Genomic DNA, 126,046 nt, shown 5'->3' with positions numbered 1-126,046 from the left:
TAAAGCATAAACTCATTACTCCTGGATATCATACATTTGTTTGCTAAACCTTTCTAACATGATCATAATCATGGAGGAGTAAAAAAATACTGTTACAATCATCACTACAACAGAATACTTGCTGTAGTCAAACCTCACTTTGCTGTATTCAAACCAATTCCCTGTTGCTGATAACTTCTCTTAACTGTCTCCTGCTGGATGGACTTTCTGGTAAAATACTCCATATCTTTTAGGTATGTTGGCCATTTCAAAATTCAATACAAGCTCAATTATATTCACACTTGAAAGAGAGGAATCAAAGTTTTGGAGGGGGGACTGCATTTGTGTGCAGACGTGTTTTTTGCAAATACATGATGCAATGCTTATATACAGATTTTTGCGTTGTATTATGGTATGACCAACACTTTTGATCTCTGTAAGACTAGTGGGATGTAATGAAGAGTAAATTACTACATAGGAAGAGATAAGTATGGGTCAACAAAATGGATGAAAACCACTCCAAGTAATGCAACTAGTAGAAGAGGGGAGGTAAAATGAGAAAATCCAGTTACTGAATGCAGGTAACAGAACTGTAAAAAAAAAAAATAAGCTAACTGACAGAAGAAGAAGAAACAACTAGTACAAATTTCAATTAGCTCAGGTTTGACACTTGTGGTCATTGCAAACTACCAACCAATATATGTCAGCTTGAGGCTTGAGTTTACAGTTGCATCCATGGCCGTGTGTACCGACTACTCCTTGGCTCCCGCCCTGCCTCTGAAATGTGCAAACTGGTTCTTCAGGCACAGAAATTCAGGCCATGGTCAATGACAAAGCCATGAAGTTCTAGGTGGATTTACTTTACACTGTATACTCTACTATTTTAATCTTAAGCATTATTTAGATCTCTTAATTATATGACTCTTCTTCAAAAAGTCTAAGGCTAAATCCCAGTAAAATCATTCATTCACTATAGATCTAATTCAACCACCTGTGTATTTGCTGAATAGTAGCAATGCCAAACAACTGCATTAAATAAAAAGGTTATACTTCATAACTAAGGTTTCTGCTATACAGATAAATGTGGAATCTCATCCTACAACTAATCTGAGGAGTTATATGTGCTATAGACTTCACTGTTCTTTTCTGCTATAAAAAAATAATTATAATAAAAAAAATAACCACTATATACTGATCAAATTTTAAATATGGGTCATTTTCATTCTGTTTCACTTTCTTCTATTGTACCTTTATTCTGGTGTAATATTAGATGCACCTTCTCCTAAAATATACTCGCGTTCAGGGGAGTTGAAAAAATGCTATATTCTACTCCACAAATGGGTGAAATTCCTTCTATTAAGACAGGCATTTTGTAGTAAGATATGGCATTGTAAAAGTAAATTTTACAAGTAAAAGGCATTGATGCCTTTTAAAAGCTATATTATGCAAACATATAATTTCTCATTTCAGTTTTTTCTTGATTGGAGGGGAATGTATCACGTCTATTTAAATTAAAGGCTATGGCATAGCATCAAAAGATTTAAAAAATGGGGCATTAAGCTGAGGCTGTAGGTACTATACATATATGTCTTCTCCACTGTCTTTAAGTCAGCAAAATTACTGACTCTGGACTCTCAAGTCTTTTACTAGACCAACTGGTACGTTATTTAAAGTCTATGAACTACAACAAACACAAAGGAAGTCCATCTTTTGCCCATCACAAATTAAGTCAAGCGATAGGTATAAATACAGCTGTAAGAAAAAGGATAAAAAATATTAAAATGTTTGCAATTTAAATTTTAATATTCAATGGTATTTCATTCAAAATACAATTCCATCCAGCTGTACTAAAAGTCTGCAGGATATTATTAAATATGCAGATTTTCAAATACTCTTGTAGCAGATGGTTTTTCTCATTATATGTGTACACCAGCACTAATCCACTAGGTGGCAAGCACTACCAAAATGGCTGTTGGCAGATGCTAGTCTATCCCTGCTTTAGATGATACAATGAGTCATCTGCTTTAAAATAAAATTTCAAGTTTAGTAGACATAAAACACACAGTCATATCATAATGTATATATTTATTTTTATATTCACTTAAAGGGGACAATTGAAATATAATATTTCTTCATCCCTCTGATACTGGAAATTATATGGTGCTCTACAGACTTCTTAAACTGCTGTTTGTAACTCTTGTGCCAGTAGAAGCTTAGTTAAAAGAAGCAATAAAGAGAAGGAGAGCATGAAAGTTTAGGGAGAAGCTCATAAACAAGATACAAAAGTAGCAAGAATTAGGGGGAAAAAAAATGAAATTCTAACTCTTCTGCCATTTGATCTTGTAGTCTTACATAAAATTTGGCCCAGAAAAAATGAACATTAGTGCCAATTTGGATTTCAAATAATCAAAAAGTAATGTTCTCCCCTCTGATCTATGCTAACAGTTTCTGTTCTTAATTTACTCTATTTGTGGATACTGACTTTGTAAGCATGTTTTCTGATATATTCTACTGAATATCTCAAACCACTGAAAGCTATTTGGGACATGTTGCACTGGTGCTACTTCTTGATCTAATTGCTTACTTCTCCTCTAAGCCTGTCCGTGGTGGAAGATGTTTTGACTCTTACTGTTAGAACAGTGGGAGTGCTGACATACGCAGGGCACTGTGGTTATCCACAAAGCTAAGTATTCATGTTTAGGTCAGCTAAGTGGCAAAATTCAGTGTAATTCTGATTCTCCACAATGTGACTTGTCATTATTGGTATGACTAGCGAATTTTCAATTGTCACTTAGGTGACACAGAAAGAATACAGGAACCCCTATCAAGGGATCTGACTGCACTTGCACATGCTTTGAGCTCTTCTTCACAGCAATGCCCAGGCCTCCTTCCTACATTAAAAGGTGGTAAACAATCTTTATATGTGAGTATGCATTCTGTATTTGATAACCTTGGTAAATCATTCTCTGACTTTGAGGAGGACAAATCAAGTTTAGTATGAATAAGACAGTTCCTAATAGCTTAAAGAACTAATTCATGCTAAAGTAAGCTCTTGTGGAATGTAGTAACTGGATATAAAGTTGTTTTGTACATCAGTCCAGTATGTTCAAAATCAATTACAAACCACACTTCTGGATTCATTATATTGTCATTATGCTTATATGATAGTTCAGTTATTTGTATTATACTCAGTCTCACTTTCCATACCTCTAAACATTAAAAATAACCATAATAAAATTGCTAGTAATATTTTTGAATATGTAGAACTGTCACAATAAAGAATTCAAAATATTTTTTGTGGCTTTAAAGTTTGTCTTTAGGTAAAATATGTAAAATCCATCCCAACATCTATACCCAACAATTTTTTGTTACTTTAAATCAATAATTTAAGGCCTGACCCATTTTGAGAGAAGACAGCTTGTATAGCCTGTATGCAGAACACTAGGAAAAGCAGAAACATCAATTTGTTCTCTTTACAGATTTGTTTATTCCAAAAAAGGCTTTGAAATAAAATGCTTTGGAAGGCTGGCAAGTCTGCTGAACAATGCGTTGTTATTCTCTGAAGGCATATTATCTTAAAAATCACAAGAAAATTACAGTGTTTTAATGAGTAGAACTCTTATTTTTGAGAGAATATAAATGGAAGAGTTTGAGAGGATATTTTTGTTGTTGGTGGTGGGTTTTTTGTTGTTGGGTTGTTAGCTTTTTTCCTCCTGGGGCTGCCTGTTGCTCTTACGTGGAAGTTTCCTGCTGATTTGACTTTTTATTCTGCTGTGAGGCTGATGCTAAGATTTACCGATAGCTGTGGAGAAAAACTGGATTTAGCGTAAGGAAGATAACTGCTTTTCCCCTAGGGAGAGACAAAAAGGGAAAGACAGAGTGGGGCACATGGACAGTATTATCTGGAGCTAAGTTCTTGGTCAATTATTTTATTCAGCTTCTATTTTAGATTATGCTGCAACTAATAAAAGACAGGAAAGCTACCGGCCTCAAGCAAGGAAGACAGATGAGCAAATAAACAATTTGTGTTTTAATGTAACTGTCCAACTATAGTGGAAACAATATACTCTTTCTATATAGAGTTGATCATGCTGCATCTTGTAACAGATATGTAATTAAGAAAAACTGTCATTAGAATTTGCCAGGTGGAGACTTGCCTTATATGCAGGGTTCTCTGGCAGAGAGAAAAGAGTGATTGTAGAAATGTGCACCATTGCAGCTATTTTAGCAGTGCATTGCCTTTTGCACATTCTTTGGTTTTGGATGACAGCTCTGAATGTTAAAACAATGGGTAAGATTTTTGCTTATACGGCAGACTTGTGCAAAATCAAATCATTTATGTTTTCAGACTGTTTTCTTTTGTTAATCTTACAGTACCTATGGAAAATGCAATGTTTTAAGATACTGACATATGTCTGTATCACAACACAAGGAACTTCATGAACAAAGCAAGACTCCACAGTAAGAGGGCAGTAAATACTGAGGGCAGAAGGCAGTTTGAGGAAGTTTAGCACTGACAGGGTGTAGGTTTTGAAATGTAATTATTAACAGATGTTATTAGTCAAGTTATTAGTCATTTTTTGAATTAAATACAGTGAATAAATAAAATTAAATCACACAATTAGGCAGTAAGTAAAAAAAAAAAAAAAGAGAGAAAAATATTATCCATTTAGTCTCAAAATCCAAATATTTAAAAATCCAGCAATTAGGAGAAGTAGAAGACAGTACACCTAGGTAAATATTCTAGAGTTCCTGAATTAGGCATATATAATAGAAAAATTAAGAATAGGTAAGAATTCCTATCGTTCCTTTTTTCTTCATTTAATTGCATGGACAACAGTTTATCCTGATATCAAAGTCAAATTGTCTAACTAGAATGACTGATTTTATGTTTTTGCACCTTGTTGATTGCCAAGTTATGATTCTTTCATGAATTTTAATTATTAAAGATAACCGACCCTTTAATAATGTTGCGCCTGTTGTAGTACTGGTTTTGCTGCTAGATAATAGCAACATATTTGAGATGCTCAGTTATCACCTGCAGAATTTTCATCGGGTATTTTTTGGAGTAAAACATCATCTTAGGGCCATTGACAATAATTGCTTGATATTTTTGCATATGCTAAAGATTATCTTTGCTCTATGTTTCTTGAATAGAAATTTTAGTAAAGCCTTGCATTTGGACTATATAGACAACCTTCCAGGAGTTTAGATGTTTAGCTGAGCAGTTCATACTGCCCAAAAATTTCATGAACCCTCCATTCTATTGAGACTTCCCAGAACACAGAATTATTTTGAAGAAAACCCTAGTAACAGGATACAAGCCTACAAAATTACCACAAGGATTATGGCAGACTCATTAGTACTGATTTACCTTCTGGAACTATTTTTTTTTCAAATCAGTAAATTGATATTTGGTTTGGAGTTTTATCCCCTCCCCCTTTTAGAAAGGAGTTTTTCTGTTTCAAAATCACTTATTTATTTTACTACCTCCTGCTATGTTATGTTTTTGTTTTGTTTATGGTTTTTTTTTTTTTTTTAATTTCTCTTTGGTGGGCAGAGAACTATGGGGAACAACAGGTGCCCTTATTTCTCCCCTCTCTGTTTTCTGTGGTTGGCTAATAAGATTTCTAATGACAAAATTCAGGGCAAGAACTCTCACCAGGAATTCAGAGACTGAAGTCCAGCTCCTGTGAACTATTCTAACCTCCTAGAAATCAAAGGTTGGCCTTTGAATAGCAATTCCTGTATCAATTCAAAAAATGTGCCTCAGATATACAGCAAAACCCCTGCCAGTTGAATAATTTAGGTGATAGAATATTTCTCCTATATTCTAGGAGATACATTGATCCAAATTGTAATGAATAATTTTTGTACCAAATTTATAATTTCAATTTATCTACTTTTGACTTTTAATCATTGGATTTTATGCTTTTTTCCTGGTAACTAAAGGATTCTCTACTAGTCAGCTGTTTTTCTTCTATATAGTTTTTTATAATTCTGACCAAGTCAGCTCATCATCTTTTCTATGAAACTAAATGGGGAATTTCCATATCAAAAAGGCAGATCATAAGGGAAAAAATGTTCATTCTTCTGTCCAAAATGAAAAAAAACACCTTGCCAAACTGAATACACAGAAGAGTCACTTTACACCCCTACACAGGACTATAACCAAGCTTAACCTCTTGGGCTTGTCACTGCTAGCTCAAACTGTCTCCATATTCATTATGTTCCAAGAGTCCAGCATGCTCAGTGCAGAGGCAGAACAAGTTGTCATTTTCCTTGCAAAGTACAACATAAAAGTATCCTATTTACAATAAAGGTGGCTATAGGACTTGTTAGAGATATGTGACAGAACTTTTTACAATTTCACATGAAAAAATAAAACTTTTTTTTTAAGTTTTGTAAAGATTTGGAATAAAACTGACTTTGTAACAGGGTAACAGGTCACTTTCTTTCCAGTACTCCCTTTGGCCATTTTCATTCATTCGTGTGTTTCAGTGCAGAACTAGTATGAACCTGCCAGCAGCTGACAGCATTTCTTTTCTACACTTGCAGCAAAAGTCAGGGAGGTGATGAAGATGAAAGCCAATTCATCAGAACATTAGATCCTATTTCAGCCCAACCCAGAAACCTGTACAAATGAGATTTATTTTTTTTTAAAGTAACTAAGCAAGCCATGATTACATTTAGCAATACAGCCAGGGGAGGGGAGGAGAGGGGAGGACAGTATATGTAACTATATACATAGCACATTGGTGGAAACTAGCTAGAAATATAATGCTTTCCTATAAAATATATTTTAAAAAAAATCAAAACCCTTAAATGTATGTGCAAACTGGATTTCAAGTGGAAAACCGTAAGCCTCACTGGCATCTTACCAGCATTCCAGACTGCTACTAATTTATTAACTGAGTCCTACTGAGCTATTTTTTGCAAAATGAAGAGGACATTGCTCCTATACTTGATAATAAAGAATAAATAAATATATATATACTGAAAGGATATCTTCATGAAATTATTGTGTGCTGTTTCATTCAGGGTAAAAATACCTTGGAGGTAAACATGAGTTTATAACAGTATATTATGCCTTCTTCCACTATCATCATCATCATCTATATCAGCCATCTTTACAACTGGAAATTTAAAGAGATCAAATGGTACTGTATCAATTAATTATGTAAATATCACTGGTTAACCAGATCAATGTACATTAGTTTTAGAGCACTTGGTTTTGCTTTGTATGACCAAAGTATCTTATCTCTGGCAGGACATGCGTTCTTTTGACAGAGATTCATTCTTCCAACAGCTCATCAAATGCCCTGAACTGTTAGTCTCTGTCTCATTTTTCCCTTCTCCTGCCAACAGCGGAAACATTACACTTTATTTTCCTTTTACACATCTCAGTACCTATCTAGTTGTTTGTTGTACTGTTTTTTGTTCTTGCTGGTGGAGTTTTTTTTACACAACTAGCTTTCACAGCCTTATATAGCAAAATATTTCCCTTGGCTCATATAATTTTTTTGGCGGTCAAGTTTTTCCACCTTTTTGTTGATCTAAGGATGCTGCAATAATATAGTTATTTGAAATGGAAAATTGGACTGCTTTGAATTGAATACATTTTCATACCTGAAGGTTTTTTAACCAATTAATTTCCTGTGACATTTGAAGTCTGAAAAATCATTTAAAAATAAAGATTTTCTGCTTTTCCCCTTCTTTATTAAAGTTTGAAAAGCAAAATGTGACTCCATATTATGCTTGCCCTTTTTCTCTCTCATTTTGTACTGACATTTTGATTACTTCCTTAGAACAGCCATGTTTAAACACATACAATTACAATACTTTTCTGTATCTATGTATAAAAGGAGTAGCTAAGTGAAGAGTAGCTAAAGGAACTCTGCCTATTTACTTTGAGTTTAGACATCTCTTAGAACAAAAAAAATAACACGCAGCTCTGCAGGTGCATGCACGTGTGTACGGCTGGCACTAGCTGATTTGTGGGAGATAGACATGCATTCTGTAGACCATTTTTTTCTGATTTTGTGTAAATAAAAATATTGCAATAGTCTATGTATCATACACGTATATAAAATTGGAGGTTCTGTCCCTGCAATCATTTGAGCCATGAGTTTGTCATGATCCAAAATATATGGATGAACTTTAAAACCTTAAAAAGTGTTATCAACAAACATAGAACATGCTAAATCTATTATTTTTGCCAAGTGTCAAATCACCTTTTATTTTGGGCTATTACACACATAATAATGGCCTAATAAATCACCTCCTACTGTATAAGCAACTGTAGAAATGCACATTTAGCTGGCTTTCACAACAGAAGAGTTCTGTTCCTCCTTCTGGAAGCATGAAGATTTCTCTTTAATGTGTATCTTCCCGGTTGATAGATACTACATAAATAGTTTAGAAATGGCATAATTGTGCAATATAAAGGTTTTTATAAAAAGGATGTGCCTTGACTACTGAGTGTGTATGTGTGAGTGTATGCTGATATAGACATATGAACATGGGCTACAGTACATATACTATAGAATTCATACTTTGCTATAGTTTTTCTTCCACTGACTTCAGTGGACACAAGATTTCAAGCAATGTTTTGGCCAACTGTCTTTTTAGACTTTCAGGTGAAATTACTATAGAAGGATCTTAGTTCAGAATACCATGCTCCATGAACATGTTTACAACCATAAAAACTCCAGAAACTGACCTGGAGATGCTACTGTTCACCCTCTTCCTCAGGTCGCTGAGATCCATATCCACCCCAACATCCCATGTACATCTGCAGTTCCTGCTGACGTTGTAAGTAATTTTACACAACTGCAGCACTGTGTAAGCAATGGACTATCAGAAGCTTGAGCATTTACATTCAAAGTCAAACTGCAGTCACAGAACATAACTGTTAGAGCTTTTATGATGCGCTGGGTTACAAACCAATTAAGGACTTTTTGTCTGATGGTACTTTTTTTTTTTTGTCAAACACATTGAGAGAAGGGACATATTAAGATCATTGGTTCAAAACCAACATTATTATTGAAGATTTTTTTTGCTTAGTGCCAAAGTTGTAAGACAAATGACATCACTTGGATTTCAGCATGCATTTTACTCTGAAATGTTTTTTAATACATTAATGTGCAGCTGCATTCTTCCTCTGAAATAAAGACATAGAGGGGTTTTATAAATACTGTCCATATTTCAAAGACATATATCCAGTACATCTACTGTTTACATAAAAAGATTTTTTCTTAACCCTTCACCTCAAGTTTGACTTTGGAAGTGAAAGGTTTTTTTTCCTTTACATACCACCTATAATACAGGTTGGTAGAGGTAACTATCAAGGCAGCTTTAAGTGCCATCATTTTGTTTGTGCTGATGGAACTGACTGTTCTTCTAAATGGAAGACAGTAATTAACTTCTGTTGTTTTAAAACTATAAAATTCAGTTAATGCTCTTTTAAGGACATATCTGCTTAGTGAGATATGGTAGGAGTCAAATACACGAACTTTACTCTGCACAACTGCCCTTTATGTGTTTTTAGTGTGCATTTAAGCATGGCTTAGCTTCTGCCAGTTTGTGAGTACTCATTCTTGTATTCTACTTGTAAAAAAGTTTTTAAAAAACTATACAAAAGATATAGTTATTTGCCATCATTTTAGTGTTGCTTACTTATCATGACACAGTAAGTAGTTGCCTAAGCTGTTAGGATCCAATTTTGCCAGCTCTCTGGAGCACTTCCATTAAAACTGTCCAGTTCCATGATACTTCCCCAAAAGTTTGCAATGCTTTCAATCACTGATATCGTGAAATCACTATCTATCATACTAGCCAATACTCTTTCTTTTTCTGTACTAACCTGCCTACACCTTCGTCCAACCAATTTTATACCTGAATTTTACAAACCTTCAGCAAAGAAGCATCTTTTCACTTTTTATTTGTATAATCCATTGTATAGGAAAGTCCTTGTTCCTGACTAGGACCCCTATTTATGTGTGCAATATATACAAAATAATAAGAATAAAGCTTTTAACTGAGTATTGTAAATAAGTTACCAAATATTGACTTTAACTGCTGGTATTGACTTCAACTATGACTGAAGGTCTAAGGGGATCTGGCCTACATTTCTACAAGTGTCTGTATATCACTCCAAAGATGAAATCATGAATACGTCTGATTTGCTTGAAATAAACATACTTTCTGGATGAGATTTTTCATTAACATCACACAAACCAATGTTGTTCATTACAGTGTTAGCACACACATGCAGCCATTTGTTACAGAATAAACAAAATGAAAAATCTTTTATGTTCCATTGGGTCAAAAAGCACTGGAAAGATATGCTGCAATTCATTACTACATTACTGGAAATGTAGCTGTCATAAATATGAAGCTTCCTTTCTGGATATATAATCAAATCACATATCATTCGATGGCAGAGGACATACCAATTTAGTTTTCATCAACTTGAACATATTTTTACGTTTCCTAGCTGCTACTACAAGTTTTATAACAACGTCTTTTTCATTAAAGGTTGGCAAAAATACTTAACCATATCTTAACTGGACTCTTCTAAACAGTTCTGGTTGCTGGGATATTCTGCTAAGAAGTCTGATTCTTCAAAAATGTTAGGACAGGTTTGTATACGACAAGCCCTAATCCACTAGTATTACACATCTGGACACAGCATTGAAAATAATCAAGCTATGAAGGCTTGCAAAATAGTCCTAATGCTGTACATACATGTTCTCTATAGGTCCATTCAGTGAAAACTTGGTGAAAGCGGATGAAATTAACATATCCTACCTTGCAGTAAGAATAAGCTAAGAATAAGCACATGAACAGAAGAACTTCCGTGACCTCTCACCTTTGTTTCTGACTAAAAACTTCCTCATCCATCAAGCTAATGTGTGAGCAGGGTTACATGGTGAACTATACTGAAAGATTGATCCAGTGCTTCACGTGAGCATACAAACACACAGTCCAATTAAAGAAGGGAATACGGGTGAGAATGGGTGTGCTCAGTGAGAACTACTTTAGCTAGGAGAGACACTGAAAAATGTTTACGTAAACCATATCCCAAATTAAAATGACACATATACAGGTAACTTGGGGGATTCTGTAAAAGGGGATTTTGTTCAGTTAAAACTGAAGTGTTAATTATACGTTAGTTTAGTTAAAAATACTTTTTAGTACAAACAAGGCTTACCAATGAAAAGCAACAACAGGATGGCTTGGATAAGTACATGCTTTTAACATTAGCAAAATCAGACAGGGAAGAGTGGATTGCAACGCTGTGTTTCTAAGATAAAAAAAAGTATATATCATAGCTTTCCTAATCAGGACACTTTCCTGGTAATTATAACATACAATACCACTAATACAAAGTCAACAAGAAAATCCATAAGATTGTAGATTCCTTTGTAGTATCATTACTATATACCACATTACCTCTTAAGTCCAGAGACTTAATCTCATAATTACAGAATCACAGAATGGTTTGGGTTGGAAGGGATCTTAAAGATTATCTAATTCCAGCCCCCCTGCCATGGGCAGGAACACCTACCACTAGACCAGGTTACCCAAATGCAATCCTTTTCCAAACAAAAATGCTATTCAAGTAAAACACAGTTGTGTTGTTTGACTGCAGTTTTCAAAGGGACTGTTGACTTTGCATGTCTTCATTTATACCCATTTGAGATGTGCTAGGGCTCTTTTTTTTAAATTTTTATTTTTTCTTTGCATGGCTGAATATCTGTAATTTACTGTTGAACTTATTATAGTTCTTGGAGTTCATTTTAGCTACAAAATCAAACTCCAAAGTAATTTCCCTTGGTAACCCAAACTCAGTGTCAGTTTGAGAGAAATAATGATTTCATGATTTTATCTGCACTTACTTATCTCCTGTCTCTATGACAACAGTTCAAATACATATATTTTGAATTATTAGGCTCAGGACTTCAAGTACAAAAGCTTTTATTTTTACGGCGGATATTATACATACATTATTAACATTGTCTCTGACTCGCACAGTCTTGTTAAAAGTATCCAATTGTTCGATACCTTGTTCAGCAGTTCTTTCTGGGTTTTATACCATATTAACAAAGGTATATAAAAATCTTTTCTCTCTTCAACTCATTATCCATGAATAATTTCTTTGCTCTGTAGTGGACTAGAGTGGTGTTCTGGAAATTGTTTGAGACATATGCAATATACTTAGGATGTTATTGCATCAATATATTCTAGCACCATCATTTTGGCAGATCCTTCAGTACAAAATCAATTTTGATGTAAACCTAATGTCTTTATTCTGAGGTTCAAAATATCCCTCCTCCACACCTTCCCAGTCTCCTGACACTCAGTTTCATATGTCCGGTTATGTGCTTTGGATAGCCTCTTTCCACTTCAAACAAAACATGAAACAAAATACTTTTCCTTCAATGCTTATCCTTTCTCTTTTTCTGTTGATACTGTTACTATTGCAAGTTTGTACATTTTATAACATTTTAGAAACTTCTATTTTCCTTTCAAGTCATTTCAGAATATGACACTATTTTTGATCTTATAACATTCAGAAAATCAGATCTTCTTTCTTGTGTTCAAACACTAAACAACAGGATAGAGAACTTAACCTATACTTTTGAAAACCCAGAACACGGAGCTCTGATTAGCATTCTAAGATAAGACCTTTGACTAAACAGGAAATCCGAGGGACATATACTTTTGTGCACTACAGTACAGCACAGAGATCTTTGGCCTACCAATAACAGAACCTGCAGATTCCCTTTTAGCACTCTAGGGAGTCCTACTAATTTCAGATGCAATAGTCCATGGTTCAATTTCCTGCTGGAATGGATTCTTCACAAGTGAGAATAATCCTTCATTTGATGTTTACTCACTTGGATACATTTCTGTATTCCATACTGGCCATATCAGTCTTTGCAATTCTTATCTATTCTTGCCAGAATGCACTTCTGCATTAGCTGATTTTATTACTATTATATGGTTGAAATGGCACCTTTATTGTATGACCTTGTTTTCATTAGCTTAAAATAACTTTCCAAAACAATTATCTCAAGGCTAGTATTTCATGTTTGTTCTCAGAATAAAGGTCCAATTTTACCACTTTCAGTTTGAAGAGAATGTATTCAGTAGTTTTCACAAATTGTATATATTTGGCTAATATATACTGACATAGTTGTTTTTATTAAACAGTTACCAATTATGATAGTTCCTTATTTTCATTCACATTTATTATTCTTCTCCTAATAATAATTAAGTAATATATGACAACTCCTGAAATACCACTTCAGAAAATTGTTTTGAAATTCTTCAGGGAGCTTCTTTCCTCTCTGTTTGTATTACAGTCATAAGGTATTTAAAGCATCTTTGGACTTGACTCACTATCTGAGTTTCTTAAATAAAATGAGTAATAACCTCAGTATCTGTGTTATATTGATTATTAATAATTTATGTATGTATTATATGCATGTATTGATATACTCCATACATTATATAATTTTAATTTATATAATCATAAATGTATCTCATTTATGTAAATGTATCTTAATCACGTGAAATAGATGTTGATGTTGTAATTTTAAATCTATAAAGGCATAAAACCAGCTAAGATTTCAAAATACTATGCTGTTCTCTATGTAAATATGGCAGAGTAGCATAATATATAACACAGCATTATATGATCTCAAGGTCAATATAACACCTAACAGCAATGCAGTTTAAGGAAACAGATTATTGACCCTGGAATACAGTAGGCCAAGATGGGAGAAATGGAAAAATTAACTTTATGCAAACATTATGCTGCAACATTTGCCAGCTTCTGTCGTGAAGTTTTTGGCCATTGCTGAATCTCCTGGGAACAAAGGAAAATTCAAGATAAATTCAAATCAGAATGAGCCACAGTTTTTACTTTTTGTTTAGTCTTCCTTTTACTTTTTGTTTAGTCTTCCTTAATGATAATATTTTAGGTCATTCACTATTACCGAACAGACAAATTTAGTATTGGTTATAAAACTTCTAGAAGCACCCCCAACATTTTCTTAAAAGACACACAGGATTTTCAATTGTTACAGTATCATATAAAACCTCTATTTTAAATGTATTTCAGTCCCATGCCCAATATAGCAATTTCTCAGCTCTCAGCTTCCTAGTACTAGCCCTATTCTTCACACTGCAGAGAGAATTCACATACATACAGAGCCACATTAACATTTTGAGTCCTGCATGTTTCAGCAAATAAAACAAGGGGATTTGACAGCCCTGGATATGACTTAATATTTTAGATAAATAAAAAAGCTAGTAAATTAAAGATATTTCCTTTCATTTTACACAATATTGTGGAATTTATTTAAATAAAATGAACTCTACTATTTGATTGATTTCCAACAGTAATTTAGAGAGATTTTCAAAGGCATGAAAGACTATTAGGAACTTATCTAATTGATTTTCAGAAAGAGTTGAGGACTTGATCCTGCTTTCTCTTCAGTCGGCAACGAAACATCCATCAATTTAAATAGGAACAGGTTCATATCTGCAGAGACTAGCTGCTATTTATGCCTTTCACATTATCCTTTCCATAGCCAGAGATCTCTTCCCATATTTTTTAAGAAATAATACACACACTTGATATGAAATGAAAATGTTAAGCACATATTCTCACGTCAAAACAAAAGAGGAAAAAAATCTGTTTTTATACATGCATGCAATATAATTTACCTTACGTTAGAAAAAATAACAAGCCACATTCACAAAGGGAGGTAATGAAAGTTTTAACACCGAAGAACAGTTACCACACTGCAACTGCCATCCAGCTTCATGGTGCCTCTCAAATTATTCATAAGTAAAATAAGCAAAATGTTAGGTACACAGTTTACAGCTGGTTTCTAGATATATAGAAGTAAGTTTATTCAAACAAGTTTGAGTCATTATTCATAGAATTATTGCTTTACTGCTGCAAAAGCGAGGAAAACATTATCAAATGTTTCATTCTATCAAATGATCAAATATATTATCAATATAACACTGTGATCTTACTCTTCTATTTACTAAAGAAATGCAACTGAATATTTAAAATATATTACCATCTAGGGAATAACTGGTTTTTAAGTGAACTGTCACACTGATATATCAAAAAAGTGACAGTAGTGTCAGCATTACAAATTCATCTAGTTGAAACAATAAATAATTAGGTGTAAAAATTCAGAGTCTTATGTTCAACACAGTAAAGGATCAATTTCATCTAAAGGCAACTGGAGTGTATACTGTATCATCTGATCCAAAGTAGTGACCTTCTTGATTCAAATGCGAAATGCCTATTCCTATTGCAGATGGAATTTACTAGGACAAAATGTTCAACAAAAAGATTACATTTTCAGTGGGGCAGAAAGGTATTTGTCAGTGTCTCATTACATCTTGGATTTCAATTAGCTTTGAGATATAACAGCAATAATCCAGAATTGAGACTATCGCCAGATCTTTGTCTCTTGCACGATTATATCTGGATTTTTTTTTCATTTGCGATAAGATATTGTAAGATTTCCAAAAGAAAAGAAATAGAAGAAAATAACATTTCAGCCATTTTAGTGTCAGATACATGATGCACTTAGTGATGTCTGTCTGATAACTTTGCACTAGGAGGTAAGGGTGACATCATTTACATTTTTTCCAGCATAAATGAAAAGTGCTGAATTCCTTGAACCGTAAGTGTCTCATCAATTCTTCTACCCTCACTGTCCCACCTCCTATTATTAACATTGCATATCCACTCTCTGATGCTTTTGATCCTTTTCTATGAAAAGTAATTTGCCTTCTCAATGGAAATAGGAACAAAATTTGCTTTAGTACATTTCATGAGTTCAAACACTGGCCCATACATATTTCTACATTCTAAAAGGTAGAAGGTCACCTTTTAACCATAAAAATATAAGGATTTTCAGTCATTGAAAATGTTTACTTCTAATTTTTTAATATATTTAAGAAAACTAGTATGTTCTTCTGAGTTGATCTTGGAACCAGGAGTCAGAACTGCATTTTTCTACTTGAATATCTGTGCAACCCTGATTTGGTGTTAACTCCTGTAAAACTGTGGATAACACTTGTCATCCATACCTCATACCTGTGTCATGAGGGTACCTCAATCACCTTGTAAAAGGTGGCAGGAAAAAGAGCTCAGAAATCATACAGATATTATTCAGTTGTTGATTTCTTTGTTAGTAAAGAAGTTATGATCTGTATCATGAAGATACGATTTTTATAATACTCAAAATTACACATTGTATCTGCCATTCAAAAAGCTTCCTTTCAAATATCAATTCACATAGCTTTAGCTGTAAGAAACATTGTTATTGAAATAATTATAGTTAGTTTTACACTACTATTAAGAGACTGAAACTAAGAGAAACTGAAGACATGTCTGTAACAGGAATCAGTGGCAAAAGCCACTGGTTGCAACACACTTCTTCCTTGATTTCAAGGAGGAAAAAGACATAAGACACTTGACCCAAGATTCTGTAGGAAGGACAAGAGTTGGAAAAATATTATATTTTAAGATCAATTTTCCTACATAGTAGGAACAAGATTCTTTCTCTGAGGAAGAAACTGTACAAAATGATTGACTTATCAGTAAACATAAAATGATAAATAAAGGATAAAAATGATAAAATCTAATGGATTTGCATTTTTATTTCATCTTGAACTCTAAATGGCTGTAAATATATCATAATAGATGGACAGTAACTGTCTGCGGACATACACAATGGAGAGAGTCAGCATCTATAAGGGATTTTTCTCCTTACTCCTGAATTGCAGCCACTTATCAGGTACTAAATAATTATATTTTTTTTTCCTGTTATGACTATAGTTAAAAAATAATTCTCCTGATTACTTAGAGTATTGCTTAAATACCACATACCTCCACTGATTTTAAAAACATCAGTAAATAGGGTCTGATCCTACATGAGTATCTGTAAATATACATTGGAGCTTGCTAGCACTACTACACAATGCTAATAAAAATAATAATAATGTTTAATTTTTGTTACATGGCCACAAAAAAATAGATTTTAGAGGTTATACTCTACTTTGGATAAGTAATGCAGAATAAAAGCTGCACTATCATGTAGGAATTTTTAAATACGTGAGCATATTCTATTTCCTGTAAACTTAATGGACTTCCCACAGCTATAAACATATATATTTATTTTATTAAAATCAAGTGAATTACAGCAGGGTTTTTTTTTCCTCCTCTACTCATAGTAGCATAGGAACACAGACTTGGAAAGGGCATCAGAGATCATCTAGTACAACCTGGTTTAGCAAAATCAGTGTAATTCAACACATAACATCCATCCAATTTCCTGTTAAAAATCCTGACAGAGAAGATTGCATTAGCAAATTAACTGAAAACAAAACAAGAACAACAACAATCTGCTTCTCTGACACAAACAGACTCATATCTTGCAAAACTTTTTTTCTGGCAGGAAGGACAGACTTGACTCCGCAGGAAACTGAAAACAGAGACATTGAGACCTGCAGTGATGACACCCGTTGCTAAAAGCATTTATTGGATATAAATTTGCCAGCAACAGAGTATCCACTTGCACACATATATACTAGAAAAACACTTTTATTCTGACATTGTATGTGGTTTGATTTTAGAACTTTTTTCTAAGGTTTTTTCACAGGAATGCACACTGATTTTGCAAATTCTCAGTGGCCAATGTTAACATTCTTGAAATGTAACAAAAATCAGAATCAAATTCAAATACAGTTTAACTCCAACATTCTTCATTGACAGCCAATCAGACTTTCAAAATAAAGACTGCTGCAAGATCAGCAGGAAAACACTTTACAGACATTCCAAATTATATAAGGGTTAAACATCACTGAGCATGCTATCTCTGTGAACAAGGAGGCTGAAGTTCCATAATACTCTGGTGAATACGCAGCCAGAGAAGGGCTACTTTTGCTTTGGACCAAGCCCTTGCAAGTTGTCTGGGACATGGAACACATCCTTGTTATCTGGTCCCTTCTCATTGTACTTGATTTACTGTTCGTGATATGTTCTAGCAGGGTCCTTACCAAAAACCAGATGGCTGCACTAACTGTTATAGGAGATTTACTATGTCATCTCCTTTCTGCTCAGGCTTTTTTTAGAACTAAGGCATGGTAGTTTGGGTTCTGCTAGTAATACATACATTTCCAACTATCCACTGACTTGCAATTTTACTAAAAGTAAAGATTCATTTAAGTTAAAAAGTAGGTGATATTCTGAGAAATATATCAGAAATTGCTGCTTACGTGTTTGCTCTACAGTGCAATTCCATGTAATTTTTTTTCAGACCTTCTTCCAAAACATTAGCAAGTTTCTTTTGAAGACCCAAAAAAGGAAAAAAAACTCTCTCTATTTACGTAGCTCTTAGCAGTAAAATGACTCCAGGGTACCAGAACACAATTTTGTGATGCCACAAGTGAATGATTCAACTAATTCCCAAAAGAACGTGAAATGATGAAAAGTTAATTGTACATCTTCTTTTTTAAATACTAGCCACAGAAGAATAAGTATTACTTTGCAATAAAAATATAAAACTGGAAGCTAGGAATCCTAAATTCTATTTCCTGGGGTCTTGTTACATAGTATTTTTAACTCTATTACTTCATTTGTAAATAATGATGACATAGTTCATATAGGTAATTATTTAACATTTCTAGAATGAGATATTTTCATATTACTGGATGAAAAGTACATTAATTTTTAGTTAATATTTACTGTGCCTTTGTTTATCTTTATTTTAGCCTAAAATATATTTTAGAAGATTATATAGGATACCCTTTCTGCCTACATGAAGAAAAATTCCTGAAGAATTCCTGAAGTTTTTAAAAGTGAGCACTTTCTTTCTTGTTATTTATCCTGTTATCTTTTTGGTTAATAACACCAATAATAATATATACAAAAGTGACTCTGCTATCACCTTAACAAATATTAAAACATATTTTCCCTTTGATGAATACACAAAATTTCTGTAAAGGTTAACAGGAGCTAGGTATACAAACTGAGGGTAGAATATAGCCTGGCATAAAACACATCTGAAAATAGTTCCTTTTGGCTGATCTCTTGGCAGTTTTCATACTCTCTCTTAAAACCATTAGAACTAGTGTGGGTTTTGGTGCATTACAGGATCCCTTAAGAAGCTCTCATTATCTCCTCTCTTCTTAACCACATAATAGAAAAAAATGAGAGCACCGTACACAGACCACACTGAAGAAGGAGAACTTGCCTTGAAAATTTTAAACTGGTAAACCTATTTTCTATAATGCTTAGTAGTGAATCACTCTTAAGTGCTGGACCATTCACTAGTGTATGTGTTTTGTGCCAGAGGTTATCAGATTGCAAAAGCGTTCTCATCTCAGAAAGAGCCCATCATTCGCCATCACCTTATTTTGACACAACAGGAAAAAAATACGTCCCTCTAGAAGGAAGAGGAAAGGGAGGAGAAGGGCAGAGAGAAACCTATATTAGCAATGCAGCAAATTTTCTAAGGGAAAAGCACAGACTATTATAATGATACTAGAAAAGTTATATTTTTATATTATGGGATGAGATCTTCCTGATTATTTCAACTCTATTAAGTCCACAAGATGGACTTTTATTTTTCCTGAAATACAAGGAAAAAAAAAAAAAAACAAAGCAAAGCAAAACAAACAAACAACCAAACAAAAAGATATTAAAATTGAGCCTGGCTTACTCAATGGAAAAAGGTAGGCCAGCTGCCTTCTCCCAGTCGCTCTCGCTGCTAGAGGACACAGCAGCTGTAGCAGTTGCTTGACGAAGGAACTACCCTCTCCAGCATAGCTCTGAAGCTCATGCCCCACAGCAAGTTAGTGCTGTTCTCCAGCAGCCCAACAAGGTGACAAAGCAAGCCGAGGGCCCGCTTGCCTTTTCACTCTACCTTTCTGCTAATGCAGGCAGCACAGAAGTCTAACGTTCTCAAGAAGACAAAAGTAGAGGCTCTTCTGAACTGACTAATGTCTTCTTGCATTTAGCCTGGATTCCTGCCTGTCTGCAGCAGGGACGGAAATTATCTTTCTCATTTCTTTGCAGGTATCACAGTAGCTTCTCAGTAATACGCTAATTCAGTTTAGGTGGGTACACAGAAACTGTTAAAGCAAGCATTCAGGTCTTAATCATGCTACATTCATCCTAAACCTAATGAAAAAAAAAACAAAAAAAAACCTAAAAGCTACCATTTTCCCAGTCCTACAGACAGAAATGTGCCACCTTACACTGTAACTTCACATTCTTAGAGATTGTTGCGCAATTGGGGTTCACCATGCCAAATGATATGGTCACCAACAAGCTGAGGCTAAGAGGAAACACTCACCAGTAAGCATTCACAAATAGTATGCTTCCTCAACTCTGTCCTCCCGCCACGTACTTCATGAGACTCCCACCTGAAGAAAATTTTATCAGATTATTTAATTTTGAACTGCTGTCACTTGTGAGATCAATGACTGCTAAAAAATTATAAATAAATAAAAAATAAAAAAACATGCATTTGCAGAGTTAGCATTCTGCCAACGCTCGTGTCACTGCTGTATTGACCCAAATAGAGCTGTTTGAAAACTACAACTATCATTTACAAAGAAGAAAGGGGATGTCAGAGCTGCAAAAGGTAGCTACTGTACTTATCGTATTTTCTAAAATGAAAGACTAATACAAAGAAATAATAACATGACATTCAACAGGTATATGTAGGTTCAGGATAAAGAAATATGCTTCAATATTGAAAATCAATTATCAGAAATCAATTGGCTAAATTCATCACAAATGTGAAATATCTGATTCCCATGTTCATAATGTTAAACATAAATTTGAAAAATATTATTAGAAAACTTTAAATATAAAATTACTATTACATGGCCAAACAAAAATTGTATCTAAAACATTAAAGAAAAATCCTGTTCTAAGGTGCAAGCATTATCATAAGTGATATTAGAAAACCCAGTAAAAAGATTCAAAAGATGACAACTGTTTGTGGAAGTTTATTACTATCATATTTCCATCTCTGTAGAAAGATGGAACCCCTTTTCTTGTACATCATACAATTTTCTTTGACAGTTTCATTGATATGCACTTAGTTTCCCTGAATGGTAACACCCAAACTCTTGTGAAAAGCATGGCGGTTATTTAACGATCAAGGGTGTCCAGACAACAGCTTTTATAATTTCTCTTAAGGTGTAGTATGAACCTCAACTCGCGTGGAAGACTGCAGAGGAGTGGATAACCAGCAGTGACTCCTGCAGCAGCCTCAGTTCTGAGGGTTATCCCAGCAAAGCACCAACTAACCTGCTTAGTTTATGATACGTAACAGGATCGCAGCTGACAGAGCTGGAGCACAGTCTTTATCCAGTGCAAGTCAGCAGGAATTCAAAAGATATCCTCACCAGACATAAACGTAGACCTAGTGACTGTAAATAAACCACTGTGACCAGTGATAGGACCCAAGGGAATGGTGTCAAGCTGCGACAGGGGAGGTTAAGGCTCGATATCATGAAGAGGTTCTTCACTGCGACGGTTGTCATGCACTGGAACAGGCTCTGCAGGGACGTGGTCACGGCACCAAGCCTGTCGGAGTTTAGGTAGCGTTTTGACTGTGCTCTTAGTCACGTGGTCTGAATTGCTGGGTAGACCTGTGTGGTGCCAGGAGTTGGACTTGATGATCCTTGTGGGTCCCCTCCAACTGGGGATATTCTGTGACTCTACGATTCTACTGGAATTTGCAGTAGCAGAGAATTTAACCATCTCTGGAGCTGACTCGTTGCTTTTGAAAATTTCCGCTCACTGAATGCTGCGCACACACGCTCCACTTGAGTCACACGAGCTGTCCGTGTTAATTTGGCTTTGGTAAGGGGATGTGGAAGATCAGCAGCCCGAGGCACCAAGCACTTACTGAGATGTCAGCGGCCCACAGCACCGCCTCAGCAGTCAGGGAAAGGCAGAAAACCTCGATGTGCGTTTCCACAGCTCCGCTCCCGCCCGCCGCCGGGCTGGGCACGCGGCCACCGCACCGCTCCCCTCAGGGCCGCGAGGGCCCCAAAGACTACAACTCCCATCGTGCCACGCGCGCCGCCGCCGCACTCCCGCCGTAGGGCGCCGCGGGCGAGGCCCGCCCGTTGCATGCTGGGCGTCGTTGTTCTCACAGCCGCCTCCCCGGCAGAAGGGGCGCGGTGCTGAGGCCCGCGGAAGTGCCCTCTGCCTCCTCGCGTCGCTTCACGCCTGAGTCGCCCCCCCCCCCAGGGCCGCTCCCCGGGCGGCGCCAACGAGCGAGGTGCTGCTGCCGAAGCTCCGCCGTAAGTCTCCGCAACGCCTTCGCGGCTGGTTTGACCCGGCGCGCCCGCCGTAGGCGCCCGCCTGTCAGCTGCCGGCGCCTTTGTGCAGCGGGGCGGAAGCGAGCGGGGTGCGGAGTCGGGCTTCGCCGTCAGGTGCGCGGGGTCCCGCGGTAACGGCACTAACGGCTCTAACGGCCGCTGCCCTCACCGCAGGCTGCCAGCGGGGACCCTCCGGCGCGGCGGCGGGGTGGGGCCCTGCCTGGGCCGGCTGCGGGCCGTGGGGCCGGGGCTCGGCCCTGCCGCCCTCGGGCGGGGCTGGCCGGGCGCTGCTGCCGCCGTGGTGCCTGCCCCGGCCTGCAGGGCGCGGGGGGGCGGCTGGGGCGAGGGGCCGCGGTGCGGTGACAGCACGCCTTCCCCGGGCTGCTTTGAAGCCTAAAATGACTCTTTTTTTTAATTATTATTATCGTTTGTTGGCACTTAAGTGTTGCAGGCAATATGGAGGAAGAGCTACCGGTGTGTATAGTGGGGTAAATGTGTCAGCCTTGCAGCGTTTTACAGCTTTTCTTGCCCTTAGATGGGCTATGCAAACACTTGCACATATTTTTAATTTTAAATACGTAAATAGCCGTATTACTAATGTGTAATCTGATGTTAGTATTATCAAGCTCGGTGCAAAAGCCCTTATAGATCCCTTGGCTGTGGTAGAACCACTTCTGCACTTTCTTTACTCGCTTGGATTTGCTTAACACTAAAATTAAGTGTTTGTTCGCCCAGCCTGTTCACACAGGTTTTCATGTCCATGTCCCAAATCTTTAAGTTCTGAAGTGTTTTTTTCTGCTTTTGTTTATTGTTGGATTTCCTGTCTGTTTTTAATTGGATTAGTTATGTAACAAAGCTTTTGTATAATTGTTGTCTTTAAAAGATCCAACAATTTCTTAGCAGCATGCAAAAGGTCTATGGATAAAACATAAAAAGATTGGTATTGCATGTTTGACAGGTTTTTTTTTGGCTGTCACGCTGATACCTACTTTGCCTTGCAGTTTATGGTGGTCTTACTAAATCTTTTGTTAAATCTGTATTTTAAGTTCTGCAACTGGATGTAGCAGGATATATCACTTCCATACTGCTAAGTTGTCATATGTCAATAGTTAGGGGATGAAATAGAAAGTAAAAATATTCCAGGGGCACTGTCCATGCTGTTTTCTGTGCGTATGTGCTGTAGTTGGCTCTGTAGCTGTGCAGAATCCTATGGCAAGATCAGATAACCCCGTCTTCAGTGCCTAATGTATGATTCAAAGCAGCTCCTCCAAACAGCTTCAGTACTACCTTAGCAGTGGGTGCTGTCACCATATCATCGTCCTGTTTTAAATCAATTTTAGTAGTGAGAATGTACGGAGTGAAGGAAACATGGAAATAGTAATGTGGCTTTTTTTAAATTAGGATTGTAAGACTTCACTGTTCTATCTTTAGTATAGTTACTTTAATGATAACAGTTTTCCTATAAATAAGCAATCTCAAGCAAACAAAAAAAACCTGTGGTATGATTTCTGTGTTGATCAGTGTTTCAGCCATGTCTGACAAAAGTGAACTGAAGGCGGAGTTGGAGCGCAAGAAGCAACGATTAGCTCAGATCAGAGAGGAAAAGAAAAGAAAAGAGGAAGAGAGAAAGAAGAAAGAAGTAAGAAATAACATTACCTTTGAACCTTGCCTGTTTGCCCATGTAACTTGCCCCAAATACATGTAGCCTGTCCAAAAAGATGGCATGTATCGCTCCACGTTATTTAAGGAACATCTGTTTAATGGTCCACACAAATGTAATGCTTTCATTTTGTGAGAGCAAACACCTACTTTTTCTTTTATTTTAGAACTATCCATGTGGTAAGGTAAATTAAAAAAAAATCCCACATGTAGTTTTAGAAATACAAACTGTATGCTTGTGTGCATCAAGAATAATGAATTATGCAATTACTGTGAGAATTAACTGAAGTATTGCACAAAAGCTCGACTTACTGACTTGTGATGATATAACTTAAAGAATTCCTCTCTGAAATGCAGTTTCAAGAATGTCTGTATGAGTTGTCTGACTGTCAATATTGTTACTGAACAGTGTGCTCGATTCTGCTCTGATTCATCTTTAACCTGAGTTTTAAAGTCAGAGCAACACTCAGGACATGCATGCTACTTGTGTGTTAGACTTGATTTGTTAACAGTCTCCTGGATTTATCTCTTCTAATATAAGTGACAATCAGTGGTGTGTTGCTACATTTCTCCTGAAAGCAGGTCATAAACAAAACTTTTGTTGGAATGCTTTGGTGTGTTGTGGCCCTTTTCATGACGTCCTCTCTTTTGGTTATGATCTTATACAAGTTCTAAATTAGCTTATGGCTGAAGTCTGGGCAGCTGCCAGCAAAATGATTCAGACAAAAGGGAGAGGGAAATATCTCATTATGTTCTGGTGATGTTGCAATTACGTATTGCCTGTACTTGAGATTCCACATATGATTCCCAGTTTATCAGTTGGGATCTTCCTCTAAGGTTTGGAAATAGCTTTTTTAAAAGATGTCCAGTAGATCAGAAGTATGATGTGTATCATACACATTCTCTCACATGAGAAGTAGTTAGTCTTTAATCGTGGTGTAGGGTTAGTGTAACTTGGTCTGGATTTTGCTGCATCTGTTAAAGGCTGGTATTTGTATAATTAATTTGTATTTACAGAAATACTCACTTGACAGTGACTGAGTTTTGAACACCTTAAACTATGATTTAAAATTCTGTAATCGAGTAAGCAGTTAAATGAAATGTGGAAAAACATGGAGTGTTCGGAATCTTTCACAGTAAAGCTTCCAGTATTTCTAAATTATATAAGGATAAGGGTGTGATGTTAATGCTTCCTTGTGTGTGAAATCTAGCAGATAACAAAACAACTTTTAAAGAAAATTATTTAAAGATAGTACTAAAGCTGCAAAACTTGTGATTCCCTTTGTTTTTACTTTAGTAATTCCGAAGATCCTTTCTGTAGATAGAGTCAAGTAACTAACCCATGGGACGATAGGTTTCAGTAGCACAAAAGGTGCAGTGAGATCTCAGAAATGAAATGAAACCGTTCCTAATACCTATTAAATGCCGGAATTTAGATATTGAATTATTTTTAGACTGATCAGAAGAAAGATGTTCTTCCTGTACAAGAAGAATCTGATCTTGAAAAGAAGAGAAGAGAAGCTGAAGCATTACTTCAGAGCATGGGGCTGACACCTGAATCTCCTGTTGGTAGGAATATATTAATATTAGTTTATAAGAAGTGTTTTGTTGTTGTTAGTATTGTGGTATTTATATAACTAGCATGAAATTTCTGTGGCCACTATTTTGGGGGTATACATATCTTGTTTCTGGTACTACTTTGTCTCTGTTATAAATGTCAGTGATGTGCTTATGTGCTTCAGTACACATTGCTAGTAATATTTGTAAAATATACGCTTTCTACTTAGATTATTTGGAGTTTTTTAGTTATATAAATATCACAAATTTGTTGTTTTCTCTTTCAGTTCTCCTTGCACATTATTTTTGTGTTTTTTTTTCCCTTTTTCATGATGCTAAATCTTAATCCTAATATTTTCATGTGGGGTTGGCTTGTTTTCTTTCTGTGCCTTTTACTTCCTCATTTTCCTTATCTCAAATACCTGACTGACTTTGATGGAGTAATAGCAAGGCTAAGTATAAAATTTAACTGTCAAGGATGATGATTCGTATTTGTGCTGCTCTTCAATGGATTAGTATATTGATTGTTGCTTTTTGCCTTTACTTAGCCATTTCTCTCTGGTAAATGAAAGTGAAGAGGGTGGTACTTCAACTCCAATTTTCAACTCTCTCTCTGAAATCAAAGAGGGGTTAAAACTTAATTTTCAGTTTGGCTCAGTGATGGTGAGGGTCTGTTTCAACTGGGTTTGCAAATAAAAAGTAATAATAATTGGGTATAGTCTGTGTGTGATTACAACTTCATAATTGCTTTTGGACTGTCCTCAAACATTTGAAAATGAATGTGAAATAAACAACATTAACATGGCTCCAATTCCAACAGCCACAGCAGTAATTTTAATAGCTTGAGCTGTTCTGACGGTTCATTTGTAGGTAGACTGCATTTGGGCTGTGCTAGTACTAGCATATAAATAATCAATTCTTAGCTACTAGGGATTTTCTTCAGCAGGCAAATATTTGAACACCTTCTTGCACGTGGCTTTGCTAAGGCAGCTAACATGAGACTCTTAAAGAAATAGGTATTTTTGGTTTGTGTTTTGTTTGTGTTTTGTTTTTAATCTGTAAGAAAGAATCTAAAAACCACAGGATGGCCAGTCCTTGAAAAGTTTCTTGAGGTGCTGGCATCTGAGCCCAGGGTACAACCCTGCATGTGTTGTATTTAATCCTGTTGACCCCCTATTTAATCACAGCCTTGTAAGTACACAGTTACTCAGATAATTCATTTTGTTCCCTTTCAAGATAGGCAGTTCTAATATGAGTGCTAGGTCAAGCTAAAATGTTCTACTTGCTGCCTCACAGCAGCGTGCCTGAGGCACAAGCTGTCTGCTGACTGGGTACTGGGAAAGCATGACAGTACAGTGCTGATGCACCTGAACTGAAGCTAACACAGCTGACCAGCGTGATGTGCAGATAGCTTCAGCTCATGCTGTCAGTGTGGGTGGATCACTTGAGATTAGATTCCTTCCTAGGAAGTTGTATTAAAAATTTGTAAGGCAATTATTGTCCTGGTAACTGCCAAGGAGAGGTGGCTTCCTTACAGGAGAAGGGACCTTAGTGTAAGTATGCTTTTGATATCTATCATACTCTATATACACACACACACACACACATATATATATATATATATGTATTTATACATATATATATATATATTAGTGAATGAAAATAACTTTCTAGAAGGCATCCTTTGTTGGGGTAGGTGGACTTTTACTTGGCCTTTTCTTAACACTTACTCATTGGAGAGATAAGACCATACCAATGGAAAGACTTTCCTAAAAACAGCTTGCTCCACAAGAGGGCACTGTAGCATCAAACTAAGCTACTGAATTTTTTGGCCGTACAGCTAGAGCAGTATATGTAGTTTTTGGTTTTTTGTAAATGGTGACAAGATAAGTTTGTCATTTCACCAGTTTGTTTGCGAATGGGTGACATTAAAATGCTGTCATTTTCAGTAATGCACAGATATGTAACAATATGAAGGCCTATAGATGTTTCTTTTAGTGTAAACTATTCAGTAGGTGGTGATACTAGGTTGGAGAACATTTCAAAACTTGTCTGTGTGCATACACACCCATACATGTGTATAAAATATAGGTGTGTGTATGTATTTGTGAAGTATAACTATATGATTTTAAACCTATATGAAAGTCTCTCTTGTAGAGAGATTTATTAAATTTATTAAAAACGGTCAGAATATTGACTGTTGTTTTGCATGTTCAGGGTAGAATTTTTGTCAACCAGAACGACGTCTCTGTTTTGGGATAAGATGGAAACATTCTTCAGAATTTGCAGTATACTTGTGATTTCAGGAAATTCTACTGAAATGTTGCAGATCTAAATTCTGAATTCTCCCTTGGCTGACCTCTGGCAGGATATATGCCAACTTGTATAACTAATTGGTCTTCAGTTGGTTAAAATTTCTTCTTTGGTGTTGCTAAGGAGTGAATCCATGCTATGAATGCTTTACATGTTACTGAAAAGTGAAGCATAAAAGAACCTTCAACGCACATCCTGATTCTTAAACATAAATTTAAGCTTTGTTAAATAATGAGTTTCACTATTTCTAAAACAAACAAAAAATTAACTATTTCTAGAAAGAAAAGTTAAAAGAAGTTTTGAAATAGCTTTGTGTTCTTTAGATTGTATATCATTCGTTGTTATGTATCAGTTCCAAAAAAACATTGTGATTTTAATTGTAATCTTCATCTAAATGCTGGAAATGAACTGACTTTAAGAAAAAGTTTAAATGTATCAGTACTAGGCTGCTTGTCAGGTAAAACAAAAAACAAACAAACAGAAAAACACAAAAATCTCCCAAAATCTAACGCTAACAAACTTGAGCGTAATATGCAGAATTTGTGTTGATTTAGTTAGAACTAAAGCAAAAATACTAGTATGCTCTATGACAAAGCTACTTTTTTTTGTCTGCATTTCTGTGATTATATGCTTTGAAACAAAACTACCAGTTAAATACCTTCAGTGTGTAATTTTTGTGAAAACTCATATCAAAGCTATGTTAATAAGTATCTTCCTTTTATGTTTTATCAACATGATTTAGTGGAAATTGTCCTGCAAAAATAGGTGCTACCATTTTTTTTGAATTCCGTTTTAAAAAAATCTGTTTTCAAGTCATTTTTTCTTAATGTTCTTCCCTCCATGTCGTCTTGTATGCTCCAGATGCATAAATGCCAAACAATTGCATGAAAGACCAGCATGAAATGTTAACATTGTCTTTTCCCCTCTTTTTCTACTGTTCATTTTCATCCACGTATTTTTTGTTTGCCATCACTTTTTTTTAATGATTCATGTTAAATTAATTTTAAAACATCCTAAGCTGTGCAACCTCTGCGAGTAGTAACAGCGGATACCTGTCTGTTTCACTATTTAGTCCCTCCTCCTACCTCTCCGTCTTCCAAATCTGTGAGTACGCCAAGTGAGGCTGGAAGCCAGGACTCTGGTGATGGCGCTGTTGGATCTAGGTATGTCACCTTGTTATATTCCTTTGCATTCTGAATCATGAAACTGTAGAAGAAATCAAAGTTAATTACTTGAATATCAGTTTACACCAATATTGAATCTGTGAACAAGGACTACTTACAGAAGTGCTTTACTTTAAGATTTGAAATGCAACTACAATTAACTAATTTTAGATTACCACCATAAACTCTGAGTTGTTTAAGCTTGCAAGTTTAAAGTTTCATCTTTGAAGAGTCTGAAAGTCTTGTGGTAATGTTCTTGTAAGCATGAATGTCTCTGGACAATAGAACTAGAAAAATCAAACTTCCCAGCTCTTTAAAGGAGAGTGTGTATGGATATTGGCTATTTTCTTTTTCCCTCCATGTTGCTGGATCTAACAGAAGATACTGTCTACAAACCTTGCCTTGTTTCTTTTTTTTTTTTTTTTTACTTAAAACTATATTCCCAAGTTATTTTACCTTGCAGCTGTCCTCAGAACTTAACCGTACGATTCACAAGCTACAAGCATGTTAGAACAGCCACATTTTTTTTCAGCTTTGCTACTTGCTACATCCCTTTGAGCAATATTTTGTTCATAACAGTTTGGGAAATGCTACTGTAAAGAGAGTCAATTAAATACTTTAGTTAAACTAGGAGCTAAGAATGGAGCTTTATGGGTGATAAGATTGGAAACTACTTCCAAAGGGTATTTCTAATGTTTCCCATGCCCACTCTGTGAATAAGAGCAGCATTTGCCTATTAACACTGATAACATTTTCCCTCCCCTGCAAAATCACTACTCATGTACTGTAACTTCTGAATATACATTGTGGATGAAGTTTTGTTGAAGCACAGCATCCTCAGTTCCTTTTGTTCATCCTTTATGAATGAATCTTTGTTTTGGAGAAAGGCTGAATACTTATACCACTTTGAAACATCTTTTTGGAAGACTGTAGTACACTGTACACTTGTGGGTTATGTGTACACAGTCTTAGCCTGAAAATAGTTGAGTTTTTAATGACCTGAAGAAAGGTGATAAGGTCCTTATTTCAAAGTAGCAACCATTAAGTTGAAACAGGGAATACTAGAGGCAGCAGATATGAATCCATGCTTTTTTTTTTTAAAGGCTCAGGTGCAGTCTTTTGCATAGCTTATTCACTATGCAGTTCAAGTCCACTTGTCATGTAACTAAAGAACCAATAGCATTGTTCCTTAACTGAGTAGCAAGTAAATTTAAAATTATTTGAAATCTGTGATTACTGGTTATTTAATTGTCATTGTATATTTAAATTCAGTGCAGAGAAGGAAAAAAAAAACACAACAAGAGTTACTTGATGATGTGGGGGGAAAAAAGGCTTTTATTTTCATTCGTATATAATTTAAAGTTAGTATGAAACAGTATTTTCACCACATCTGTAATTGAACTCCATGTTGTGTGCTCAATTTATTGCTGCCTCGTAGGTGTAATGTGCTCTCTGGTTTTATGTTCCAGTTATATAGTAACATAGCGTTGTTGTATGCATGCATTTTTTTTATGAAGACTTGAGAAAACTTACATCCTAAGCCTCTATAGCTTCATCCATTCACAAACTTTAAATTTGGGTCTTCAAAATTTCCGAGACATGGAAGCATAGAAAGGCTGTGGTCTTCAAGGCATGGAGATATGAAATGCATAGCTAAATTTAAGGCTATATATGTCATTGTAAGAGATCTGAGTCTGCTTATTTAGTCTCTGATCACCAGGTAACATTCTTCCCCTCCTCCAGTAAACAATGTCTATATCCTAGTATATTAGTACAAACTTGTATGGCATTCCTATTGTATGCATGCACTTCCACCTAAAAGTTGGACTGTGTGATGTGCCCTAGCATTATAGCTGGCATTTCGTAGGTGGCTTTCATATCTATATGTGGTATGCTAGCAAGACAAGTTTTTCCACTGTTCTTGATAATCTTAAATCAAGAGTATTGTTTTCAATATATGTATTTCTGTTCATATCAGTGTGTTATTTCAGTTCTTTTTTGGTATGTGGCCATTCTACAGTTCTCTGTTCATGCCACAACCATACTTTATGATGATTATCTCTTTTATGAGTTCAGTCATTTATTGTCTCTGATACTGAACGTTGCCAGTAATTTCACTTATTTAGTAATTAGTAAAGCAGTGTTCAGACTGTGTTCCTGCTGTTACTTCCATCTGTCTTTATTTATTTAAGTAAAGAGTTTTGGTTCTGCATTTGTTACCGTTTGTTCCTTCTCACCTCAGTGTTTTTTCTCTTTCTAAGTTAAGAGTAAAAATTCAAGACGGGAAATTAGCATAGTTAGTTTACTTTTAAGTTTTGTGTTTTTTTATATAGAATTAGTTTGTAAGTGCAGACAGTACTTAGATATACGTGTATTAGGAATTTACCTGGATTTAAAGAAATTCAAACATGTGGAAGAATAGAAGCTTAAGTTCACTGAAGCTTATATATAAATTCATTTAACTTAAGGCATAACAAACTTCTGGAAAACAAAAGGAACAGAATTTTATATGATTGTGATACATATGTTATAGGTGAGTTTTATCTTAGAATGTCACTTTTTTTTAAAGAATCTCTATGAGAAGAATTTAACAGTAAGTACTGTAGTGCATGTTGATTTTTTAACTAGTTTAAAAGGCAGAGTATTGCTATTTTAATATTTTAAAAAGAAAAAAAAAGAACTTTGAAAGCAGGAGGGCAACCTCAGTAAGGACTAGGTCTTAAGTAAGCACAGAAGTTGGAGCCTTTTAAATTTATATTGCCTAAGTTCCTCTTAAGTGGGACAGAAAAAGTTGGCAAAGTGTTTGTGGTGATGGAGCATTTAAATCTATAGATAAGTCCTCCTTTGCTGAAGCAACATGAAGGTTTAGGAGGTGGTGGTTTGGTTTTGCTTTGTTTTCTTTTTCATGTGCATGGCAAGATTGAATTTCTGTATGAACAATATCCAGCATGAAATCTCAGGCACCAAAATAAACTTCAGGCTTAAATCTACTTAGCCAAGAAAAATAGCAGAGACATAAAGAATAGGCACACTCAAAATAATGAATGGTAAAATAGGGTATTTTTTGGTGCACAGAAGATATGTCAAGGTTTTAGAGATTCAGGTATTAAGCTATGGCTATGGATGCATTATCAGCTACGCAGGATGATTTACTAAATAATAACAGTGGGACAGTAGATTTTATTTTTTAAGTAAAATTCATTATTCTTATAATGTATAGTTTCTACAAGAACAAAGTAATGAATGGCACACTCATAGCTGTGAGTTTTCATCACATTGCCTGTAAGTTTTGGTGATCATCTTTGTTTTGGAATTCTGTACTTGCTGTATAAGAACATTGCTGTGTTTAGGATGAAAATTGAAAAAATGAAGAATTTATTATTTAAATATGATAAGTCAATAAACGATTTTCCATTTGCTACAAAACATGATTTAAAAAAAAATATATCTGAAAACTTCAGATGCATGTTCATCTGTTAATCTCTCTTGTATGCTTGTTTTAAAACTTTGCCTAAGCCTGATAGCAGGCGGTAGACTAAATGGAAATCTGTGGAGAAGGTATGAGGGTTTAAGATGATAGGAGAGGGAAGATCTAGTTCCCACTTCATATTTCTTCTGATATGAAAGTGACTTGATCAATTCTGTTCATTATTCCACATGACTTTGAAATGTGTTATTAATATAAAGTCCTCTAGTTCTACGAGATTTAAGTATCTTAAATGGAGTTGGCTCTAAATCAGATGACACTTAGAAGCCCAAGGCAGTGCTTAACCCGTAATTACTGCAATGTCACATATTGGAAACTCTAGCAGTTCTCTTTCCCAGTGGAAATGCATTTTTGCCCCTCTACCAAAAGGTTTATGTGTTGACTCATTTCCTTTACCAATATGACAATTTCCTCCACATATTTACTGCTCTGGGCAATATTGCATTACATTAACAAATCTGTCTTCATATGACATGAACAAATCTGAACAGATTTAAAAAGGAAAGTTTTTAGTGGTTCTTGTCACTATTTAAAATATTTTAATTAGCCTCTCATAAAGGCTGCATTTGTTTGCAGGTCTTTAACTTTCAATCTTCAAAAGATTTTAATTCTTTTCTAATAGCTCTGAATTCTGTGTTTGCTTTTTTAACTTTTGTATTTACTGCATATAGTATTGCACTGAATATTTGCTGAATTTCCCTTAACTGATATTACGTTGCCTCGTTTCTTGTGAACAATGAAATAACTTTTAAGCTTACTGTAACTCTAGCATTTCATAGTGTGTATTTGCTTCACTAATCTCTGGCCTTTTTTGCTAATGCTGCATGATTGTTCAACCTGTGGTATCAGGACGCTGCATTGGGATACTGATCCATCAGTTCTTCAGCTCCACTCTGATTCCGATCTGGGGTATTGCATAGATTTCTTATATTCCCTCTTTCATATACTTCTGGATAATAAGTATAAGAACTAATTTTTTCTTTAAGACATGAAGTTACTGTTAAGAGACTGTTCTGTGAGTTAAAGAAGTTCAGTGTCCCAAGATACAGTGCAGTTGGCTTGTAATGGGAAGTTTTGATCTTATTTAGTATAAATAATGTGCTTATTTCTAATAAGAGTTTACTTTATTAAGGTTTTCTTTGAGTCTTTCTTTGGCAAGACAAACTTTAAAGTAATTTCTTTAAAATAAAAAGCTTAGAGACAGACATTTTAAAAACAGACAGAATGAGTCCCATCTTTTCTCATAATATACATGAATGACAAATGTTTATATTGAGCTGTAGCTCATTATAATCACTTAATAAAACCCGTATCGTTCTATATGAGTTATGATTCTGTCCACCGAAAACTTCAAAAGGAGATTGCTTTTTTTTTTTATCTTAGGAGAGGGGTCATTAATAAGAAATTACACTTCGTATAACTAAATTGTTGTTGGATCTTCACATAATTACTACAGTACATATGATGATTGATTACCTTTTGCCGGATGTTACAGAGACTGAATTAATATTGCGTGGTTTTTGGAAATATATTTTTGCATTATAATTTGATACTGGCTGTATCTGTGTTTATAGCATCTTTCATAAGCTCAAGTCAGAACGCTCAGAGGTTTCCAGTATTATATACTGGAGTAATGTAGTATGGATAAATCACTTGTCAATGTGTGAGTTTCAGACCAGACTTGCAGTTCTGAGTTCTAAATAGCATCCTAGAGGTAGATAAAAAAGAGCAGCACAGTTAAGTGGACTAGGAAATGCTTTTACATTCAGGGTAACTAAGCTGTTTAAGTTTTGAAGTCCTAAAGCAAATACAAATAGTCACATGAGCAGATCAGTTCAATGAAAATATGGGTATTTCATATATGTAGCAGTACCCTAGGCAACTGCAAAAACAAAGCTTTAAAATGACATCATATAATCAGATATCAGTATATATTTGCATGTCTTTATTTTTGTCTTACATGTAGAAATAGCTATTGATTTTAAATAATAGTGAAAATAATAATCATAATTTTGTGACTTCTTCAGGATTAAATTTCCATCTGGCTTAAGTTTGACAAAGCTGTGACATGATGACATGAGTATTATTCTAGTCAAAATATGAAGTAATTTATAAAGCTAACTATTTTTTCTAATGTTTCTATTCATTTCATATAGACGTGGACCTGTTAAACTTGGAATGGCCAAAATTACACAAGTTGACTTTCCTCCTCGAGAAATTGTTACATATACAAAGGAGACACAAACACCGGTTATGACTCAGCCAAAGGAAGGTGAATGGTTAACTTATTACAACCTAAGTTATTTTTCTTTTTATTTTATTGTAGTAATGATGACTGACTGTATTAGAGCTAACACTTGTGATCTTGAAACTTAATGTGATAGAATGAAGGTTGATTTGTGAGATAATTGATATAAGTTCTATTAAACACATACATGTCTTGCTTAGAGGGTTGTTGTCATTCTGCATCTTGTTTAACGGTAACGTTGCTCTGTTAATAATACATGGCAGTTTCATACTCCTAGTAAACACGACACTTAGACAACAAGTTGCTTAAGTAGCTGACAACTGGTAAATTAAAGTGGGATATATTTTGCATTTATGACACTTAAGAACCCACACACAACTTACTCGAAGGCTTTGTATGCTAATTTTCTTTTCTCCCCTATTCTCACCTTTTCCATTCTCTAATCCCTCAGGTTTTTTTCCTTCCCTCTGTCAGGTTCACCGTGGTATCTGAAGACTTAGTTCATAGTTTGTGTGCTCAAAGAGTTTTACTTCTGCTGCTCGCTGTCAGCAGAAATTGCCTGGCATTGTATGATCTTAGTTTCACCCTAAGTGGATAGGCTGTAGTTGACGTTTACTATGGGGGAGTTGGAAAGATGGCTCACCTGTACTTCTGTGTTTATCGGATAGTAGAGATACTGTCTCATGATCCATTCCACCTTAAAAACAATACTGTTTTCTGTACACTCTTTAGTTTTATATACATGTGCTTCACAGAAGTCACTTGAAGATGCTTGCTCATCATTTCATTGTAAAGGATCTTTTTAAGGTCTGTCTTAAGACTGTCTATATACATTGATAATTAAGCCCTATGTTCACAATTTAAGTTGACATCTCAGCTAGGTTAGATCCACTGTCCACACCTTTCTATAAAATGAACTGGAGAGAACCTATGTTAATGATTGTATCTTGGTTTTGTGTTATATTTTGACCTGAACCGAGAAATGTTCAAGCTAAAACTAATTGTCTGTTGGGACAGATAGGAAGTTGGGGAAAACTAGCTTTAAACTGAAAGAGTTGCTAATTGCCATGGAAATATTTGTGGCAACACAAGTAAAGTGACTGTTACACAGGGGGGACTTCATGCCTTCAACTTAAAGTTGGCCTTTGAAGATGTCCATTTTGGGTTCAGTGTAACAAAGTTAAATTCAAGTTATGAATACCTTTCACCCCAATGGTTCTGGTTTAAAAAGGTGGAGGTCAGACCTCTCAGAAGTTGACAGAAAGGACAGCATTCAGTTGTTCAAAAATCTAAAACAGGAAAATGCTTCTTCTAGTTTCAGAAGGGAGGTAGACTAAGTTTACATGATCATGCTTCCGTGTAGTGCAGACATGCTGCACTGTCCCAGGCAATATTAAATATGAAGTAGCTCTCCCCTTTGTCTTCTCGATAGGCTTCTCAGCTGCAGCTGGTTTGAGCCAATGATCGTTCCTCTCCACTTGGCATGAAAGCATGACCAGTGTGCATGTGGCCCTTGATGCTGGAGCTAGAATGTTACCTCAGTGCTAGTGGCAACGTTGCTTCTCTATGCAAAGAATTGAAGTACTAACAGGCTGACTTATCGTGACCTCAGTGTTTGTCTTGGGAAGATTGATTCTTTTTATAGCATTGTAAGAGAATAAAATCAGTATACCTCCTAAAAATCAGTTTCCGTCTGTGATTAGAGATTTAGTTGCCTTTAGAGTAGGAAGTAGTGTGTCACAGGAAGTCATTCACTGTATTCTGTACAGTACAGAATAATAAATTTCCCCAAATTGAAGTTGTTAAACATGCTTCATAGTTCTTGTAGGAAGATATCCAAAGTAGACTTAGATGGTAAATCTGCAGTATTTGTTTCATGGTTTCCTCATACAATGGGTGCAACCCGTAGCTGCTTTTTCATCTGGGTTCAGTGTATACAAGTCACTAAGGACGTAGAGGAGAAATACAGTAAGAAATGGTGTCAGGGTGGAGACCTTAGTGCTCTTGAGCTTCTTGCTTTGATGAAAACCTAAATGTCTCATTTCAGTCTTTCATTTTTTTCACATTTTGGACTTCTTTCTCCAGATTTTTCAATATTCTCAATCTTCTAATCCTACTGTTTCTGTAGCAGCTGTATTTGTTATGTAAAGGAACTGAAATGTAATCATGGAATGGTTCATTGTTCCTAGGAAAATAGCAGAGATGCTCATTTTTTCTCATCTTCCTGGCACGTTTCTGTTTTTGCCATTCTGTGACACAGTAACAATGACCTTTTTTTTTTTTTGGTTTAGGGACCAAGGAGATTAATTTTGTTAAGTGTTGTGCCATACTTAGTGCTATCCTCCCGTATTTTGTAACTAATAAGCCTAAACATCTATGTCTCTGTGCCATTACTACCACTTCAATAATCTTTGTCACCATCATAACATGAACATCCTGGTTTTAGGCAGCTCCATTCCCCAGCATCTTCATTCTGTCATACCCATTTCTGCTATCTAAATCAATTTCCCACTTCTCATGGTGCTGTGTACAGCGCTGCTGCCCACTTCCCTCATTGTCCAATTTTGTCGGACATTGTTTTTAGTTAGTGTGGTCAACTGGTTATTAGGATTATCATTTGGCCTCTATTTGGCATGTTGTATCAGGCAGCAGACTTCTAGATCTACTCTTAGAAAATATACTGGAAATTGTGTTCCCTTCATACACTCATTTCTTTCTAGCAGGCAGTGGTAGAAGCAGTTTCAGCAGCAGAGATGCAATTCATGTGTGAACTCTGGATTACTTCTTCATGTTCTGCAGGCTCTGTGTTGGCCCCCATGTACAGTACTGTAATCATCAGTGCTACATTTTGTCTTATCTATAGTTCTAGCTACGCTGCTCTCTACTGTACTGTTTGATATCTTCCTTTGTGATTCACTGACATAATGTTGAAATTTGCATAGAAAGAATATAGTCACCAGTACAGCCAATAACAGCCAGATGTAATATTACAGGTCGTGAATGTGATTAATCCAAAGACAGATAGGCATATAGGTGAATACAGCTCTGCCCAACTGTCGCAGTTAAGGCTTTTCGTGGGCTAACAAACTATTTGTTATTTAGTGCCTCTGTAAAATACAGCACATATGCAATCACAACTAACTGCAGGCAGTGTTGCTGCATTAGCTCCCCTCTTTGAGGAGTTATTGTCTGGTAAAGTCTCCAAGACATAGAATGAGAATATTAAGCACTTTGTCCTTTTAATTTTGTCCTTTTGTCCTGACTTAAGCAGACTAATAGCAATTTAGGGTATAAAATTGGCCTCTTGGATGCTTGTTAATGGTGAATGTAGCACTTTTACATTTTAATATTGTAACAAGAAATAATGGAGCCTTATATATTCATGTTTTACCCTGTACATGCCTTAAATGTACAGCGAAATATAGATGGGGAAAAGTTGATATGAAGACACGTTCTACTTAACAAAAGCCACCCATTTCACAGATGATTTAACTTTGATTAACCTACTCTGCAGCAACAGATTACTCAGACAACTGGAACTTTCACTCTAGTGTTATTGCTGGGTGCAGCCTAGTATATAGTACTGCTTTTCTTTCCATCTTGCCAGAATACATCACAATTCTGATGTTAATTCAAAGTCAAAATTCTGTGGTTCATTAAACCTGTTTTTAACATTCATTGACAAGAAATTTGTCATTGTGAAGATGGCTGTTTATAAACCAAGATCCCCTGCTCCCCTGTCAGAAAAAAACATGGAGTTAATTGTTTAGCATCTTATGATGAATATTCATCAATATGTTGATGTGACAGAGTCCCATTTCTGGTCTTTAGAGCCCTATGACTTTTCTAGGTCTCAGCAACCGTGTTTTTTTTTTTTAATTGAAGAGTTGTATGTGGTATACTGACAATTGAAGTAGCATAAAGCATCAGTAGGTAGTTATTAATGAATAACAAGGATGAAGTTAGCCAGTGCCTTTAAAATTTCCACACTTACATAGCTGACATTAAATATAGTACGCCAATGAAACAAGTGCATCTTTGACATACAGTTGTGCAGCTTTTTCAGGAATTCTGTACAGTCTTCCAGTGTTTGCTGGGTAATAATTACTGTTTTTACCAATTCCCTGCAAATACCTGTACCTGAACTATAATTTTATAAATTCAAGATATATGAGAAGAAGTAATTAAAACAAAAACTTCTCATTTATTGTCCAACAGCTTCATGCTGCCTTTTGTAAATGTCTGTGAGAAAACATCCTGGTATTGGATGACGAGATCAAGAACTTGCTGCTGCCCCCCCCCCACCCCCCAATCCCTTAATAAGAAAGTTTGCATGTGACTTCTTTCTTTAAAGAGAAGGTTTTAGATTTATGTAGTTACAGATAAATCGCAGTGAGATGACATGTTCAATTTCAAGTCTGATACTTTGAAAATATTAAAATAAGTGCTGTATCCTGCATTTAAATGCAGTAATATCAGCTGGCTGTATGCAGTGAAAGTACTATGAAGGAATTTAGATCTCTGTATAATATATGCCATTTATGTTTCAAACATTAAAAGGCATGAGCAATCAACTATATGATCTTTTGAATAAAATATGTAGATTAGAAGGTCACTTAGCACTAAGGGGTTGACCTTCTGCATTTGACAAGAATTTGACTCCTGTCACTGAAAATGGTACTTAGAATCAGTGTAGTGTGGCTGGCAGGGGGGTTGGGTTGAAATTTCTAATTTGGGACTTTCAAAGCTAGAATAATGTATCCCGCGTGACCCCAAACCAAATATCTGAATTTAAGGTGTCATTTAAATCTGCATTATTGATTGGCAGGGAGAGTGAGAGGGGGATTTTTGTCCAAGTGACTATATTGTGAACATGTGGTCCTGTATTTGTTGTTCTCAAAATCATGTCTGTTAACTCATATTACATTTTTTTAATTAATTAGCGTTCACACCTATAGTGATTTGACATTAAGAATTCCGTGCTTTAGAATTGCTAGAAGTTATACAGTTTTCAGATTACTAGTCCACTGTACATGTGAATCCATCTAAAAAGGAGCAGTGTCTTTCTGTTTCTCTGCGTGATTATTTTGCCCAAAAAAGCTTTCATTTTTTTTAAGTAGCACAAAAGCTGTAATTGGCATGCTTTGTAAGGAAGTGTCAATGTGCAAGAGAGTGGAGATCACTAAGAATTCTTTTACGCGTTCTTTCCCCTTTGCACCACCGCCTCCTCAGCAGGGTCACTGAGATCACTAGCTTTTCTTGAAATGGCCATTTTCACTGGCAGGTGCATTATACCCTGTATTTTCAGATTGTTTTTCCATTCTGAATGTTTGGCAGGTTGATTGCTCTGGCTGCATTGACGGAGAAAGGGCTGACAAATGCGGTTGGGCTGGCTGAAAAGACAGTGATTACTGTTTTCCTTTGTGGCTGATTGAGGCCCTTGAAAGGAAAGATTTTAACCTTCACCATTTGGTTCAAAAGTATGAGCATATATTGAAATCACTCATGCCATTTATCCTAGTTCTGTAAACTTGTCAGAACGTAAAAATCGCTCAATTTCAAGTAATGTAGGATTGGCATACGTCATTATCATTTTGATTAAGTTGGAGTTTGTATTATTGTGTGCATTATACAGTGTCATTTAAAGCTTTCTTTCCTGCAGGTACAGTTATATTTTTATTGCCTATACTATGGAGTTAGAAAGATTTTCAGACCTCTTTAAACCTATCACTATGTGTGTGGTTTGGCAGCTGGTATGGCCTACAAGCTGTATTTTGTTTGCAGGGTAAAGGCTTGTCTGTAGACCTCCTGGAGTGCTGGTAATTGCACAGGCTTGCCATTGGGGAAAGACATGATTGGAGGCAGTCAGGCAGAAAAATGTTGTGCCATCCCATTGCCACCTCATAGCTGAGAGACAATCCTAGCAGTACCATCTGGTTGTTGCTATCTAGTCAGCTGGCCTGGCTGCTGGGACCATGGCTTGGCAGCTGGTTCCCATCCCTTGACCACGCTTTTTTTTCCCCCTCTTTTTGTGTATGTGTGCATGTGGACTTTTTTTGTTGTCGTTAGGTAGCTGAACACGGGTCAGAGAGATGGCTGCAACAAACAAGCCTAGTCCCTGCTGAAAACTGTCTCATTACTTGTGATGAGGTGTGTAGTAGACTCCTGCTGCCATTCCCTTATTGACAGATGACATAGCTGTTTAACCAATAAAAATAGCTTTTCAGAAGCTTGTATGAGCAAGTGGATGAAGAAAAGCCAGGAAATGCTTATTCCACAACACCAAGTAATTTAAAGTTATTTTCTGGTTTACAATATTCAAAGAATAAAGTGTACAAATGCAGGAAGTGCTGTAAACCTTGTCAGTATTCCTGAACATTAACATTGCAATGAGTAACATAAAATTAGGGAAAACACATTTTGCTGTAAAGTTCTCATTGCCAAACATGATACAGATAATGAGACTTGCATTTAGAATGACAGAAAAAATGTAATCTCCCTGCTATTATCTTCAGCAAAATTTGCGTCTCAGAATAGCAACCTGAAAGCTAATGTAAGCCATCGTCGTGCCATGTGAAGACCCATTAGACTCTGATGGTTTCAGATCACAAGTAAGCAGCTGCTCTGTAGACTATTTCAGACATTTGATTTTTCTTTATTCTGCAGCATTAATGTGTCAGTATGTTACACAGAACATACATCTACCACGTGGTTTTGTGTGGAATTATAAATGCTTATAAGAGTTTTCCACTTTGCGTAAGAAATTGTAAAGAATCCCTCTTTTTCAGTTTATACAGATACATAATTTACTGCAACTAAAATCCAGGTGTAGACAGCGTTGCAATGATCTTTGGTTTAAGATAACATTATTCTGGGAACTACACTTTATAAATACAACCATTTTAAGCTAAATTATACCATTTTATATCTTTGAGATTCTTACAGAATGTTACTGTTCCTCTTTAAAAACAGTGACAGTCTCACCGTACTTTTTCTTCTTAGATGAGGAAGATGAAGATGATGTGGTTGCACCAAAGCCATTAGTTGAACCTGAGGAAGAAAAAACATTAAAAAAGGAGGATGAGGAGGAAGGTACAGTTTACGTCATAGTTCTTTGTGCTACAAAGAAAAACGTTAATACATTTTAACTTTTCTTTCCATTAAGTTGAAAATAATTTTAGTTACATTTTAACAGTTAGTTATTGTATGGATGTTAGGAAACAATTGTTCCAGAATCATGATGAATACTGCCACCCCCTCCATTCTACCCCCCCCCCCCCCCCCCCCCCCCCAAAAAAAAAAAAAAAGAATTTGTGGAAGTATGCATTACAGAACCTTTGTGTGTAATCCTTTTCCAGCTGCCCCTCATGAGCTTACGGAGGAAGAAAAACAACAAATTTTGCATTCTGAAGAATTTTTAAGTTTCTTTGACCACTCTACGAGGATTGTTGAAAGAGCCCTTTCTGAGCAAATCAATATTTTCTTTGACTACAGTGGAAGAGACTTAGAAGACAAAGAAGGGTAACATGAACATTGAATGCTTTAGTGTGAATGTGCAATATTTGTAACTCTAAAAATGGTCAGAGGTTAATACCTTCTAATTGCCTTTATAGAGAGATTCAAGCAGGAGCAAAGCTATCCTTAAACAGGCAGTTTTTTGATGAACGTTGGTCAAAGCATCGTGTTGTCAGTTGTTTGGACTGGTCGTCTCAGGTAAAAAGTGCTTATAATAAGCAGTCATCTTTGTAAGTTCTTCTAGCTCTGTCCACTTGATCCTTCTCTAAGTATAAGTATAATTAATATAGGCTGAATTTCTAAGTGTGTTCCTTAGAACAGCTCTTACATCCTCCATAGTTTGCAAATGTCAATGTTTTGTAAAAAGTAGCAAAATCTTTGTATTATAAAGAAAAAATCTTCAGCATAATTGTTTCTGTTTTATGAGCTATGTAGAGGCGTTAGCTTCAGAAAACAAAGCTCACTTAAAAGTATTGGGTTTTACATTTAAAAGCAAGATATGATTTTAAAAAACCAAGAACTTAATTAGTATGTTACTACTGTTTTATAAGCTAAATCTGTAATAAATGCTGTTTTAACTGACACTGTTTCTCACAGGGATGATGTAAATGATTTTCAGTCTTGTTGTTTTTCTTTTAACCATGTTTTGGCATCACAAAACAAAGATTCTAGGATTGTCTGGACCATTAGTTAATCATCTTGCTTATTTTGAATCTTTCTCACGTATTTTTCAGTACCCAGAATTACTTGTAGCCTCTTACAACAACAATGAGGATGCACCTCATGAGCCTGATGGAGTGGCCCTTGTGTGGAATATGAAGTACAAGAAAACTACCCCAGAGTATGTCTTTCACTGCCAGGTATGATTCTGTCTCAGGAGGCTAAAGATTTTATGTTGATGAGCCTGGACAAGTACCTTCCTTGTGCTTGTCAATGTAATGATTTCATTGGGCTGGCATTCACTTTAACCACATGTATTTGCAAACAGATGTTGATAGCTAGAGACCTTAGTTTAGAAACATTCTTCTGTTCCAGAATTTCTGACATCGTTCAGAGTTCAGTCTTGCTTGAGAACTCATTTTCTTATTTTAATTTATTTGAAAAACCAAAAACCTTCTTGTGTAATGGTTGAACCACAAAGAAGGTTTGTATGTAAGGAGACTGAGCAGAGTTGTGTACTGCTAGGGCATAGTTTACTGAATAAAATGAAGATGGCCTGAGGAGATGGAGTAAGGATGAAAACGAGAAACATATGCTGCAAGTGAAAAAGGCAGATGGAGGTTTCTTAGTAGTTTTATGAAAGATTTAAAAAAAAAATAAAAATATGCAAGTCTCTTTCATTGTGCTAAGCCTGGAATAGCCACATAATTTTCAAAATGTCAGAATTCTGAAAAATTACATAGTTGAATCAAAATGTAATCCCGTGTTGTCAGATTACTGTCAAAGCCCAGATTGCAAAAGTAGCTGTATTGTGTTGAGACAGATTTGTACATTCTCAAAGAAAATGACCACAGAATGTGGTAAATATTATTAAAGTCTTGTGCATTACTGGACCTTCCCTTTCTAACAAACCATGCTAGGAGGAAATACAAATGCATACATTCGGGAAAAACAGAGGAGGAAAACTTCATTTTCAGAATGCAAGTTAAAACTAAAAGCTTATTGGCGTTCACAAAGGGTTTTGAATCCGGATATGATGGGACACTGAAACAGTGTATCAAATCTAGGCATAGAACTTATTCTGATATTTGGTCAAATTCTCTTTTGGTTTTAGATGTAATGTCAGTGAATGATAGTTATTTGTGTATTTTGGTTGTTTTTTCCTTTCAGTCAGCAGTGATGTCAGCTACATTTGCAAAATTTCATCCCAATTTGGTGGTTGGTGGCACATACTCAGGCCAAATAGTGCTATGGGATAATCGCAGCAATAAGAGAACCCCAGTGCAGAGAACTCCGCTTTCAGCTGCTGCTCACACGGTAGGGGGTGAAATATCTACAAGGACTGTTCCCTGTTGAGATGTATTTAACCTCTAGGAAACTGTCCAGTGCACTTGATTTATAATGCTTAAATGTTTATGTCCATGTTTTTCCAGTGCTATCACTGTAGAACAGGGCTATTCATAAAAATTGAAGTGTCAGGAAAATCTGCTATTTGTTTTATAGGGAAGTATTCTCTGTACCATACTGTGATCAACTGTTTCTCTTTCACTAAATGAAACTGTATATTTTACAGTATATTAACTGTAACAGAATTGGTTGGGACTTGGAAATTCCTTTTTCTGGTGGTATTTTACATTCTTAGCACCCAGTGTACTGCGTAAATGTTGTTGGGACCCAGAATGCTCATAACCTGATCAGTATCTCAACCGATGGGAAGATATGCTCTTGGAGTTTAGACATGCTTTCCCAGCCACAGGTAAGATAAGTTTTGATATGTATAGTATCTATTCCAGATAGTTATTTTGTAAAAAACATAATGTCTCTAATAAAGTATTAATAAACATTTTCACAATACATAATTATTCTAAAGGTAGCTTGGTAGGCATTTGATAAAAGACCTCTTCTGCCCCATGGGATGTTGTTAAAATTGTATTTGCCACTAACACAAGAAAAAATTTGCTCATTTCTGCCCAATTCTATATAAGCAAAACACAAAAAATACTTACTATTGAGAAATCTAAATAACCTTGTAAGTGATAATACTCCGTTTCTTATTTTTAAAAGTATTTTACTGATACTTTCACTGCAGGATAGCATGGAGCTGGTTCACAAACAGTCCAAGGCTGTGGCTGTTACTTGCATGTCCTTCCCCATTGGAGATGTCAACAACTTTGTTGTTGGAAGTGAAGAAGGCTCAGTCTACACTGCATGCCGCCATGGCAGGTGAATAAAAGTTTTTAATTATTCAAAGGAATTAAAAACAGTGAAAGGATGAGTCCCTGTATGTTTTACACTGCTAATATATTCATAGTGCATGCTTAGTCGTCAGTCTTGATGGGGTTCAAAGTAGCTGTGTATGAATTCCAGTGCATGCTATTTTCCAAGTAGGAGCTTCATTAAAAACAGAAGGAGTTTGAATATTGAATTGGTACTATGCTCTCTTCATTGGCTAGGAGTTGTTTGCAGTGATGGGGGCAGCACAGGTCACTGAGGTTTTATTCATTTGAATTGTAGCAGAACATTCCAAACTTTATATCGGTTCTGCAGATAATTGTACAGTAACATCACGCACAAATCTTAAATTGGCTAGCTTTTCTCCTGCTGTTCAATCTATTTTGAAATTGTCTGACTGTATCTTATCAATTGCTTTCTTAAATATAATTGAGTGTCCAGGTTTCATCTCAAATACACATCACCCTTGCTGCACAGCTTTTTGGTTCCAGAATAACCGAAATTGTATCACTTCTCTGTAACATTCTTCCCATCTCTCCTCCCTCCCTCCTTTTTCATTGCTCCTGATAGGAGACTATTAGGAATATATTGTTACTGTTTTATGTCTGAACCCTAATGTGTGTCCACAAGGTACCTGCATCTTCTGTTTTAAGTCAGTGGGAGTTTTCTGCTCCTTCCTGAGGCTTGGATTTTGTTCTTTTGTATGATTCAAAATTTTAGCTATTGCTTGGAGAACAGTATAGTTAAATGAGTGGATTGGTACCTGCTGAATGAGTCTCTGCTCCCTGTGGTAATTTTTAGCACTTAAGGATAGCAGAAAAGAGATGTTGGAATTAAGGTCTATATTCAAGCCTGGTCTTCTGTGAGCCTGTTGAGATGAAGCCTTTGCAATGGGGTAATGTCCATACAAAGTGGCAAAATCTTCTTGGTGCTAAATTTAAACTATATTTCAGTGCTATCTCTGTCTGCAGATGGATGGTTTCCAGAGAAATTAACCTTTTTTTATATATTCTAAAACAGCAAAGCTGGAATCAGTGAGATGTTTGAAGGACACCAGGGACCAATCACAGGTATTCATTGCCATGCAGCAGTTGGACCTGTAGACTTCTCGCATCTCTTTGTCACTTCTTCTTTTGACTGGACGGTAAAGCTTTGGACAACTAAGGTAACTGAAATAGATAGTTTGGTGGTTCTCGTCATAATCCTTGACACAAGGTGGTGCTATAATGTAAGCTACTTAAGAAACTTCAGTGAACTGAAGGCAAATTGTGTGAAGCCCTCGAGGTCCATAGCAGCAGTCTAGTTGATTCCTGGTGCTTGTTTTTCAGTTTCCTACAAAGAGAAGACAGCTGATAAACAAAACTAGTTAATGACATGAAGATGTCGTTGCTTTCAGATTGTGTATCATTTGTGTACTTTTGATCCATTCTGTTTAACCTTTTGCCCTTTATTATCAATGATTACGATATAATCATGCAAATCATGTAAATTGAGTTTCTTCATGTTATGTGTACTGCAAACGTTTTGTTACAAATTTGTGGAGGACTAGAGGACAGCACCAAAACTCATGTCAATTAAACTGTATGTAGAGGCACAGAATTGGCATTCCTATTGCCAGAATTACTTTTTTTGCTGTTACGTTGTGGTATTTTTCTTTTTAAAGTAAGTTTAAAATGTGAATCACTTTTTAGTTATTTCTCATAATTTTGTTGAGAAGTTCTGTATTTTGCCTTACTTGTTAGCTTTTGAATTTGAAATGCTGACTTTGGGTATTGCGTTACATCTGCTTTTTTCAGAATAACAAACCTCTCTACTCATTTGAAGACAACTCAGACTATGTTTATGATGTTATGTGGTCTCCAACTCACCCTGCCTTGTTTGCCTGTGTGGATGGGATGGGCAGGCTTGACCTGTGGAATCTCAACAATGACACTGAGGTGAGGGAGAGTGAGGTTAACAGTCAAATATAGCAGGAAGTTGTATGCCTTGGAAAAAAGTGTCCAGAGTTCACCATAGCATTTTTGTTGTTGTTCTTAAATATTCTGTAATTCCAGTAGTTGCTGCTTAATAAATATTATTCTTTGATTACACGGTAGTAACTTAAATGACTGCTCATAATGAATAGCAACAGTAATTAAATTGTTTTAATAGTAACATGAACATAAAACATCTGTTGGCTTAATACCAGTCCGTGTTGTGAAAGTGAATTTTTAGACCTCCCCCAATACAGCCTTGGCAGCCTGCAGTTTAACAGTATGAACAAGCCTGCCATCTATACATCACCATTGTTCTTATTGCCATATTGTTATTGCCACAGTAATACTGCAGTGAAATTGCAATTTGTTTCTAAACTTAGAGGATTGAACATTTGGGATTGCTGATGTAAGGTGTATACTTACCTGTAGTATAAACCTTTTCTGAGACTTAAACTTGTTGGAGGTAGTTGAGAGGAAAAATCTTGCAGATACTCAGCTCTCTGAAATTTTACTATCTTAAAACTGCACACAGAAGAAAGAGTAGTTCTGTAGAAGAAGCAGCACATGCCAGCCTATGTTTTTAAACTAGAGTTGCCCGTTTCTAGCCTCTGGGCTGGATTTGACCTGCCAGCCCTCTATCCATAAGTCTTTCCTGAGTTCCCAGGCCTCCTCCTTGCTGTCTGATTAACGCATGCCTATCAGAGGGCTAAAAGGCATGTGCCTCCTGTCTCATGGCAGGAGTGCAGATGTGTCTTTTGATCATGCCAAGAGACAGAAGATGTGTTGTTTTGGTTATAACACTAGTGATAGCTTATGGCCACTGAGAGTAAATTGAGACCTACAAACTCTGCCTAAATTGAAATATCGGGTACTTTGTTTGATAAATCACTGAGGGATAAGGTATGTTCTGTAATCTGTAACTTAAGAAATCCTCGTGCATTTTTAGCAATGTGTTTTAAATGGATACAGGTGCCAACTGCGAGCATTACTGTGGAGGGCAATCCTGCTCTGAACCGTGTGAGATGGACACACTCTGGGAGAGAGATTGCTGTAGGTGATTCAGAGGGACAAATAGTTATATACGATGTGGGAGAGGTATGTATACCATGTATTGTGCAAAGTATGTTACAGAACACTCAAGCTTTTTTGACTTGTATTTTGCAACTTCCTTTTAAGTTCCCCCCCTCCTCTGGTTTAGAGGAATAAAGCTTAATTTTTATTATCAAATTATTTTTTCCTTTAGATGTGTATTTCAAGTATTCTAGCATGATTTAAAATCACAGAGTCATTCAGGTTGGAAAAGACTTCTAAGATCTAGTTCAACCTTTAACCTGGTACTAATGTCCACCACTAAACCATGCTACTAAGTTCTAAATATACACATTTCTTGAAGACCTCCAGGGATGGTGACTCACTGCTTCCCTGGGCAGCCTATTCCAATGCCACATAACTCTTTCAGTAAATAAATTTCTCCTAATATCCAACCTAAACCTCCCTGGTGCAACTTGAGGCTATTTCCCCTTATCACTTGGTGCCTGGGAGAACAGCCTGACCCCCACCTCGCTATAGTCTCCTTAAAGGTAATAGTACAGTGTGATAAGGTCTCCCCTGAGCTTCCTTTTCAACAACCCCAGTTCCCTCAGCTGCTCCTCATAAGACTGGTTTTCTCAACCCTTCAACAGCTTCGTTGCCTTTCTTAGCATGCCATCTGTCAGCTACACAGTCAAAAAGTAAAAATGTTATTGTAAGGCTGGAAAAATAAGATGAAACCATTAACAGTGTTGTTTGCAGGAATCTTATGTTCTTTCTATCATTTTTTTGTGAATTCTGACCGTGGCTTGAGAAGTATTAAACAAAAAAAAATGAAATGAAGTCTTGACTTGGTTCTGCAGGGAAGATGTTGCTATTGGAAGTATGTGTATTGCAGTAGTACGTGACTGATTGGATGCAGACATTGCATTACTGTTCCTCTTTGGAGGAAGTCTCTCAGAAGTGTATCATGCAAGCTTGTAATAGTATCACTGCATAAATACAGGACTTGCAAATTCTGCTGCTTTTATTAGTTAGGGCTTCTGATGTTTAGACTACTTTAAAAGTCATGCTAAATAAAGGTAAGCTGTTCTATCAGAACCTCTTACAAATACTGCTGTTCATAATGAGCTCAGTTTGTATGTACTGGTAGGTTTAAATAACGTTATCTTTGTCAACAGCAAATTGCCATTCCTCGCAGCGATGAGTGGACTCGATTTGGTCGAACGCTGGCAGAAATAAATGCCAACAGAGCTGATGCGGAAGAGGAAGCTGCAACCCGCATACCAGCATAGACCGTTAAAGATGGGCAGCAGTGGTAGACTTGTGAATGATTTGATGCAAATCTTAAAAGTGTAAGCATGTGTCAGTTCAAGTAATAGTTTAAGGCAGGAATAGGTGGATTCAGCTATGGACTTTGAAAATGTGTTAATATCACTGAAATTCAGATCTTACGTTGTCACTTTTTATATACAAATTACAAGCACATTCTTGGATTTGTGTAACTTTTAATACAGTTAACTTTTGACTTTGCAAGGAACTTCTTTTGCTGAAACACTAACTTGGTGTAAATTTGCTGTTAGGCTAATGAAATTTCCACTTTGTAACGGTATATTTCTGAAAAGTAGAAATTCTGTTTCTAAACTAAACTTTCTATATGACACAGACTAACCTTCATGAGGTATTAAATTTCTGAAGGGTTCTTTAATTCAAACTGCTTATGAATATGCATGCATATATTCCAAGTAAGTTTTATTGTTTATAGATAACCCTCAGACTCTGGTAGCTAGTAATAGAAGTGAATAAAAATCCGTCTGTAGTTACAAACCTATTTGATAATTGGACCTGAATTAATGAAATACATATTTAATACTAAGTTCTTTTGTTCAAACTGGTGCATTAAAGGGTTAGACTGATTAATAAATAAATATTATATGAGCACTTGTCAGCTGCCCTGACCTCTAATCTGTCTCTCTTCAGTAGTTTCAGAGTAGAAAGCTACTGAGAGCTGGTGCTTTCATGTTACTACACACATCAGAGGAGTTCTGCGTCCCCAACATCCACTTTCCACCACAGCAATCAGCAAAAAGGAGAAAAGAAAATTTTGACAACAGTAGCCTTTCCAAATCGTGAAGCGCTAAATTAATTTCCGTAGCATCAGACTTGCTACTGATTTTCCATATTAAGTTAAAGAAAGATTTTCTTACTGCTTGTTAATGTTTTTATTGAAACAAAACCTCTCAATGGCTTGGAAACAGGATGGTTACAATTTCTGTTAATTGTAATATTATTATATTGTTAATATTTTTTGAGTACACTTCTCTTAGGACACTATGAAGTTTCCTATCAAGTCGTTGTTTTTTTTTTGGTCAGCTTTGGGTAAGTAGGTGGGTTTTTTATATAACTTTAAGTAAATATTTGGACTTGTACCAACTAGGCATTAAAGTGGTATTGATGCCTTTGACAGCGTAGGACCCTAGGTCAGAACTATCAAATTTAGTTTCTCTTATTCTGCTGCAAACTGTCATTTTGCGAGAAGAGCTGGTTTATATGCTTAAAAGTGAGATACAGGTTTATATTCCAACTTAATCAGAAGCATTTGCACTATTTGTTCTTGGTATGGGGGCATGCTTTTCCTCTTTCACCTGGTTTACCTCAATTATGTTATGAGGCTCAGAGACACTGGCAGCAGTGGCAGCAGTTCTGTCTTAAGGAGGTTCACTTTTTCCATGGGTCTGAAAGTGAAATGTCTGCTTCTGTTGGTGTTGGCTTGTCAGAAGTCCACGCTCTATTTTCAATGCGAAGTCATGCTGTTCGGTTTGACATTTGCCTTGTACATTTTCCTCAACCTTATGACAGCAGCTGTTTGGTTGAGAAACACGTGAACTATATGAAGAACAGGCATGTCATGTGACGATTTCTACCCTTTAGGCACAAAATTTCTTAACAAACCGAAGGTCCTTCCCCCCCCCCCACATCGCTTCTCATTTAATAATACGTTCCCTTCAGACTTCTATTTTCAGAAATCCAATAGATAAGACTTTCTTGTGATGGACTGTGGCATAAAAATATGGGTCAAATGGGCTTGGTTTTAAATAATTTTAACCTTTTTCTGACTTAACAATATTATTCTGTACTCATTCTTGCTTGTGTTCTTCCCTCACAGAACAGTTAAGTACAGATAAAAGAAAGCTTTAAAACCCTATTTGTAATGTTAAGAGATGAATAGTGATGCTAGTTACTGTAAATGATCATCCTGGGAGCCATGCAGTCTGGTCTTAGAGCTGTGAGTTCTCACACTGGAAAGTTGTCCGAGGCTGATAAAGTCAGTCAACAAGCTGTGACTAAGATTAAATACCAGCGGGTACCTGGCATGTTTGTATCTCAACAAAATCCACAGATATAGGAGAGAGTGTTCCTGGGAAGCCTGTGTCTAGAAAACTGCACAGAACAGGTAATTTTTTTTAACAGGAAGAAAAGAGGAAAACTCTTAATAGGGCTATATACATTTTGCAGCATAGTGATCAAACTCCTGATTTAAGGGTATTGTTACCTCTAGCTTACTACATGTTATTTGGCATGAATGTATCTTATTCGGCATGCTGTATCTTGTCACCAGGCTAGAAGTGAAGGAGAAAGTATGTTCCTAGTGTTCAGTTTTTAAGAAGTAGTTTCCTCATAAGCTGGCTAAAATTCATCATAGTGGTCTGCTATCAACTGAGCAAGACAGTAACGTGACCTTAAAACCGTTTATACTGCAGGGGTACGCTGTTCTCCAGGATCTTTAACCCTGAAAGAAACATGTAGAACTAAAGATTGAAGACTGTCATACCTCAATAAGCAGGGCTAGAAACACAGCTATCTCCTCTCTACCTGTATGGGTAGCATAACTTCATTTCCTTTAGGACTGGAGATATTTACAGTTTCTACTGACATTTTGGATTTTAAAACTATCAGAGAGAAAACGTTTGCCGGAAGTCTAAAAAGCCAGAAGGAGTTGAAGCGTTTCCTTTCTCCTTTCCTTTTACTTAGCATTCTACTTAACTGGAATTCATTCTGTCTAGTTTTTGCAGTTTGTCCAGTTTGGCATAATTTAGAAAATTTTTTTTTGCTTTTGTCTAACAAAATACAAATAATTTATTATTATAACTTGGTCTCTCCAGGGTAAAAATGATCTCGGAATAGAGAAGATGCCTTCAATTTGTCTTAAAGAAACTTCCCATTCTGGAATTGTTTATTTTCCCTATGTGAATCTCTATGCATTTTCTTCTATGTTACTTAGTTCCAGGTGGACTACACTTCCATTTTACTACAGTTATAGATGCTTCCTGGGCAGAAGATGGAGGAATTTTATTAATAGTTGTGCATTTATTTTTTTCACATGGTGGTCAAAATCAGATAGTAACTCCTGGAGAGGTGGGTTGATCTTTCCTTTTTTTGTGCAACACTTCATTTTCTGATGTAAAAAGCACAGCTGGTAAAATGTCACTTTGCTTAAGAAGGACCTCAGAATGAAGAAATCTTTAATATTAATTTGTCAAATACTTACAAAGTTAATTTCCTAGGTCATGCAGGAGAGCTAGATAATTCTCTAGCTATGAATAGTGAGACTTGGCCACAGCTGTTCTTAAAATTTCCATGTACTAACCCCTAGTAGTTTTGATTTTGAATGTGCTAGTACTAGAGCTTACTGTACTACATTAGTGTAATTTCATACTTCAATATGAGCACTCCAAATAATAAATTCTGTAAAGATTCAGGAGTCTTAATAACTGGCAAATATATCTTAAGTATGCTACCATAGAGTTAAGATCTGTTACAGAATTAGCATTATCATGTATTTTGAGGGAATTCTTTGTTACAAAGTAGTGCTGCAAAATAAAATACTGCATGTGCTCATTTAAGTACTGTGTTCTGTTATACTTAGAAGCCAGCATTGTAATACTTTTGTTGTAACTAGGTCAGAGTAAAATGCATTTCTTCAGAGGCTATATTAACTTCATTACATAGTTGTATCTAAATCCCTAACCCTAATCTGTGGAGGAAAAAAAAAAAAAATCATCGGTCTACTTTTCTACAAACAAAAAAATGAGCCAATTTAATGTTTTTAAATGTTTTATTGTCACATGAGTCTTAACAAAAAGCTTTCAAAACATTCTGTACATTTCAAACTATTTTGAACTGCACTACCCCTTATATAAATGTACGTGTATAGATGCCATGATGTCTCTGTACAAAGATGTACAATATGTACAGTAACATTAAATGCAAGCTGTGCAAGGCAAAGTCTAGTCTTAACGATTCATGCCACCAGTTAAAAATAAGGCATAGAACCACTGCTTCAATCAGTTTGTGTGCAAATGACTAGTTCATAAACAAATAAATGCATGTGTATATATTAATATTAGAAAGGAGTAATTTAATGCGCAAGCTCAGTTCAACTAGAACAACATGCAGCTGACTGGAAAAAAATACAGTACTACTCTTGTGAATTTTTAGCACTGCATCACTTCGTTAGGCTGAAAGATGTCTTCAGGATTCAGCTGCTGGCTTTTTGATTGAGGCAGTGCCAGGAGACCGAAACTTTGGAAGATATAAACCAAATTTATTTTCTATACCAGCAAACGTAGCTGTAGCAAGTCTGTATCCACCTATGTGCTCAGGGTTAACAGGGGGAAGATCTGAAATTCGAGTTTTTGGTGTAGGTTCTGATCCAGAAGGCTTGCTGTTTGAAGACAGAAGAAAAAAAGCCTTTTTGTTATTTAAAGGTAAGCCTAAATAATTTTACAAAATACAGAGTAAGTACTTAAAGATTTTGCCTAAGCATGCAGGATTGTTAAAGATGACCTTAATTCACTTCTATAGTCAACTGAGGGTGGTTTCAGAGCACTACTTAATGGGCAAGTGAGGCCAAAACTGAAGTTACATTTTTACTGATAGCTTTTGTAAATCCTTGTAACTTCCTGTGACACAGGTAAGAAGGACAAAGTATCTTGTTACAGTGGAGAAACAAATTTTATGTAGTGTATTAAAAATACATATGAAATTATTCTTAATCTCTATGTAGTATGCAGAAAACAGATTAAGTATAGCTGCTTAAAGTCCCCAAGTTTAAGTGGTCCCATGCATGAAAAAAAGTAAGACTTTTGAACCTTGCAGATATTTTTGTGCAAGTTAAAAAGCAAACTAATGACTTACAGGCCTCCAAAATCGACATAAAACCATCTCTGCAGAAGCTCGTATGTGACCAAAGTAACACCAAACTGGGGCGAAGATCTGAACACGCGAGCTGTTAAATATTACAAATCATAGAATCAAACAAGGGAGTTTCTCAAGAGAGAAGCTAAATATTTTTTTAAATAAATGCTAAGTTAAATTTCTCAGAATCAGACCTTGTATATACTGCTCTAGGGCCCTTAACAATGCATGTGCTAATTTAGAGAACTGGGGTCAGTTGTAATACTCAGTGTGCGCTTCTCACCTCCAGCTCCCTTCCAAAAAGCCGAAGGGCCTTCTTCCCTTAGAATCTTTCCAAAACAGTCAATAACTCCACTGTATGTTGTCTGACCAGCGCGAGCTGCCACTTGCAGTCTTGTCTTGATGACATCAGCAGGGGTTACCAAAGAAGCAGCAGGCACACCTTTTAGAAGAAAACCACATTTAATTTGCACAAAGATTCTTGTAAAGATGAAACACTTCTAACTGAAAAATAAAACTACAAACTTCAATGTTTTTTGCAAGAACAGGTGATTACTAAAATACAAGTTTTTATACTTGATGCTAATATAAACTTGTACTTGGTATAATCCTTTGCATTTCTTCTAAATTTAAAGGCTATAGATGAGAGTAAAGAAAATAAAAAAAAACAGCAATTCTCTCAACATATCATTGGTATTTTCAAATAGATAAAGCATTTTTAAACCCCCCCCCACATGCCCTATATGCAATCAGAGATCCATGACAAATCATTAGTTTTGCAATCTTGCTATATTTGTGCAGTGTACAAAATATTCTGTGAATTATATATAGATGATGAGGGAACTTGAATCTTACACATCCATTTGTTAGAAGTGTTAGTAAGGAAATTAGCTATTCTCTAGGAAGTACCTATTCCACATAATTATTTCTGTACTGCTGTTTGGGCTGTTCTGTAGGAGAATAGATGCTGCTTACTTCAACTAGGCGAGCCATAAAAAGACTGAGGACAATGAAGATGTTATACAAGTCTGCTTAGTACCAGCAGTGTGATATTAGTCAACAGTGATGAAAGAACATATCTCCACTTCAAAGGCACCACTCTCAGCTTTCTAGTTAAAGGAGAAAGTTTTCAGAAACGTACTCCACAGTATTTAACTGTGTTATCTCAGATATTTCTGAATACTAGAAAATTTCAATCTCTTAAAAGAACGTACTCTGACTGACTTAAAATTTTGAACTTATTTTTGATTTTGTTGAACTTTTACTATCAGTTAGTATTGAATTAAAAGTTTAACAAGTCCCTGATTTTCACAGGTGATCATGAACTCTCACAAGCTTTGCTGATCAGTTCAGAGAACAGGAGCAAGTTAGTTAAGCCTGCAAAGCACATGCTAAGAGCAACCATATGCAGATTTTCCTTTGCAGGCAGGTATGTTCAGACTGTACTCTTCCCTGCTGCGCATGCAAAACAGGAATAGATCAAGCAATCAGGAATTAGAAATTTGCAGTTCAGAAAGGTGGATTCCTATACAGGATATAAAAAACAGGCCTACAAGATTTAAATGCCTCTACAATAGGGTTCATCACTTAGTATCTGAATGACCCAGAAACACTAATCAAGCAAAGAGAAACTGTGAAGTTTAGAATCTAAAAATAAAAAATGAGTCTTTAGTGTAAGATGTAAGTTAATAATTCTAATTTGTACTCAGAACTTGCACCCTATCTGACAGCTCTACATTACTTGAGAGTGAGCAGTGCTTCAACTCTGTTGGTAGTTTCCTAGATGGTCTCTCTCTTTCCCCCAACACAAGGAACATACACAACTAGCAAAGCAGGTGCAGCCAACCTCTGCATCAAGTCCAGTATGGGAAACTGATAACACACAGACTGCCCATGATTGTTTTGTGTGTGTGTGTATGTGTGTGTGTGTATATATATATATACACACACACACACACACACATATATATATATATATAAAAATATATATAGCTATTCCTCATTACTGTAACCAGTAACAAAAGGTCTGTTCAGCCCAAGGGTGTTTCTAAACCATGCAGAAGCCAACACCGAAGGGTTCAGGAGTGAGACGCTGCAGTTACCTGTTTTTCACCCTAGCAAACTTATACCTAACAGTGCAGAATCTGGCCATCTCTACACACATTATTAAATAACCAACCATCACTACACTTCCTGCGTTTAGTATTTTATACCACTTGCCATTTAGTAAAAATAACTTTTTATCACAGCTGCTTATTCTGTTTAACTGAACATTTTTGGGAAGCCTTTAAAATATTTTAAATTTCCCAGTACAATATTTTTACCTCTGCATCTTTACAAAGTAATGCCCTATTTTTGGCAATTGCCTTTAAACTAAGTTTCTTTTCAGTTACTCAGGAATCCACAACTAGATAAGTCATTTTCTTCTTAGCTCTTATGATATCTCATTTTATGTTCATCAAAGATTCAAATTAGCCTTCAACTCAGAGAGCACAGTAACAAGTAAAACCCCATTGAGACAGACAGATCAAATTTGACTACAAGTTGCTGAGCTGCATTACGCTGTTTATCCACATTATGCAAATGTAATTAGTTCTCATCAAAATTACATTGCCTCCCACTAAGGATAACAGTGATCAAATTTAGATTAAATCAGATACAATGGTACCATACCCTTCCTTTATATGGGGCTACCGAATGAATATTAAATATTACTAAAAGAAAAAATATTGCTTCTAGAAAACATTCACAGAATTACCTGCAATGGCTCCAGCTGCAAGGAGATTAAGCCCTCCCACATGGCCATTTTCATCAGCAAGCATCAGTTTACTATGAGCATAAACAGGAAAGTAGATTGCAGAAAAGGGAATGTCTCTGAGGAAACATGCTTTGGCACCCTGTCACAGACAAGAGACATACTACAAGTAAATTTTGTAAATAAGGTTAAAATTGATATCCAGCAAGCAGCCCGAGCCCAGGAAGTATCAACTCTCTTGATCCACCAGTTAAATAACAGAAAATAAAACGTTTCAGGAAATAGAAGATGTAGAATTGAACTTGGAAAAAAAAAAAAGACTAAAGTGTATCTCATGCAAGTTTCTAGAATAAGGAAGACTCAAGCTTCACATCTAAGCTCATTAAGCAATAAGCGACATTAGTTTTGATATCAGTACCAAGGATAAATACCTTTTACATGTGAGGAGTCCAAATGCAATAAAGAAAGCAACAAAGGTCTGTCCTGATGTCTTTCTGACAACAACCCATAACCACGGAAGCAAAAAGAGATGTCCTTGCATGCCCTTTTTTCCACCAAACATGAAAGTATTACTAAAGTATCAGTTAGGTTTGTTAAAAACCTCATACGGCTCTCCACTGATCATCATCTAGTTGACTGAAGATGCTGTGCCAAAAGGCTAGCAAAAAGAGGTAAGTGGTTACAAAATGGAAGTCTTTCAATAAAGGGAAGATACAGGGAGACAAACCCTTAGGCCTGTGACAACACTCTATGAAGTATCTCCCAGCCAAAAGCTAATATGAAAGAGTTCCTTAAAAGAACTTCACATGCTATAAAAACAGTGGAATGTTCCTAATCAAACATATTTAGTATTTTTATTTTTTTTAATCTTATATGCACACCCTGCAAGCACACATGTTACAAAACTAGCAGTCTTTGCCTGAACTCTGAACTAGCGTACAGGTAGAACAACGCTCAAAGACAGCAGCCTCCACACAGCACCGCCCACTTGAGGCCAGTCACCCTTTGTGGTTAGATTAAGTGGAACAGACAGCACACGTTACAAACCTTGGTGGCTTAATTAGGAGACATGGTAAAACGAAACTCATGCCTTTTCATGCAGATTTTTTATGCTCTAAAATGAGTTTGTGCAGTTATTCATAAGTGATAATGCAATTCTAAAGAACAGCAGATTTTTTACTGAGCTCAATTATTTAATTACTGCAAACAGAAATGGCAATTTTGCCCCATGTACCAAAACACCTGTGATCTTTAGGAAATGAGATGGTCATGAATCAGCTTTATTTAACTCTAAACAAAAGCTTCAGCTCTAGAAGTAAATTTTACGTTTTTATAGTATTATTACAGGTCTGTGGACAAATCAGGTAAAACAATGTTTTGTAAGTGTACAGCTAACATAACTGCTGAATTTACGTATTACCCCTTGCACTGACAGAAGATACAGGAAGCACTCTTCGTTGTTTAAGAAAACTAATAGCTTCTGCTCCATTACACCTGATCTATAATGATGGTAGTAAGTATACCTGCATGGTAGGAATCTGTTGACTGGCATTCTGCTGAAGTACAGTACAGTGCAGGCTTTCTTAAGTGGAATTCGTTATTGACAAATCCCACCATTTAACTTCTTAAAAATCTGAATCCTACTAAACTCCACTACTGTTTCACTACCATCGAATTATTAAGACAAAGAGAATATCATGCTGCAAAGATAACAATAGAGATAACAGAGATTCAAAATAAATGTGAGAAAAACACACAGGGAAAGCTAAAGAAACTTTTCACAAAACCCCACCAAATGAAATTATCAGTGCCAGAAGCCAGCAGGTCTGCAATACAGGACTCCCTGTAGCTTGGTATAAAAGCCTGGAGGATAGAATAGGGGAGTACTTTTATGTATCCCACTGCCATTAATATAGAAGTGGGTTTTCTTCGGTTTTCCACTGTGGGGCTGCCCTGCTGGAAGAAATAGGTTTTAAATTCAAAAGGTTTCTTTGTTTTTAACACAGTTTTTGTTTCAACATTATAAAGGTTTAGCATAAAACAGGTTAACAGAGCTATAATGAAGCCACTCAAAGCAGAAACACATACCTTATAAAGACCAAGAAGACCTAAATCTTTAATAACAGAGAGGGCACTGACTCTGGGTCCTGTAGTAATTTCTCCTGCTACCTGCAACCGAATCTTTACAATCTCCAGCGGATTAGTGAAGATGACCTGAGAAGCTCCTGCCTGCAAACCCAAAGAAAAAGAAAGTAAATTGCATTACTAGAGCATGTGGTAACACGCTGGTTTCTTCAAGGTGTTGAGTGCCTTCACTTCTCGCTGCATTGGCTCATATTCTCATATAAAAATCTATGACAGTTAATAAAGCACTTGTCTGGAAGTTAAAAGCCCGAATCAGAAATTTTTGTACAAAATCCTGATTCACATACATTCTTCCATTTATATGTTTATATTCCACTAAGGTGATTAATTTAGTTTGTCTCTGCTATTCTCCTTTCTAGAAGTCATGAAACTGTGTAAAAGTCTATCAGATAGTACACTAAATACTAGACTAAAATTGTCATTAGTCTCGCGCTACTAGAGCATCAAACACTTACAAAGAAGACCTTATGTTTATTCAATAATAATCCATCACCAATGTGTAGACATGCTATTAGCATTTAGTGGTGATGCAGTTTAAAAGGTAAATTTGCATTTAATGGTGTAATTTTAAATTATTAGAAAAGGTGTTTGGAGTTTTGTTTAGCAGACTAATTGTTCTAATTGGAAACAAAATATAAAATTTAAATAGGGAGAGTAACTTTTCAAAATATGATACTGAATAAAAACTGGAGTCCTGTCTTTCTCTGAGCATGATATTTTACACGCAGTGCTGAAGGACTGCCTTACTTATTTGTTCCTAGCAATAGTGCTGCACAGCAGCTTCAGATTCTACACTTTAACTAACCAAAGACTTTCAAAGACCTATGTTTCAGTTTCCATATGATAGTTACATGTGTACACCTATTTAAAATGACATTAAGATTTCTCTTTGGTATGTTGTAGGTACTACCATTCACTTCTGGAGAAGTGTGTGGTTCATAACAAAACAGCTAAATTTTACTAACTTGCTTTTTCCCCTCTTTTTCTAGGCCATCTCTGTTGATTTAAAAATTGAAACCATTTCCTTAAAATGTATGGTATACAGCCACTTGAATACAACCAACTTTAAGCAGCATTTCTTCCATATGAAAGCCTGATCTTTTCCTCTAACCCATAAAACATTACTGAAGAAAAAAGATGCAGAACATCTGCAATTAATGCTTTTTTTCCTCACTTCTAAATTGCCCAGGAAATAAACTCTCTTTGTGATGCTGCATGTGTGTGTATACAAAAAAAAATATCAATAGTCTGCACTAACACCTCCTGGCATTCTCTGCTAATTGATTCAGAACTAATGAACACTAATCCTTTCTGTTATGTCTCTGGCTACAGCACAATCTTCCTCTCTCCAGCAACAGGCAGAATAAACTGAGACTAGCCCTGGAACATGACTTAGAAGTTTATTTTAGACTTGAGAACAGGACTTCAACAGCTCTTACCGAGAACAATTAAGCACTCAGGTAGTAGGGATGTAATGGAATGTAGGGGCATGAAGTCTCAAAATTTTCATTGACCAACCATCAGACATTTCACTGAACCTCTGCTGAGTGTACTGGCATCCTGCAAGCCCTGTTTATTACTTCACTCACTATTGACATTTTAAAAAATCTTTGTTATGGACTTACTAACACACGTTGATCTAAACAGTGGCAGATCAACCCCTGCTTTTGAGTGATTACTGCAGTGGGGATTAATATCTCTGACAGTTCTGCTCAAATAACCAATCTATGTTGTTAGTCTTCATTTTATTCTCTCACTTCTTCACCCCTCTGAAAAAAATCAAAGCCTACATTTTTGTGGACATTATTGCAACTGCCAGGAAGATCACTGGGATTCCCAGACCAGGCAAAATGATCCCCTCTTCTGTTTCTTGGACTTAATACTTTGAGTTTTCTCAGTTCCCTGACAGCACTCATGTCCAAAGCTGTTCTTCAGACTCTGTTTACTTCTCAACTTACCCTTTCCTATCCAGTTTATACACACCTATGCATGCAAGATGAAATGGCTGTCCTGCTTGGAAAAGTTTCAATCTAAACAAAACTTATAAAATTCTTATCTGGCGAGTTCTGTTAAGCAATAACCATATTTTTTTTCATCTTGCATTAACCAGAAAATAACAAATTTCAGATGTTTACAATTTCCCCACGTTAATATTTTTTAAAATTCTGGTAAATAAAACATTAAGCACAATGCTCTTACTACATTATACAATGCACTACAAAAAATAAAACAAATTCAAATAACTTAAAATCTAGACACTAAGCTAGAAATTCACTCCTTCCAGACAATCTGCTACCTGCCTACTTAATACGCATTATTTCTTTACATATGTATGTGAAATTCCATTTTTATTTTTTAATGTTACATATTTTAATTTTTTATTTAATAGTTGTTTTATTTTTAATCTGCACATCCTGAAGAGCAGCCAAAATAACTCTTCCTATATGCCCATTTGTTGACAAACTTCTTAATAAGTAGCTTTCTTAAAAAGAGCTGTAACTGTTAAGATCATAGAACCACAGAATATCCCGAGTTGGAAGGGACCCATAAGGATCATCAAGTCCAACTCCTGGCACCGCACAGGTCTGCCCAAAAGTTTAGACCATGTGACTAAGTGCACAGTCCAATCTCTTCTTAAATTCAGACAGGCTTGGTGCAGTGACTGCTTCACTGGGGAGCCTGTTCCAGTGTGCGACCGCCCTCTCGGTGAAGAACCTCTTCCTGATGTCCAGCCCAAACTTCCCCTGCCTCAGCTTAACACCGTTCCCGCAGGTCCTATCACTGGTGATAACGGAGAATAGGTCACCTGCCTCTCCACTCCCCCTTGCGAGGAAGTTGTAGACTGCGATGAGGTCCCCCCTCAGCCTCCTCTTCTCCAGGCTGATACCCAAGATACCCAATTAAACAATGCATATTACAAACAAATGCTCCAGTCCAAGCCTTGACTTTTCATACAGTTATGTCTGGAGCTCAGCAAACGTTTTTGCACAGGAGTAATTCGATTCACATGAAGAGTTACCCTGAGTTCAGTGGAGCTGCTTGAATGAGTTAGGTCCTTAGCCATAGCACAAGGACAGGCAAGACAAGCATGAATTTTAACACAGAACACATAACAGGAAAATTCACTTTTTCATTGAATGCTCTTTAAGAAATGAGTGGGAGCATCGTTTTGTTTGGTTGGTTCGTTTTGTTTTGTTTTTAAGAAGATCTTAACCTATCTGATGATGAATGAAGTGGAGGGCAGGTTCTGCCTGGGCTCTCCGGCACCAGAGGAAGTGCTCCAGAAGAGGATGCACAAGAGAAGGACACAAAGGATCTCCAAATAAAAATGAACTGGTAGTGTGCAGGGTCACAGTACAAATCTCTATGCTTCTGTGCAAATCATGGGCAATCATCATCATTCTTTTTCAAAATACCTTACTTCAGCTGTCAGCTATGTTTTTTAAATACACGTGCACATGAGTACATACTCACAGAGGTATATGCTGCAGTCCTTCAATTTCTTTTGGAGAAGGTGCACTAAACCTAGATTTCCCCCCCCCAAAAAACCTCCCTTCACACATAAATTACAACAGACACTTTAAAAAAGGTTGACAAATTTGTTTCTGAATGGAGGTTATTCATACACATCAAAAATACCAGTAATAAAAGCTTCTACTTAACCTTAATGTCATGTAAAATAACTCTACAAGGAGCAAATAAAGGAACTAAATCTGACAGCAAAGGTTATGAGAGAAAAGATGTAGTTTGAGATCCCACAGCAAACGCCTCATGACATGCCAAAGGCTGAAGGAAATACACAAATGACCCCGCAACATGAGACCTCTTGCCCTTTCCAATTCCACCCGAGAGGCATATGCTACAAAGAGGGAGAGGCCTATTTCGAGCCCTTCCTTCCTTCCTTTTTGAAACTACCACATCCTGGACCACAACTATATCCCATACAAGCAGCTAAAATAAGATGTTACTTGAAGCAGTCTAAAAACATCAAAAGGACTTGCAGTTCTTTCTCAAGGCAAAGCTTTCATTGTTCATGTACCTGCATTAAGCTTACCGCCTCTTTTACTAAACAACACATTTCTCCCTAACTTTAAATTCCTGCCACAGAAGTTAAGATAAAGCAGTAAAGTTTAATTTTGCTTCTAACTTTATCTGTTTAAAGTATATCAAAAGAGGTAGAGTATCCTCAAGATTTTAAAAAGTAGTAGTCTGGCAGCTAAAATTCTGCATTTGTGCATGTTAAATAAAAAACTAACATTTTAAATTATGACATTTCTATTTGCCTTATAATCTATAATTAAATCATGTACACATGTCTGTATGTATGCATGTATGTACAAATATACAATTTTTGTTTATCTACAAATATACCAAAATAGTTAGACTAGATGTTAGATTTAATGTTTAAATATATAATAGTTCCTAATCAATGGTACATTTTAGTGGACCTCTGTGTATATATATGCAAACACAGAGACACACACCTCCCACTCCTAATTGTCAACAGATGCATTGCCTACACCTTCAGGAAGGGTTCTTAGACCCTTTCCTTCTGGCACCCACATGCTGCAGCACAAATCAGAAAAGTCTTTCAGATGAAAAAGGATTCATCCATTCAAAATACTAGGCGCAATACACAATTCATTGATGGGAAGAATACATTTCTTCCTATGTAACTCATAGGAACTACAGTGTTAATTCACAGCATCTTTGTCTGCTGTAACAGTACTTATGTATCATTCATACAGCATTAGATGCTGACTTCAGCCTCTCTGCCCAGCTGAGGATGAACAGCTACCCCACAGCACCCTGCCCTTCATGACGTACTCACATGCGTCATGTGTGTAAAGTTCCTTTGGGTAGCACTGTCCATATCAGGTATGAGCTCTCTGCTTCCCCAGCTGCTGTCAGGATGCAGGAAAGCATTGCCAAAGCCTCACTCAGTCTCCCTGCAACTCAAAGCTAATGGTAGCTGAAAATTTCAAAGGCAGAAATGCAGGCTAATCACTGAATTACAATGAAATGTAATTTAATTAATTACAGTAACAGTAGGGAAAGAAATCATTTTCTCAGAACATGTGTAAGCATGGGTAGTGCTGTTGATGATTAACAAACCAGTAAACTCTCAGGAAGGTAGGAAGATAGGATATCAGTTTCCTCCATCAGTGACCAGAAACCCTTTTCTTGACAGGTATGACCTGACCGATGTAACTGAGCTGCCCCACATAGCTGTTTTGCAGATTTCAAATACAGCCACAACTTGGGAGCAGCTGGGAATATTTGGGCTTTGACAGAGCAGACCCTACACTTCCCAATGACATTTACATTGCCCAGCGGCTAGCAGGTAAGTTTCAAGAAACACAGAGCACTGGCTGACTGCGGGAGGTCCCTGCCCTGCAGTAAGGAAGGAAGACAACTGACAGGCAGCTGACCGTACAAACAGGCCAGTGCCTGGGTGGATGTCTCTGTTAACAGCTATGAGAACGAAGACTTGTGCTTTTGCTGGGGAAACGAGGTTTTTCCAAAATCTTACAGCAATTGAGACAGAAATAGTATCTTCTTAATGCAGCCTCTTGGAGTTGCTGATTCTGGAGGAAGCACATTTCTGCGGATTGTCCCTTTGCTGGGTGCTACAGCATCTTGCAGACACTCCAGAGCTGAGGATACTCAGAGCTGTGTGCAGGTTGTCCTGAATCACTACTGTTTTAATGTCAAAGGTTTTACCTGTCCTCATTTGTGGGTCTTAGAGGACTGTAACACCATACACAGCCTTTGACACAGCACTGCCATCCAGAGAGGAGAATTTGCTACGTCTGCTGCAGTATTTCCCAAGCTGCCACCACTTCCTCACAAGAATTTTGTTGATTCCAGGTTGAGGACAGCGGTGTGCACAATGTGTACTGCCTTGCAAGGAGGCAGACCTTCAAAGGCAAGGAAGGCCTCTGTATAAAACTGCTAAATATATGGCTAGCTCATCCACTACCAATCCCACTATGTTTTTCATATGATGAAGAACAGTATTATTGCTGTCAATCAAGAGAAGGTTCAATGCTAAGCACAAATAAGTGAGGGGCAGAGATATTAAGAAGTACATCTCTCAGAACTATATACAGATATAACGCAGTTTCTTCTGATGCTATAATGTGGTGAAAAGCATGTTTTGAATTCAGTCTATTTATAATCTACTATTTGCAAAACATTTAAGTGTCAAACAATTTATAAAATGCTACACAAACACAAATAAAAAGCTACCCAAACGCAGATACTGAAAGTGATTTTGGCACAGACAAAAGCCAAACAGTGCCACAGTAACCCATAATTTATACTAACAAAGAGAGAAGGAACGGAATTAAGGGAAGATGAAGAAAAAAGGTAGTATCTCCCAAACAGAAAATCTTGTGTGCCCATGCATACACAAAGCCCCTGTAACACAAGTTACATCCTTGGGTATAACTGTTGGTTATGTCTCATAGTATTTTGTCAAACAAACAAACAAAAAGTATACAATGAACAACAACACTAATTCCAAGCAAATGAACAAATAAAAGAGCTATCACAATGGATGAAAAGGACATGAGAGACAAACATATTAACTTGATACTGCCTTAGTCAATTGTTCCCTTCAAACCTTTTGAATAAACTCTGTAGGCTTACTAATAAAGATTTTGGTATTTGAGAAGAAGTGAAATAGCTAAAATGGAATTAAGCATCAGTACAGACAGAAAAGTCAAAAACTGGTAAGATTACCAGCTGATCCAGAGAAGACAGCAAAGAAATTAAAAACATCCCTGAGGTTGCTAAACTGACCAACACCTCTCCTACAAAGGCCAACTTAACCTAAAATTCTCCCAAATGGAGCGAAAAAAGTATTCTCATCTCCTTTTTGAAGATAATATCAGCTAATACAATCAGCTAGAAGAAAGGGTTGTGTTTGGACAGATTATAGATCTGCTTAGATTCACAAAAGCATCCAAATTTCCAAAAGCTTATCTGAAACTAAAATTTCTCCCTGATTTTTGTATATTCACTACAGTAAGACAATAAGAAGTTATTTTGAAAAAGGAGTACCTGTCAGGAAGAGGAAACGCCTTTAACGTAGTTTGTATTTAATATTACACATTTCAGTACAAAAGAACGTAAAAATAATATAATTGATTATCAGATGTTCAATTTAAACTGTGAATTTAACTGCAACACAGAGAAAAACACTAATGAATTATATTCACTTCTGTTACAAATGATCTGTATACGCTTTCTGTGTTATTGAGCTTTCCAGAAAAAGAGATTAGTCTTTTGCTAGCTATACATTACAGCTGCTTTCTCACATTTCTCAGAAAATAAACTTTGTACACTGACAGGTGAAGACTCAAGCATGTACCAGGCTGCCAAATTCAATCAGGCAGAACTATAAGCAGCCTCCCTTCAGGGCTGCTTCTTTGAATTAAAAGTTTGCAGAGGTCAACAACCTTTCTGCCCCAGGTTTTGTTGTAAGCTGAGGAGGTTTTATACCAGCCTGTCAGCCTACTCAACTGGAAGTTATTAGTGTTCTCTGCTACAAAAGAAAACTAACTTAAGCCTTAAACATTTTATAGGGTTGACAACTTTGGGGAATCCCACAAATGAAATTAGCCGATGTGCAAAAACAAAAATATCTATCATCAATATCAATTCCAACCACTTAGAACTTGCTTAGAGATCCACTGAATTAGAGTTCTTCATCTCAATGAAAACACAATTTGTTTTTGAACTGTATTTAGACGAGGGATGTAGTCAGGGTCTGGTGTAATGTAGGTACATTTTATATAAAGTAATTTAAACTGAAGATTCGTCCAGACCTGTTATCTGAAAGATAAGACTACATTGTTCAGTTTTTCCACGTTTTCATGAACAACAACAACAAAGAGTCACATATGGCAAGTTAAAGACTGTATTTCTTTTCCTTTTTAAAAACTTAAGCAAGAAATAGTTTTTTAAACTGTCTAGCTTTTTTTTTTTTTCTGGAAGAAAACTCAAACGTGATCTTTGTAATCCGTTCTCGAATACTACCTCTATCTTTCCAAACTAACCAAGACCACTGCCCCAAGCAAAAGCATGGAAAGGAAGAAAAGGCACCCACCCTCTCTAGCCACACCGCAGCTCCTTTTGTGGAGTACAACCACTACTGAAACTGAAAGTTAGAAACTGTGCCAAAATAGGTTGTTCAAGTAATTCCAAGGGAACTCAGCTCAGAAGCATGCAGCTTTCCAAACAGATAAAGTACTTTCTCAGTTCTTGTGAATGGGGAAAAAAAAAAAGTTCTGTTCAAATCACCAAAGCACATGCACTAACTGCCACTCCAACTGTACTGCACATGACTGAGAATCAATTTTTCCTAGGAACTAACAGTACAGGATGGATACTTACACAGCCTCCAGCAAGGATCTCTGCAGGGAGTGGAATTGAACCATCTTTCTTAGTGAATTTGTCTCTGACAAAGTCATTAACCTAATGAAGATAAAATAAATTACACACAGTTTAAAGTTATTCCTCCTCGTTATTAACCTATATCAAGTACATGTGTAACCATATTGATTAGAGTGCTTTTAAGTGGGCATCTTTCACATATTTTAGGAAATAAATCCTGTGTATGTTAACAAACGAAAAGATGCCAGAAAATAAAAAAAAAAAAAAGATACGTACAGTTAGCTTAATAGCCTTTTCTGGAGCAACACCTATCAGCTGTGGTAACAAGCCTACAGAAACAAAGACATCATAAGGCAACATTATCTTCCTAATAAAGAAGTATTTTACAAGAGCTCTACAGAAATGCCCTCCTGCACATGGGATACCCTTTTAAGTCTATGGCAGTTACCCTTTGAGGTAGATGTCATTTATGCATGCGAGGCTGCTAGAGCACTGCATATTCATACCTATATGATTTTATGTTAAGATTTTTGTTGAAAGTGGTAATGAAAAGGGTGAGCAGAGCCACCTTCCACAACCAAGTCAAGCCTGATGCTGTTGCTGTACAGGTAAAAAGGTAAAGGACTGAACATAAACCTTATATATGTCTACTCACATAAGAGTTAATCTAAGTTTTAGTTAGAGTTTTTTAGCCCCTTAGTATCATTTTCCCATAAAGCTTTCAATTACTTTTCAAAACAGGAGATTAATTATGAGATATACACATAACTATGATAAATTATCAACTATCGTCTACTTGGCTCACTAAACCTGAGATTTGTGAATGCTTCAGTCAACAAAGGATATGAAGGATTTTCACTAGCTCAGTCCAAAATTAAATTCTTTAAACCCTCTTAGTATTAAATATTTTTTTTATCTTGCCTAGTGGAAGCATTAGTTGGCAGAAACCAATTTTGAAAGGCTCTTGCTCCTGGAAAATAGCTGCTATCAAAGTGAACTGCCTTTTGACAAAAGCACATACACCTTTCTAGGAACTAATAGGTTTAAGAAAAAAATCAGTAGATGGCAGTCTTAACTTCCTAACATACAAGATTATAGCAGCATCTGTTATTTTAAAATCCATTTTCTCCACACTCATCTTGGCATATGTATAAGATTATAAAACTTAAAGGGCTTATCTTTATTAAAAGTGTTCATTTCTTAGTGTTATTCCATGCTTGGGGAATATCAATTTGTCAGAAATGTTTGCCAATTAACAAACAAAAAATCCCAGGCTAATTATATCAAATATCATAAAACATCAACAAAACTGTAACGATGCAGCTTTCCACTATCCATTAAGTGAAAAGAGTAACAGCTAAAAATTCATAAAGAGTCTTCAAAATTCCCAGAAGTTCTTAACCTGTAGATTTTTTTTTAGTACTTCCTTAAAAGGAAGCTCAGAGCTGAAGCAGAAAGTGCAGCAGTTAACATATGCACTGTAGTGTTTTCTTCCAACACAGTACTTTCCATGCGATTTACAGACTTACTATGCTGAGGAAAGGTAGTTATTAAATACAAAGAAAGGTTGACAACAACAAAAAGAAATGCTGCCCTCCCAGCCTGAATCTCTGATCTACCATGAAAAGAAAATCCAGTTCTGCAGTGCCTACACTTAAAAAAAAAAAACAACAACAAAAAAACAAACTACCAGACAAAACACCACAAGACGATTTCCCCCCCAGCCTGCCTCCTCCTTTTACATGCAGCTGAACACCCCAGACACACGCACTCTGTATTCTACCATGGTCTAGCAAGGGAGCTTAGAAAATACTTCATAATTAGTTTTGAAGTTGGATGCCAGGATTCAAGTGTCATAATTTTCTTGACCAAAAATTTTAAAGTTTGTATTTAAAAATATAAACTTTGCAATATCCATTCAAATCTATTTTTTAAACTGCAGTAAAGAAATATATTGTGTCATTATATGGGAATACTATTAGGATAATCCAGCGTAGGAATATAAGAACACACTTATAGAGAGTCAACTCTGTAAATATTTCTGTTGCTTCAGTTTAATACTCTCCTGCAAACACTCTGATACCGAATCCAAGACCTTAGAAACATGCTGACCATTACGCATAATATTTTCAAAACAACCACACAAACCTTTTATGCTAAACAATCTTAAAGACAGTTATTAAACATATTATTAAAAATTTGACAAGCTGACATTCCATAAAACAAGCATATTTTTCCTCAAGTGTAAGGCATTGTTTTTAACTTATCAATGAAAAGCATTTGCCAAAGGTTAGAAAACCAAAATAAAAATAACATATAATTAACTTTAGAGGCTGCTGTGCAAAACCATGTTGGGGTGCAGGAGGGAGAATGGAATCAGTACTATAGAAAAGCACTGTAGAAATCAAAGTGTAAAATAGAGTCATAAATGCAACTTCACGGAGTATTTAATGAAAGATTTGGCAACAAAAATGGAAAGAAATTTACTAGTAAATCATAATCTACAGAGATTGCAGCTATTTCATTAACATATTCGCTGACTTATTCCTCTCTCTACTCGCTTGCATTGCAAAATCCCGTAAGATCACCAAAAACTCCTCAGTCAGAGTTCATAGACATGCAAAAACTTCTCAGATACTGTTCTTAGAGGACACTAGCACTGACCAGTGTCTTCATGGACAGAGCATGTTGCAATGCAGAAAAAAAGGCTGTGACCATCACAGAAGTTACTTTTCTCCAATTAAAAAATAAACTAAAGATGTACAGATCCTTATGAAAATTGTGCGTTTTGTATGAAATGACAATAAGAGAATTCAACTAAATAACAATGTAAGACTGACTAGTATGTACCTTCATGTAAGTCACCTGATTGATGCGATAAAAATTACTTCAAAACCTTCTCCTAAGCTAAAACAAGATAACTAAGACACCTTTTCTAACTGATCTAACTGATAAGAAGTTGCTTTGAATTCTTAACCTGTACTTTAGAAGAGTTTTTCTTTTATACGTTACATTATTTATTTTTTAAAGTAAATTAGAACAATATGATATATAAACTGCAACATGAATTGCAGGCTGCAATTTCTTGCTCACAGTAGTCCCGCTACCTGCAAAGGTATGAGGCATAAGTAGACTGACATCTGATTTAACAAGTACCTTTCAAAATGACTGTATTTCTTCCCTTTTAATAAAAAAATATTTGCCATAAAATTGATCTTTATTCCTCACAGGCTAATCTACTCCTGATGTTTGCCTCCAGCGAAAAATCACAATCCTCAGTTTGTGAGATAATTGTGTCCACAACACTCACATCACAGAGATTAGGACTTTAAACAATCTAAGCACCAAGGAGCAAATCAGTAACAACAACAAGAAAGGCACAGTTTTTCCCAGCAATTATGATGAACAGTGCTCAAGGGAAGTTACATATTCAGCTCTATGAAACAGAAGCAAAATTGTATATGGTATCAAGTTTCCTAGTTTTCCCATAAGACTCTAGTTCCTGAGGTATTAAAAAAAAAAAAGTAGAAAATCCCTAACTTGATACATGTATTTTATTCACTTACCTCTGTAAAGACCAAAAAAGCCTTCAAAACGCAAAACCTTTTTAAAGCAGTCAAAGCTGTTTTTATACATCAACTCTCCTACGACTGAACCAGTGGAACGCTGATTCTGCATACGAGTCTTCACCAGGTCTATGGGATATACTGCCGTAGCACCAACAGCTACGAGAAAGTATTTGAAGTATTATTTCTGCAACATCATTGTTGGTTTGTATATAATTATTATTATTAATAATAATAATTTTCTACAACATTTATTTAAACACAAAGAAAATATAAGCTGGTAAGGTCTCTGGTATCTTGGAAGCAAGAAAGGACAATACTGAAAATCCAGAAAACAGCCTCAAGGAGAATGGATTTATTACATATTACATAAAACAGTGTGCCCGGAACAAAGACAACTAAATCAGGAAAAGAAGCAACGAGAGCTACCAGTAAAGAAATTTGTTACTGAAGTGAGTAGAGTTTCAGCTGTTTGTGAAGGAATATTAGAACAAAAGCGATAAAGGAATGGCATAAACAGTAGTAGTTCCGCTCTCCAATTCTTCATGTATATAACCCAGAAATGCATTTGAGATGATCCCATGTAGTCTGGCGAGACAGACTACTAACCCAGGCTTGAAAATAGGAACCAGACAAATTACTCACCTCCAGCAATTGAGCCCAAAGTGAACCTGTAAGCTGACTCAGCTACCTGGAGCCAGATAGGCCTGCCTAACTCTCCATAAGATTGCTGTGTAAAGAAAAGAAAAGAAAAAATGATGCTTCAAAACCTGCATCGGAAAACAAAGACACCTATGAATTGGCTTTTGTGAAGTTAAAGAAAGAATGTGATAAAAATTGGTAGCTTTATGTTAAGGAAGAAAAAAGTCATTGTCATATAACTTCCATGATCCCTAATGAGTAAAGCATATTTTTCAAACACGCCTTTCATAAGATGTTCTTCCTTACACATTCCTGGTAAAATAACAACAACAACAACAACAAACTATGGTCAAGACAAAGTAGATAGATATAGAAATCAAGTTTGCTACTTTTCATTGTGTTGCTTTTGAACTTGCAAGGCCTGGAAACCCCCGTTGGCTCAAATAAAACTCAGTATCTCAAAAAGAATGCAGTATCTCACAGGCGCCATCCATCAGCATGGCAAATATTTTAAGATTACATATACATTGCCACATAACATAAACATGACATTTAATACCTTCAAAACAAGCCAAAAAAAAGTTAATTATTCCCCAAAGCATTGTCCGCAAGACTTTTTCAAACAGTTGATGACTTACAGACACAATGATGACCTCACTCACTTCAATCACATACACTATTATAAATATGTTAGGGTTTTAAATAAATACAAATCTGTACAGAAAATATTTACAGAGATTCATAATCATATTATTAAATGTTTATTAGATATAAGGTAGCTGATAAACAAGATGTAAGTATTCAGAAACTTGCACAGTAAAGTACACAGAATGAGCCAAGTTTTCTTCTGACCATACATAAGGGCATTAGAGAAGAATTTATACTATGTAGTACAACTTCTCTCAGTTATATAAGTAGCCAAAATACTAAAAGTTAGAACCCATATTAAAGCAAAGAATAAAGCCCATCTCCCAAACACAACCACCTTTTTGTCCTTAATAGCAACCTGTATCATTCGCAGATGCACTTCAGACAGCACAGCTGGTATTGATATGGACCTCAGAATGCTACAGAGAGCTTTGCTCTGATGCACGTTTTGAATTCTCCACAAAGATTATTTCACACAGACATTTCACAGCTAACTCACCAAGGCTTCTTAACTCATTTATGTTCAGCTTACTGAGGCTCTGAAAAGTGGAACATGCACAGAAATACAGCACATACTGCAGTGTCAGCAACCCTGTCTGTGCTGGTATTACATTGGATGTGCAAAAATGTGCCTTTATTGTATACTGTTACACTGTGTGTACACAATGTAGGACAAAGGCCTATGAGATTAAGATGCAATCCTTACTAGTAAAAAAAATACATATATTTTTATATAGTTTTTCCACAGAAGAAAAAGATACAGCTATTACCATTTCCTTCCACAAGACGTTTTCCTCCCCAACAATACAGCTTAACGGAGAAAACAGAAAAAATCTGGATAGCAACAAAACTATAAATTGTACATGTGGAACAGTTTATTAAAAAAAATAAAAAGCATAAATCAAATGAATTGACTTTACATGCAAAGAAAAACAACAGATCTGGAAAATTTACTATTCTTAAAACACTAAATTTTCCTGATTTAAAAAAAATCACAACAAAATAGTCACAAAAATAAATTCCAAAATACAGGGGTATCTTTTGATTCATGTAATTAAAAGATACGTGCAATAATAATACCCCCAAAAGACTTAGAAACGAAACAGGACTGGTTCTTCATTCCACAAAAATCTTCTCGTACATTAGCACACCTGCTTCCTTTTAGCTGTTTTAAGGTTATTCTTTTTCTACGAAGCTCCAGAGTTCTCATCAAAATCCAGTCACTACATTCAGACATAAATCTTAATGAATACATCATTGGATGTTAAAAATCAAATTCTTTGTGAAGGAAATGTCACTTTTATCTTATTAAATAAGCGTTCACAAAGTTTGCAGTTTACTTGTGTGTTCAGATGGATATGCAAATGAATGTAATTAATGCTATAGCTTTCAAATCATGAATATTTATAAACAGAAAATTACTGTAGCTGTCATCCCCATAGGATATTCAGCTGCCAGGCTTTAAGAAAATCTTACACAATGAAAAAAACTGACAATAAAGTAAACATGGTTGAAAGCAAACTAATTTCCATTTCCACCAAATCTACAAAGATGGAGTGAGTTCATGTAAAAATCTAATTTTCCTTTTAGAAGGGATCTTAAAACCATATAGAAGCGATTACAGACTTGTTTTCATTTCCTAGGGACAGCTGAACCTCACTGGAATGATATTCTCTCTTTCACAAATGGGTATCTTTCATTGTATCAATACAGTTAAATTAAATGTCCTGGTTTCGGCTGGGATAGAGTTAATTTCCTTCCTAGTAGCTGGTATGGTGCTGTGTTTTGGATTCTGGATGAGAACAATGTTGATAACACACCGATGTTTTAGTTGTTGCAGAGCAGTGCTCACACAGAGCCAAGGACTTTTCAGCTTCTCATGGTGCCCTGCCAACGAGCAGGCTGGGGATGCAGGAGCTGGAAGGGGACACAGCCAGGACAGGTCACCCAAAATGGCCAAAGGGGTATCCCACACCACATGGTGTTGTGCTGAACAATAAAACTGGGGGGGCGCTGCTTGAGCCTTGGCTGGACATCAGTCAGCATTTGCATTGGGCATCACTTGTTTTGTATATTTCTTTATCATAATAATTATTGTTATTTTCCCTTCATTTTCTGTCCTATTAAGTTGTCTTTATCTCAACACACAAGTTTTACCTTTTTTTTTTCCTGATTCTCTCCCCTAGCACACTATGGGGAGGGGGAGTGAGTGAATGGCTGCGTGGTGCTTAGTTGCCTGCCAGGTTAAACCACAACATCAGGTAATAAAAGGTTCACTTAGGATAAGGTTCAGTAAAAGACCGCTCCTTATAAAACGAAGAAAACGAAGTAACTTTCCTTTTGCTGGGCTCTGTTAACACAGAATGTAGAACAGGATGAAAGCGTAATGTATTACTCCAAGAGCATGAAAAGAATATGTTCTAGTGATGAGTGAAACTTTTTTCAGCGAGCTTATTTCATAACAGTGTCTAGCTACACAGGTAATTCTGATGTGTAAAATAAAACGAAACAAATATTTTATTTCCTAATAATCTACTCAGGAAGGTGACTGCCACAAAAACACTGATTAAAACCAAAGCTGGCAGTTAAGAATGCACTTATGAAACTTCATCAAAAATACTCCTTAGTCTGAACGAACATTGTATACACATCTCTGCATCAATTAATTCCATCATTCTTGTCTTTAGGAATCCATGGGAAGACTGTTACCACTAAGTAGGGTTCGGACACATATTTCATTGCCTCAGATATGTCTCATTCCTTAAGGACAACAGAACGGTAACATTAAGAACAGATCAGACACTGTGTTTCAGATGAATCTGTTTGAAAGACAACTGAATGACCAAATCCACCTGTCACAAGAGTAAACAGAATAAATTACAAGTCCCACATATTGCCTATATTTTATGCAGGAGAATGTTTTAACCACAGCAGTTGAACTAATTCAAGATTTTCCTGTCATTGATACATATCCTAGATTTTCTAGTGGATAGAAAGGTTCCTGCTTAGAGGAACCTCATTGTAGTATGTATACAAAGTGAGCTGAAAAAAGGACAGGCTTTATAAATACAAGCTTTTATTTTCAGATAGAGTCCTGGGACCCTCATCTTCTGGCAAATACAGGACATTCACATGGCGAACAAGACATATGTGGTTTTGTCACTGCACTGTGCTGCCTGCTTTATCTCAGAACATCTTACAGCCGTACTATCTGTACAGGGTAGAGGATGTGAATTTCACCTTTTGGGAGACAGTGTAGCGTAGAATTGACAAGTCACTACTGCCAGCTGTCTGTCCTCCTCCTGCCACAACAACCCAGATGGTTGAGCTACTTGGGAATCGGTTCCTGAATCACTGCAATTCAGGAGCAGCATTTTAATGCACGTCATCACCAGCTTCAGTTCACCATACATGCTGAGCTGCTGGATGTGGCAGTACAGCAGTTGATTCATTAGAAGCTCAGCTGTCTGTGTATCAAGCGAGGTGTAGGCAGCTGGGAACAGAACTCAGCCTCAGCCAGGCTTCGCCTACTTGGGAATCAGAGCCCTTGGGTGTCTTCATGGGCACCACATAAACTCCTAACACTGACTGAGAGAACTGGAGTTGTCCATTGTAAGAAAAACCTTCACAACGAAAAATCGTATTTCTCTCCGAAGTACACAAGGATGTGTTTAGTCAGAATTATGAGATACACTCATACAAGATGTCAAGAGTTAGGTACCCTACTCTTCTTTGTATATTACAGAGGGAAAAAGGATATGGAGACATCCTTGGAGCAAAATGCCCTGGTCCAGATGAACACTGACTTTATTGTATTCTCTTGTAAAGCTTACTTGGGAATGTACAGCTCTATGTGGAATTGCACTTCCCTATGAAGTTCTAACAGTAAAAATAAATAAAAGATTGTGCATCAGAAACTTCTAAGATCATATCCTACTTTTCTGTTGTTGTTGTTTTGCATAACAAATACCAGTGTGAAAACGATCTGTGTATTGAATAATTATGTAACCATGTAATTCACCATGTATGGATGTCTTCCTTTCTGAATCCGCTGTGTAACTGTTTCAAGGATTTTCTTGACTGCATAATTAGCTTTATATTATTAACACTTGAATTAATTCCCCCCTGAGTAACCCTCGTGAGAACAATCACCTACAAAAAGCTTCAGATAAAGGATTCCCCTAGCATATACCCAAAATAAAATACAACAGAATGGAATATTTCTATGCACAGTATAAGAGACTTCCCATAAAGTTGCCAGTTTTGATATCAGTAGTACTTGGGTTCAACCTTAGAAGAAGGTTAAGGTAAGATTTAAATCACAGCTTAACTAGCACTAGACAGATCTGCTTGCAAAAGAAAACTTCTCAATTATATGTTGAACCAAAAACATACAGAAGATAAAGCCTCCAAATCCTGACTTCCTTATCATGTAAACTTGCAAACAATACTCCTGGAAGTGGGCAGTATGGTACCCAGTAACTATAATGGAAATGGTACCCAGTAACTATAATGGAAAGTCTAAACGTAAGATAAATACCTGCACAATGTCTGGTCCTAATTCTTCAGTTTTTACAGTTGTACAAATAACCATAAAAGTGTGAAACAATTTATATTAAAAATCCCAATGGACAGTCTAGGACTCTTATGCTGTACTACACGTGTGTATTTAAATACAGTGATAACTGTAAAGGTCTGGTAAAACAGCGGGTTAACATTCTACTCCCGTTATTTTCCATCTTCTAATTCTACCCTTTCCATCAATCTCAATAAAGCTGAATTCCCCTTCCACTCTCTAGTTCAGAGAGCCAAGAAGTAGAGTAAAATTCAATGATCAATTTAAATAAATGGTTAAGCCAAGTGTTTCATCACATTTTTCAAAAAAGAAGACATTTATAAGTTTTGCATTTAATACTCATATATTTTTACTATTTTAAATTAATTGTATAATTACAAGGTTAGATTGTGAAGTGAATCCAAGTTTCTACACATTCTTGTATCTGAATAGGCCATCATTCAATATGATATCTAATATCGTGTTTAGAAACACACTCAGTATTGTGTCCTAATTCTATCCTTATAGCAATACACACAGCACATTCCACGTCTTAGGAGTCTGTTTAAAGTATGTTTTTTTTTTAAAACTTTTCATACTCATGTACATAAACATTCACTTAATTTCAGCAATTTTATTTGTATATATCACTTCTACCTACCTGCTTCTGGAGTTCTGCCAAGTTGTAAGGTAACGCACCTTCAGCCAGCGGTGCTATTCTCTCAATATCTGCCAAAGTTAAGCGCCTTAACACAAGGCAGAGGAAAGTAAATTACTGTTAGATAAAATAATAAACATATTCAATACAGTATTCCTGGCCACACCTCACAGAATACATCCCGAGTTTAAAAAAACACTCGTCATATTTGAATGCCCATCTAAGAATTCTGCTACACTGCCATAAAGAATTCTTGGAGTTAGAAGGGCATTCTCTTCTTGTAGCTGTTAAGCAGAGATAAAGGGACCTCAGATTATTCAGAAGTGAGTCCTTGATTACTAGTAATAAAGGATAATAAAGGGTAATAAAGGGTATAATTCACAAATTAAACAATTTTGCAATTCACATTTAAACAATACAATTGGGTAGGTATTCCTATCCAAGAGTCCACATGCAAATGCCCTCCTGAAACATCAATAAAGTTAAAAATACCAGTGTATTATAGCTTTTTGGGATTACAGTAATGTGTTTTGCTATTTTATATGTATACCTATAATATGAAAATTAGTAACTATGCTTGGTGTACACAATTCACTTAGAAAACCCATGCATACACCAAACTCATTTTACATTGAATAAATTATTGTAAAGAAATGCAACAAAACACAATTTTTTAAAATTGGGATGAAAATGAGTAGTTTTTTGCATAGAAAACAGCAATATGATTGTTAAATGATAAAATTAATTATTATAAGTTACCCAGTAACACTGTATAAATCTGTAAGTTGGTAGAGAATATCTATTTCCAGTGGTGTAACTTGTCCAAATCGGATTGCAGAGTGGGTAAATTCCTCTGGATTTAAAAGGGAAAGAGAAATAAAGCAATTGTGTTATTTGTCACATTTCCTCTTTATATACGACTTTCACAAATAACTTTACTATCATAAAAAAAAGAGACCTATCACCAAGAAGCAAAATCCATAATGGATGAAAATATTTTTAGGAGGATATCTATCTTGAAACAGAACTTTTGAGACATAGAGCAAATCTGACTGCACAACTCTGATTCATGGTAAGAATTCACCATCAAAGTCAACAAAAATCCTCACGCTAGCAAGGTTAATAACACCACACACACAATTTGATTCCTTTTTCTGAAGTTCTGTAAAACAGAACAGAATAGTGATATTCACAGCTTTAAGGGCAACCGACTCATTTATCGCCATCACATCCACGTTTCTTTTAACTGCTAGCTCTCAATGACACCAAACTTAGATGTTTATCTAGCGAAATTACATGACATGTTCATGACATAATTGCCAAGCTACAATAAACAAGTTTTAGCAGTGAAAACACAGTAGCAATTTTCACAACACAAATCCAGACAAGATATTTATGCATCTGAATCAAAAATAAATAAATAAAAAAAAAGCTAGGTAATTTGTTAGCACAATTTGGAGTATGAGGACAGGCATTTTATGCTTTCCTTTAGGGATGAAAGGTATGCAGACTGTATGAACTTAAGCCAAGCAAAGAAGGAACTTGGCATGCTTTTTATCACACACAGACTTGGTTGGTCCCATCCATACAGGTAATAAAATCAGTCATATAATCTGTCGTAAAATTACTACAAAATCAATCCACTCGTGCCTGCATCAAGACTGACACATGGCCACTTTTTGTACATACAGGTATTAATTATGTCCTAAATATAGACACAAACTTTATGTAAAACCACTCAGGTCCGTAAACACTAAGAAGTTATGTATTATAACCATTTTTCTAAAAAACATTTAATCACAGATAAAGTAACTACCGCTAAACAATATGGAAATTACTGATAATGGATTTTTGAACTTAATCCATTCTATCTTATTTCCTAAGTACCTCATCTCTAAGAAACCATGCATATCTTTCAAGGGGTGGTAAAATCCTCAATAATATATTGTCCTGCAGATATCCATTCAAACTAGTACGGTCAGCAAGGTTTCTGACAGAGTCCCTGTTCTTCTCCCTTAATGATCTGGTTGAAAATCCTTCCTAACCTGGGAGGATGAAAATCACCTTTTAAACACCTATACAGTAGTGCTAACTTTGTGCTAAGTCTATGCAGGCCCTGGCTTGCCTTACCCTATATGCACTACCAGATTACAGATTGGACACAACTAAAAAATTAATGAAGTGAAGGAAATATACTTTACCTTTTGTGACTTCAACATCTTTTCTTATACCTGCTATATTGCTGTATATCTTCCTAACGAGATCCATGTTATTCAAAAGGGCATTAAATGCATTGAAGTAGGAGAAGCTGACCTGATGTGAAACAGTTCCACCAGCTACCTTTAAAAATTAAATGAATGTGGTTAAGTACCTTAAGGCTTTTAACAACATCTTATTACAAATTACAGAAACATCCATTTGGGCAAATAAGGAAAGAATTAAAGATATCTTTCTATTCCTGTAATTCCATGTATTGGCAGGGAGCACCAGGCATGAACCTATGGACAAAAGTAATTTTAAGCTATTTTTAATAGAAACATGAGGGGAGAATTATTAGACAGGATACTTTTTTTTCTTTCTTTTACAAACTGAATATTATGCAATGATCAGGTAATACTCACATAGAATCATAGAATGGTTTGGGTTAGAAAGGGGCTAGATGGTCTTTAAAGGTCAACTCCCCTGGCATGATCAGGGATATCTTCTACTAGATCAGGTTGCTCAAAGACCTGTCCAACCTGACTTTGAACAATTTCAGTGATGTAGCATCCACAGCTTCCCTGGGCAACCTGTTCCGCTGTCTGACCACCCTCATGGTAACAAAAATTTCTTCCTTATATGTAATCTAAATCCACCCTATTTCAGTTTAAAAACATTACTCCTTGTCCTGTCAATACACGCCCTGGTAAAAAGTTTTTCTTCGTCTTCCTTATAAGCCCTCCTTATATATTGTAAGGTCACAAAGAAGTCTCCCCAGAGACCCCTCCAGGCTGAGAAACTCTCTCAGCATCTTTACATAGAAGTCCTCTGATCATTTTTGTGGCCCTCCTCCGAACTTGTTCTATAAGGTCCACATCTTCCTTGTACTATTATTCAGTGTATCTGATACACACTCTAAATGGGTAACTGAGTATTTTTCTAATAGAGATATGCATGTAACCACTGCTTTAGACAAAGACAGTGACTGACTTCTCCTATCAGGTATAGCAACAACCATTTATTTCAAAGTCTACAGTTAGTACATAATATAAATCCTATGGGAGATGGTATGTCTTATCAGTCAGGCTTTTGCCCAAATTCATGTTCTTTCTGTGCAAAGTATAGTTTGCCCTCCTTTAGGGGAAAGCATAGTAGACTAACTCAAACTGCTTCCAATAGCACTTTAAGCATGTGAACCAGAGTGCCAAACTTTTCCGCTACTGCATCCAAGGAGTACTTCCATGTTTTACTCTGCCTGCTCTATTATGAAGGGAATAATCTCTAGCACTGAGGAAGTTATAAACAGGTAGGAAAAGACAAAGTGGGAGAGAATCAATAACATTTGAAGACATTTCAGCTATTAAACCCTGAACTCAAGGCACTTTTCATCAGACTTACTGAAACTAAATTTTCTTCCACAAACGGAGTTAGCATATGTGAGCGAAGGGTAACCATGATTTCACTGAAGTCGAGCCCAGTAATTGTACCACTTTTATTTTTGTCCTTCATTGCAAAGGCTTGTCTTGCATGTTCTGACTGCAGCTCCTAGAATTAGTATTTAGAAATAGCATATTAGCAAATTCTGTAACTCACTGTTCACACAACTGTTGCTCATTTTGTATTCTTACAGCATGCCTGAATATATTTGTGCATGTAGACCACAAAAAGACTGCAGTTTAAACTTACAGGCCAGCCCAAATAAAATAAGAAGTCTGCACAATGATTCATTCCATGCACAGATTCATTCCTCTGTCATAGAAAAGCCCCTATTCAACTGTAAGGAAATAGGCGCTTACGCTAAATGATTTGAGAAGTAACTTTCACATTCCTTTATTAAATACTTACCTGGTAGAGAAACTTCTGATATTGATCTTAAAGACTCAAAGGGAACTGATCTCTTTCATGTCCAAGATTAAATATGATTGGGGTATTACAAATTAAATAACTGAAAAGTATTTGGAAGTGAACAGGAGGACAGTGAAGATTATGTAATATAGTTCCAGATTGCCCAACAGACACTTCCCATAATGTCAGAAATGGTCACTCATTTCAGGCAATTTAACACTCCTATACAATCTGTAAAAAAATCTTCATATAAAGCACAATGCAGTAACCTAACCTTAATATAATAATGATGGTTGTAAATTCTATGTCCAGAAAAACTTGTTGCCATCTATTCAAGCAAACAATAAAGCACATTCAGCTGTCATTCAGACCTCTAGAAGCAGCTAAAATAATAACCATGTTGTGACAGCCAGTAAGAGGGCAAACTACTGAGCTTACATCACCTCTACAGTAATTTCTCAAGTCTTGTAACCTCAAGATTAAGGTTTTCTAGATCAGATCACAGCAGGCTTTCTGCACCCTAAATACCAAGCCCCATAAGACAAGACTATGAAGAGGAATCTAAATGGAGGGACAGGAATATCAAACTCATGTACATCTTTTAAATCGTGCAGTCCATACTATGTGTATGTACTAAGGGTCTTTTTTTATTATACGATGAGAGCAAGAGGTTATTGTATCTTACAAGACAGAATTTTGGAACAACAAACATAAAATCAAATATTTATCATTTTGATCTGGGTTCAACAACAAAAAGATGCTTCTTAGTAGAAATCTGTTCAGTTTTGGTTTTGTTATTGTTGTTTGTGCACTTGTGTCCCCAGTTTGTGTCTGGGATCACTTAAAATATGTAGCATCAAAGGCAGGACACAGTTTATTCCTTGAAAGTAACACCAACTTACACTGCGCCCTTAAAAGACTGTGCCTAATTCCAGCATCTCAATTTACAATATAGATTTCAGATTCTATCTAGTCACAATTCTCTAGAATCCACTGTAGACCTACTTTAATTCTGGACAATAATTGCAGTGTAAACCAGAGCACACCTATCACTCCCTACTTTTAAGAGAGTATGTTGAAGTTATTTTGTAAAAGGTCAGCTCTGGAAGTACATCATCTATTTTTCCTCAGGTCTACTAGACAGAAAACTAGAAGTAACATCATCAGGCGATCACTGCATCTTAACTTACAGAATTCAGTGCAATTACCTACAGTTGTGTGAACTTCTTTCTCTTGAATTACAATGTACATTTCTCCTACTTTACTCTTCCACCTTCCTCTATAATTGATGTCTTCCTTTACTTCCTTCTAATATAATGATCAATTCATAATATGTTTTTCCTGTAACTTTTCGGCTTAGAACAAAGTCCAGTTTTCTAAGAGTGAGATCTTTTAAAGGCTTATTCGTAGATGGTGCTTCAGCAACATCTCGGAAAATCAGATTTGCCTCCTGCTAAGTTGGCTGCATTTAAGACTAAACTCCCAATATATGTGTAGTAGCATGCAGGATAGTGAGAGCGAAAAAAAGGGTAAGTATTAGGATGATGTTTACAGAACTAAAAGAAATGTTAAACAATCTATTAACTTTATGTGGAAGATTACATGGTTAACAAAACAATTACACAAAGAATGTAATCTTTCTCTGGTTGAAGTTAGTTTTGCTATTATATTCCTATGACAGAAAAAGTAGACTGCTCAATCCAGTTTAACAACCAATGAAGTGGTCAATTTCCTAAAAAGTATATTTAATCCTATGTATTTATAGAATGATATTCAAGTTAAAGTACAATGAGTAAATACTGCTTACAGAACTGGTATAGAGAAATAATAGTTCATCATAACTGTTAGGATTAGTATCAGATAATGACGATCATTACCAGAATAAGCTCAAAACTTATAATGGTATAAATGTATTATTAGAGATGAAAATGAATTTCAACTGTGCTTTAAAAGAAGGTTAATAACTGACCTGCAAAAACTGAGTGAACTCTGAATAGTTAAGATGCTTCTTCCTGTTATGTCCAAAATGCAGTCGAATGAATTCACAGTCCCAGTTGAAGGGGATTTGAAGATGTATAGTACTTTGTTCAAATATTTCTTTGACATTTGCTTTGTGGGAGGAAAAAAACAAGAAGTAAGCTTTGGGGTATAGTAAATCTACAAACATTTCAGGCAGGATACAAACAAATTAAGTTTTAAGCAACTGTTTAAGAAATGCTTTAGTTTGTTAAGAATAATTGCTAACTGAGCCTTTATAGACTTTTGAAAGAACACATTTGCTACGCAATGTGATACTTTCTGTATTACTCCATAAAACCTTGGAGTGTTTTATTTAGTTTTAATTAAGAAGCAATTTCCCTTGTACATGACAAATAAGAGCTATTTTGCATTCTGATACAAAAATCAATAGTGGTTCTCCATCTCTGCCAGGAGTCAAATTAAGCCCTTTATCAAGAGCACGAATACCTGCATTACAGTCTCATGCAATATTTGTCATAGTAAGTATGGTTTGATTGAAACTTGATTATTACAATCACGCTGTCTGAATATGTCTATTGAAGATAGGTATAAGAAATGCCATCTAAAACATATCATTAACTCAGCAGAAAGCACCTTATTAAAAGCTTTTGATAAGGCCTTAGCACAAAAATCGAATCCTATAAAACATAATTGGTAGTCTCAGTTATTAAAATGTTTTAAGATAAGTGAAGACAGAGATGTCCTCTTTTAAATGAAGAAAAAAAATCCTGTCATTTCAGAATATGGAATTCTCCATATGCATACTGTACAACTGCAATATCAGTACCTACCATATCTGAATTCAATCAAAAGCCTCGTCTGAGAAAAAAGGCTTGCTTTATTCATATATAGCATTACCACTCTGCAACACAAGCCTGTTTTTTGTGCAGATTATCTGACCAAATAAACAGTATAACTGGACACCTATGAATGCATTGTGAACCCTTCTTGAAATCTACCTCAAAAGCACCTGAATTAATTTTAGCATTCATTGGCTACTCTTGAACCTGCTAACAACCAAAATAAAATATGGCATATCGCTCAAATTTAAAACAAAATACACATTATTTTAGCTGAAAACACACCTCTTTTGTAATATGTTTAGATTATTTGCTCAACACTGGAGTGGCATGAACATTAGCTGCATTAAAGGCATACCGTGGAACTATTAAACAGTTCTTTTAACAGACAGAATGTAATCAGAAGAACTTTGATATCATTTGCCATTAAGAACTATTTATTTCGAATGAATGTGTTTATTTTGAGTGAATCTCTATGCTAAAAGACTACTCCATTCATCCTTTCAATTCTGTAGCTATTCTAGTAGTGGACAAATCACTATATAGTTTTATATTTTCAGTGAGGAAAGGAAGGGAAATATTCAGAACAAGTATGTTTCAGAACGGGAACACACAGTAGGATCTTTGGCTAGATCACTTGCTCCACAGATAGTTTGAGATTGCATATTTAAAGAGCAGACTATGACTCTTGAGTGACTTAACTGTATTTTAGCCCTTACTTACAGGTTGAACACAGACAACAAAGAACTGCTATTTAAACCATAGTTTCCAATGCAAGGTAGGCTAAATGAGGTGTTCAGGTAAGCAGGAACCTCAAAAACCTTGACTAGTTGCAACTGTCCATTCATATCTACTCACTAATACACAAAGTGAGAGCTAGGAAAATGAGATGGAACATCAAATACATGGCACTAAACTGTTTTATTTTGCCACACTTCCTTTGAAAGTTTTGTCTGTAATAGGTTTATTCACCACTGCTAGAGATCAAGGAGCCAGGAGAGGTAAATTTAAATTCCCCACCTACTACTGATTCACTGTGGATTCTGACCAAACTACCTCGAGTCTGCATGCACTATAAACAGATCAATGCAGCCCTCTGTTGAACTTGCAAAATGGCACTGAACTGTGAATGGAACAGAAGACTGGCCTGCTTAATTGGATCTATTGGATTGGCTACTAATGTACACCCAGGGCATCAGCTAGTGATTAAACATCTGTAACACTGACTGCTTTTAAAATACTGAATTCTTCTAATGCAAACTTAGGAAAGAACTCACCGAAGCAGCCAGAAAATTTAAATTGTATTTCAATTGTTTCCAACAATTATTTCACAATGTTAGAGGAAGGTTAAAAAAAAGTTTCACTTTTTTCTTATACGAAATTATTCATACATGTTCATATAGACAAATCTTCCAATAATTTTTAAGGAGACTGAAGCCACTGGAATTTTCCTTACTCTCACTCAAGCATTTAATTGTGTATGACTTAAACCACTGAGGATTATTTTCCCACAGTATTGATTTTCCTTCCTAAAGAAACTTATAACTAGTCATCAAAACATCATAGGTTGAGATTTTTCAGCACACAAAAATAATACTAGTAAATGAAATAATAAATTTTACATTCAATAGTTGAGTGTATCGGTACTTGAAGAATCCCGATAGTGGCTAGCTAGCTTTAAAAAATAGTATCCAAATCAGACTGTTGCTTCTCTGAAAATTCAGACTCCTTATCCATTTTTCTTCAATCAGCAATATCTGACAATCACCAACGTATATTGCATTTGTTACAGTCTGTGTTTTAAGATATGCTATTGTATCTAAAGCTTAATTCCACGTTGGCTTTATGAAACATTTGGGGTGCAGGAGCAAAACTGTGTATGAGTTGTAAATAAAACAGTTGTAAGTAACTGACATAGTTAAGACTCTACACTTTTCCAAAGCGGTCTGGGATTCTCAAACATCTCCAGTAAGCACTTAAATTTACTACTTCTCTACCCAAGATTAGCAATGCTTTCTCCAATATATCAAGAATAGCTTCTTTAATCCAATTTTGTTGGCTTTTCTCTTATTTCAAAGGAAATAACCACCACTACTACTAACAACTCCGTGATGAGAAAAGATGCAAACGGACAATCACATTTCAGAAATGCATAAGGTGATCATGATTTGCACTTTGACCACTTTGAATTATGATCAAATGTCTGATTTTCAATTTATTTTTTTTCACAGCATAAGCAAAGCAATGATAACAAAGAAAACTTCAGTGGTACAGTAAAGGTACTTGTTTTTTTTATTTTTATTTTTTAATCTCTCTCAGTCAAAACCCAGTAATGCTTCTGAATTAAGATAAACTACAGGAATTTCCAACAGAGCTATTCTGCAGGGGGCAAACAGCAAATTATTTTTAAACCCTTTCATTTTAGTATGACATTTTACAGAATGTATTCATTGTCCCTGTCAATACATGTTGCTCATTTACTAATGTCTTCTCTTACTCTTTGCTCACCTTTCTGCAGTGGAATTCTTCCTACTGAGCTGATAACTTTCTTTCTGAGCTTATAGCAAAGCATTTTCTTCTCAGATAGGCATACAAGTCAGCATCCTGATGACAAGCTCAACTTACCATCAGCCCCAGGAACAATAAACCTACTACTCTAGTGCACTAGTACATTACCTCCAAGGCGACATGCATTCTCTCACGATTGCTTCAGAATTTCCCCACCCAATCATTTTAAACAAATTATAGATGCCTGGAGCAGCTATCTGCAGGCAGCATACACACGACTGGTTCAACCTCTATCAACACCATTACCTAGCAGGCTCAGAAAAATGATACAAGAAAAACAAGTTTTTTAGAAAATACTGAATTTCAGAGAAAGGGGAAGAAACTTTAAGTTATAAACACCAAAATATTTTGTTGATGAGGATGAGATGTAACAGAACACCAACACAACTGAGCAGAGCATTACACATCTAAATCCACAGAGGATACCGCTAGAGTTTGTATCTTTGAACAAACATTTTTTGCCCCCCTCATGGTGGAGATGAGCTCAGAACATCAAGTGAGCTTTGAGGTGGTAGCTATCATTTATTTTTACTAAAAGCTCCCCAAAATGCAGAGTGGAAACCTCACAAATTTTCAGTGCAATCAGACTGAGTTTGCCATTGCCTCTCACAAGTGATGCAATATCAATCATGCTTCTTAGAGACAAAAAAAAGTAAATGCAAGTTTTAAATACTACCATAAGTATACCAGAGGTTTGTTAAGAGGATGTTTTAATGTGTCTACTCAGTCATCTATGGCCTCATTTGTACATATTTCAGCCTCAACATAAATAAGGCATTTAATGTTTTCTATGCTGCTATTTTTTCCTATTTCTGCTAAAAGAAAATTTCATATATTTTCACTTTCAGCACAAAATAAAAAATCACAAGTAAAAGCAAGAAGACATTTTTAACGTCTGTTGCAACAGAATTATATTAACAGTGATCCGAGTATAAATACAATAATGACTTTGAGGTGAAAGCAAAAAGACAAGTAGCAGGAAAAGTGAGAAAGCTAAACTAGAAATAATTGCCTTGTACTTCTCTTATTTTAAAAGATTTAATCAGTGATTCTGATTAAGATCAAGATTAGCGACAGGCATAATAATGAACTGTCAATATATATAACTTTAATGTGGAGTTCTCCTTTCCTGTTTCCTCCTGCTGAACTATGATCTTGAACTTAATACTATAGAGAATGTTTGAGATCTCCTTATGTTCTTATTTACTATTATAATAAATAAGGATGGGCTCCCATCCTACACTGCTCACAGATGTTTAAAACTGTGGCTTAAACCAGAATCATACAACAGAAAAGAAGTAACAACAACAACCAAACAACATGACAACAAAAGAAAGTCATAGTCATTTTCTATATTATCCGCATGCGTTAACAAAAGACACCTTGAAAACAGGCAACTAACATATGGCAAACAGAAAGCCAACAAAAATAGTAGCTTTAGTTTACTGCACACTTGGTATGAACGTGTTTTTCTTACATCCTCAGATCCACAGTTGTGTGATTACGAGATTTTTCTGTTTTCTTTTAAAGGTTATAAATAATATTTCATAAATCAGAACTCTGATCTCAGAACTCAGAATCTCCAAACCCTGGCATTTTCAATCCTATTATTCTTTTAGAAATGGTGGAGGAGTGAGTACTAGCAATGATCTGCATTTCCTGAAAAATAATACTCAAAAGCAAAGAATTATAACAATGTGTATTCAACTCCTTTCCCTTATTTTTCTCACTCACCTTCTTCAAGTATTCTCAAAGTCTACCATGTTTAAGGGAAATCTGAACTTTCTTTCCCACATTAAAATGTGTTACAAAATAATTATTTTAAGAAAATAGACAGGACAAGATCATGGTACACTCCATTTCTGGAACTATTTCATTATATTGATATTTATTATTTCAATTCACCAACATCACTGTAATGTTTAACATAGTTGCATTAATAGGTATCCAATTCCTTTATAACCCAGAATGTCTTGAAAGAAGAGGCCACTATACTCTGCACAGTATTTTTAGTGAGATGTTGAGCTGCAGGATGTTTTTAAAACCTTACGTTTAGTTTCATAAGTATTTTCCAATAATCTCAAAAATAATTCAAAAACTCTGAATACAGAAGAATCACAAACACAAGGGCAGTAAAATTGTTTCAAAATCCCACTGTTTTAGATCATTTCTATCCACATTAGCACGGGTATTTGACCAAAAACAATCTCTGAAATGCTCCAGTTTACCAGAGAATAGCTTTCTTTGTGGTGACTCTACAAGGAAGAACAGCTGGAAAAGCCTTGAAATTGTACATTCCAATTAAAATTGACACAGTCCAGACCATTGTATGTTTTGTCCAAGGGAAGAATTATAAGGAATCTTTTTACCTCCAGTTAGACAACCTATTTTTTGAGAGAAGTTTCAGTGATGGTCACAGACTTCACCTTTTAACCACAGTAAGGGCTATCTGTTTTAGCATAGAAGCACACCAAGTAGCTTGAGCAGATTTATTATATAAGTTTGCTTTAACCTGAATTCGGGTCAATAGTCCTTTGCAGAATAGCAATAAAAAGAAATTTCCTTTGTGCAACAGCATTAACTTCATGGTCTGTCTTTAAATATTCACTCATGTTAAGTAGCTTGGTCAGTTACATCCTGCGATCAAAAGAGCAGAATGGTTCTTATCTTTTCTGGCTACAGATAGCAACCCAGAACAAGAAAGATAATGCATGAAAAAAAAAGAATAGCCTTTCTTTATCTGCCTTGGCTGTTATCTTTTAAATATTTTATGGTTAAAGCAATATTGTAAGGGATCATCAGCAACACATTTCTCAGAAAATAGTAACCTAGGAATCTTTTATGAAGACATACAAACATTTAAGTATGAAAGATTTATTTTTTCTATTTCTTCATGATGAAAAAGGTAAATTAAATTACACCACTGCTTGCATCAATGGGTTATTAAAGTAGTCATATTATTGCTTTTTATTCAGCAAGCTGACAAGTAGTCCAGTGCAGCTGACACATGTAAAGAATATGAACATGTTGTGCAACCAATTTGCTCATACAAAGTAGGTCCAATTCAATTTTCTTGCAATAGACCTGCTACACACATATTGCAGCATACTATCTGCATATCTATAGCAGTCATTCATATGGGATTTCAGGATGTCCGAAACTCCTGGAAAAATATCCCAAAGCAATAAGAAAGTAGATGACATTAAAGCGACAGAGTCAGCATACAGAAGGCTTCCTGTTTCAACAGTTTGAATTAACGCATATTGCATAGACAAAGACATTGATTAGTGCAGCATAGCCAACAGGTACTTCTACAAAATAGTTTATAAAGAATCAAAAATTGCTTGCCCTTTTCTATTTGTCAATTCAAAAGAAAGTAACGTATTGCAATTTAAGTAATAGTTTCTCCACTGAAAAGTTGGAAGTTAAACTTTTGGAAGCTAAACTTTTGCAGAGTCAAGTGTCATATGGAAGGTAAAGAGAACTGCAAGAAGCTAAAGTGTTCATGTATGGTCTATGTCAGTAAATAAATCATAAAAAGCAAATGATGTGAAAATGCCTGGAAAAACTTGCTTTCCAGCACGGACAGGTCTAAAGAATCAGCAAACATACTTAATTCTCTTCAGATAAGTGAAAAATTTGACTATATCAGGATAATTTTTAAAAATGCCATACAGTCATACCCCAATGATCTGAGAATATGGCTAGCTTGGGTGCAGGTGTAGTTCTTAATATGGTGCAGATGTACTTCTTAATATCACATTCAGAGCCAGCACAGCTTTCCTCTACTTTTATGGTTTAAGCCCAGCTTGAACACACACCAACATTATCTCACATCCAGCAAGACCAGTGTTGGTTCAATTTACTGGCCTAACAGACACAATTTGATCCTGTGTTCCATTCCCCAGCACCTCCATCCCTTGCTCCAAAAACACAGTGCAGAAAAACCTCAGTAAATTACTCTCATTTCTAGCAAGACTTAGTGGCTTGAGGTAGCTTTGGAATGAGTACAATCACATTCACAGTGTTGCATCTGAGCTAGAAAATCTTGACACGTTTGCTTCCATAATCAGCATGTCCATATGGTTTATCTGCTGACTGGATAAATTACCCGCTAATAAAAAGAGAGCTGACTTGTTTAATAGCAATTCTCACACTAATTGGTTAAGCTTATTTCATTACAGTATATTTCTAATAATTTACTACAACTTTCAGCTGTTAGTATGTAGAGCTTTTAGTTTACAGAAATGTATATATTGTACATGTTATGTTTCACAATATAGCACCATTTACTCTTTCTACTTCAGTCAAAGAAGAAAATTATCTCTACTAACTGAAGAGACCTTGTCTTTCCTTTCTTCTCAGTAGCTATTTGGAAGGATTCTTTGAAGAAAATCAGCAGAGAAAGTGTCATGTTTCACCATGACCATCTTCCTCTAAAGACCTGGGAAAATCCTAGTTTTATATATTCTCCTGTCTGTACATGAAACTAAACTCTGTGCCTTTCTGTTTATGTGGTATGAAAATGAAAGAATATAGGTCTCATTTACAAGATAGCCTTTACAGGCGACAAGACTGACTTGAAAACTGATTGCAGAGTTACCAAATTCTGAAAATATTATATATCATCATTCACATTTTTCCCCACATGCATTTATTTGCATAAAACCCAAGTAAAAGTAAGTAGCCCATTTTACAAACTACATAAAAAATGAAAAAAAAAATAAAAGCAGCAGTAACATTGGAATCTGTACCACAAAAACAGGTACCATTGATAGGTTACAGCTTACAATTACATATAGTCATAATTGCAATAAAATTTATTTTTCAAAAAACATGAGACCAATAGTAAGTTTTAAATTCCCTGAAGAGTTTGCTAAGTTTTATCAGCTTTTTGAAAAAAAATAATGAGAAAGATACTGAAAAAATATTTTTGCTATTTCTCTTGTTTGTGTTGTGCTTTCAGCCTCTAAGATAATGCTGTGCTCATAAAAATAATGATTCTCAGTCTGATTGAGGAATCTGTGTATAACCTAAACTGCTTTTTGTTGTTTTACAGAACCAGCTATTTCAAGTGTGTTTATATGAGCTACAAAATGCATTCCCCATTTTGTGAAATTATTAAACATACCATGATTAACAAGGTCACACTGATTGCTAGTTTGTCTACATTCTAATGACTACATTTACTGACTTCACCTTTGCTTAAGTTCTAAGAGATTTTCTTTTCAAGATGTTGTGTCTAAATTGTTGAGTATTTGACCATTCAGTTAATCATGTAACTTAATACATGTCATAATTCAAGCAGTTTGTTTCATACAAAGACCCACGCATTGTTTCAACTTTTTTTCCAAAGCTACAACAGTTTTCATAAAAAACAAAGTAGTACAAGCAGTAAGTGGTTACAAATCCAAGCATAGTTTGTATTTTCTTTATTAAGAAGTTTATTCTTTTGTATAGAAATAACATTTATTTCTCATTCCATTTTATTAAAATTCTTAGTAATGATTTCTCTAATTTTAATAAAAGTACAATTTTTTAAAAATATAATCTAGGCCTCCCTAAACTGCAATGTTAATAAGTTATTTCGCAACATCATAAAGCAATACGGATAGCCTAAAGAAATTTGCCCAATTGCTAATATATGTGTTAGAAGAAAAAAAAAAAAACTTAAAAAGGCCATAGTTTCTTCCTAATTTTTTTTTAAAAATACATGATCTAGCTAGAAGTTACACTCATCATACTGAAGTAAGACGTGTTCCTCAAGAATAGGAGCGCTAGACTAGGAACTCGAAAGATCAGACCTCCTTCATTTCTATTTTGAACTCTTACTATATGAAATGACAATTCTCCAAAGATATCAGGAGATCCAAAACAAGTTTTAAAAATCCCTCAGCAACGAAGGAGCTCAAAGTCCGTGACAGGAAAATTTTACTTAGGATGATGCTGAACAAAATAGCATTGTATTAACTACTTTAAAGAACATGAAAAATCTTGATTCAAAAAAGACAGAGCAAAATATGTTTCCTTTATTTCTTAAAATTGTATCACTTGGAAGAAAAAAAAATTACTCATGCAAACTCTTCTAGAAAGTCAGTATAGTACTACACAATACGCATTTCTAGTTGTGATGAGCTATTCTTATCATTTATACTATTATTATTGCTTTCTTAAACTGTTTTTCTTTAGATATTCTTACCAAATGTTACTTCTCCATTGCCAGTCTTGTCAAATAACTGAAAAGCAACAATGAATATTGCATCTGGAGTACACAAAACAGATTCAAATGCCAAAAATTCTTGATAGGAAATCAACCTACAAAGGAAAATATAGAAGTTATAAAAATGTCAACAGATTGTTCAAAATATCAATGGTATTTTGTGCTTGATGCTCTAGAAAGTGTTACAATCCAATTATTATAGAAAAGGACTGAATTCTTCCTATCCGTCAACAACAAAATATAACTAATTCTCAGTGAGTATCTACTATTTGTTAACTTGTAATTATATATTTAGGCAGACAGAACTTAAAAACTGAGACATTCTATCAGCATGAAATTTACAGGCCTGTCATTATATTACTAATTTTAATATTTCTCAGTATTTCTACTGAGAAAGAAAAGGAAATTTAATGTAAATATAACACTATACAATAAACATATTCTTAAAACAGTGCATAACATTCATTTTAAAAAGTCCAAAAAAGTTATACTTTAGTATGCATACAGAAAAAAATATTACACTTCAAATATAATATGAACTGCAAAGTCGTGTACAAGAAAAGAAAAGACAAGAAAGAAAGAAACTATAAGAACATTTGGACAGTTGGACATGACCAAGGAAGCTAAGGATTCAAGTGTAACAATTGATCACAAGACTACGAGTTGTGCATGTAAGACATTCACCATACAGAAAAACGCAACTCAGGATGCATCAGGGGAGCTTTTCTGTGCGAGATGAGGAAGCAGCAGTATCACCAGATAGGGCTCTCACGACATCTCTGGAACGCTGCATACAAATCAAAGTCCTTGTGTTCAACACATATAAACTCAGACTTGAATGGATGCACAAGTAGCTTATTATGACAATCATAAACTTCTCTAGAGGAACTCAGCTTATTCTGACAAGCAGGAAAAAAAAAAAAACATCTAGAAGGGCTCTATAATCTTCTATATATAGAAATGCTCTATATAAGAAAAGCTACAGAAAGATGAGCCTCAAGCCAGAAGATGAAGGATAACTGGCACAAGAACAAAATTGCATTGTGTTATCTGTAAAGATATTCAGAGTGGGCATATACTGTGGCCTTTCCAGAATACTGCAAACAAAATCGCTAGGTTTTAACAGCAAATATGGTTTCTTAAAACTACTGTGTGATTTCACCCTTGTAAAAACAGGGGACTTAGATTGACAACTTAGAATATTCCATCCAGTTCCAAGTGTACATAATTGATCTGAATTTATAAGTGTACTCTTTAGAACATTCTATAGTATGAGTACTAAATGTACTCTTCACAGAAGATCATTAGCTCAGAGTGATTACTTCACATATATGCCACTTATTGATGAGGATATACATATAAATTCTGTTCCTCTTCGAAAAAAAATCAAACCACACTATTCCTTAGTTTAGCTAGTCTTTCTCTGACAACGTATATGCAGAATCAAGATACTTTAAACAAGATCACATATTTTAACATTCTTGCATAAATGTATCGCACAGAAAAATACAGAAAATGTAGTGATTTTGAAAGGAATTAAGATATAACAAATATAGAATTATGATACTAATTTGTCACACTTTAGCCATCAAATCAAAGATGAGAAAATGGTTCTCCAGATGTGAAGTCAACTTCATCCAAATTATTATTTTGATAAAGGTTTAGTATCAAAGACACAGAATATCCCTTAAAATAATTGTAAATACTATAATTTCCAAACATATCTCACATAAAGGTGTAAACCTGGCATTAATTCCTAACCAGGAAGCTTTACAACAGACAGAATCAAGTGATGATCTCTGCAGAATGCATTCGTAGAAGCCTGAACCTGAAAGAAGCCATTCTTCAGAGGTCTCCCTTTAACAGTGCCTACAGCAAAAGGAGATAGACACATTCAATTTCCTTTCCATACGTTCAACTTGCAATGCCTAAGAGCAAGGATCCTGTGACCCTCCATTATCAGGGTGGAGGTAACAGGAGGTGGATTAAATGAAACAATGGAGTTTCCCATCCAATCACTATTCAAGTATTGTTCAGTGAACCTGCTGTATTGTAGAGTCCATAACAACATCAAATCACTTACCTCTCATTTTATTGGTAACATTAAAAAAAAGAAAACAACTACTACTACTTCTGTACTGTTACTCTTCAAAGTAAGCACACAAAGTAAGCCACATGGTTAAATTCTACTCTATCTTTCTTTGTTTCATATGCAAGTTTTTGCTCTTTACACACACAACATAGCTTTTAGATATAATGTATATCCCTATTGTGACCGTCCATTATGTGAACCATCAGCTCTTTCTTCAGGAATTCACTTAAGAACACACTTGCAAATTCTAAGAACAATATACCGATAAGCAGAGTAGCCAGAAATAAGCAATTAAAATGAAGAATCTAGAATGACTACTGTGAAATTTTGCAAGTTTGGAGGGAGAAGAAAATCTTTGATTTTACAACTTGAATACCAGCTAATGTCAGATTAGACTTATGTAACCAAGAAGCTGGTTTTGGCACACATTTATGTATGAGAAAGGACATGTACCCTAAATCCTAATTTTAAAAGCAGTGCCAGCAGTCTGATGGCATAGGAATGCTTAACTGCTGCATCAATTAAATCCTACAGTATTAAATAGACACCAGAGAAAGCAGTCATTTAAGGCCAAATGCTAATTTAGACCTCATCATATTAATTTCTCAGAACTTGCATTTGTGACAGTGAGGAAGAAATGCTTCGAAAATGAAGAGTCTCTTGTTATACGAACTACCATAGGGAATTCTACTAAAGCAAACTAGTCTTGTACTGTAGTAATGGGAGAAGGCAACAGTTGGAACAGTTAAGTGAGTATTAAATTACAAGCAGAAGTAAAAAAATAATAATAATAATAATAAATCTAAATATATTTGCATAAAGACAGCCAGTTCCAAAATGTGCTTTTTGTGTTTTTTTCTCTTAAAGCAACAAAGTTAAGCCTAAATGAAGTCAACAGATATTAAAAAAGAAAAGTTACAAAGAACATTTTGAGTACTTATTTGAAGGGCAAGCAAGACTAACAGATTATGACAACAGATACAGGAATTAAATTTCATAACAGAACCAAAGCTTCTCAGTGACTTGCTCTGTGACCTTGGGCTGTCATTTAATTTACAAAGGCCTGTACGGAATAAGACTGGTGATACTTCCGTGGACTTTATAAAGCAAATTTAAGTCCTTGGAAAGATGTAATTAATGGAAATCAGTAGAAGATTACAATAATTATTCATGCTACATATTAAACTCTCTGTAGAGATGATATAAGAGTCTGGATTTTGGTATATTACAGCTCACTATAAAAGGAATATTACAAACGCAGAAGTAAACCAATGATGATGATACAGGTATAACACTCTTCAAATGAATTACTGATTAGAGATAAATATAGATTAAAACATTACGGAGAATACATTTCAGAAAATGGGTATTCAGACAGATAAACATTTTGTATTGCAGACTATATGATAATAATTCTCTTTATTTCAATGTTTCCATACAAAATTAGATAAAGCACACTTACCCGTATCTGATTACCTCACTTCCAACATTACTCAGATTAAAAAACAAAACAAAAATACTTATATTCACAGAGTAAACAACAAAAAAGCGATGCCTCATTGTCGTGTTCTGTTGTAGCAATAAAACAAATTATTGACTTCTTACTGTAAAAAAGGTCCTTTTATAAAAAAAATTTCTGAAGAAACGAACACCCTAAAAGATAACCAACAGCTTTCAGAGAAACAAGACACTCAACATGTTGGTTTAGTAGTCATCAGTTAGACTTATTTCAATCTGTAACAACACAAAAAAGTACAGTATGTATCGCAAGCAGTGAGACAGGTTATTTGGATTTATCAAAACGTATGTATATACCAAATGTATTATCAAAATGCTGCAGATTTTTTTTAAAAGGCATCATGTAATATTATGTCAAATGGGAGATCCTGTATTTGTCATTTAGTATAAAATGTAGGCAGCATACACAATTTTATTTGTAAAGCACAGACACTGCAAGTTGCTCAGAATACTGTGCAAGCTAATAAAATAGTCTAAAACAGGATATAGGAGAACAAAAACATTGAAGTGATGTCAATGGTCAGATTCTGACTCACAAAACCAAGGAAGTCAAGGGACTTACAATTTAAAGTAAGTTACATCTATCTGTTTACATATCCTATTTTAACAGCAACTTTCTATCTCTTCTCTACAACACACCCACTCCTCTCTGCATGCTTGACCTCTACTGTGGTCTATCTTAACCTCTTCACTTTAACATGTCCGTTCCTAACATGTTCAGGTTCCTACCTGAATTCAAGGCCAAAGCTAGAGGCCTGCATACAACAAGAAAGAAGGCTCTTCTGAAGAGTGAGTTAGAGGATACTACCTCAGTGGAATGGACATTTCGTAAATGTCATGTCAGAGATATGAGTACACAGAAAATAACTTTATCTGGCAATCATACTGTATTAAGCTTATTTGCAGTTTAACTAACTTCTCTGCATTTGTACTAATTGTCAAAATGCCTTCAAAACAAAACTTCCTTTTAAAAATGCTTTGAACTCTGCACTGTTAAACGCCATATTTTCCCCGAAGTTCCACAAATGTATAGTCTACTGTACTTGATAAAAAACTTATTGTCCAATCAAGCTTGAAGTGTAATAAAATCAATAATGCATTTTAGAAGATGAAATTACCAAAGAAACTCACTCATTTACCAATGAATTACAGGCTTCTAATGGAAAGCAAAATTCTCACCCATCTTTAGTTTGATCTGCCACTCCAGCCAACAGCTGTACTGTTTTAGGATTATAACGTGGATCTGTATAAAGTCCTAGGTATTTCTGCACAAAATCTTCTGGAGTCATGTAATGCTCTCCATCTTTCTCAACGCTGGCATACTAGAATAAAAACAAAAAACAAAACCACAAGAACAAAAGTGAATCCATTTAGATGTTAATTATTAGTGATTACCAAACTACTATCTTTACCGAATATCACTCAAAACGGTGCACAACTGTATGCAACTGCTCTGAAATTAAAGTGTATGCTTCAACTAACAGTGTTACCATACCAGTTGCATACCACCAACAACCAGAACAACATCTATCCCTGCGGAACAGATGTGTACACAAAATAACCAATATCTTCTAATAAAAAGACAGTTAAGCACTTTCAGAAACTGTCAGGTAATTGCACAAATTTACAAAAATTACAACCATGCTATAGCTTTTCATTTGCAGCTACACTGCAAAAACACAGCACAAGTTCTTCCTTTGAATTTCTAGTGGGAGATACCTTCTAATTAATTGTTCCTAATCACTCTTGTAATTAGTTTGAAAAATGCATATTACTTTTTTCTTTTTGTGAGAAGTAACTTTTCAGATTCATTTTTCCTGAAACTAATAGCTTTCACATTTGTCTTTTAAGTAAAAATTCACACACACACTTACTCTCTCACTCACATATACCCTCAAAAAGGTCAACTGAAATGTTTTGGTTTTGAGATCTTATTAACAAATTTTCAAATAAAAAAGCACATGCAAATTTTACAATTATATAAGTAATAAATATTAACAAAACTAATTAAGAATAAAATTACCTAAGACTAATTAAGAATAAAATAAAGAATAAAATTACATCTTTCTTATTTGTACACCAAGACAACTGCCATATGACTGTACAAGTATTCTATTACTTTTCTGTGTTAGATCATTAATCGCTGACTGTTATAAACTTTTAATTTAAAGTAAATTTTTTAGCCTAACATAAATTCTGTACCTTTAACTGTCCAGTTAGGCTGGATAATACCAATCTAGGACTAAGAATGTGAGAATGCAGGAGTAGAAAGCATCACAAGTTCATTTTACAAATCAAGCCTACTTCTGAGTTACCAGAACTAGATGCTAATCGGTCATTCCTGTCAATAACCAATACTATCACCCCTCTTTTTATGTGCCTTGATACAGAAGCACATATAACTTACTTTCTTGCTATCTACACTGAATGAATTACTTCCTTGCTATCTGTTGCCATCACTAAACATTAAGTAGCATATAATATTTGAAGCCATCATCATGTAGGAAAATTAATAAAGGAGAATTGTATTATGAAAGTTCCTACCCCTCAGGTCTTGTTTCAAGATGGCAGCACTGTTGCAGAAATTTTTTCTCATTTATGATATGACAGTAATCTTAGAAATAAAACCTTGCAAGATTAAATTATGTTTGCATCCTGTAATAGAGGAAAAAAGCTCACAAAAGATTTCTAGTTCACTAACCTACTGTGATCCAGTCCACTTTGATGATTGAGTTTTTCTCTGCATTTTTGCTCAGAAAACCTGTAAGAAACTTACTAAATAGCTTTAAACCCATCTCTTCTGTTCACTCTCTCCACTTGTAGATACAAAGATTTGGATGCAAATCTTCACATATGCATAGAACTGTCTTCCTTCTGAGATATGGAAATTGCAAAATTCCACAGCTGTTTCATGAGAATGTTGATGTGCAATTAAAGTAGTGACTTTTAATTCATTTGTGAAAATGCAATTCACCTTTCTAGATTCTAGTCATTGAAAGTCATCAATGTAAGTGTTCTCTGCAGAAAAAGAAAAGGCAATGCCCCCCACATCTCGAAGAGCTATCATCTATGCAACATCTATGTTTGGAAATCCAAACTTCAATTAGTAGCCTTACATGTAATTTTTCAGCTGTTCCACTATGCACTGCAGTATCTTGATTCAGTTCATAGTTTTTTGTGAAAGAGGAACAAAACAGCTCCTCAAACAGCCAGGGATCCACAGGAATTAGAGTGTTAACACCACCACCTACACAACAAACCTGTTAAGATGTAACACTCCACTATGATAAAGGAGAATGTTTACACCTCTAAAGTATTTTTCAGCTGTTCTGAAACCCAGTTTCAACATAAAAGAGCTTGCATCAGCATCATGGTCTCCTTAAGCATCTCCCTTAGCCTCCCACATCTCTTCCACAACACCAGCTCCTCACATCACCTGTCCCTCTACCACCCTATAGTTGTGATGACAGCTGTTTGCAAGACTGACTGTACACCAGACTATTGAACTTATCCATAATTAATGGATGATTTCCACAAAAATGGGAACACAAAGCAACAGATGGGAATCCTTCAATTCAGCACTGCTGCTGACATGAGACATGATGAAACTGTGGCTTTGCTGAATCAACTCAGAAAGGTTCTCTTCTCAGCCACCTATAGATGTGACTTAAAAAATGCATTGTGAAGCTCAGTTCTGCTGCAATGCACATAATCTACATGAAGTTTTATATATGAAGGACCATCAAACATGGAGAGTATCGAGCACATCCTTAAGAACAACAGAATTCAACTGCTTGACAACGGATGGCCTATGAGAGAGTCAAAAATCTAAACATCTTTTTTTAATTCAGACACCAACTTACCTGAGTTTATTACAAATAGTGAATTGTTTTTACAACAAAACCTGCGTAGAGGAAGTTTTGTTTGAAAAATTTTGAGACTAAAATAATTAAAGGACAGATACGTTCAGCTCCATATGAGAAGGTCATGAGCTTGGCTGTGAGCCAATAAGTTAATGTCTGACAAAGTAGCTAGGCTATTCCCTGTTGGCACGTATTTACAGCTTCTGCCCTTAAGTGATCTTTTCACCATGCAACATAAGTATCTTTTGCAACAAGACAGGCAATTGTTAATTATACTTTAATTTGCAGATAAAATATGACAAACAATCAAATATGTATTTCCCTGTCTTGAATTATGTTACAATATATTTTAAAATTTACAATACATGTATAGCCTATCTCAGAAAGGCACTTCATGAATTTGCATATGACTTTTTTTTAAGCTTCATCACAAAACATGAGCACACACAAAATCTACTCTATTCGTACAATGTCGTGTTAGGTAGCACCATGCTTTTAGAAGTGATGCACTGTTTGAAAAATTGCTTAGTTTTCAGTTTAAAGTGGGGCTTTCTATCCCAATGATTTTATCTGGGCAGAGAAGAAAGAATTTCTAAAACAAGAAACCTATGGACACTCTCAACATTTTGATTTATTTATTTATTTTAAAGTCTCAGGTATGAGCAGGAGACCCAGGACATTTTTAAGGGGGGTAGGGGGAAGTTTCACATATGAAAATTTGGAAGTTTTTGGGCTTCTTTCTCCACCTTGCTAAACAGGTTTCACTTGCGTTTAGCAGATGGGGAATAATTCAGTTATCTTTCCCCAGGGTTTACTGTGCCTTGCCTAAGAAAAAAGAATGAAGTCTCACTAAGAAATCTGATAATTGTTGTTCTATGCAAGTATTTAATCTTTCTGTGGATTTCTGTTTTGTTCTTTTATGGCTGTCACTGAAGTCAGTGGTTAACAAACATCTGAGAGGTAACTTATTTGATGGTGTACACACACGAGGTTTTAATGCCTGCATTCCACAGTTACAGGATTACCTGGAAATAATAGCACAACGCCTACTTTATGCAAGTAGAGTATTAAAGTGAATTAATTAAACCATTAATTTTTAATGGTTTAAAATAAATTTGAAAAACTTAGCAAGCTTTAGGAATTCTAAAAGAAGGGCAAATGTTTTATCGGTTAAGATACAACTTAGACTGGCAGAGGAGTCAGTGTTATCCCATTAGAGGATACGTATGAATAGAAGGAAATTTAAGCACACTCTCTATGAATAAGGTGGCTGACGAGGAGGCCTAGAGTTCACATCTTCCCTTGCATCCATTTCCAAGGGAAGCCAAATTTAGGAAGGAATGCACGCCCTTTAACTGAAGCTCACAGAACAGGCCTGCACCCTCAGCAAAGAGCACAACATATCTGACCCGTGATGTGTGCAACACTAACAGTATTTCATAACAAGACTCTACATATAACTTAGTCTTAGAAAGACTGGGTTCTCCCTAGATTTTTTTCATGTTTGCAAATAAGTTTGCTTGCTACCTGTCAAAGAAAGAACATAATTTCACCTTCAATCAGAATCAAATAACCCCCCCATATATATAAACTCTTCCTATTTGAAGCAGTGTCTGTGTTATGTCTTTTTTATGACAATCTCACGTACCCAAGGGGAAACAAGAGAGCTTTTGTATTTTTGACTTCTGAGGGCATGAAACATTCTACAACTTAATGTACACGTTTCTTTGAAAGTTATATGGAAAAAAACAGAAAACTCTTTTAAGCCTGTAGTTTGTTTGCTTTTTAGGTGAATAAAGGATATATCGTACAACTTAATCTCTAAGTTGTCTGTATGGCAACATCCTTCCTCTCCGCTTTTCCCTGTATCACCAAAATCAAGAACTTCAAACAATTTACTTATTTCCAAAAGCAAGTACTTCTAGTGACTATAAGTCAAGGATCATGCAAAGTTCCCTTTTACAAACTGAATATTTTTACATCAGGCTTGGGTTTTTTTTGGAAACAATTTTGCACTACAAGTATATGTATGAAAATTCATATTTTCATGATTCCTGATTGATTAATGTACTCTATTGTATCCCTTACATACAAAAGCTGAATGTCACATCAACAAGAAATGAATTTGTGATAGAATAACTTTAACTAGAAATTAACAGCTGGGCTTCCATGATTTGATTCCAAAGTTCTAAATTTTAACACTTGAGTGATGTTATCAGAGTAATCTCTTACACAAAATCAAAAATCCCCCCAAATAATAGTTGAGATACCATGTCTCCCTCTTGGGCAAAAAGCTTTCTTCATCTAATTCTTACATGTTAGATAACAAGGTAGGTCCAAAAGCTGCACATCAGAGATGTCATACTAGAGCTCATTATTTACAATATTAGCTCTAATATTTACATTCTTCCCTTTCTCATAGAGTTAAGCTTCTTGAATATACTATGTAATACTCAGGAAAGAAAAAAGATATTTTAGGGATTTTGGAAACATCCATGAACTAATCGTGGACCTAAAACATAGGACCTTCAAACCTTATCATCAAAGTTTTAAGACTGATTGGATTTTTTTTCAGATCATGCTTCACTGTAACTAAAGGGAATGGATAAAGCTTCACATTATTATTTAAGTATAGTAATTTTAATGCCCTGCAAGAGATAATATTATGAAATACATCGATCTTAAATAAAAAATAAGTTTAAATTCTAAAAACATGACCAGAAATCTACCTATTTATAAGAGGATCGCATAAAAGCTATACAAGTATACAGTTTTATAAGAAGTATTTTTCAGAATCATGTAAAAGCTTATTTAAAAATAACAGCTATGGATGAAATTATTTGTTATAGAAAGTTAGAAAATACTTCAGAGAATTATTTAAAATTAGAATTTGGAGTGGTTGACCACCATTTGTGTCAGGAGCAGTTTCAACTCAACGCCTGAAGACCCCCTCAACATACAGTGTACTCGAAACGCACTTCTAAGCGCTCCATGACCAAGACACACATATGACGCCGTGGCTAACAGCTGGAAAGACAAAAATACAAGTCCGTCAATCAAACAACGTTTGACAGGTCCGTTTACCTGCAAAAAAATATTTCGCAGCTCGGCAGGATCCGCTCTCTTGGTTGAGGGCACCTGCAAATAAAAGCAAGTTAATGCTTCACCAGCTGAGCTACCGACACAGCTGCGAAAACCCCTGCAATCGACACCGATAAGGGCTGCGCTATCAGCCCCCTTATCTAAGCGATAAGGAGACTCTCCGAGGTGAAACCCCTGCGATAACGCCGCACGCTCTCGGAACGCCAGGGCCGCGGCCAGCTGTCAAAACCCGGCGGCTCCCCGGTGCCACGACCGCCCCAGGGGGTGCCCGGCCGCCACCCCGCGGCTCCCCGCCGCCTCCCCTCAGGAGGCGGAGGCAGCACGGGCTGCGCTCGTCCCTTTCCCCGCGGCCGCCCCGCCGCCTTCCCCCGGCCCCCCTCGGGGCTGCCCCGTAATGGCGGCGGCCGCCCTCTCACCGCCCGCAGCCCCCTCACCGCCCGGCGCCTCCCGGCCACCCCCCGCCTCCTCACGAGCCGAGCGGCGGGGAGGGTAGAGTCACCTTGACCGCCATGCTGCGCCCGGCCGCCAGCAGCAGCAGCGGCAGGAGGAGGAGGAGCGCGAGGAGCCGCCACGCGCCGCCCCAGCGCAGCGCTGTGGTACCGAGCGGAGCGCCCCGCCCCCCTCAGCGCCTTCCCGCTGCCGCGGACGCTGACGGGGCAGACGCGAGGCCGGCAGCACTGAGCGTGCGCCCGCCCGGCCCGTGCAGCCCGCGCTGGGCCGGCAGCGGGCGGGGCTATGCAAATGAGCCGAGGCGCGCACGCCCTTCCCAAAGGCTGCCGCCGCAGGGGGGGCGTGGCCCGCGGGGGTGGCAGCGGGCATGCGCGCGAGCATGCGCGCGAGCCCCGTGCCTCGGCCAGCACCAGCCGTTCGCTGCGTGCCGCGGGCGGAAGCGGAAGAAGGAGCGGGAGCGCGTGTTCTCACTTCCGGCGGGTGGGCGCGCGCGCTGGTTGGTCCTGCCCGGCTCCGAAATGGCGGGTGAGGCGCGGGACGGGGCACCGGTGGGCGGCTGGGGGGGGCCGGCAGCGGCCGGCAGGGCGGCTCCTCGTGAAGCCGCCGTTGCGCCTCAAGCCGCCCGCGGGGAGCTCGGGGCTGCAGGGGAGCGCCGTGATGGCGCCGCTGGCAGGAGGGGACGCGGCGGCTGGCACGGGAAGGGGCGCTCACCTGCCGGCCGGCGCTCTGCGTGGTGCCGAGGGCCGGCTGCGGCTGGCTTCGTGTCGCCTTCCTCGGCCCCGCTGGGAGAGGAGGGTGGCTGGGGCATTGCTGGTGGTACGGGTGCCCTGATTCAAGAGCGCCTGTTTGTGAGATACTGGAAACGTGCAGAAGTAAGGTACAGAATAGTAGCTAAAAGATGTACTAAGGTACAAAATAGTATCTAAAAGAGGTACGTCCTATGTTTGTTAGAGGTCGTGGGGTTTCGTCTTCCCCGATAGTATTTGTAGTTGCTGGGTAAACAAATAGCCATGTAACATAACGCGTGGTGCTTGGGGATAGTATGTTTTACACCCATGTATGCAAACACTTTTGAGAAAACCTGAGAAGCTGAAAGGAGTGTATTATAACTTTGTTTTTCCTGGCTGATAGTCTGTCACCAGCTTTCTTTTTCAGTCTATTTACTGCTCTTCAAATACAGCGTCTGCCTGTCTTTTGGAAAACACTTCTTAGTGCGGAAAACAGATTTGCCAGTCTTAAAGCAAAAAAAAATAGAGCCTTTAAAAAGTAGGAAGGATAAAAAACTAAAACTTACTTACAAGAGGGGTGGTGTGTTCTGAAACGAAGTCAGTAAAGTTACAAAACTTTACTCTTCCAAAGCAACCGATGTATGCTTTTCAGCTTTAGGTCAGTTCTTTTATTTTGAGACCACCTGTCTCTAATTACGTTGTCGGGTGAAAAAATATTCCTTCTATGTGACGTATTTATTCTCAAATTCTTGTTGAGTCCTCAGTCTGTAAGAAGGAAATCCATTTTCCTGGTTTTATACAGATATCAAGACAGCTCTGTAACGTAACATCTGGAGGCATGTCTGCACATTTCTATGTGGTATTACTTGCCTGTTTAATTTCTGCTTCGGGGGGAAAAAATGCTTACCAAAAATGTTCTTTCCATAATCACTTTTTAAGTGATCTTTTACTGTCTGAAATACAGGAATTTTTGTTAGTGCCATTTGAAGCTTTCAGTAAATGGATTTGCATCAAAATCCTGTGTTAGCAAAGAATTTAGCCAGCTGAGAGCTCTGATGTTTAGGGGGAGAAATGCTCTTTTGAGGTCTCAGGCACGGAACTTGGCTCCTCTTTCTCCATTTGCAGAAGAATGTTTCCTTAAGTCCCAATAAGAAAACTGGCAGGTGGGGTGTGAATGGTGCACGTTTCTTGCTTCTGTTTTAGTGGTTGAGCCAACAGCCTCTGCGGTGGTTCTTGTTTACATATTTGACAACATTTGTGTGTTCTAATTTGGTTCTACGGCTCGGGGTAGAGGTTGATGGGGTTATGAAACTTGTAACAGTCAACCATACCCTGTGCTTACTCACTGCGTTTGTTTTGTGTAGTTTTTGTATAGTTACATCTCTGTAAACTAAAGCATGCTTATAGGAAGTGACGTGATTTTTTTAAATGGTGTGGTTATTATGAAAACAGATTTGTTTTGCCTCTTAAAGGAAGTGGCAATGTTTACAGGAAGTAAGGTGTTCTCCCGTAAAGGTATGCTTTAAGTCCTCTGGCAGAGCATTACATTTGACTACAGCTTCATGTAGATCCGGGTGTCATCGGGACAAGTCTCCAACTCTTACAGAGCTGCAATGATGGGCCTGGTAATGCATGTCCAATAGAGCTTTACTCTGGTATGAGGCTTCAGGGCACTCCTGCTCTCCGGAGAAGTAATAAGAAATTAGAATTGGGATGAACTAGGTGTCTTGAAATACTGATGTGCAAATGCATGTGTTCTGGAAAAGAAACATTTGTCAGACTGAATTCATAGTTTTTACTTGTTGCTTTCCAATGTGTTTTATTAGTAATGAGTTTTAAACATTTAAACATTATAACATAAATATTTTGAATATAATCCCCTTCGTTTTCAGAAACTAAAAAGAGAGATACTTCTGGTCTGTTTTCTAGTTATTATTTGTAGTTCCAGAAAAGTGTTTTAGAAACCTTAACATTCCTCTTATATTTGGAGTGCATGTTGTTTGGGGATTTTTCTACTTGTTCAATATTTTTGTATTGTGGTTCTTTCTGTCCTTGAGAACCTTTTTCTAAACATATTTGTTGAATAATAGTAACGCAGATTGTGCACGTCTAAACCATTTTTAAAATCTTTTTCTTCAGGACTTACTGCTATGGAGAAGAAGCTGGCTGAATACAAATGTAACACAAATGAAGCGATTCAGCTAAAGCTAGGTAATGTCGGTTTTTAAGTACTGCGCATTTGAATTAAGAAACTTTCTTATAATGAAATCCACCCAGGTTTTATATATGTCCCTGTTAATGTAAATATACAAACACAAGAATAGGAACACAGTCTAATTAGACTAATACTAGCCTAATTTTGCTGAGACTAGTGCAGTTAAGTACAGCTATAGAAACTCAGGCCTGTCCCTGCATCATAATGTTATCTGCAATTTATTAACGTATTACTGGAGTGCATTGGAATACTCCTCACTTATTTTTCTTTAAATATTCAGTATGTTCTTTCAGTTTCTTCTTCTCTAAGCCGAATGCTATGATGTAGTCCTAAGTATCCGTTGTTTTCATGGTGACCTTAGAAGCAGAGCTCATCTTGTTAGGGTTACAAATTTCTAATTATTTTTTATTTTACATCTTTCCCTTTCCTCTCTTTTTTTTTTTTTTTTTTGAGGAAATAGTAAACACAAGAAAGAAAACTGAAAAGTGTTGTGTTGTTGGGTTGGGGTTTTTTGCTGCCCCCATGCCCTCCCCCATCTAGATTACCCAAGCCATTTTTAACAAAGTGTTTAAAACCTGAGTAGAAGTAGTATGTTACTCTAAGATTTTAAGAACTGCTCCTTGCTTTATATAGCTTGCTTATTAGGACATCCAAAATACAAGCAGAATTACTGAACTCTTGAACACTTATATCTGAAACTATCTTACTTGTTGCAGTAATTTCTTAAGAAGAGAATAGGTCATACCTGTGTGTTTTTAATCTTTCTAGCCCTTCAGCATTTTGTTTCATTGAACAGAATAAATAGCATCACTTGTTAAGAAAATAAAAGTGTTGAACCTCTTAAGCACTCTTCAGAGCTACCGCTAACAGTCTGTTCCATAAAGTTTAATATTATTTTTAATGCATAATAAATTTAGCCTTGTGATCCACACTGTCATTCTAATCCCCGTACTTAAATCTTTAGGCCACTATAATTGTGAAACATTTCTCTTGCACTTAAACAGTATTTGAAATAATCATTTTGGGACTGGATCTAATGTTTTACATTTCCACTTCTGCCTTTCAAAAACCCAAGGAAAGGATGAGAAATAACAAGAACTATCGGAGTGAATTTGGTCTAGAAATCCGAGGAGCTACTCATGAGTTTTCAGGGAGACTGCTAGAGGCTTTTTACTTGTTACTCATTGCCCTCTCTCTCCTAATATGTTCAGTTTTCTTTTTTCTTTTGCTGAGTGTAGATGTCGCATATGCAGGCTGTATTAAAAGAAAAGATGAGACTTCACAAACTAATACCATTTGGGAAGAAGAAAAAAATCATGCATTTCCCATGTGTATATAAAAGCACACTGTCTTCTTCTGGTTCCTCATTTGATCCATGGTGATATTTCAGAATTGCTCTATTTTTGCCTTTTTTTATTTTGCTACTTTACCTCAATTGTTCAGCTCTCTGGAAAAAAAGTCAGGGGGAGATAATCACTAATTATTTTTGTAATTTTGATGCAAATACCACTATTGTATTAGTGCCGCTGTTTTGAATGTATCTGTGTTGATTCTTAAAAATTTTAACATCAACATTAATGCATGTAAACATTTTTTTTCTATTCATCGCTCTCTGAAGACTCCTTACAATGTGGTGTTCTGAACTACATATGAGAGAAGAGCAAAAAAGCGAGAAGGCAGCTTTGATCATGTGATTGGTCTTGTTTAGTGTAGGAATATCCATCTGGGCAGTGTACTTGGTGTTCAACATGGAGTAAAAGCCAGTAACAGTCAGGATATATATGTGTATGAAACTGTATGTATATATGTCTGAATATGCATGTATCTGCATCAATTTCTCTGTTTTACTGTGTCTACTGATTTGAGGAAATAACATGCATCTAATTTTCACAAGATGTATTTATTTCATTTGTATGTCAGCCTAACATAGGCTCATAACAAAGCTGTTTATAGTGAAAGAATACATAAACATCTAGCACGGCATCTCTGTATGAACAAACTGATGACTTGGTCATGTTCATTTTTTCTTCTCAGTTCGCTTTCCTGAGGATTTGGAAGATGACAACACAACATTTAATCCAGAGTATAGCCATCAAGTATTTGGAGATGAGTAAGTTAAAGTTTTCAGAGTAAAATTAATAGGTCTGGAAGGGGGAGGTTGGTTCCTAATTGCTAGAGAACAGGAAATACTACTATAGCAAACTATTTTAAATGACACACAATACTTCAGTTTTATGACTGTATAGTTAAATAATGGCCTTGGTGTTTAGCATGTGGACTTAGGGCCTTGTAGTCATTTTATGTGCTACTTTTAAGACATTAGCAGAGGACAAAATGCCTGATTGTGCAGACAGAATTACTTGTCTCAATGGCTATAGCATTCAGGTCATCTGTTAAGATTTGTAAGAATTAATAATTCTTCCTTAAAACTTTCACAGTAATGAGTGCCAAAAAGGTATCTGTCAACAGTATACCAATTTATTTTTTACTACAATATAGCATGGAATTTTTAGTGAAAAAGACTCAAGTATTAACTTAAACTCATATTCTTGGCTGTTATAGATAATTGATAACTATTGAACTCAGGCATTTGTTTTCTCTATTACATACACTTGTAATCAGTTAGATATTCAGGAGATACAGAAACTGTTTAAAATAGGCGTTTCATCTTTTTTCAAGTATTCTAACTTGAGTAGGGAAGCTAGCCACTATGTCCCTAGTGCTAGAATGTCATTTAATACTATCAGAAGAGCAATAGTGAACAGTCTGGCTGTAACTTAAAAAAAAAAAAAAAAAAAAAAAGTTAAAGCTTTAAGAAAAAAAAGTTAAAGGAAAATACATGCGCATATCTGTCTACTTGAAACAGTTTTTTGACTTTCAATTCCTTTAAAGAGCATTCTAAGTACTGTGTGCTACCTATAGTAATTGTAATAAAATTAGTTGCACTATTGCACATCTACTGCAGCTATCACTGAGAGTAATTGTGCTTTTAGTAATAGGAGAACTCTCCAATCTGTCAGTATAGCTAACATACAAATTATTGTTCTGGCAATTCAAACTTTAAATTAGAAATGTGCTGCCATAAAGGAAAAAGCTCAGTTAAAATGCATTAAAAAAAAGGAAAGATTCTAATGTTTTTCTGTGAATATAACCATTTTCTGCATTTCATTTTTTTTTGCCTGAAAAGAAATTCTCTAGATTTAAAGCAATGTAGTATTTATATTCAGGCAACTCACATTTTTTGAAGTGTATTTTAAAAAAAAAAATCTCTAGTCCATACCTTTTTGTATTTACTTGGTTCTAATTAAGTCAGATAAGTATATAGCAACTTTCCACCAGAAACACACTTGTTGCTATGATTCTTTATCTACTTGTGTTTTATACAGTAACTTGCAGTAGTGTTCCAAAATGTTAGACTGCTACACTGCAAACCTAAGTTTTAGTAAATGATATTAACTGGTATTAATAAATAAACACTAATGAGGTTAGCATATTTAGAAACATAAATACAATATTAGTTATCTTAAGTGTTCTTTTGTGAGCTATCACAGTAAATGTACAGGTGCTGTCTTACTGAGTCCAAGGACATGTTCTCTTTCTGCACTAGAGGAGCAAAATAACTAATAAAAATAACGTAAAGCATTCTTTCTCTAGAGAGAGACGCATTCAGTCTGATCCCCGTTTTCCTATAAGGAGTCTTTAGAATACCTCGCTGGGAAAGAAGATGTGAATTTAAAGTGATAAGTGAAACCGCTGTATTGTGAATATTCTGCTATGAAACTAATTTAGATCTCCTGAATGTGCTTTTTTCCTTCCTCAGTGAAGTTGCCTTTGGCTACAAGGGACTGAAGATCCTCTTGTACTATATTGCTGGTAACCTGTCAACGCTCTTCCGCATCGAATATACGTCTAAAGTTAATGAGAAGTTTGACTGTGTGGAGGTAAAGACAGAGCCACACCTGTACTTATTGGGAAAGTTTAATGGAATATAGACAAAAATTCAAGGTTTAGTAATTACCCACCCAAACATGAGTTACATTTAAAAAAAAAAAAAAAGCTTCCCATTATACTAACCTAAAAAAAAAAGCTTTGAACTCCATCTGTACGTTTTCTCATTGCTCTTCCTTTGACTTCAGTACTGCCATCAAAAATGTGCCAAAAGCTATAGCCAAACAAAAGGTACTAATACCAAGGCTAGTTCCACAAAAAAAAAAAGGCAAGTCAATTTTTATTTTAGATGTCTCCAGGAGGACTAGTGGTTTTCTTCATATTGAAGAGAATCCAGTAAGAAGGAAAACTGATTTTTTTCAGAGTGGATTTTAATGCATCAAGAAAACTTCATACCATCTGGGTTTTGCTTAGTTATAGGGAAGAAAAATTTGATTTCTTTTGAAAAGAGCTACCGATGAGGTTATTGGTGAATCTTCATAATATTCTGTAGTGTGGTTATACATTTGCGCTGACTTCAAATTACTCTGCCTGAGAAAAGCTATTCTCTTTTCTAAGAGTAAGCGTCTTTATGATTTGAAGCTGTATTTCAAGTTCATAATTTCAAATTCATCAGAACTTATTTAAATGCTTTCAAGGGAAAGCCTGTCTTTCTAAAGAAAAATAATACTGGAATGAAAGTTCTATAGATTTGTCCTTCCTTGTTCTGCACTTGTGTTAAATATACTTTTAAATATACTTAGTTCAGCAGGCTAAGTCCCTGGAAATATACTTTTGTATTTTGAAATATTTCTGAGGCTAGGACAATGTCTTCTGAGTGAAAGGTCATATCCTTCAATCTTCATAAGCTTTTAGAAATAAATAAAAAAGAAAGCCTGTTGGCTAAGTAATAACCATATTAAAATCAAACAGACCACGTCTCTGTCCAGCCTTTCACCAATATAATTTCAAAATCGTGTCACAGTGGGAATCCATACCAAAATATCTTTTTTTTACTCACATGCTATTTTCTGTTCAAATAACAAAGCTGCTTTACTTTTCTAGAAGTACGAGCAAAATAAACAAGGTATGTCATGCCTTAAACTAACACTGCAGCTTTTCTGATCACTCAGAATCCTTGCTTTTTTCAAGCCCAGCATTGCCTCTACTGAATTATTACTCCAGTTGCTTAAGGGACTGAGATGGGGACAAAAAGATCATCTGTTTGAGTTAGACTTCCATATACTCTTTTTCTAGAATGCTTACAGGTTTTGACTGAAGCATTTTCACTGTGCTTCCTTGGGTATTAACACAGTGTGTCCTAATAAGCTGCTCATATGGCTACATCTAAACCTTAGTAAGGAAAAAAGACATGGTGGTCAACAGTCTCGTTCTGCCGTTTGTATTTAGCATTAGTAACGCTACATTAATCTCTGAAAATGTGTTGATATTTGAAAATAAGCAGGTTGTTAATTTAAATGCATATTACCATGTATTTATTTAAGTAAACTGTTTAGTTGCTTAGCTAATTTGGGATACTAATATTAAGATACAAACCATATACTGTGCATGACTGGTAATCTTTCTGCTGCAAATCGCGTTCTGGAAAGGACAGTAGTCTCTGCCTTGAACAAGCTGGTTAAAAGTGAGTTTTAATGCCGTGTCAAGTTATTCACACCTTATCCACACACAAGCCCTTTCAACAGCAGGTGACTTTATTCTTTGATAGGAAGTTTGTTACTGTTATTGCTACAGCAGCTGCTACTATCTCTGTCTTTTACAGACTGACTGAAATATTTGCCTAAATACTGCTTGCTGTTTCTCCAGCATCTTTAAACGTTAGGTAAAAGATTAAGATCCTGAAATGCCAGTAGCCAGAACTTCAAGTATATTTATGCATCTTAATATTGTTTCCCTGAAGATGGACCTATATATCCCATGTTAGTGAGGAAGGCTCAGGAAAGTATAATCATGTTTTGAACAGAAGTATGTTCTTGGTTAGCACTTCATTTAATGATAATGGACAAAATTGATCCCTTGGGTGGAGTTGATTTTTTCAAATATCTGAAGAGAGGCTGCTTTCTTCTAGTGTAAATATGAATAGCATTGACTTCTGAATTGCTAGCTGCTTTCAGACTTGCAGCTGTTCAAGTAGCCTCCTTTTGTTTTGGATTTCATGATGGAGTGAAGGAAAGTATTTCACTAACTTATAAAACAGTCTTTGCTATCAATATGTTATCTTGCTTTGCAGCTAGTCTAATATATTTGCTTTAACACAAGTTAATGAGTGCAATTTTAATATTAGACGTACTTTTTTAGGTAATACAACAGATCGCTCTATTGTTCCCCACTAGAATTAATATTTATAACTGATAGAAAAATTCAGCTTTCAAATATATTTCTATAATTATTTTAAGTGAAGACACTTTGAAATAACATCCAAGTAATACACAAATGTTATAATTGTCTATTAGTACAATAACAATCTCTATTTTAAGAAGTATTGAGAGTTGAATATAATGTACGCTTAACTACATTGCCCACTTAAGTAGTCCTACTACAGATCAAGTCTAGTTACGAAGTCCATACTGTATTCCCCATCATCTCACATGGTTTGTGTATGAAGGCAATACATTACAGGTAGCACTTGCATGAACCATAAGCTCAACAAGTCTCATAAGTCAACAACGGTTTTTGCACTCTTAAATGTTTTGTCTGTGCTTAACACTGCTGCAGCAGCCAACAGGATTGTTCTTCCTTAAAGAAATGGTTCTGTGTAAATCCTTGCAAATTGGTAAGATATGAGTGCCTTGCTTGGATAAAAGAAGCCTCTCACCAATATCAAAGAAATACACAAGGGAAAGGCAGTAAACAAACTTCAGTAACTCCTTGGTATATGAGCACTTCAGAGAAGTTTTTTGAAAGTGCCTATGATGTAATGGGTGCTTCTCTAAACAACTACAGGTAGTAATAAATCAAGCTGTTTATATGCTATTGGTATTTCCAGATTCCAGTAATTCAGGACTCACTAACTGAAAATTGGATCACTTAAACTTACGTCACCACTCAAACTGAGGATTCTGGGATTTCCTTCTGTAAGAAATGGAGATCTTATTAACCCTAAAAGTAACTGATGATATAGTTTCTTTCATTTCTTAGATTGTCAGGCCCCGTTTCAAGGGGAGAGAACCTTAGGGAGGCAACAGGTAAAAATATGTTGTGGTAATGTAGAACTAAGATGCGTTATCTTACATGCTTTCAGCAGGTGAGAGTTTGTCTCCTGTCACTGATAGATGAATCTTATGAACATGAGGGGAGCAGGTTTTTTTAAACATGACACACAACACTTCTTACAGCATGTTCATCCCTTTTTATGTGTCATCGACATGGTCTGTTATTGATCTGATGCTTGGAATTCCTGTTTTAATTCTAGAGGATTTTTACATGTTTTTTGCAGATGTGCAAAATGAAAGTCAGTAGAGATTCTTAGTTAAGGATTCCTAAAAGTTTATCACCAGTGCAGACTTAAGATCAGTGTAAATAACGCACTTATACAGTTTGAAAAGAAATGAGCGTTTCTGAAATATTGTGCTTATACAAATACTCATTCTTGTTAATGCATGTAATTCCATGATTCTGCAAAACACGGCTAATTTTGTGTTACGCAGTTAAATTAGCAAATGCAAAGAAAATACGTTAAACCAGTATTACTTTAGGATGAACAGAGGTCTTTTGTTTTGAGAATGAAATGGATGTAAAGACTGTACACATTTTAACTGGGTTGTTACACCGAGTACTGTAGTGCTATATCTTAATTGCTTAATAGCACTTTCTACAAATATAAATATAAATGTTGGTAGTACCAAACCATTAAGAATAAAACTTGTTTGTGCTGAACCACATCCATCTTTCTCTACACTAAAAATGTAACTGAATGATAAAGTGCTATTCATTTGCAGGTGCATTGCTTCTACTTAAGGGAGGATGGTTGAAAGGACAGGAATTAGTAGCATGTTGTATTAGCCTTTTGTAGTGTATTTTGTTCTAAGCATCTTAATTTCCCTGTTTTGAATGCTAAGTAGCAAGGGTCTTGGTTTTGAACTAATACCCATCATGCATGTAAACGGTGTGAAAGAGCTGCTTAGTAAGTTAACACAAAGTGTTCTTGTGTAAGTCCTTGTGGAAATAGATACAATACAAACATTACAGCTGAACTCACGGCAAACTCCATTAAGTAAAAACCTGGATTCATTGTCCAGAGGAAAGTTTGAATTGAATGTAAGCTCATTTTGTTGAATGTAATGTCAGGCTTTTAGGGGTTGTATTGAGGAGTACGGTTTTGTTAAGTTGAGACCAATTCATTAAGTTTTATTGCCTGGTGAGAAGCAGTAATACGTTATTGTGAAACTTCATCAAATATTCATGGTTAAAAAGAAGTAGTAAATGTATTCAATCAAGTGGTCTTTTTGGGGTCTGAAAAGGATTATGAAGTCTGCTCAGCTGATAGTCTCTAACTTTCAGTTTGGTTAACTGAAAAGGGTACTTCTAATCTCTGAATTTAATTTTGATGTTAGAATATTTCTTTCCTCCCCAGTGTTAGATTTTACAGGTTGGATATGCTGTCAGTATCCCTAAATGATATTTTTATTATTTTATCAACTTTGTTTTCAAAGTGTTCTTTGATTAGAAAGCAGGATGTTTGTCTTCTGAGTTTGCAATGTAGTTTGCAGCTGACTATAGGCAGGCATTTCAAGCAGTGAGACATAAGACTGCAAGTGTGTGCTAGCTGTCACTTTCTTGTTTGGGGGCTACTGTTTTTGGTCTTTGTTCCTTTTTCTCCACTCAGTTCAGCACCACCTAATACCTCTTAAACTGCTTGTTTGGGAACCCCAGCTCCATAAGGCTATGTGCCGCAGTCTTAAGAGACTTGCGGGATGAAAAGTCTTGGCTTCTGATTTTACTGCTCTTTCAGAAATAAATGTGTTGCATCCAACGAACTAGGAAAAACAAGAGTAGTGTTCTTTCCATGTGACTGAATTTATAGCCTCCTTCCTTGTCTTGCCATTTGTGGTATTCCTTCACACAGTGCTTTTATTAGAACAGCTATCAATGCTCTTAGGTTTTTCATGGGTAAATGTAACAGTCCATGAACATAAAAATGTTCAGAAACTTATGATGTAACTACTAGTTTTTGGATACTGAGGGTGGCTGGACTGTGACCTTCCTGTATCTCTTCAGTCCTTTGTCTGCTGGGATGTCACTATTGAACAACAGGAACACTTCCTTGCCTTGTTTTCTTTGAAATTGCTGATAGGCCATAGCACCTCTTTTTATATTCATCTCTAATAGCACAATGGTCACTTTGTCTTTTTTTAATCTTCCTCTGATCCTGACCCCTTTTGTATTCCCCAGGCAGATGATGTTGAAAGTAAAATTAGAGAAATCATTCCTCCTGGTTTTTGTACAAACACAGATGACTTTGTCTCTCTGCTGGAAAAGGAGGTCAACTTCAAGCCCTTTGGAATGCTGCTACACACGTATTCTGTTCATAATGAGGAAGCTGGTGAAGACATAACTTATCAGATATATAAGGTATGAAAAAATAAGTGAAACTTCTCAAGCAGACAGTTTAGTTTATTTTGAAGTGAGGAACTTTGTGTAATGTTTCAACTGTAGTATATAAATGCTATCATTTAACCAGTTTATTAATTACGAGCATGTTCTTTTTGTACTGGAGAATTTAATTAGGTTTTGCAGATTTTCTTTCCTCTTACATCTGTGATAGGCTTCACCTGACTTCTCCTGGCTTTTTCCCTAGGCTGACATGACATGTCCAGGCTTTCGAGAATATCATGAAAGGCTTCAGACGTTCTTGATGTGGTTTATTGAAACTGCTAGCTTTATTGATGTAGATGATGAAAGATGGAACTACTTTCTAGTGTAAGTACAGTTCTAAAGCAACAGTGGACCTTATTACCTCCACAAAGCCTGCATTTTAATTGTGGCTGGCCAATTATTGGAGCAGTATAATGATATTTTTCCCAGGAAAGAAAAACCATTGTTTATCAGGCTTGAGTTTTCCTCCATTATGCTTTGGGAAACCTTGAGAATAGAGCTGAATTAAATGCTGTTGTCCGTTAGAGCCCTGAATGTAGGCTTAAACAGTAAAATGAGCTTTGCCTGTGTTTTCTTTTACTTGCCACCTATTCATCTTTATAATAGGCAAGTGCACTGAAGTGCTGCAAAGAGGTCTGATTTATCCAAGTTGCTGCACACCAATTAAGTGAATTGTACATTCAGAACATAGCAGGTGTACCCATTGGGCCCTCACAGAGTAGCTTGCTGACACTGAAAATTCAGTTGGAGAATGGAAAAGAAAATGGACACTGCATGGGAGCGCGACTGTAATTGACCTGCTTGGCTTTCTGTTTTATCTGCAGATTTGAGAAGTATAATAAGGATGGAGCTACGCTCTTTGCGACCGTAGGCTACATGACAGTCTATAATTACTATGTGTACCCAGACAAAACCCGGCCACGTGTAAGGTAATTGGCGGCGTAACTCGTGCCTTGCCTTTTATTTCAGAAGAGGGAACTGCTGAAGTTCCCAATACTTGTTTATAATGGTGTTGATTTGTTTAAAAAAATCCCCATTATTAGCTGGCTATGCACTGATTTATTTCATTGTTCCCTTCTTGAAGCAGAGGGAATCTCAAATAAGTTTTTGAATATTTAGCAATTCTAAGACTACATAAGAGTTATGGTTTAAAATTAAGATTGCTACATGTACTTTAATGAAAAATGAAATACCATTTAGTTTTTAAGTCTTTATATTATAATGTTTGCAAATGCATGCATTTGAACTGAAATATCAATGCATTCCTTTGTCTGTAGCCAGATGCTGATCTTGCCACCGTTCCAAGGAGAAGGCCATGGTGCTCAGCTTCTTGAAACAGTTCATAGATACTATATGTCTTCTCCTACAGTACTTGATATAACAGGTCTGTGTTAAATTTTTAACTAAGTTCACCTGTTCAATAACACAACTTGTAGCATTCACAGATTGCTAGCCCACAAACCAACTTTCATGTTCGCTTGTCAGAATTAAATGGCCTTTTGAAGATTTAGCTTCAGCTCAGTTCAGGATTAATGGTACCCTGTTTTATAGAAGAACTGTATATAATGTAGCTCCCTAAATCCTTTACTTAGAGAACAGCACACCAGGAAAATTCAATCCCTAGCATGCACGGATTACCAGCTAATTAGCCATTTTATTGTGAGATACGCAGCTGAATTTGCCAGGAGATCAAGCTTTGTCAAATTTCTTGTTCAACTTGCTTCTATTAGCCAAAACTCAAAACTGAGAAAAATCTAAAATAGCATATTAATATTTGTGCAGGTAAAAATTTTACAGACTAAAAATTTGTACAGGACTTGTGCTTCAGGAGCATGTATTGCTGGCTGAATGCATCCATCATGTCAAAGGTGTGTGCGCCATACATAAAAATAAAATTTTATGGAAGGGGGGGGTATATACACCTGGAAAAAATATAGCATGAAAATTGGCTACATATATGATGTCTGTCCTGTGGTTTCAAGACCAGTATAGGAAGAAACACAGTTCAAACTCGAATTGACTATTCAACTGTAGGTGCCATCTCAGAACTCATTTTAGGTCTTAGTTTAAAACATAGTTCTCCACCTCCCAAAAAAAATAATTAAAATGCAATATAATACTTGCTTTCTTTATGTATCACTGCAGGATAATCCTAACACAAGGTAATCCACATGGTAATTTGAATCCAGTTCATAGGAACCTAGGGTAGCACTACTTCCTCTATGCAACACGAAGTCTTGTTCATAGAGTGGTATTTTTATTATCTCTTTTCCTGCTAATACTACAAAGCTGTATGTAGCTTTTGTAACTGAGGATAAACAAATTCTTAACACTGAATAAATCATTTGACGTGTTTCATGGCTCAGTGCCTTAAATGCGGAGTTGTAGCAAACAGTATAAATTTGCTCTAAAATAGCTTTTAATTGTAGACTTTGTCCTGCTTTTTTCCATAAAGAAATATTCTCTTTGGCACTCAAGTTATGGAATCTTTTACAAAATTTATTGTCATTTTTATGAGAAAGTCAGGCTTGACAACTGTGATATGTGGCCAGAATACTTAGTAAAATTAAGTAAAGCCTTTTCCTCTTTTCAGAAAGGTTAAAACTTAAATTCCCTGGAGGAAATAATGCTTTAAAACATTTCAGAGTTTCACTTTTGCAATGAATGCTTTGTCCTGGTTATAACTTGTCATCCTAGCTGACACAAGTGAAACGTATATTGCTAGTATACTATATAGAAACTATCTCAACTTTTTTTTTAACTAATTTGGGTGAAAAGGAATGGAATAAATGAATTTCAGTACAGCTTCTCCAATATCTTTTGCAGAATAAATGTCATACACCTAAAACTTTGATAGCAGTACTTACAATTAAGCATGGTTGTTTATATAGTGATGAATACTGTATCTGGTTTTGTCTTTCACAGTCCTTGTAATTACATACTGGAGGTGAAGCAACAAATAATGCTTATATTAACTATGCGCTCTTATATGCATTCTTTCTAGCTGAAGATCCATCTGAAAACTACATAAAGCTAAGAGACTTTGTTCTTGTAAAGCTCTGTCAAGATATGCTTTGCTTTTCACCAGGAAACTTAATGCAAGGCTTCAGTCAAGAAATGGTGATGGAAGCTCAACAGAAGTTGAAAATAAATAAGGTATTAAATCAGAACTGTTGTAGTTGGACCTCTTCTTATGAAACTAGTAGAAGAGCAATTTAAACATAGATGTGGAGACTTGGAGTTTGCATACTCCAGCATATTTTAAGATTTCTAGGATCTATCTCAAAGAGAGGTACATAGCTCATGGTTTGAAATGTCTTTTTTTTCCTACTGATATTGCTGATGTAATAGAATTTGAGAGTTGCCAATTTTTTCAGGTATCAGCTTCCATTTTTTTTCAAGTATATCTATTCAAATAGCCATTGTTTTGGGAATGCAGAGCACTAAAGTAGCAAGCAACTCCTACTAAGGCAGCTCTAAACATTTAGAGAACTAAATAGTTAAATTTAACAATTAAATTCACTGATAATCTCCACAGTGAGTGATTAAAGTCATTGCTGAGTATGGTAGTGAAGAGGCAGAGTTGCTTAACTCAAATATTTGAGTATAGTTTTGTGAAAACATTGAATGAGTCTTACAGCATGCAAGGGGGACAAGCTGTATTCAAACATATTCACAAAAATCATATGCCTTGGGTAAGGGAAGTACATCTGCAGCCTTCTGCGTATGAGATCTTAAACCTTAGAGGATAAATAATTTGATTTTTTTTTAATAGTATCTAAACACATACAGCAAACCATTTTATTCTGTTGCTCAGCAAAGGAATACTTGATCTTGAATTCAGTTTTAATGTTGCAGCAGTTAGTAGTAATATAGTAGCAACATGAATCTTGTTTCCTTCCCAGATGTGACACTAACTGATCAGTGTTCCAAAATCACTTCAATTTTCTATTAGAAATAATTAGTCTTCCGTTCTCTTCCTAGTAAACAGAAAACTTTAAATATTGTTTCTTTCTCATATTTAGAACTTCCAGGTAGCTTTGTGAAGAGTAGTAGGTATGTCAAGATTATTAAAATTAGTACAGGAGGTACTGTGTAGTAACAAATTGCTTAATGTCACTCTAATTCCAATCCTTGAGTTCTTTGAAGCCATTTTGGACTATGGCTTCTGGACTTTCTGCTGCTCATTTGCTGCAGGTCATTGAAACACCTCTGTGGCTGGTAGAGCATTTTGAGAGATCAGACACGCTGCATGGAAGAAATAGAGAAATAACTAATATTTATTCATTTAACACACTGGTGAGGAGGATCAGGCTGATAGGCTTCGTCAGTGCCTCTGACTGGTGTCTGATAAGCTGAGGACTTACTCAAAGTGGATAAACACTGTCATATTAGAGTTCTGTTAACTGACCTTTTTATTTGGACATTATTTTTATTCTTTCTGTTCATTAGCAACACACAAGACGAGTTTATGAAATTCTCCGATTGCGTGCAACAGATATGGGTGATGCAGAACAGTCCAGAAGCTATCGGTTGGACGTTAAAAGAAGACTGATTGGCCCCTATAAGGTGTATATGACTTAAGTATCATTTAATACTTATTTCAAGGCTAATTATACTTGATTTTACTTTCATTTCCATAAATGTAGCTGATGCTAATTATGTTGCCAATCAACTACTATTAGTTATGCAGTGATCAACTGACACGTACACAGATGCAGAGAACATCAGTTCATAACTCTGCTGAAGGTCTTGTTTATCTCCTGTTTCTTGCTCAATTCCAGCATTAAGTTGTTATTGAGCTTATGGTATGTAGCCCTACAGGTGACATTACGTCCAGATAGACTTAAGGGGGGGGGGGAAAAGTCAATTTCTTGAAAAGGTTAAGAACATGTTAAATAAACAAACCACAAAGTTGGAGGTGAGGGGTAAATGTCATAGCACATTTACACAGAAGACAAGGTATAGTTTAGATTCTTGTTCTACTTGTTAACTAGGTCTAACAAAGCAGCTTGCTAGAAGTAATATAGCCATGTCAACGTAGGACTCCATGCAGATGGGATATAATTTCAGAAGTGAAGTTCAAGCAACTATTGAACTTAGTGTAAAGTAATTTTCATAGTTTCTACTAAATATGCTTCTGAGGATCTTCAATATAGGTGGTCTGTGTTGCATTAACTGGCCATCTGAGACACGTATGTATATATTGTAGTTGCTAATCACATCAGTCGCTATATTAAGAGTTAAAAGACCACAGATGAACCTAGGTTTATTGCTGTAACTAGCTTGTTAGCTACTCTGCAATTATATACTTACTGAGCAAACCAAAACCTGGTTGGAAAAGTTTGGGAAAGTATCAGAATTATCTTGATTATCTTGCAAGCCTTCCTAAAGCAGCACTTATCCTGTTATATCAAAATAGCAAAACTCTGATTGTACTCATGTTGGACTTAGGGGGGCTGTTAGCAGAAATGAGAACCCTGCACTGCATTAAACACTTGGCTGATCTGGAGACAACGCCATGTCATGCTGAGTGACAGGATCTTAATCAAAACACTTTCTATTCTTTCATGAGTGTCTTGTCTCATTTGCTAAATTTCACTCAGTGTCCACTACAAATAGGGCCATGATTTTCCATCTAACAGGACTGTCACATGGTTCCAATTCATTCATTCAACACTGAAGTCCTGTGGGGAAAATCCAAAATTCCATAGGCATCTTCAGTTCTATTGCTTCTAACAATCATTTCAACTTGAATCTTTGCATGTAATAAATACATTAAGAACAAAAAGTTATACAGATCTTTGTATTGCTAGATATGTAGTATCGGTCCTCTAAAATTTTAGAATATTCTACTTAATTTAGAGTATTCCATTTAATTTTTCAACAATAGTTCTTTTCAAAAGAATGTAAACAGGGAAAAGGTGTTGGCTGACTTTTAGGTTAATACACTGACTTTAAACAGTGCTTCCAAAAAAGTTTAGTCATGTTCTTGTTTAAAAAAAAAAAAAATTAGCCTTTCCAGAACTGCAACTAAACTCTCAATATGTAGTAATTTGGAGGAGGAAAGTAGCTTTTTGTAAATAATCAGCAATATTACAGCATTCTTAATGTTACTTGTTTATATAAAGCACTTGATAACTTCATTTGGCTGGTGCTGTCCAGATGTAGAATAAATTAAGGTAGTGGGAACTTAGTAATAGTGGTACTTGCATTTTACAGCTTCTTCCTGGCTAGCTGTAGCAGAAATACAACTGATTTCAGAAACCCAAACCAAAAATCCCGTAATACACCTATTCCCCATCAAGTCTTCACATTAGCAAGGAGATTATTGCTAAAAATACCGCAATTTTTACATATACCACACCACTCAGTTGGAATGACTGGTACTGATAACTATATTGCTCCTGGTATAAGAACTACTAATACAGGAAGTGAAATATTTGGTACATGGCATCGCTCTGAGGTAATCCAGAGGGTGAACAGCTTGTGAAATTTGGTGTTATCAAATATTCTACACAGAAGAGAAAAGGCTATAGCCTAAATGTTTTTTTAAGCTTTGACAAATGTTTTTTAAGCTTTCATTATACAAGTAGTAGGGAGCTAGTTTCTATAGAACAGGGGACTTTTTCTTCTGCTCTGTAAAGCCATTGCTGTATGTGACAGTGTAAAATCTATTTAGTGAAGAGTATCTTTATTGAAAAACAAAAAATGTGCTTACCTGGGGTTAGAGTTCTCTCTATTTGTCCTACAAAGCCAATGCAGAGCATTCAATAAATACCAAGTAGAAGTTCTGCTTTTTCTTATACATTATTAGCAGAATTGTTCTTGCTATACTCCATGTACCAACTGCTGGGATATAAAACTTCTAGATGTCTCAAATTTAAATTAGATTATAATATACCTACATATTTCTGTTAATTAAGCAGACTTGCAATTAATTCTAGAATAGAGAGGTTTTAATTTTTCTACTGACAAACTTTTTGCTCAGAAAGGTTCTCATGTCTAATTTTACTTGGGTGACTTTCACATTTTGAGTATCTTACTCATTGTTAGCCATAATTGCTTTCAGATATGACTAGATGTTGACTGGATAGAGCAAACATGAATCTAAAATTCCAGCAGTTATGTTGCTTTCGACATCCTTTCTACAAGGAAACGTTTCTTGAATATTGGCCAAAGATGTACTTGCAGGCCTCATCAGGACACCCGTACAGAATCTTCTCCTTTTCTGAAGTTTATCTATCTATGGGATCTGTGGGAGATTATCAAAGTTTCTCAGATCTCACCCATTTATAACTTACCATGGTCTCAACTCCCACTTCTTGACCCTCAGCATCAGTCATCAAAATCAAACAAATTTTCCTTTGAGAGAGAAGTGTGAAGTTAAATAGAGTATAGAAGGGCTTTGATCTTGAGACTGATGGGAAAAGCAAACTTGTTTGAGGGGAATTTTCTTTTAACAAACTTGATGATTCCGCGGGCATGGGAAATACTTACTGATGAGATACCAAGCATACATAATGCATATATTTCTTTTTTAATTGCTTGATTAATGACAATATAGAACTAAATATTGTGGTAGTTTTTTCTACAATCTAGTTTGTCATGCCATAAATTCTAGTAGTGTAACATTAGTCCTAATCAGTAGGCGTAAGGTAAAACTTTGAAACCATTTTTCACTTCGCTGGTTTACTGGTAATACAAAAACTATGAAGCTTTAACCAAAGAGATTTCCTAATTAAACACCGTTAATGTTCTTTATTATTAGGGATATCTTAACTAAATAATGAAATTGAATAAGTATAATGAAATACTGTATTTTTAATTGTTCGTTATGTTCAAATTACTGTTTTGTTTAATTGTTTAGAAAAAGCAGAGAGAACTTGCCAAGATGAGAAGGTGTCTAAGACCAGAGGAGCTGACGAATCAGTTGAACCAAATAGACCTAAACATGCAACACGAACAGTTAGAAGAGAGCTTCCAACAACTTGTTTCAGATTACCGAAGAGTTCTGGAACGACTTGCACAAGCATGAGGATCCTACCTGTACAGGAAACTTGCAAATTTCTATACAGTGTTGTGAAGCACATCTTTAATTGCCACTTAACTGCAAAAAAAACTCATGTGACGTTTTAATCACATTAAAGGTGATTTGTGTTTCTGTGCATTTTGAATATTTTCTATTCTTGTGTTGTAGATTTTAAAATGTACTTTAGGTTTGGGAGCACTTATTGCTGAAATAAACAATGTAGATTCTCAGATACGGTAACACGCCAATTGTTCGAATTTTCTTTTACCATTCTGTTTTGCCTCAAGAGTTAACAGATAACTGAATAGCAAGATATGTGATACTTAAGAGAAATAAGAAAACTGCAATCTAACTTGATCCTCCTCAGGCTGTTTTACTTGGGTCTTACAATACCGTGTAGGCCTGCGCAGTCTTCAGTTGAATGCTATATGAACAAGTAACAAGGCTGGTTCTTTGGTCTGTCCAGCACACTTCCTGAGTACAGGCTATTTACCAAGATATCTTGTCTGTATGATCATGTAGTTCACCTACAGCAGTATCAAAAACTAGTATAATCATTAATGATGATAATGAGAGATCTCTCCTGAGCTTAGTAGTAATCCCTGAAAGTAGAAGGGGAGGAGTGGTGGTGTTTGAGTTTTTTCATTTTGTTTTTCACTGAGCATGTTGAAGTGTTGATGTTAAGCCAAAAGGGAAAGTTGAGTGTAAGAACTGTGTTTTAATTCAGTTTTCTGCACTTGTATCTCTGGGTAAGTCTACTGAAGATGTTATAATAACACCGCCTCACCTTTCACATTACAGAGGCTGAAGTCATTCATGAGGTAGATGGAAGAAGTTTAAGACTTAAGAAACTGTAGGACTAACAAGGAAAAAAAACACTTGATTGGCTGTTTGCCCCTTTATATTGTTTGAATGTTGTTTCCCTATTTCTAAGTTGTTATCCCTATGGGGGGGAGAATAGAAAGGCAGAAGAGTCTTGCAGGTCTGCTCCTGCTTTCTAGCACCTGTTGTGGGAAAGGTTTGTCTGTTGTGACCCACAGGGTATATGGATATCCTAAAAAGGCTGAACAGT

General features: G+C 36.0%; 3 protein-coding genes across 19 annotated transcripts; 2 read left to right on the top strand and 1 right to left on the bottom strand.

The window, feature by feature from the left end:
• The first annotated feature begins 22,172 nt into the window (after window positions 1-22,172).
• DYNC1I2 (dynein cytoplasmic 1 intermediate chain 2) lies at window positions 22,173-50,151 on the top strand. Of its 11 annotated transcripts, none has more exons than XM_040562492.1 (17): window positions 22,197-22,353; window positions 23,893-24,010; window positions 25,485-25,599; window positions 28,973-29,063; window positions 33,400-33,459; window positions 34,707-34,822; window positions 41,801-41,890; window positions 42,157-42,319; window positions 42,412-42,511; window positions 43,048-43,173; window positions 44,144-44,290; window positions 44,616-44,729; window positions 45,063-45,196; window positions 46,226-46,370; window positions 47,002-47,142; window positions 48,151-48,276; window positions 49,392-50,151. In XM_040562492.1, the coding sequence occupies exons 2-17, from the start codon at window positions 23,903-23,905 to the stop codon at window positions 49,503-49,505; spliced, it is 1,890 nt and encodes a 629-aa protein (XP_040418426.1). In that variant the 5' UTR covers window positions 22,197-22,353; window positions 23,893-23,902; the 3' UTR covers window positions 49,506-50,151. The 11 variants fall into 11 exon arrangements, with proteins under 11 accessions (XP_040418429.1, XP_040418433.1, XP_040418431.1 ...); XM_040562490.1 differs by having other exon boundaries at window positions 22,211-22,485; XM_040562493.1 differs by lacking the exon at window positions 22,197-22,353 and adding an exon at window positions 22,709-22,845.
• A 3,161-nt stretch (window positions 50,152-53,312) lies between these two features.
• SLC25A12 (solute carrier family 25 member 12) lies at window positions 53,313-104,689 on the bottom strand. Of its 7 annotated transcripts, none has more exons than XM_040562483.1 (18): window positions 104,506-104,689; window positions 103,989-104,042; window positions 98,221-98,363; window positions 93,411-93,526; window positions 83,794-83,933; window positions 81,378-81,524; window positions 79,982-80,120; window positions 78,540-78,633; window positions 77,784-77,868; window positions 71,923-72,007; window positions 71,278-71,436; window positions 67,988-68,040; window positions 67,712-67,792; window positions 59,252-59,392; window positions 57,167-57,305; window positions 54,692-54,850; window positions 54,409-54,499; window positions 53,313-53,935 (listed from the first exon to the last, which is right to left on the bottom strand). In XM_040562483.1, exons 1-18 carry the CDS (start codon window positions 104,515-104,517, stop codon window positions 53,743-53,745), a joined length of 2,031 nt encoding a protein of 676 aa, XP_040418417.1. In that variant the 5' UTR covers window positions 104,518-104,689; the 3' UTR covers window positions 53,313-53,742. The 7 variants fall into 7 exon arrangements, with proteins under 7 accessions (XP_040418417.1, XP_040418422.1, XP_040418420.1 ...); XM_040562488.1 differs by lacking the exons at window positions 103,989-104,042; window positions 104,506-104,689 and adding exons at window positions 94,116-94,218; window positions 95,161-95,300 and having other exon boundaries at window positions 98,221-98,345; XM_040562486.1 differs by lacking the exons at window positions 98,221-98,363; window positions 103,989-104,042; window positions 104,506-104,689 and adding exons at window positions 94,116-94,218; window positions 95,161-95,300; window positions 96,986-97,331.
• HAT1 (histone acetyltransferase 1) lies at window positions 104,516-125,214 on the top strand. Its single transcript, XM_040562503.1, has 11 exons — window positions 104,516-104,981; window positions 107,324-107,395; window positions 109,434-109,509; window positions 111,220-111,340; window positions 116,739-116,918; window positions 117,145-117,266; window positions 117,767-117,871; window positions 118,220-118,326; window positions 119,947-120,098; window positions 121,395-121,511; window positions 124,813-125,214. The coding sequence occupies exons 1-11, from the start codon at window positions 104,516-104,518 to the stop codon at window positions 124,978-124,980; spliced, it is 1,686 nt and encodes a 561-aa protein (XP_040418437.1). The 3' UTR covers window positions 124,981-125,214.
• Window positions 125,215-126,046: the final 832 nt, after the last annotated feature.

The sequence above is a fragment of the Cygnus olor genome, chromosome 6 (genome assembly GCF_009769625.2).
Source record: "Cygnus olor isolate bCygOlo1 chromosome 6, bCygOlo1.pri.v2, whole genome shotgun sequence".
Classification (NCBI taxonomy): domain Eukaryota; kingdom Metazoa; phylum Chordata; class Aves; order Anseriformes; family Anatidae; genus Cygnus; species Cygnus olor.
Note: the sequence above shows the minus strand (reverse complement) of the source record. Positions and strands in the feature narration are given on the sequence as shown.

Bases quoted from the DNA above. Each gene is read 5' to 3' on its own strand.
- DYNC1I2 (XM_040562492.1), top strand. From the start codon at position 23,903: ATGTCTGACAAAAGTGAACTGAAGGCGGAGTTGGAGCGCAAGAAGCAA. The intron at 45,197-46,225 runs GTGAATAAAAGT...ATTCTAAAACAG, and splicing joins ACTGCATGCCGCCATGGCAG to CAAAGCTGGAATCAGTGAGA. The intron at 48,277-49,391 runs GTATGTATACCA...CTTTGTCAACAG, and splicing joins TTATATACGATGTGGGAGAG to CAAATTGCCATTCCTCGCAG.
- HAT1 (XM_040562503.1), top strand. From the start codon at position 104,516: ATGCTGCGCCCGGCCGCCAGCAGCAGCAGCGGCAGGAGGAGGAGGAGC. The intron at 107,396-109,433 runs GTAATGTCGGTT...TTTTCTTCTCAG, and splicing joins AGCGATTCAGCTAAAGCTAG to TTCGCTTTCCTGAGGATTTG. The intron at 111,341-116,738 runs GTAAAGACAGAG...TGTATTCCCCAG, and splicing joins AGAAGTTTGACTGTGTGGAG to GCAGATGATGTTGAAAGTAA.
- SLC25A12 (XM_040562483.1), bottom strand. The intron at 93,527-98,220 runs GTGAGAATTTTG...TTTCCTTTGTAG, and splicing joins GCAGATCAAACTAAAGATGG to GTTGATTTCCTATCAAGAAT. The intron at 72,008-77,783 runs GTAGGTAGAAGT...TTCTTTACACAG, and splicing joins TGGCAGAACTCCAGAAGCAG to CAATCTTATGGAGAGTTAGG.